This window comes from Oncorhynchus nerka, linkage group LG11, assembly GCF_034236695.1.
Source record: "Oncorhynchus nerka isolate Pitt River linkage group LG11, Oner_Uvic_2.0, whole genome shotgun sequence".
Taxonomy (NCBI): domain Eukaryota; kingdom Metazoa; phylum Chordata; class Actinopteri; order Salmoniformes; family Salmonidae; genus Oncorhynchus; species Oncorhynchus nerka.
In genome coordinates this window covers 22091300-22235478 of record NC_088406.1, presented here as the reverse complement: position 1 = coordinate 22235478, position 144179 = coordinate 22091300, and the positions used below count along the sequence as shown (strand labels likewise).

Genomic DNA, 144179 nt, shown 5'->3' with positions numbered 1-144179 from the left:
AGGACACCTACACCACCCGATGTTACAGGAAGGCCATAAAGATCATCAAGGACATCAACCACCCGAGCCACTGCCTGTTCACCCCGCTATCATCCAGAAGGCGAGGTCAGTACAGGTGCATCAAAGCTGGGACAGAGAGACTGAAAACAGCTTCTATCTCAAGGCCATCAGACTGTTAAACAGCCACCACTAACATTGAGTGGCTGCTGCCAACACACTGACACTGACACTGACTCAACTCCAGCCACTTTAATAATGGGAATTGATGGGAAATTATGTAAATATATCACTAGCCACTTTAAACAATGCTACCTTATATAATGTTACTTACCCTACATTATTCATCTCATATGCATACGTATATACTGTACCCTATATCATCGACTGCATCCTTATGTAATACATGTATCACTAGCCACTTTAACTATGCCACTTTGTTTACATACTCATCTCATATGTATATACTGTACTCGATACCATCTACTGTATCTTGCCTATGCTGCTCTGTACCATCACTCATTCATATATCCTTATGTACATATTCTTTATCCCCTTACACTGTGTATAAGACAGTAGTTTTGGAATTGTTAGTTAGATTACTTGTTGGTTACTGCATTGTCGGAACTAGAAGCACAAGCATTTCGCTACACTCGCATTAACATCTCCTAACCATGTGTATGTGACAAATAAAATTTGATTTGATTTGATTTGATTTGCTTGTGAAGTACTACCAGCCCTAGGTGACTCAGTGTCAATATAAACCACCCAAAGTTTGGGTTAGCCACACTACCTTTGACTTGCCTGAATTCCTGCATGCTCTCTAGAGTATGACATGTAATAGTTCTCTCCTAAAATCAGAAACCCTAACAACTTTGCTATCTTTAATTTTGAAGGCAGGCAGTAGAGATGATATCATATTCACAGACTTATTCAGACTGACAGGGCAGATAAAACTTTGAGTCTGAGGCGATATGTGTTGTTTCAGCCCTTTCACATTGCTGATTAGTCATTGTCCTGCTGGTAAGGTGGGTTGTGTTGTCTTGGTGGTATTATACTGTGGTGGGCTGTGTGTGTGTGTGTGTGTGTGTTGTCTTGGTGATATTATACTGTGGTGGGCTGTGTGTGTGTTGTCTTGGTGGTATTATACTGTGGTGGGCTGTGTGTGTGTGTGTGTTGTCTTGGTGATATTATACTGTGGTGAGCTGTGTGTGTGTGTTGTCTTGGTGGTATTATACTGTGGTGGGCTGTGTGTGTGTGTGTTGTCTTTGTGGTATTATACTGTGGTGGGCTGTGTGTGTGTGTTGTCTTGGTGGTATTATACTGTTGTGTGTGTATATTATACTGTGGTGGGCTGTGTGTGTGTTGTCTTGGTGGTATTATACTGTGGTGGGCTGTGTGTGTGTGTTGTCTTGGTGGTATTATACTGTGGTGGGCTGTGTGTGTGTGCTGTCTTGGTGATATTATACTGTGGTGGGCTGTGTGTGTGTTGTCTTGGTGATATTATACTGTGGTGGGCTGTGTGTGTGTTGTCTTGGTGGTATTATACTGTGGTGTCTTGGTGATATTATACTGTGGTGGGCTGTGTGTGTGTGTGTGTTGTCTTGGTGATATTATACTGTGGTGGGCTGTGTGTGTGTTGTCTTGGTGATATTATACTGTGGTGGACTGTGTGTGTGTGTGTGTTGTCTTGGTGATATTATACTGTGGTGGGCTGTGTGTGTGTGTGTGTTGTCTTGGTGATATTATACTGTGGTGGACTGTGTGTGTGTTGTCTTGATGATATTATACTGTGGTGGGCTGTGTGTGTGTTTGTCTTGGCGATATTATACTGTGGTGGGCTGTGTTTGTGTTGTCTTGGTGATATTATACTGTGGTGGACTGTGTGTGTGTTGTCTTGGTGATATTATACTGTGGTGGGCTGTGTGTGTTGTCTTGGGGATATTATACTGTGGTGGGCTGTGTGTGTGTTGTCTTGGTGATATTATACTGTGGTGGGCTGTGTGTGTGTTGCCTTGGTGATATTATACTGTGGTGGGCTGTGTGTGTGTGTGTTGTCTTGGTGATATTATACTGTGGTGGGCTGTGTGTGTGTTGTCTTGGTGATATTATACTGTGTTGGGCTGTGTGTGTTGTCTTGGTGATATTATACTGTGGTGGGATGTGTGTGTGTGTTGTCTTGGTGATATTATACTGTGGTGGGCTGTGTGTGTGTGTGTTGTCTTGTTGATATTATAATGTGGTGGGCTGTGTGTGTTGTCTTGGCAATATTATACTGTTGATGGGCTGTATGTGTGTTGTCTTGGCGATATTATACTGTGGTGGGTTGTGTGTGTGTATGTTGTTTCAGTTACATCATCTTTGTTTTCTTTCACATTAAGCGCTAAAGGGGGTTTGGTCTGTTTGTTGACTACAGCACCGCCAGTTTCCACGAGTGTCGACAGAGGTGTGCTTTGATGAACAGTTCATTAGACCACGTTGCAAAATGTAAGCGCTTCTCGTTAGGGTAATAATAGACTAGAATGTAACACAGGAGACATACACACAGGGATGTCCAGGTTTGTATAAACCATGTATGTTCTACACACACATTCTACGAACACCCAACAGGGCCATCACCCAACAGTGTTGCTAATTGGATGGAGGGGGTTGTTTGTTTCCCATCCATCAACAGTGTGTGCATGTGTGCAGTAAAATGGAGGTACTCTTCAATGTGTTATAATGGCTTACAGTACAGGGTGGATGAGGTAAGGGAAAGAAAAGGTTTGTAGACTAGAGCTTGTACAGTTAACAGTGGGCTGGGGAAAGACCTCTCTCAAGGAGGAAGAATCATAAGCTGTATAGAACACAACAGAGGATATTAATTACTATTATTGTCAGGTTGTCCGCTACTGGTATAGAAGTCAGGGGCAGGAGAGCAGAGAGTTGTGATCAGGCACGCACTTTATTTGACAGAAGCAACATAGACGGACGAAACTGCATCTAAAACCTCCAGCCAATGGCAAAAGTGAAAAGCGCAACAACAGTCACAATAATGCAAATGTTTAAGAATTAAACATACTTCGGGTTAAACACGGTACCCGGGGAAAAAACAGCCTGGCGAGTCACACAAAACATGTAACAAAACAATTCCACACAAAGACATGGGGGGGAACAGAGGGAATATATATGTAGTGTGATTATGGAATGTAAACCAGGTGTGCGGGGAAACAAGACAAAACAAATGGAACAATGAAAAGTGGAGCAGCGATGGCTAGAAGACCAGTGACGTCGATCGCCGACCACCGCCCAAACAAGGAGAGGAGCTGACTTCGGCGGAAGTCGTGACAATTATATTAGCATTACAGTATATTACCCAATTCATTTTTAACTGGTGAGACAATCTCCCCTCAGATGACCGAGAGGTCTTTGAAGAACAGTTTCCCCAAAGTCACATAATGGAGGTAATGGTAATCAGGAGCAGGGGGAGCATAGAATAGGTATGATATAGGTCAAAGTTCACATTAAACATGTATAGAACAGGACGACCACTTAGGGAAGAGGAGGGATAAGGGAGCTATACCACTATGTGCCTGCTGCTTAACGAGATTCTTGGGAAATTGGACTTGTCTTTCAATACATGGTTTGTTAGGACCATGGGAAGTGTATATTTTACCGTTTTCCTCCCCAATTGGTAGTTACAGTCTTGTCCCATAGCTGCAAATTATGTACGGACTTAGGAGAGACGAAGGTCGACACACTGCTCGCTTAACCCAAAAGCTAGATGCACCAATGTCAACCGGAAACACCGTACAACTGGCGAACATGTCAGCGTGGATGAGCCCGGCCCGCCACAGGAGCCGTAAGAACACAATGGGACAAAAACATCCCGGCCGGCCAAACCCTCCCCTAACCCGCACGACGCTGGGCCAATTGTGCACTGCCTCATGGGTCTCCCGGTCGCGGCTGTCTGCGACAAATCTCGGAATCGAACACGGTCTGTAGTGATGCCTCAAGCACTGCGATGCAGTACCTTAGACTGCTGCGCCACTCGGGAGGCCAGAGAAATGGTCTGTTAGGACCGTGAGAAGTGGTTTGTTAGGACCGTGAGAAGTGGTTTGTTAGGACCGTGAGAAGTGGTTTATTAGGACCGTGAGAAGTGGTTTGTTAGGACCGTGAGAAGTGGTTTGTTAGGACCGTGAGAAGTGGTTTATTAGGACTGTGAAAAGTGGTTTGTTAGAACCGTGAGAATTGGTTTGTTAGGACCATGAGAAGTGGTTTGTTAGGACCGTGAGAAGTGGTTTGTTAGAACCGTGAGAATTGGTTTGTTAGGACCGTGAGAAGTGGTTTGTTAGGACCGTGAGAAGTAATTTGTTAGGACCATGATAATTGCTTTATTGCGACCGTGAGAGGCATTCTAAACATGGTACAAGACCCATGAGTAGAGAGTGTAGTGCCACATGTTTATCATCAAGGGCTCTTTTTCAAGGAGCTGACTGTCATTTCCTTTATACGTTTATGAAAGTGCAATTCTGCTTCATTTGGTCTTTTGCGATGCTAAGGGTAAGTGCCTGTCGAGGGCTCTCTGAAGCCCAATCAAACGCAAGAGTCAGCAAACTGTCAGCTTTATGGAGTTGCAAAAGCTTTTTAAAATATAAAATGGTCCTGATTTTCCCTGGCAATTTGTTAACCCTTCAGACCTCAATACAATTCTAGAATGCTGCTGTCGATTACTGAGAATGTTCATGATGAAGCTCATTTTCTCACACATTTCAAACAAACAAGCATAGCTCAAAAAACAAACAAATGAGAATTACAAGTTCACTTAGTTTCAAAGAACACAACCTCTTCTTTAATATGACACTACATTCATGTCAATAGGAACAACACTCATTTTGTTTTCCATTTTGTAAAGACTCTCACTATCAAAAAACTATTAACACTCAACACAAACAAATGTACAAATACAAACAACTATTCAGAGACTATATCAAAATAGAATAGATATGATACAGGTCAAAGTTCACATTAAACATGTATAGAATGGGACGACCAGTTAGGGAAGAGGAGGGATGGGGGGAGCTATACCACTATGTGCTGACTGCTTAACAATATTCTTGTGAAATTGGCCTTGTTTTTCAATACATGGTTTGTCAGGACCATGGGAAGTGTAATTTTTACCATTTTCTTTCCCAATTGGCAGTTACAGTCTTGTTTCATTGCTGCAACTCCCTTACGAACTTGGGAGAGACGAAGGTCTACACACTGCTCGCTTAACCCAGAAGCACCAATGTGTCGGAGGAAACACCGTACAACTGGCAAACATGTCAGCGTGGATGAGCCCGGCCCGCCACAGGAGTCACAAGAACACGATGGGACAAGAACATCCCGGCCGGCCAAACCCTCCCCTATCCTGGACGATGCCTTATGGGTCTCCCGGTCGCGGTTGGCTGCGACAAAGCCTGGGATCGAACCCGGGTCTGTAGTGATGCCTCAAGCACTGCGATGCAGTCCCTTAGACTGCTGCGCCACTCGGGAGGCCAGAGAAACGGTTTATTATGACAGTGTGAAGTGGTTTGTTAGGACTGTGAGAATCGGTTTATTTGGACCGTGAGAAGTGGTTTGTTAGGACCGTGAGAAGTGGTTTGTTAGGACCATGAGAAGTGGTTTGTTAGGACCGTGAGAATCGGTTTATTTGGACTGTGAGAAGAGGTTTGTTAGGACCGTGAGAATCGGTTTATTTGGACCGTGAGAAGTGGTTTGTTAGGACCGTGAGAATCGGTTTATTTGGACCGTGAGAAGTGGTTTGTTAGGACCGTGAGAATCGGTTTATTTGGACCGTGAGAAGTGGTCTGTTAGGACCGTGAGAAGTGGTTTGTTAGGACCGTGAGAAGTGGTTTGTTAGGACCGGGAGAAGTGGTTTATTATGACAGTGTGAAGTGGTTTGTTAGGACTGTGAGAATCGGTTTATTTGGACCGTGAGAAGTGGTTTGTTAGGACCGTGAGAAGTGGTTTGTTAGGACCATGAGAAGTGGTTTGTTAGGACCGTGAGAATCGGTTTATTTGGACTGTGAGAAGAGGTTTGTTAGGACCGTGAGAATCGGTTTATTTGGACCGTGAGAAGTGGTTTGTTAGGACCGTGAGAATCGGTTTATTTGGACCGTGAGAAGTGGTTTGTTAGGACCGTGAGAATCGGTTTATTTGGACCGTGAGAAGTGGTCTGTTAGGACCGTGAGAAGTGGTTTGTTAGGACCGTGAGAAGTGGTTTGTTAGGACTGGGAGAAGTGGTTTGTTAGGACTGGGAGAAGTGGTTTGTTAGGACCGGGAGAATCGTTTTGTTACGACCGGGAGAATCGGTTTATTTGGACCGTGAGAAGTGGTTTGTTAGGACCGTGAGAAGTGGTTTGTTAGGACCGTGAGAATTGCTTTATTAGGACCGTGAGAATTGGTTTATTAGGACCTTGAGAAGTAATTTGTTAGGACCGTGAGAATTGCTTTATTAGGACCGTGAGAATTGGTTTATTAGGACCTTGAGAAGTAATTTGTTAGGACCGTGAGAATTGGTTTATTAGGACCGTGAGAATTGGTTTATTAGGACCGTGAGAAGTAATTTGTTAGGACCGTGAGAATTGGTTTATTAGGACCGTGAGAATTGGTTTATTAGGACCGTGAGAAGTGGTTTGTTAGGACCGTGAGAATTGGTTTATTAGGACCGTGAGAATCGGATTATTTGAACCGTGAGAAGTGGTTTGGTAGGACCGTGAGAAGTGGTTTGTTAGGACCGTGAGAATTGCTTTATTACGACCGTGAGAATTGGTTTATTAGGACCTTGAGAAGTAATTTGTTAGGACCGTGAGAATTGGTTTATTAGGACCGTGAGAAGTAATTTGTTAGGACCGTGAGAATTGGTTTATTAGGACCGTGAGAAGTAATTTGTTAGGACCGTGAGAATTGGAATTGGACCGTGAGAGAATTGGAATTGGACCGTGAGAATCGGTTTATTTGAACCGTGAGAAGTGGTTTATTAGGACCGTGAGAATCGGTTTATTTGAACCGTGAGAAGTGGTTTGTTAGGACCGTGAGAAGTGGTTTGTTAGGACTGTGAGCGGCATTACAAACATGGTACAAGACCCATGAGTAGAGAGTGTAGTGCCACATGTTTATCATCAAGGGCTCTTTTTCAAGGAGCTGACTGTCATTTCCTTTATACGTTTATGAAAGTGCAATTCTGCTTCATTTGGTCTTTTGCGATGCTAAGGGTAAGTGCCTGTCGAGGGCTCTCTGAAGCCCAATCAAACGCAAAGTCAGCGAACAGTCAGCTATATGGATTTGCAAAAGCTTTTTAAAATGTAAAATGGTCCTGATTTTCCCTGGCAATTTGTTAACCCTTCAGACCTCAATACAATTTTAGAATGCTGCTGTCGATTACTGAGAATGTTCATGATGAAGCTCATTTTCTCACACATTTCAAACAAACAAGCATAGCTCAAAACAAATAACAAATGAGAATTACAAGTTCACTTAGTTTTAAAGAACACAACCTCTTCTTTAATATGACACCACATTCATGTCAATAGGAACAACACTCATTTTGTCTTTCATTGTGTAAAGACTCTCACTATCAAAAAACTATTAACACTCAACACAAACAAATGTACAAATACAAACAACTATTCAGAGACTATATCAAAATGTTGATAACTTCTCTCAATAAGATTTAGTATAGACCAGGCCTGAAACAAAATGTAGATAACTTCTCTCAATAAGATTTAGTATAGACCAGGCCTGAAACAAAATGTCGATAACTTCTCTCAATAAGATTTAGTACAGACCAGGCATGACACAAAATATAGAAATAGTAGCCTACTTTGACAACAATTCAGTGAATGCAACAAGTATTAGATAGAGACAGATAAAGAGACAAGATACAAAACTCTTCAGCGACAATAAAATATTTGTAAGACAAATTCATATTTCACACGGTCACTTTAGTGTTTGCATTTAGCCTACAACATATCATGGAACTTCTGGAAGCATCCTGAAAAGTGGCTCAGAACACGTAGAGCCCCCAAAGGAGGTTTCTACACATCTGCCACTCTTTGCCCTGCGTACACTCCAGATGCATACCACACACCCTCTCTTGTGCCCTTCAAACGTCACCTGCTTTCAAATGAGTTACAACTTGGTCTACACGCCCTGGTGCCGCCCTGGTGCCGCCCTGGTGCTCTCCTCTTCCTGCCACTGTAGCCATATCACAAAGTGACTGCACAAGCTGCATTTTAAATGTCTTCAGGGACCAGCGCCTGCGGTTTCTGGGAAGGGGCCTTTGTAGGGTGCCCCACACAATGTACGCATTTATGATGGCAATGTTGAGCATCCCGCAAAACACGTACCCCCACCATTTTTTGCCTATGCTTCCAACATTTTAATGGCTCTTCAGTTTGTCAAGAGGGGCAACCCCGCCCATTTTCTTATTGTAATCCATTACAAGCTCCGGAGCAGTTATAACTTCCTACCACTTTTAAAAACAACTCCAAAACAAGTCACTTTAGGCCCTGGCTGTGTGGTACAAGGGTGAATGGTGGGACATGCGGCAGAAACACTCCATGGAAACATAGGCTCCCCTCTCGTGTGTGAGCTCCCTCTTCCCCACCCTTTTCCTTCTCTTCCTCTCTCTGCTTCCTCCTCTCCCTCTGATGGCTCCTCGCCTACTGCTTCTTCCTCCTGTTCCTCCTCCTCTTCCTCATCATGTTCCTCTCCCTCCAATCTCCTCTCCTTCACTCTCCTCTTCCTCTCTCCCTCCACTCTCCTCTCGCTCCACATCTCTATCCCTCCAGTCATCTCTAACTCCTCTTCCTCCCTTCTCAACCACACACACTGACTTCCTAATAAGGGGTTTCCATAATAAAGTGTATTATACAGTTACAAGCCTCCCAGTCAACACACACACACACACACACACACACATGCTCTTGCTGCGGGCAATTCCCTGATCCACCTCTACGCAGACGACACCATTCTGTATACTTCTGGCCCTTCCTTGGACACTGTGCTATCTAACCTCCAAACGAGCTTCAATGCCATACAACACTCCTTCCGTGGCCTCCAACTGCTCTTAAACGCTAGTAAAACCAAATGCATGCTTTTCAACCGTTCACTGCCTGCACCCACACGCCCAACTTGCATCACCACCCTGGATGGTTCCGACCTAGAATATGTGGACATCTATAAGTACCTAGGTGTCTGGCTAGACTGCAAACTCTCCTTCCAGAATCATATCAAACATCTCCAATCCAAAATCAAATCTAGAGTCGGCTTTCTATTTCGCAACAAAGCCTCCTTCACTCACACCGCCAAACTTACCCTGGTAAAACTGACTATCCTACCGATCCTCGACTTCGGCGATGTCATCGACAAAATAGCTTCCAATACTCTACTCAGCAAACTGGATGCAGTTTATCACAGTGCCATCTGTTTTGTTACTAAAGCACCTTATACCACCCACCACTGTGACTTGTATGCTCTAGTCGGCTGGCCCTCGCTACATGTTCGTCGCCAGACCCACTGGCTCCAGGTCATCTACAAGTCTATGCTGGGTAAAGCAACACCTTATCTCAGTTCACTGGTCACGATGGCAACACCCACCCGTAGCACGCGCTCAAGCAGGTATATCTCACTGATCATCCCTAAAGCCAAAACCTCATTTGGCCGCCTTTCCTTCCAGTTCTCTGCTGCCTGCGACTGGAACGAATTGCAAAAATCTCTGAAGCTGGAGACTTTTATCTCCCTCACCAACTTTAAACATCTGCTATCTGAGCAGCTAACTGATTGCTGGAGCTGTACATACTCCATCAGTATATAGCCCACCCAATTTACCTACCTCATCCCCATACTGTTTTTATTTTATTTACTTTTCTGCTCTTTTGCACACCAGTATCTCTCCCTGCACATGTTCATCTGATCATTTATCACTCCAGTGTTAATCTGCTTAATTGTAATTATTCACTCCTATGGCCTATTTATTGCCTACTTCCTCATGTCTTTTGCATTTAATGTATATAGATTCTTTTTTTCTACTATGTTATTGACTTGTTTATTGTTTATTGTTTACTCCATGTGTAATTCTGTGTTGTTGTCTGTTCACACTGCTTTGCTTTATCTTGGCCAGGTCGCAGTTGCAAGTGAGAACTTGTTCTCAACTAGCCTACCTGGTTAAATAAAGGTGAAATTTAAAAAATAAAAAATAAAACACACACACTCTCTCTCTCTCTCTCTCTCTCTCTCTCTCTCTCTCTCTCTCTCTCTCTCTCTCTCCTCCAATCAACTCTTACTTTCTTGCCTGAAAGACTAACTACTGAGTTTGCCAATGTTAGCTGATTAGTTACGAATCTGGGACAGTTTCCAAATGAATTGCATCAGTAGAAACAGGACAAAACAAGTAACTTGTTAGCTGGCTATGTAAACAAATATCCAGCTAAGCTGTCAAATAGGAAAACGAGGCAATATATAGCCTATGAATATCTGCACCTAGCAAACATGACAAACAATAACCTAAGCCCAACAAATAAACACAAATTATTCTAGCCTAGTAAAAGTGACAGCTGAGGTTGACGCTTCGTGAGTGCAGCTCAAATTTACAGCTACATGCAACTTGTCTTGCCTGACAGACTAACAAGCTTGCCACAGTAGCTAGCTATAGCAAGCAGCTTGGGTCGTTTCCATATGATTTACATAGAAACAACACAAAACAACCAACTAGTTAGCTGACTATATACAGTTAAACACTGAAACTATTTCCATGAGGCTGTCACGACTTCCGCTGGAGTCGGTCCCTCTCCTTGTTCGAGGGGCGTTTGGCGGTCGACGTCACCGGCCTTCTAGCCATTGCCGATCCACTTTTCATTTTCCATTTGTTTTGTCTTTGTTTTCTACACACCTGGTTTCAATTCCCCCATTACATGTTCATTATTTAACCCTCTGGTTTCCCCCATGTTTGTGTGCGTGTTTGTTCTATTGTTCAGGCTCTTACTGATGGCTGGTATTTTGTTGCCAGGTTTCGTTATTATGCCCGTTTATTTTGTGGTACTGGTATTGTTCCCGCACCATAGTATTGTGTTTATACTGGTGTTATCTTGTATTAAATACCTTGTCCACACATCTCAGCTCTCCTGCACCTGACTCCTTTCACCAATTACCCACAGCCTTGACAGAGACAGAGAGCAATCATTAGAGCTCCACAGCTGATGTGCTCGCCTGTACCAACCAAGTTATCATGACAGGGATTTGCTCATTTGAGAGCTATTCCCCAAGTTTCCCAGCATCAAACATCGACAACACCAAACATTAATCTGCTGTTTACTTATTTCACTCACCTCGACATCATCGCTTTTCAAAGTGTAAGGAACTGTCCGAATTTGTATCTTCAACCAGAGAAATAAAGCCTCGTTCACAGTGAAAAGTCGTGTCCCCTTCGGCACCCTCATTTTGAGTAATTATGTGCATAAAACTTTGAAAGTCTGGTTGATGACAACCGCCACGTGAATATGACAACAGGTTGTTAGCAAGTTAACTTTGTGATATTGACACAGATATTATTGTTAGAAAAACAAGGCCATTCGCGGCCGCTATAGTAATTAAAGAAAGGCCTTCAACGGCCGCTTCGGGTTCTAAAGAGTTAATCAGAGAATAATTGCAGTCAGGGAGTAAGCATGGACTCAGACTTCTCCATCGGATGCTACTGAAGTTGTTTTATACAGCAAACGAGACAAACAAACACACACAATAACACTGACACTTCACTGACAGTCTGACAACCTCGGTCTTGTCAGCTTTCCACCTCCTCCTTATTAGAGTGGTTGTTTATGTCCCTTTTACTACCCACCCCCAGTGTAATTCCTTTTCCCTCAGGCTCATCTTGTCCAGAACAATTTATAAAGTCATTTAGAGACTATGTGTTTTGTCACTCTCAGAGTGTGACTCATCAGGCAGTGAGTTAGAGAGGGACTCATACAGACAGAAGCTCTTTCCCCGGCATAGATAGTTGTGGCTCTTTTGGCTTTTGTTTATATATGGTTGTTATTGTTTTTTAAAAATCGTAAAAAATAAGTGAATAAAATAATATAAAAAGAAAGTTTTGCGTCTGTGTTGGGAAGCTGCCACATGGACACGTGTTTGAACTCTGAATCACTTGACCAATAGACATACAGTTGAAATAGGAAGTTTACATACACCTTAGGCAAATAAATTTCAACTCAGTTTTTCACAATTCCTGACATTTAATCCTAGTAAAAATTCCCTGTCTTAGGTCAGTTAAGATCACCACTTTATTTTAAGAATGTGAAATGTCAGAAAAATAGTAGAGAGAATGATTTATTTCAGCTTTTATTTATTTCATTACATTCCCAGTGGGTCAGAAGTTTACATACACTCAATTAGTATTGTCACGCCCTGACCATAGAGAGCTTTTTATTCTCTATGTTGGTTAGGTTGGGGTGTGACTAGGGTGGGTTATCTATGTGATTATATATATCTGTGTTGGCCTGGTATGGTTCCCAATCAGAGGCAGCTGTTTATCATTGTCTCTGATTGGGGATCATATTTAGGCAGCCATTTCCACATTGGGCTTTGTGGGATCTTGTTTCTGTGTAGTGCCTGTTAACACTGCAATTACTTCACGGTTTGTTTGTTTTCTGTATTTGTTTTGGGGAGTTTCTTTATTAAAACATGTGGAACTCTAGGCACGCTGCGCCTTGGTCCAATCATTCTAACGATCGTGACAGAAGATCCCACCATGACCGGACCAAGCAGCGTGCCCAGGATGAGATGTCATGGTCTTTGGAGGAGGTCGAGGAGAGAATATCCTGGACTTGGAAGAAGTCTTGGCAAGATACGAAGGCCTGCCGTGGACGCAGGCGGAGGCAGCGAAGGAGCAACAACATTTGTTTTGGGGAGTTTTTTTATTAAAACATGTGGAACTCTACGCATGCTGCGCCTTGGTCCAATCATTCTAACGATCGTGCCAAGTATTTGGTAGCATTGCCTTAATTGTTTAACTTGGGTCAAATGTTTTGGGTAGCCTTCCACAAGCTACACACAATAAGTTGGGTGAATTTTGTCCCATTCCTCCTGACAGAGCTGGGGTAACTGAGTCAGGTTTGTAGGTATCTTTGGTCACACATGCTTTTTCAGTTCTGCCCACACATTTTCTATGGGATTGAGGTCAGGGCTTTGTGATGGCCACTCCATTACCTTTACTTTGTTGTCCTTAAGCCATTTTGCCACAACTTTGGAAGTATGCTTGGGGTCATTGTCCATTTGGAAGACCCATTTGCGACCAAGCTTTAACTTCCTGACTGATGTCTTGATGTTGCTTCAATATATCCACATAATTTCCCCTCCTTATGATGCCATCTATTTTGTGAAGTGCATCAGTTCCCCCTGCAGCAAAGCACCCCCACAACATGATGCTGCCATCCCTGTGCTTCACGGTTGGGATGGTGTTCTTCAGCTTGCAAGCCACCCCTTTTTTCCCCCCAAACATAACGATGGTTATTATGGCCAAACAGTTCTATTTTGTTTCATCAGACCAGAGGACATTTCTCCAAAAAGTAAAACCTTTGTCTCCATGTGCAGTTGCAAACTGTAGTCTATGTAATTTATGGCGGTTTTGGAGCAGTGTCTTCTTCCTTGCAGAGCGGCCTTTCAGGTTATGTCGATATAGGACTCGTTTTACTGTGGATATAGATACTTTTGTACCTGTTTCCTCCAGCATCTTCAAGGTCTTTTGCTGTTGTTCTGGGATTGATTTGCACTTTTCGCACAAGTCAAATCAAATCAAATCCTTCCTGTTTGGCCCTGTCCGGTGGTGTCCTCGGATGGGGCCACAGTGTCTCCTGACCCCTCCTGTCTCAGCCTCCAATATTTATGCTGCAGTAGTTTGTGTCGGGGGGCTAGGGTCAGTTTGTTACATCTGGAGTACTTCTCCTGTCCTATTCGGTGTCCTGTGTGAATCTAAGTGTGCGTTCTCTAATTCTCTCCTTCTCTCTTTCTCTCTCTCGGAGGACCTGAGCCCTAGGACCATGCCCCAGGACTACCTGACATGATGACTCCTTGCTGTCCCCAGTCCACCTGACCGTGCTGCTGCTCCAGTTTCAACTGTTCTGCCTTATTATTATTCGACCATGCTGGTCATTTATGAACATTTGAACATCTTGGCCATGTTCTGTTATAATCTCCACCCGGCACAGCCAGAAGAGGACTGGCCACCCCACATAGCCTGGTTCCTCTCTAGGTTTCTTCCTAGGTTTTGGCCTTTCTAGGGTGTTTTTCCTAGCCACTGTGCTTCTACACCTGCATTGCTTGCTGTTTGGGGTTTTAGGCTGGGTTTCTGTACAGCTCTTTGAGATATCAGCTGATGTACGAAGGGCTATATAAATACATTTGATTTGACCAAAGTACATTCATCTCTAGGAGACAGAACGCGTCTCCTTCCTGAGCGGTATGACAACTGTATGGTCCCATGGTATTTATACTTGCGTACTATTGTATGTACAGATGAACGTGGTACCTTCAGGTGTTTGGAAATTTCTCCCAAGGATGAACCAGACTTGTGGAGGTCTACAATTTCATTTCTGAGGTCTTGGCTGATTTCTTTTGATTTTCCCATGATTTCAAGCAAAGAGGCAGTGAGTTGGAAGGTAGGCCTTGAAATACATCCACAGGTACACCTCCAATTGACTCAAATGATGTCAGTTAGCCTATCAGAAGCTTCTAAAGCCATGACATAATTTTCTGGAATTTTCCAAGCTGTTTAAAGGCACAGTCAACTTAGTGTATGTAAACTTCTGACCCACTGGAATTGTGATACAGTGAATTTTAAATGATATAATCTGTCTGTAAACGATTGTTGGAAAAATGACTTGTGTCATGCACAGGTCTTAACCGACTTGCCAAAACTATAGTTTGTTAACAATACATTTGTGGCGTGGTTGAAAAACGAGTTTTTAATGACTCCAACCTAAGTGTATATAACTTCCGACTTCAACTGTATCTGCCCCTCTGTACTGTTAGCTGAGTCTGACTTTCAGTTGGTAAGGCAGAAGGTCCTGAGCTAGGACAGGCTTGTCTGCCATGCTCCGATTTGGTCTGCTAAACATGGTCTATTTCTACAGACGATTGTGTCTTGGGCTTTTGCAGTGGTGAAAAAGGGAGAGGGAGAGAGCAGAGCGTATGCCACAAGAGGAGAGAGGAGTCAGGAAAAACGACCCCTCTCAATCTGACATTTACACAACTGACACAGCTGCATGGAGCACATATGCATTGGGAAGATTACCATTTGGAGGACAAGGAGAGAGTATGTGCATACATACAACAAACACACACAATGTACAATGTATACACAATGTATACAATAAACACACTGTATGCGAAAACACACACTTTTACAGAGGGGTGTATGGAGTCCCCCAGGTATATTTGGGGGTAGGCATAATCCCTCTGCATGTGTTGCTCGCTCGCTCACACACAGGCACGCACACATGCATGCATACACAGTCCCTCTACTTTGTAGAGGCAGTGAGGCCAACATCAAAGCAGATATGCCTTGGTGTTCATTCAGAGACAGACAGGCAGTTACATAACCTGTGAGCTCTTAACGAGGGGCGCTGGAACAATCAAACTCTGCCCCCGCGTGCACACCAACACCAGGCAGGCACTGAGAAAACAACTAGCGATTGACTGCTGTGTCCTCTCTTCTCAACGGAAATGTTTAATCTGCCATGTTTTTACCTATATTTATTAATGCTGATAAAACATAATAACCTAGCCTAAATAATTATAGTAGTTCTGTTTCATTTCTAGAGGTGGAAGTGTTTCACACTCCGCGAGGCTGCTCAAGTCTGGACAGCAGGGTTTGTCACCTTATCAGCTGTCGAACTGTGTGCTGAAGCCAAGTCTACATTTTTAAATGTATAATTTATATAGCTGACAAATGTGACTCCGAAATCAAGAGGGCATGCTGTATCCACAAGATAATCGTTTTTTGCTCCTTAAAAATACAACATTGACATATGATCCATCAAACAGCCCTGTTGATTCAGGATTACTTAACATTCATGAGAATAGATAGGCCTACAGGGAATGTAAACATACAACACAAAGGCTTTGTGCTCCCTCCAGGCTGAAGTAAGGCGGGAAAGTGGGTGGTAGGTGGCGCTGGTAAATAACCGAAGAAATGTATAGACTTATGTATGACCGTCTTCCAGCACAGTCAAACTTGTGTCTGTCACACTAGCTCACCTCTTTGTGTCCCTAGACAGCAAACTCACTGATATACCAGGTGGCCCTACTGATAGTCAGAAGCTCACAGGAGGGCTGCCAGTACTGCCAGTGCCGACAGGAGAAACACTTTGTAGCCTACATAGAGGGGAAAGAACCTCTTGAATTCCACACAGTTCAAGTTTCATTTGGAGAAGATCTGCTAAGCTATATCTTGTGGGCAGGCCTTATTTGAAGAGTTGAAAGGATGTCAAGTAGCCTGGTTCTAAAATCAAGTGTCCTCATGGTGTGAGGGCTGTAGCTTTGAAACAATGCTTTTGAGACTCTCAACCTTTTCTCCAACTTCATTTGTCCCTTTAACATCGTCATAGAACAATATATAGTCTTGGATATCCTAGACTTTGGAGCAGGGTATGCTAGGCAACGGCACGAAGTCTGGGGAGGATATCGTGTCGGACAATTCGAAAAGGGGAAATACATTGATCAGGGGAGGGTCCTTTTCAGACAGACAACTCTCCCAACAAATCATGAATTTGGGGAGGCTGGGCTTTTAAAATGCCAGTGTGACAGGTTAAAGGAAATATTCATAGCCTATTATACATTAAAAAGTATTAGTAAGTTCATAGTATGTGGGGATCTTAAAACATCTAAGGTTAAAAAGATGCATTCAGTATTAGTTGATAGAGATTGATAACATTCATATAATTGTGTTAAAGTTCAAATCTGTCAAAGGGTACGAATTGTGAGAGTAATGTGTAAACGTTATATTGATTGCTTTATTTTGTAGTGCCTAAAAGTGTTAATCTGTGATCTACGAAATGTTCTTAATCTATGAGCCGGAGATCGATTGCTCTGGTCTCCACCCATATTCCTGGGGAAAATCGTGGTCTTTTCTCATTGAACTATACGTTGAATTGAGAATACAACACCGTATCACTGTCGTGATTATTTCTCCCCTGTTTTCAGGGGCGTAACATTTTTGGAGGCTCCGCTGAGATTGCTGCTCAGATGTCCAGTTTCCACACCCTGGTCGCTGAATTCCGAGCCAGCTGAATCTCCACATAACAACTCAGGCAGGCTGCAGTGAGGAAAGTGTTGCTGTTCGAGGGAAGTTGGAAGTTAGTGGTTAAGTACGTGTCAACTGAGGCCATTGATCGACCATCAGAGACAGTAAGGACCATCTAATTCAGAGTCAACTCCTGCACAGTAAAAGTTCCTCCTGTGCTGTCAACATGACAAGCGCCTTGGAAGAACTACAGGAAGAGGTAGTAGGAGAATTGCACACCCTGACTAAAGACAAATTACTAGAGATATGTGATTTCCTTGAAATATCAGGCGAACAGAGAAGAGATGTTAAAGACAAATCCCGCATATCATTAATGACTCGCATTATGATGTTCCTTGAAAGAGAGGAAGTCGCAGAGTTAGAAGATGGCGGCATGTCGGAATTGTTGCTACTTAGAGACGAAATGACAGAGATGATCAGTGGCATAGATAACAAAACAGGGCAAATTGACCATGATATTGAACCAGCCGGAACACATCACAGAATAGAGGAACTGAGAACTGTAACCCCACAACAAGGGGCGGGAACTGAGCAGATTACTGCAGCCAAAGTCAGTGATTCTCTGCGTCAGCCCCAACACCATGCCAATTTTCAGGGGAGCGTGCCGCTCTCACCCAATGCACAGCCCAGCTCATACTGGCGCAAAGAGTTTAAAATTTCTGGTCAGATAGGTGAACCGGGCCAAAAAGAAAAACTGATTTTTTCCAGCCTTGCCCATCAGATTGAAAATGGACTTAACAGAGGATATCCTGAGGTAGAAATAGTAGACGCAGTAGTCAGGGCTATTTCTCCAGGCTCACAGCTACGCAGCTACTTGGAAGGTAAACCCCAGCTAACTCTTCCCACACTTAGATGTATCCTGCGTTCCCACTTCCAAGAGAAGAGTGCAACAGAGCTTTACAAACAGCTAGCTTCAGAAGCACAGCATAACAAGGAGACCCCTCAAAGCTTCCTGATGCGCATTTTAGATTTGAGGCAAAAAGTACTGTTTGCATCCCAGGAGTCAGAATCAGGGCTTAAGTATCACCCTGCTCTAGTCCAGAGCATGTGTTTTCACACAGTCCTTACGGGTCTCCAGAGTGACAGTATCAGGATAGACATGCAGCATCTCCTGCTAGAGAGCGAAACATCAGATGAGGTTTTGCTAGAGAAGCTTAACATTGCTTGTGCTAATGAGATAGAAAGACGAAACAAAAAGCGGTTTAATGCCCCACAGCATGTTACAACTGTAAGTGTAGTCCAGTTAGAAGATACGCCATCTGCAAAGTGTCCTGTGAAGGAAGCCAAAGCTAAGATACCCACAGGACTGTTAACAGAGTTAGCTGAACTTAAGACAGGTGTAGCTTCTGTAAAAGGTCTCAGTGCAGAGATTGCTCAGATTAAGGAGACATTACAGCAGCCTATGTTTCAGTCACCGCCTTGTGCCTATGCCCCACCCCCAGTTAGGAGGCCAGATTGGGACCCCCAGCCACCTGTTTCCCAGCAGCAGTATTACAGCAACTACAGTCGGTCCCAAGCACCTGACCCTGTGCAGCATCACTATGCATCTAACCGGTATACCAACCACTCTGCTCAAGCTCCAAGGAGGTGTTTTGTCTGCCAGCAGGCCAGAACAGATGCACGCTGCACACACTGCTTCCGATGTGGGAGTGGAGAACATTTTCAAGCTGGATGTAAAATCCGGGGAGCCAGACCATCAAGGGAGGCCCCTTTAAACGTAAACGGGTTACCGCTGAGGGACGAGTGTTAACCGTAGCTACCAAAAAGTCCCAGAAATGTGCAAATTGTGTCAGAGAAGAGTCATTTGAGAACCTGAAACAATGTTCATCATGTAAAGAGACACTGTACTGTTCCAAAGTATGTCAAAACCAACATTGGACTAAACATAAGAAAACATGCACTCACCTGAAAATTGCCCACTCCTTACCATCCCTAGCTCAAGGTTGCCACCCCCGTAAGGTCACCTCGCTAGTCGGCAGACAGTGCCTTATTGAGTGTCACCTGAATCGCCACCACCTCCAAGCTCTATGGGACACAGGATCTCAGGTATCGGTCATTGATGAACGATGGAAAGAGGAATCTCTCCCAAACGCAAGGCTGAGAGATGTTTCAGAAATCCTGGACTCACCTGATGATCTAAGGTTGACTGCAGCAAATGGGACTGAAATACCGTACCTGGGATGGATTGAAACAACTTTTCGGCTAGCCTCTGAAACTGACCAAACAAAGGAACAGATCATCACAGTGCTGGTAATGAAAGGCTGTCACCTATCTCATCCCATCATAGGTTTCAATGTTATCGAGCACATCCTGACAATGACAGAAAAGACTAAACGATACAGTACAGTAAAAACAGCTTTCCCAAGCCTCAAAAGAAACAAGGTGAGAGCTTTTATACAGGCTGTTAGCGCAGAACAGACAGATGAATACGCAGTGAAAACCAAGAAAGAGAAGGTTGCTGTACCAAAACACAGTAGCATTCAGATTGAGTGCCGTGTAGCTTCCCAGCCTTTCAAAGATGACATGACAATGCTTTTCCAGCCAGACTTGAACCCGCAGTGGCCAGACGACCTTGAGTTCTTTGACACACTAGTCAGAGTCAGGAAAGGTGTTTTTCCAGTTATCCTGCTTGATGTCTCTAACCCCACTGACCACGACATTGCCCTGCTAGGACGCACAATAATCGGTACAGTACAAACCATTATGACTGTGTTACCTGCCCAAGTCTTTGAAAAAACTGTCACCTCAGCCACAGTGAATCACACCAGCGTTCGAACCCCATGTACTGCTACTGAACAGTGGGATCCACCAGTAGGTTTAACTCACCTAACCGAAGAGCAGAGAGAGGTTGTTAGGCAAATGCTTAGAGAAGAGTGTCACTCCTTCTCCAGATCAGACAATGACATTGGCTGCATTGAACGATTGAAAATGACTAGTTCTCTAAAGGACTCTGAACCAGTAAAGCGCACATACATGTCAGTGCCCAGGCCACTGTATCAGGAGATGAAGGGTTACATTTATGACCTCATAGTCCAGGGCTGGGTTAGGAAGTCAAACTCTTCATATTCTTCACCTGTCGTGTGCGTTCGTAAGAAGGACGGGACCCTCCGGTTGTGTTTAGATTACAGAGACCTGAACAGAAAGACACATCCCGACCGCCAGCCCATCCCTCGGGTCCAAGACATCATGGACAGTTTAGGTGGTAATTCCTGGTTTTCCCTCTTAGATCAGGGGAAGGCGTATCACCAGGGGTTCATCTCTGAAGAAAGCAGACCACTGACAGCATTTGTGACACCGTGGGGACTCTATGAGTGGATACGTATGCCATTCGGCCTCATGAACGCTCCTGCAGCTTTTCAGCGGTGTATGGAGGAGTGTTTGGAAGGGCTCCGGGATAACATCTGCATTCCTTATCTGGACGACACGCTAGTTTTCAGTAAAACATTCAACAGCCATGTGAATGATGTGCGAAAAGTTTTGCAGCGTCTCAGAGAGTATGGCATTAAACTCAAACCAAGTAAGTGTGATCTCTTTAAACCCCAGGTCCGTTATTTGGGCAGAATAGTGTCTGCAGAGGGCAGCCGAGTTGACCCAGCCAATTTTGAAGCAGTAAGAGCATTGAAAGAAATCAGACCAGAGACTGTGGGCCAGCTCAGAAAAATGCTTGGTTTACTCACTTACTACAGACAGTACATCAAAGACTTTTCTAGGAGTGCCAGCTGCCTGTATGACCTCCTGAAAGCAGATTCAGAGAAATTACCTGACCACCCACGGAAAACAAAAACAAAGAAAGTAAGTCATGTGGTGCCCTCAAAAAAGCCAATCCTGTGGACTGACCAGCATCAACAGGCACTTGAACAGCTGATTGAGTGTTTGCTTCACCCACCAGTTTTAGGTTTCCCTGATTTCACTCAGCCATTTGTTGTACACACTGATGCGTCACACCAAGGCTTGGGAGCAGTTCTTTATCAAAAGCAAGAGGGGAAGCTTAGGGTCATTGCTTATGGCTCTCGAACCTTAACAGCAGCTGAGAAGAACTATCACTACCACTCGAGCAAGCTAGAATTTCTAGCTCTAAAATGGGCAATCACTGATAAGTTCCATGACTATTTGTACTATGCTCCGACCTTCACTGTATACAGCGATAACAACCCTCTCTGCTACATTCTGTCTACTGCAAAACTGAACGCAACCACTTCCAGGTGGGTTGCAGACTTGGCTGATTTCCATTTTACAATAAAGTACAGGCCAGGCAGAGAGAACGGTGATGCAGATGCTTTGTCAAGGATGCCACTGGATGTAGAGTCACTGATGAGAGAATGTTCTGAGGAGCTTCCACCAGACACCATCGCCGCCACGATACAAGCAGTTGAGGTACAGAAAGAGGCTGTTGTACCTTGGTCATTTTCAGCTGCATCTATGTCAGTATCAGCTGAAGGTGAGACAACCACTGCAACAACCAGCTCGATCCCAAAAGATGGGATAAGAGAAGCACAAGAATCTGATCCGGTCATCCGTCCTGTGCTCAATTTCAAACTGTCTAGTTCCAAACCGCCAGTTAAAGAGCAAAAGAAATTCAGTCCAAAGACAAAATGCCTATTCAGAGAATGGGACAAATTGACAATAGACAGTGATGGCATTCTGTACAGAATCACTACAGCCCGCAAGCAGTTAGTTCTACCAGAGCAGTACAAAGGTAAAGTGATGGAAGAGTTGCACAATAACATGGGACACCAAGGTACTGACCGCACTGTATCACTAGTACGTGACCGCTTCTTCTGGCCATATATGCAATCTGACATCGAGCACTATGTGACTAAAACTTGTAGCTGTGTCAAGCAGAAAAAGCCAGCCCATGCAACAAGAGCTCCTCTGACAAACATTGTGACAACACAGCCATTTGAACTGGTATGTATTGACTTCCTTCATCTCGACAGATGCAAAGGGGATATGAGTACATCCTCGTGATTGTTGATCATTTTACACGTTTCACTCAAGCCTACGCCACCACATCAAAGTCAGGTAAAACTGCTGCAAATCTCATCTTCAATGACTTTGCCCTGAAGTTTGGGTTCCCGTCCCGCATCCACCATGACCAAGGGGGAGAATTTGAAAATCAGTTGTTCCATCAGTTAAAGAAACTCAGTGGCATGGCGGGGTCCAGGACAACACCCTATCACCCGATGGGAAACGGTCAAGCGGAACGCATGAACAGAACATTGTTGCAAATGTTAAAGACACTAACTGAGACACAAAAGTCAAATTGGAAGGAGTCTCTGAACAAACTGGTTTATGCCTATAACTGCACCCGTTGCGAAGTGACTGGCTATTCACCATTTTATCTTCTGTTTGGGAGATCACCAAGGCTTCCAGTTGATATGCTCTTTGGATTGTGCACAGAGGCAGGTTCCAGTAACCAGCGAGAATACGTGGAGAACTGGAAACGAGGGATGGAAGAAGCATACGCCATTGCAAATGAAAATGCTCAGAAAGCCGCTGAAAGAAGTAAGAAGTACTATGACACTAAAGTTAGGAGTTCAGTGCTACAGCCTGGCGAGCGAGTTCTGATTAAAAACCTGACACCAAGAGGAGGACCAGGAAAACTCCGTAACTATTGGGAAGATACAATTCACACAGTGGTGAGACAAATGGGTTCAGACCTGCCGATTTATGAATTGAGACCAGAAAAGGGTAGGGGACGCTCCAGGGTCCTGCACAGAAACCTGCTCATGTCCCGTGACCACTTACCTTTTGAGACACAACCAGAAATGACCAAAGTGGACAAAAGTCAGAAAACGAGGAGACACCAGCCTGCATCACAGACTCTAGATTCTGATGAAGACAGTGGGGATGAATATGACCTTCATCATGAGCCGCTACAGGTTCCCACATCTCCTACAGTACCTGAGGAGAGGAATGCTGAACCAGCGAGAGAGTGGGAACACAGGCCCCCAACAGTAAAACAGACAGTTGCAGTGCCAGTCCCTGATACGCTACCAGCACAGCCTCTTGTTGAAAAGCGGCTGGAGGAGACAACAACAGTTAAAGACCTGCCTGCTGAGGAGATTGACTTGCCTCCTGAAAATTTGCCTGATGATCGTCCACCAAGTGCCTTTCCTTCATATACTGATGCTGCTGAACCTGAGGAACCAGCCTAGCAGCTGCCACAAAGAGAGAGACACCCTCCAAGACGTATCACCTATGATCAGCTTGGTATCCCTTCCTGCTACAGTATACAGCCACAGCCACAGTTGTTCCCTGTCTACTCTGCACCATGACTGGTTCCATGGCTGCCATCACTACAGCAATGTTACTTTCAGCCACCTTACATGTATGGGCTTCAGCAAACATGAGGCTACAGAGTTGACATGTTTGACCATGGACTACTATCTGATTTCACAGACTGTCAAAAGAGACAATTTACAGACTATGCATATAGATCATTAAAATTGATGGACTGTTGATCAATAGTATGAGAAAATACTGCTTATGTTATATAGCTGGTCAACAGATATGGACTGTGAATATAACTTGTTAGTTATATTTGAACTGTGACCCTTGACCTCTGCTCAAGTACTACCTTACAGAAGAGGATTTTCTAGGTCCAGTGCATACGGACTGTTGAAGAAAACAATGTTGGTAATGTTGGGACAACATTTATTTTGTCGGGGAGAGTGTGACAGGTTAAAGGAAATATTCATAGCCTGTTATACATTAAAAAGTATTAGTAAGTTCATAGTATGTGGGGATCTTAAAACATCTAAGGTTAAAAAGATGCATTCAGTATTAGTTGATTGAGATTGATAACATTCATATAATTGTGTTAAAGTTCAAATCTGTCAAAGGGTACGAATTGTGAGAGTAATGTGTAAACGTTATATTGATTACTTATTTTGTAGTGCCTAAAAGTGTTAATCTGTGATCTACGAAATGTTCTTAATCTATGAGCCGGAGATCGATTGCTCTGGTCTCCACCCATATTCCTGGGGAAAATCGCGGTCTTTTCTCATTGAACTTTTCGTTGAATTGAGAATACAACACCTTATCACTGTCGTGATTATTTCTCCCCTGTTTTCAGGGGCGTAACACCAGCTTGAAATGTTATCATGTTTAGCTAGCACAAGTGGATACGGAAGTGAAGTTACCGGTGACGCACTTCCCATTTCCGACTTGTCCTCTCTGTCCCAACCAAGGGTTCTGATCTGGAAGTACGGTTTTGACTGTGCCCAGAGGAAGGTATTGCAGTGATTATCTCTGACTCTATTCTGAGCGTGCACTATGTTGCCTGTGATAGGCCTATACAGGATAGTCGCGGCGCGCCAGCTCTGTTTTCACACCCTGATAACGTTAAATTGATGTTGTGAGAGAAGCTTTAGCTTGGCCCTCATTTGCCTTCAATTGTGTTCAAATCAAGATAATGGCGACTTTAACATGTGCGGGTGTGACAAATGCTGCTGGCCTGTGAGTATCTTGGTTGAAAAGGGAAGTTTCATTTTGTGCAGTCTGCAGTTATTCTCGTGCCAATACATTTCTCACTCTGTCTCTCTCGCTCAATTTAATTCAATAGGCTTTATTGGCATGGGAAACATATGTTTACATTGCCATAGCAAGTGAAATAGATAATAAACAAAAGTGAAATAAACAATAAAAATGAAGAGTAAACATTACACTCACACAAGTTCCGAAGGAATAGAGACATTTCAAATGTCATTATGGCTATGTACAGTGTTATAATGATGTGCAAATAGTTAAAGTACAAAAGAGGAAATAAATTAACACATGGGTTGTATTTACATTGGTGTTTGTTCTTCACTGGTTGCCCTTTTCTTGCGGCAACAGGTAACAAATCTTGCTGCTGTGATTGCACACTGTGGTATTTTACCCAATAGATATGGGAGTTTATCAAAATTGGATTTGTTTTACAGATTCTTTTTGGTTCTGTGTCATCTGAGGGAAATATGTGTCTCTAATATGGTCATACATTTGGCACGAGGTTAGGAAGTGCAGCTTAGTTTCCACCTCATTTTGTGGGCAGTGTGCACATAGCCTGTCTTCTCTTGAGAGCCAGGTCTGCCTACGGTGACCTTTCTCAATAGCAAGGCTATGCTCACTGAGTCTGTATATAGTCAAAGCTTTCCTTAATTTTGAGTCAGTCACAGTGATCAGGTATTCTGCCACTGTGTACTTTCTGTTTTGAGCCAAATAGCATTCTAGTTTGCTCAGTTTTTATCTTTTTGTTTACTCATGATTTGGTTGGGTCTAATTGTTGCTGTCCTGGGGCTCTGTTTGTGTTTGTGAACAGAGACCCAGGACCAGCTTGCTTAGGGGACTCTTCTGCAGGTTTATCTCTCTGTTATGGAAGGTTTGGGAAACACTTCCTTTTAGGTGGTTGTAGAACTTAACAGCTTTTTTTCTGGATTTTGATCATTAGCGAGTATTGGCCTAATTCTGCTTTGCAGTTTCAATTTGGTGTTTGTTCCCTTTTAGTAGTTATTGGTTGGTGAGCGGATCCCACACCTCACAACCATGAATGGCAATGAGTTCTATAACTGGGTGAGTGGACCCCAGACCTCACAACCATAAAGGGCAATGAGTTCTATAACTGGGTGAGCGGACCCCAGACCTCACAACCATAAAGGGCAATGAGTTCTATAACTGGGTGAGCGGACCCCAGACCTCACAACCATAAAGGGCAATGAGTTCTATAACTGGGTGAGCGGACCCCAGACCTCACAACCATAAAGGGCAATGAGTTCTATAACTGGGTGAGTGGACCCCAGACCTCACAACCATAAAGGGCAATGGGTTCTATAACTGGGTGAGCGGACCCCAGACCTCACAACCATAAAGGGCAATGAGTTCTATAACTGGGTGAGCGGACCCCAGACCTCACAACCATAAAGGGCAATGAGTTCTAAAACTGGGTGAGTGGACCCCAGACCTCACAACCATAAAGGGCAATGGGTTCTATAACTGGGTGAGTGGACCCCAGACCTCACAACCATAAAGGGCAATGGGTTCTATAACTGGGTGAGCGGACCCCACACCTCACAACCATAAAGGGCAATGAGTTCTATAACTGGGTGAGCGGACCCCACACCTCACAACCATAAAGGGCAATGAGTTCTATAACTGGGTGAGTGGACCCCAGACCTCACAACCATAAAGGGCAATGAGTTCTATAACTGGGTGAGTGGACCCCAGACCTCACAACCATAAAGGGCAATGAGTTCTATAACTGGGTGAGCGGACCCCAGACCTCACAACCATAAAGGGCAATGGGTTCTATAACTGGGTGAGCGGACCCCACACCTCACAACCATAAAGGGCAATGAGTTCTATAACTGGGTGAGTGGACCCCAGACCCCACAACCATAAAGGGCAATGAGTTCTATAACTGGGTGAGTGGACCCCAGACCTCACAACCATAAAGGGCAATGAGTTCTATAACTGGGTGAGTGGACCCCAGACCTCACAACCATAAAGGGCAATGAGTTCTATAACTGGGTGAGTGGACCCCAGACCTCACAACCATAAAGGGCAATGAGTTCTATAACTGGGTGAGTGGACCCCAGACCTCACAACCATAAAGGGCAATGAGTTCTATAACTGGGTGAGCGGACCCCAGACCTCACAACCATAAAGGGCAATGAGTTCTATAACTGGGTGAGTGGACCCCAGACCTCACAACCATAAAGGGCAATGAGTTCTATAACTGGGTGAGTGGACCCCAGACCTCACAACCATAAAGGGCAATGAGTTCTATAACTGGGTGAGTGGACCCCAGACCTCACAACCATAAAGGGCAATGAGTTCTATAACTGGGTGAGTGGACCCCACACCTCACAACCATAAAGGGCAATGAGTTCTATAACTGGGTGAGTGGACCCCAGACCTCACAACCATAAAGGGCAATGAGTTCTATAACTGGGTGAGTGGACCCCAGACCTCACAACCATAAAGGGCAATGAGTTCTATAACTGGGTGAGTGGACCCCACACCTCACAACCATAAAGGGCAATGAGTTCAATAACTGGGTGAGCGGACCCCACACCTCACAACCATAAAGGGCAATGAGTTCTATAACTGGGTGAGTGGACCCCAGACCTCACAACCATAAAGGGCAATGAGTTCTATAACTGGGTGAGTGGACCCCAGACCTCACAACCATAAAGGGCAATGAGTTCTATAACTGGGTGAGCGGACCCCAGACCTCACAACCATAAAGGGCAATGGGTTCTATAACTGGGTGAGCGGACCCCACACCTCACAACCATAAAGGGCAATGAGTTCTATAACTGGGTGAGTGGACCCCAGACCCCACAACCATAAAGGGCAATGAGTTCTATAACTGGGTGAGTGGACCCCAGACCTCACAACCATAAAGGGCAATGAGTTCTATAACTGGGTGAGTGGACCCCAGACCTCACAACCATAAAGGGCAATGAGTTCTATAACTGGGTGAGTGGACCCCAGACCTCACAACCATAAAGGGCAATGAGTTCTATAACTGGGTGAGTGGACCCCAGACCTCACAACCATAAAGGGCAATGAGTTCTATAACTGGGTGAGTGGACCCCAGACCTCACAACCATAAAGGGCAATGAGTTCTATAACTGGGTGAGTGGACCCCAGACCTCACAACCATAAAGGGCAATGAGTTCTATAACTGGGTGAGTGGACCCCACACCTCACAACCATAAAGGGCAATGAGTTCTATAACTGGGTGAGTGGACCCCAGACCTCACAACCATAAAGGGCAATGAGTTCTATAACTGGGTGAGTGGACCCCAGACCTCACAACCATAAAGGGCAATGAGTTCTATAACTGGGTGAGTGGACCCCACACCTCACAACCATAAAGGGCAATGAGTTCTATAACTGGGTGAGTGGACCCCACACCTCACAACCATAAAGGGCAATGAGTTCTATAACTGATTCAAGGATGATTTTTATTCAGATCCTAATTGGTATGTCAAATGTTATCTTCCTTTTTGCCTTGTCTCTCAGATCATTCACAGCTTTGTGGAAGTTACCTGTGGTGCCTTGACAGCGATGCACACTCTTGGTATTCTCTCAACCAGCTTCACCTGGAATGCTTTTCCAACAGTCTTGAAGGAGTTACCACATATGCTGAGCACCTGTTGTCTGCTTAACATTCACTCTGAGGTCCAACTCATCCTAAACCATCTCAGATGGGTTGAGGTCGGGTGATTGTGGAGGCCAGGTCATCTGATGCAGCACTCCATCACACCCCTTCTTTGTCAAATAGCCCTTACACAGCCTGGAGGTGTGTTGGGTCATTGTCCTGTTGAAAACAAATGCTAGTCCCACTAAGCACAAACCAAATGGGACGGCGGATCACTGCAGAATGCTGTGGTTGCCATGCTGGTTAAGTGTGCCTTTAATTCTAAGTAAATCACTGACAGTGTCAATAGCGAAGCACCCCCACACATCACACCTTCTCCTCCATGCTTCACTGTGGGAACCACACATGCGGAGATCATCTGGTCACCTGCTCTGTGCCTCGCAAAGACACGGCGGTTGAAATCTCAAATTTGGACTCATCAGACCAAAGGACAGATTTCCACCGGTCTAATGTCCATTGCTCATGTTTCTTGGACCAAGCAAGTCTCTTCTTATTATTGTTGTTCTTTAGTAGTGGTTTCTTTGCAGCAATTCGACCATGAAAGCCTGATTGACGCAGTCTCCTCTGAACAGTTGATATCGAGATGTGTCTGTACTTGAACTCTTGAACTCTGCATTTATTTGGGCTGCAATTTCTGAGGCTGGTAACTCAAATTAACTTATCCTCTGCAGCAGAGTTAACTCTCGGTCTTCCTTTCCTGTGGCGGTCCTCATGAGAGCCAGTTTCATCATAGTGCTTGAGGGTTTTTGCGACTGCACTTGAAGATTGTTAAAATTTTCTGGATTGACTGACCTCAATGTCTTAAAGTAATGATGGACTGTCATTTCTCTTTGCTCATTTGAGCTGTTCATGCCATAATACGGACTTGGTCTTTCACCAAATAGGCCTATCTTCTGTATACCACCCTTACCTTGTCACAAAACAACTGATTGACTCAAACACATAATTTGTGGAATTTCTTTCCTTTTTTAACTTTTAACAATGCACACCTGTTAATTGAAATGCATTACAGGTGACTACCTCATGAAGCTGGTTGAGATAATGCCAAAAAGGATCAGTCCCTTTTTTTCAACATACCCAAATCTGACTGCCTGTAGCTCAGGCACTGAAGCAAGGATATGCATATTTGAAAGGAAACACTTGTGAAATTAATGTCGGATAATATAACACATTAGATCTGGTAAAAAGAAATACAAATAAAAAAAGTAATGTTTGTATTGTTTTTGTACTATATCTTTGAAATGTAAGAGAAAAGTCACACATTCAGCTAGGAAGCTGGAGGTAATTTAGATGGTGTCCACAAGAGGGCAACAGTGTATGTGCAAAGTTTCAGACTGATAACTTCAAGAATGAGCAAGCTACATTACATTTAGAATGAAGTCTCCCAGGTGTCCTTCACGATTTGCCCAAATGTACTCAAGTGGCCTCCAAGTGGCGAATTGGTAGATTGATATATTTTCAAGAAAGTTTACACAGGAATGTCATACATTATGGATCATTAGCTTCCCCACATAAAATGTATTAAAAGGAGATTCGACAAGAATGATCCAATGTCTGCAAACACAGAAGTGAAATATTTAAGATAGGGGCCAAGTTAGCAGCCAACGCTGATCTAATATAAGTGAACAAACACACCATACACATGGTTAGCAGATGTTAATGCGAGTGTAGTGAAATGCTTGTCCTTCTAGTTCCGACATTGCAGTAATAACAAACGAGTAATCTAACCTAACAATTCCACTACTAGCTTATATACACAAGTGTAAAAGGATAAAGAATATGTACATAAGGATATATGAATGAGTGATGGTACAGAACGGCATAGGCAAGATGCAGTAGATGGTATCGAGTACAATATATACATATGAGATGAGTAATGTAGGGTATGTAAACATTATAATAAGTGGCATTGTTTAAAGTGGCTAGTGATACATGTTTTACATCAATTGTCATTATTAAAGTGGCTGGAGGTGAGTCAGTATGTTGGCAGCAGCCACTCAATGTTAGTGGTGGCTGTTTAACAGTCCGATGGCCTTCAGATAGAAGCTGTTTTTTCAGTCTCTCGGTCCCTGCTTTGATGCACCTGTTCTGACCTCGCCTTCTGGATGATAGCGGGGTGAACAGGCAGTGGCTCGGGTGGTTGTTGTCCTTGATCATCTTTATGGCCTTCCTGTGACATCGGGTGGTGTAGGTGTCCTGGAGGGCAGGTAGTTTGCCCCCGGTGATACGTTGTGCAGACCTCACTACCCTCTGGAGAGCTTTACGGTTGTGGGAGGAGCAGTTGCCGTACCAGGCGGTGATACAGCCCGACAGGATGCTCTCGATTGTGCATCTGTAGAAGTTTATGTGCTTTTGGTGACAAGCCGAATTTCTTCAGCCTCCTGAGGTTGAAGAGGCGCTGCTGCGACCTTCTTCACAACGCTGTCTGTGTGAGTGGACCAATTCAGTTTGTCCGTGATGTGTATGCCAAGGAACTTAAAACTTACTACCCTCTCCACTACTGTCCCGTCGCTGTGGATAGGAGGGTGCTCCCTCAGCTGTTTACTGAAGTCTACAATCATCTCTTTTGTTTTGTTGACGTTGAGTGTGAGGTTATTTTCCTGACACCACACTCCGAGGGCCCTCACCTCCTCCCTGTAGGCCGTCTCGTCGTTGTTGGTAATCAAGCCTACCACTGTAGTGTCGTCCGCAAACAGGGGTTTGTTGTGAAGCCAGAGAACAGCGGTCAGAGTAAATGGGGGATGGAGGACTTGAATGTGGTCTCTTTGAAGTCAGTCTTTACCACTATTAAAGTTTTTTTTGAATCCAGTAAGAACTCAGGAAATGTATTACTTATTTTATTGAACCTTTATTTTAGCAATACATCAAATAAACAACACATCTATAAACATATATTATATAGAGTGGAGAACACTGTGGTGAAGTGTTTGTACCAATTATTTTTTATTAACCTCTCTGCGCACAGATCCTGTTACCGGGATTAAATTGGACAACATACGGTGAGCGCTACATAAATAGTCATATTAAACATTCCTGAAAATACAAGTCTCTCACATGGTTTGAAAGCCTAGAATCTTGCTAATCCAACTGCGTTGTCAGATTTAAAATACGATGCGATTAACTGAGGAGAGAGCCCCATAAACAAACTTCAACCAGCACAGGCATAACCAAATTGCAATAAAATAAATTGTTTATTAATTTAGCAAATTATGGTGGAAAATAAGTATTTGGTCACCGACAAACAAGATTTCTGGCTCTCACAGACCTGTAACTTCTATAAGAGGCTCCTCTGTCCTCCACTCGTTACATGTATTAATGGCACCTGTTTGAACTTGTTATCAGTATAAAAGACACCTGTCCACAACCTCAAACAGTCACACTCCAAAATCCACTATGGTCAAGACCAAAGAGCTGTCAAAGGACACCAGAAACAAAATTGTAGACCTGTACCAGGCTGGGAAGACTGAATCTGCAATAGGTAAGCAGCTTGGTTTGAAGAAATCTACTGTGGGAGCAATTATTAGGAAATGGAAGACATAGAAGATCACTGATAATCTCCCTCGATCTGGGGCTCCACGCAAGATCTCACCCCGTGGGGTCAAAATGATCACAAGAACGGTGAGCAAAAATCCCAGAACCACACGGGGGGACCTAGTGAATGACCTGCAGAGAGCTGGGACCAAAGTAACAAAGCCTACCATCAATAACACACTACGCAGCCAGGGACTCAAATCCTGCAGTGCCAGACGTGTCCCCCTGCTTAAGCCAGTACATATCCAGGCCCGTCTGAAGTTTGCTAGAGAGCATTTGGATGATCCAGAAGAAGATTGGGAGAATGTCATATGGTCAGATGAAAACAAAATATAACTTTTTGGTAAAAACTCAACTCGTCGTGTTTGGAGGACAAAGAATGCTGAGTTGCATCCAAAGAACACCATACCTACTGTGAAGCATGGGGGTGGAAACATCATGCTTTGGGGCTGTTTTTCTGAAAAGGAACCAGAACGACTGATCCGTGTAAAGGAAAGAATGAATGGGGCCATGTATTGTGAGATTTTGAGTGAAAACCTCCTTCCATCAGCAAGGGCATTGAAGATGCAACATGGCTGGGTCTTTCAGCATGACAATGATCCCAAACACACCGCCCGGGCAACGAAGGAGTGGCTTCGTAAGAAGCATTTCAAGGTCCTGGAGTGGCCTAGCCAGTCTCCAGATCTCAACCCCATAGAAAATCTTTGGAGGGAGTTGAAAGTCCGTGTTGCCCAGCAACTGCCCCAAAACATCACTGCTCTAGAGGAGATCTGCATGGAGGAACGGGCCAAAATACCAGCAACAGTGTGTGAAAACCTTGTGAAGACTTACAGAAAACGTTTGACCTCTGTCATTACCAACAAAGGGTATATAACAAAGTATTGAGAAACTTTTGTTATTGACCAAATACTTATTTTCCACCATCATTTGCAAATAAATAAATTTAAAATCCTACAATGTGATTTTCTGGATTTTGTTTTCTCATTTTGTCTGTCATAGTTGAAGTGTACCTATGATGAAAATTACAGGCCTCTCTCATTTTTAAGTGGGAGAACTTGCACAATTGGTGGCTGACTAAATACTTTTTTGCCCCACTGTATTGTGGATTAGAGGGAGCATGGCCGAGATGCGTGTGTCTGCCACTCCACCCCACCCCCACATTAAATGGCTTATTTGAGGCTGTTGACGGGAGGGCAGGCCCACAACAATGGCCAAAGTGAAATGGAGACCGTAGATACAGCTGGTCTGTTGTTATATAATAAAGACAGTAGATCTAGCTGGTCTATAATAATATATTCAACCTTATGTTCCTTGTACTCTAAATATATATGTTTATTATACCTGTTAATACAGGACTAATATGTGAAACTATTCTAACTGAACATTTTCTTTCACAGTGACACTGACTCCGAATGGGAGCCCCCAGTGCCAAGGTGTCCATCCCCACTGAAGCTGGTTCATTCAGCCGGACACCTGTTGTCTCTGGCTCCACACCTCCCGGGCCATCTAGAGGTGTGAAGGCACTGACAAAGAAAAAGAGGAGGGGACAGAAGGGCGTTGGCACACTGTCCTAGAAGATGATGTGGAGCCACCTACACCAACATTTAGGCCGAAAAGGAAGCCAGGACCTCAGCTGAACATGACTGCTACGTACAGCCCCCTTCAGCTTTTTCAGCTGTTTTTCATCCAATCCGTTGTTGATTCGCTCGTGTCTAACACGAATAAGTATGGGGAGAAGAAGCAAGCAGGCAAAAAATTTGCATGGAAGCCCATATCCATGTCAGACTTTCTGCTACCTTTCACTGGTCATCTACATGGGGCTGGTGAAGCTGAAAACCCTGAGGGACTAGTGGAAAACGTCATCTCTCTACCAACTGCCTTTCCCAATGACTGTTATGTCTTACAAAAGGTTTCTGGTTATCTCACAGGCACTTCATATCAGTGACCCAAAGGATGATGAAGCGAATGACCAGAAGAGAGGCACAGCAACGTTTGATAGACTGTGCAAAATCAAACCTCTCTACCCCAGCATTGTTGAGGCCTGCAAGACCTATTTTCAGCCAGCCCAGAACGTGTCAATAGATGAGAGGATGGTAGCCTCAAAGGCCAGAATTGGACTCAAACAATACATGAGAAACCAACCAAGTGGGGTTACAAGCTGTTTGTGTTGGCTGATTCTGTGTGTGCCTACACATGCAATTTTTTTGTCTATGAGGGGAAGAACAGTTTCGCTACCGGTAAGGGACTTAGCTATGACTCTGTAATGCAGTTATTGGATTTTCAACTGCTAGGGAAGGGCTACAAACTGTTTGTGGATTACTTATACACAAGCCCTACCCTGTTTGCAGACCTTGTGTGGGCTTGGATGTGTGGGCTTGTGGCACCATTCGTACCAACAGGGTGGGCTTTCCGAAGACTAAGTTGAACGATATGCCTAAGCGGGCTGAGCGGGGTACCATGTGATGGGTCCGTGAAGATGGCCTGCTGTTTGTAAAGTGGATGGATACCAGAGAGGTGGTGATGTGCACTACAATCCACAAATCCTTCAGTGGCGATCACGTCGTCAGGCGTGTGAAGGGCGCTACTGGGGCATGGACCGCAAAAAATGTCCCCATTCCAACTGCAGTAAAGGACTACAACAAGAGCATTGGAGGTGTGGACCTGTCAGATGTGCTGATTAGCTATTACAATGTTCTCCATAAGACGATGAAATGGTGCAAGACCTTCTTCTATCATTTCATCGACATTGCTGTGGTGAATGCATTCATCCTACACAAGGAAATGGTGGCTGTTGTGGCTTTCGGATTTACAATATAAAAGATATAAATATAAAGACTGGTATTTCACTTAGCAGTCTAAAGTAACTTTAGTGTCCTCTCCTTTAGCTGTTGTCTATGACACTTTCCCGGTAGATTTATGCTAGAATATCATCCAAAATCTGTATACCTGGACTTTGATTTAGCTTTTCCAGTATTAATAGCCATATTGTAAGTTCAAAATTTGCAAAACACTTAATGAACATACACAAAATAGTCCAAATTGGTGAAGAGAAATGAAAAAATAACTTTCAAAAATATTATTTTTTAATTCACGGAAAAGTGGTGTGCGTGCATATTTATTCACCCCCTTTGCTATGAAGAGCCTAAATGAGGTCTGGTGCAACCAATAGTAAAAATAAAGAAAACCCTTGAATGAGTAGGTGTGTCCAAACTTTTGACTGGTACTGTATACAGTTGAAGTCGGAAATGTACATACACTTAGGTTGGAGTCATTAAAAAACTTGTTTCTCAACCACCACATATTTCTTGTTAACAAATTATAGTTTTGGCAAGTCTGTTAGGACATCTACTTTGTGCATGACACAAGTAATTTTTCCAACAATTGTTTACAGACAGATTATTTCACTTATAATTCACTGTTTCACAATTCCAGTGGATCAGAAGTTTACATAGACTAAGTTGACTGTGCCTTTAAACAGCTTGGAAAATTCCAGAAAATTATGTCATAGGTTTAGAAGCTTCTGATAGGCTAATTGACATCATTTGAATCAATTGGAGGTGTACCTGTGGATGTATTTCAAGGCCTACCTTCAAACTCAGTGCCTCTTTGCTTGACATCATGGGAAAATCAAAAGAAATCAGCCAAGACCTCAGAATAAAAATTGTAGACCTCCACAAGTCTGGTTCATCCTTGGGAGAAATTTCCAAACGCCTGAAGGTACCACGTTCATCTGTACAAACAATAGTACGCAAGTATAAACACCATGGGACCACGCAGCCGTCATACCGCTCAGGAAGGAGACGCGTTCTGTCTCCTAGAGATGAACGTACTTTGGTGCAAAAAGTGCAAATCAATCCCAAAACAACAGCAAAGGACCTTGCAAAGATGCTGCAGGAAACAGGTACAAAAGTATCTATATCCACAGTAAAACGAGTCCTATATCGACATAACCTGAAAGGCCACTCAGCAAGGAAGAAGACACTGCTCTAAAACCCCCATAAAAAAGCCAGACTACGGTTTGCAACTGCATATGGGGAAACAGATTGTACTTCTTGTAGAAATGTCCTCTGGTCGGATGAAACAAAATAGAACTGTTTGGCCATAATGACCATCGTTATGTTTGGAGGAAAAATGGGGATGCTTGCAATCTGAAGAACACCATCCCAACCATGAAGCTAGGGGTGGCAGCATCATGTAGTGGGGGTGCTTTGCTGCTGGAGGGACTGGTGCACTTCACAAATAGATGGTTTCATGAGGAGGAAAATGATGTAGATATATTGAAGTAACATCTCAAGACATCAGTCAGGAAGTTAAAGTTTGGTCGCAAATGGGTCTTCCAAATGGACAATGAGCTTAAGGACAACAAAGTTGTCATATAAATAAAGTCATATAAACTTTGTTATAGAAATATCTTGGAATTTTAATTGATGATGGCCTCTCTTTTAAATTGCATATTCAACAACTTACAAAAATTGAAGCTGAAATTGGGATTTTATTTTAGGAATAAAGGCCTGTTTTTCTTTTGAAGCCAGAGGAGGCTAGTATCAGCTACATTTATGCCTTTACTAGACTATGTGGATATTTTATATACTATGAATGCTTCTGCTCAGTGTTTGAGATCAATTGACACTCTTTACCATGGCACTTTGAGAATTATTTTAAACTGAAAAAACCCTTACGCACCACTGCTCTTTGTATACCAGGGTTGGCTGGCCTTCTCTAGTCACTCGTAGGCTCAGTCACTGGTATCCTTTTATTTACAAAGCCATTTTGGGTTTACTACCTTCTTATTTGTGCATTTTTATTGTTCAGAAATGTGGTGGGTACTCTCTTCGTTCGCTGGACTTTATCCTGCTAACTGTTCCAAATGTCCGAACTGAATTTGGTAAAAGGGCTTTTATGTAGGAAAAAGGAAAAGCCTCAGGACTACCTGACATGATGACTCCTTGCTGTCCCCAGTCCACCTGGCTGTGCTGCTGCTCCAGTTTCAACTGTTCTGCCTTATTATTATTTGACCATGCTGGTCATTTATGAACATTTGAACATCTTGGCCATGTTCTGTTATAATCTCCACCCGGCACAGCCAGAAGAGGACTGCCCACCCCATATAGCCTGGTTCCTCTCTAGGTTTCTTCCTAGGTTTTGGCCTTTCTAGGGAGTTTTTCCTAGCCACCGTGCTTCTACACCTGCATTGCTTGCTGTTTGGGGTTTTAGGCTGGGTTTCTGTACAGCACTTTGAGATATCAGCTGATGTACGAAGGGCTATATAAATACATTTGATTTGATTTGATGTACTCTGCGCCATCGTCTTGGAACACCTTACAAAATACTGGAAGAACTTGTCCCGATATGTGTTTTTAAATCACTGATTTTGAGGCTGATTCCCTGACCTGTCAATGTTATTAATTTGCTGTTTTATACTCTTGTGAATTCAATGGTTTTTACTAGACTACTTGTAGTTTTTCATGTTGTCTTGGTGCTGCTATCTTGGCCAGGGTGCTCTTGAAAAAAATATTTTAATCTCAAGGAGCCCTTCCTGGTTAAATAAAGGTAAAAAAAAATAATTTAAAAAGTCAAGGTATTGGAGTGACCATCACAAAGCCCTGACCTCAATCCTATTTAAAATTTGTGGACAGAACTGAAAAAGCGTGTACGAGCTAGGAGGCCTACAAACCTCATTCAGTTACACCAGCTCTGTCAGGAGGAATGGGCCAAAATTTACCCAACTTCTTGTGGGAGGTTGTGGAAGGGTACCCAAAACATTTGACCCATGTTAAACAATTTAAAGGCAATGCTACCAAATACTAATTGAGTGTATGTAAACTTCGGACCCACTGGGAATGTGATGAAAGAAATAGAAGCTGAAATAAATTATCTCTTTTTATTCTGACATTTCACATTCTTAAAATAGAGTGGTGATCTTAACTGACCTAAGACAGGAAATTTTTACTAGGATTAAATGTCAAAAATTTTGAAAAACTTAGTTTAAATGTATTTGGCTAAGGTGTATGTAAACTTCCGATTTCAACTGTATATATATAAATCATATATAGTTGTTGGGGGAGAATATAGCACACTGGAACTGGTTGAGGGAACTCATAGGAGATGGTGCTCCCCAGAAGCCCAGAGAGGAGGTGCACAATACCCCCACCCCTCTACACAGACATCATTTCAACATCTAGTTGTGATTCATATTTGGTTGAGTTGTCAACTAACGTGAATTCAAGGTGAAATCAACCAAATTCACAATGTCATTGGATGTTGGTTAAAAGTTGCGTGAAAAGACGAAATTCCCTTTCATAGATTACTTCTTGCCAATCCAGTCAGTTTTCCACATTGATTCGTCGTCATCGCATTACATGTTTTAATTGAAATGACATTAAAACAATATTGATTCAACCAGTTTTTGTCCAGTGGGTCTGACATTCCAGTCCCTCATATCCAATTCGCGCTCCGTGGTCACTTTCTCTTGTGAAAAGGTCGGTCACAGCCAGAATCTGTTGTGGAATAATAGTCATTTCGATGTCATACAACATTGTTTCCAGACGGCGCACCGCAGGCAGACATCTTCAAATGAATGAACAAAATATTGTCACCGCACTGAGCGAAACAATAATCATGAAACAAACGCACGCTTCACTGAGCTCGGGTTCGAAGCACGAGTTAATGAATCCGCTCCCCCGATATATCCTCTTTCTGAATACAAACCAACCGTCTGGCTCTCGCTCGCTAGTCTGATTGCGCTGTGGATTCGCAATTCCGAGACAATTTTAAAACAAATAATTCAGATCCCAGCCAGACTTTGCCAGAGGCAAGACACACGGCAGCTCACAGCACTGCGGGCAAGGTTCGGTCCGACCGGAACAGGAGAGAGGAGGATTGAGAGAAAGCGATAGGCGCGTTCACACATGGATAACAGCTGGACTGGATATGCAAATAAGCTGCCAGGAATGAGGGCACGGAGCACCCACGAGTCTTCTCAAGTATTTGATCGATAGGGGATATTAGGGTCAGCTAGCCAGAGCGGGCGCAGTTATAAACAACTCAATGAAGGCGCGCTCACTCGGAGCAAGTTGAGAAACTGTGCATCACAGACTGTCAAAACCCAACGCGACGTTTAACATATTCAGCTATCAAATAGGCTACAAGTCTACTTTTGCAACAACATGTCAGTGTTTTGTCAGAAGGACAGCAGGGTTTGAATGTCTCGGACTGGGAGGACATAAATTGGCAGCCCTAAGGTTTTCGAAATGCCAGAGAATGTTTCGTTCTCCAGGAACCGCACAGAACTGGAAGCGCGGCCGGGGGCGCGTCCCGCATGGGCTATCACTGTGCTGGCCAGCGTGCTGATCTTCACCACGGTGGTGGATGTCCTGGGCAACTTGCTGGTTATCATTTCAGTGCTTAGGAACCGGAAACTTAGGAATGCGGGTAAGTGGATAATTATTGTTTGTGTCTCTTGTGTGTGTGTGTGTGTGTGTGTGTGTGTGTGTGTGTGTGTGTGTGTGTGTGTGTGTGTGTGTGTGTGTGTGTGTGTGAGAGAGGGAGAGAGAGACGGAGAAAGATGGCAGCCCTGGTTATAGCCTACCTTAATATTGTTGAAATTATTTGACGTAACATTGATTTATTGGCCAATAAAATATATATATCATAAATGCAATGACAATGAGAGATTCTGAAAATAGGAGTTCGGTCTTGTGCCTAATCTGAATCACTGAATGGTCTCATTCACATCAATAAACCTACATTCAAGACCCCATATGAATGAGACTGCTGAACATACTGAACGTATTCCTCCTATGCGGATGGTGTGAACATCATATGCATTTAGTTTACTTTATGCACAGAGAAAAACTATGATTGTATCGAATATTGATGATTGTTATGGGAAAATGTTGTCTTATTGTCTGTAAGGTGTTTTAACCTATGGCAATGCTTTGAGAGTCATTCGGGAGTCACTTGTGAAGAGCTACAGGGAGTCTCAGATCTTATTGTGGCGCTCAATTCCTACCAAACAATGTGCACATAAAGTATACATAGATTATGATTAGGATTATTTTAGCTTGCTTTATTGTTGCCTTAATCCATTGTTCTGTCAATATTGACCTTAATTGTTATTTAATAGTATTGTTATTAAATAATACATAAGCAAATATACATGTTTTTTTGTTTGTGTATAAACAGAGGCCTACACTTTTTTTTATTTCAAATTGGATTTTGACAACATTTCTAAACTAGAACTGTTTTCATAGGTGTCACGTTCTGACCTGTATTTCCTTTGTTTTGTCTTTATTTAGTATGGTCAGGGCGTGAGTTGGGGTGGGCAGTCTATGTTTGTGTTTCTATGTTTTTCTATTTCTGTGTTTGGCCTGATATGGTTCTCAATCAGAGGCAGCTGTTTATCGTTGTCCCTGATTGAGAACCATATTTAGGTGGCCTGGGTTTCACTGTTGGTTTGTGGGTGTTTGATTCCTGTGTCAGTGCCACACGGGACTGGTTCGGTTCGTTTATAGTCACGTTATTGTTTTTGTATTTCATAGTGTTCAGGCTTTTCTTATTAAAATCGTCATGGACACTTACTACGCTGCGTATTGGTCCGATCCCTGCTACACCTCTTCAGACGAAGAGAAGGAAATATTCCGTTACAATAGGCCTGTCGTGTCCATAGTGAAAATGCAAAAGTAACACCGTATAAAACCGATGGATTCCCGCCAGGGGTATCCACCAGCGCCGAAAAAAGGCGCACGAGCACCAATTATACCAACACATGTCAGCTGTGTTACAGTTGCTGTAACATTATGTGCCCATTCGGGTGACTTATAATATATTTATTTTGTTTGGCGTTTTCTGACCGGGCTAGGTAGCTGTCATCTAGGTTACTGATTAATATTGTAATATATGTTTGAAAACATAAAAACAATTCAGTTGTGATGGTTTGGGGATGTAATGCAGGGGCCGGGATTAGTTGCAATACTTTCAGTCAATTCCAGTCTTGTTCTCAATACTGAGCTCTCAAATCTCTGTAGCACTTTGACAGCAGTCACAGTCGTGATTTATCGTGCTCGGTTCACTTGCTTTTATTCAGGCATCATCTAGGGGTGTCATGCACCCTAAAAGTCTGAGGGGCAGTTTATTCCAGGAATCTAGTGCATAATTGTTAGGCTTAATTCTATGTATTTTTCTGCATATGTTCTGAATTTACGAACGCCCAGAGCACACTCTGAGCGCCCTCTGGCACTCCAGAGTATATTTACTAACACTCCCTAAATATGCTTCTCCACATCTTTTCTAAAATCTGGGTAAACAATTGAAAGGCATGTGAGTCTTATTCAGAACAACTTCATAAAACAACATAAAATTGCAAAGTGGCTAGGAGTATTACAAAGAATCAACAAATAATAATATTTCAAAACTATATATACAGTACGAGTCAAAAGTTTGGACACATCCCCTCATTCAAGGGTTTTTCTTTATTTTTACTATTTTCTACATTGTTGAATAATAGCGAAGACATAAACTATGAAATAACACATATGGAATCATGTAGTTAAACAAATCCAAATATATTTTCGATTTGAGATTCTTCAAAGTAGCCACTCTTTTCCTTGATGACAGCTTTGCACACTCTTGGCATTCCCTCAACCATCTTCACCTGGAATTATTTTCCAACAGTCTTGAAGAAGTTCCCATGTCAGCTGAGCACTTGTTGGCTGCTTTTCCTTCAATCTGTGGTCCAACTCATCCAAAGCCATCTTTGAATTGTGTTGAGGTCGGTGATTGTGGATGCAACTCATCTGATGCAGCACTCCATCACTACCCTACACTATAGTTTAACTTGAAATTAAAATGACTTTGTCAAAATTAGAAATGTGTAATATCTGAAAATGTAACAAGCTAGACTATCTTACGGTGCTCTGAAATCAGAGTGGATAGCCAGAGTGAATTTACCAGCTACGTCTATCAACCGTTGTTTCAGTGACATTCTATTGAAATTAATACTTGCATTTTGTCTTTTGTTATGTCTTTTGTTAAGACATGTAGCTAGCTAGCTAGCTAAACAATGTACCATAATCCCAACTCGTGATGTTACTACCCTGCATGAATCTGCAGGTAGGTAACCAATCAAGTTCAATGTTAGCTAGATAACATTAGGCTATAATTAGCAAAGCAAATGGCTTTGAGATACAAATAATAAGATCATACACGTAACTTTAGCTAGTGAGCCAGCCAGCTAACATTAGCTACCGAGCTAACAGTGCACTTTAACTTGAAATGAAATCAACTTTCTGTTGAAATTAGAAACGTTTAATATCTGAAAATGTAGCTAGCCGTTAGCTATACTATCTTACCCGTCCGTATACAACATGGATGGATGGACGCTTCTCCCTGTCACGGATGCCATGGTTGCCCTTAGTTTGAAGATGTAATCTGGAGACAGTTGTTTTCTCCATTCCCTTAGCTATTATACTCTAATTCCACTGATTTCAAAATTCGGTCCTCCAGAAAGTGGAGAGCAACACGTATGCAGTTCTACTACGCGATATAACACAATATATATATTTTTTAAACACTATTACCTACAGATACTGACCAGCTCAAATAGACAAAAGCGTGCTATATGGCAGACTAATCCGAAATCATCTCTCGGCATGTCCAGCCCACTCATCATCTCAGCCAATCAAGGCAAAGGGTGGCTACTTTGAAGAATCTCAAATATAAAATATATTTTGATTTGTTTAACACTTTTTTGGTTACTACATGATTCCATATGTGTTATGTCATAGTTTTGATGTCTTCACTATTATTCTACAATTTAGAAAATAGTAAAAATAAAGAAAAACCCTTGAATGAGTAGGTGTGTCCAAACTTTTGACTCGTACTGTATATACATAGATTGAGTGGACAAAACATTAGGAACACCTTCCTAATATTGCGTTTCACACCATTTTGCCCTCAGAACAGCCTCAATTCATTGGGCATGGACTACAAATGGTCGAAAGTGTTCCACATGGATGCTGATCGATGTGGACTCGAATGCTTCCCACAGTTAGTATATGTCCAGTTGGCTGGATGTCCTTTGGGTGGTGGACCATTCTTGATATACATAGGAAACTGTTGAGCGTGAAAAACCCAGCAGCGTTGCAGTTACTACCATACCCCATTCAAAGGCACTTCAATCTTTTGTCTAGCCCATTCACCCTCTGAATGGCATGCATACACAATCCATGTCTCAATTGTGTCAAGGCTTAAAATTCCTTTAACCTGTCTCCTCACCTTCATCTACATTGATTTGAATTGGATTTAACAGGTGACATCAATAAGGGGCCATAGCTTTCACCTGGATTCACCTGGTCAGCTTATGTGATGGAAAGAGCTCCAAGAGGACCACTGTGAGAGAGCACGTGCCTCTGCGCCCCCTATGGACATGACACCTCTACCCTGATCTAACGCATGGGTGCAGCCAGTCAAGATGCCAAGATGTGACAGTTCGCATCTAGCCCCAATGCACAAAGAAAAAATAAGTGCTTGTGTCCTAGTTGCATAACAATTGCATTCCAAAGACAACATCTATTGATAAAATTTCTTGAGTACTTGTTGGTAGTATAGGTTTTTATGTCATTATTGTAATAAGAGAGAAATTGCTTTAGTCTGGGAATGGAGAGAGAATTCATTGGAATGGCTGTGCTAAACTGTAAAGAGGTAGTTCATTGTGCATTGTATTGTATTGTGTTGTGCAACAGAGCAAGAGAATTGTCAGCATCACTGCACACGCACGCACGCACACACACACACACGGATGTATGTAATCCCATGACTCTGGATCAGAAAGTTGTTTGATATCTGTAGTGGAGGCTGTTTATTTTTTTAGGGGAAGCAGCTCATGCCGCCTCTGTGTGTGTGTGTGTGTGTGTGTGTGTGCGTGCGTGCGTGCGTGCGTGCGTGCGTGCGTGCGTGCGTGCGTGCGTGCGTGCGTGCGTGCGTGCGTGCGTGCACGTATTGACCGACAGGAGATAAAATTACATGTTTTATTCCCACATACACAGAATAGGGGCAGTGAAATGTGTTGTTTTACTGGGTCAGCCATAGTAGTACAGATCTCCTGGAGCAAATTAGGGTTAAGTGCCTTGCTCAAGGGCACATCAAAATATTTTTCTCCTTGTCTGCTCGGGTATTCGAACCAGCGACCGACCCTTCAGTTACTGACCCAATGCTCGAACCTTCAGTTACTAACCCAATGCTCTAACTGCTACCTGAGACCCCATAGTCAGTGTGGCTGAATGGGGATATGAGGGTGAATATCTAATTGAACCTCTTATTAATATGCCTGGCTTGTTAACAGGTCCCAGAGCTCTCCTATCCCCCACGTTTTAATGAGCAGGAGCCAATTAAGGGCAGGCATAGAGGTATTCTTCCTAAATGTGCCAGGGGGGGAGACCTTCCTAGAGCCAGACCTCGTCCCAGACACGTCGCCAGACATTGCCTTTGAAGCCTACATGGCACTCTATCTCACCCCAGATTCTCTCTCTCTGTCACTCTCTCTCGTCTCTCTCTCTCTCTCGCTTAACCCCGCTCTTTCTCCATATTATCTATCCCATTCCTCTCTCTTTCCCCCACTCCTCTGTTTATTTCTCTCTCTCTCTATCTCCCTTGTGGAGTGTGCCAGAGCTGGTGAGTTGGTAGTGTGTGTGTGTGTGTGTGTGTGTGTGTGTGTGTGTGTGTGTGTGTGTGTGTGTGTGTGTGTGTGCGCAGCGCTCTACCCCTGCAGCTTCTCTTTTTTCCCCTCCAAAACTTTTTGAACGTCTGTTCTATGTGCTCATAATTGCCTTCCCCTGTGTGATGTTCTCAGGTACTAAAGGTTAGAGGCTAAGATAACTGAGTAGTAGGCATAAACTTATAAACATTTTAACATCCTATTTTCAGACTGCCAGCCACCCATGCACTGTAAAACCTTCCCCCTAAATACCATTTACAGCTTCCTCCATCTAACTCTGCCCCTCTTTTACGATAACCATCGACCAGAAAATCTGTCTATTAATACCTTTTGCCACCTGATGTCTGAATATTTAATTGGTAGAGATATTCAAACTATTTTGGTTTGGAAAAAGTTCAGTTAGAATTGATTCCATTAAAAAGTATTTATCAGGGTTACGGATATATTGCCTAAAATCTGTCTATTAATACCTTTTGCCACCTGATGTCTGAATATTTAATTGGTAGAGATATTCAAACTATTTTGGTTTGGTAAAAGTTCAGTTAGAATTGATTCCATTAAAAAGTAATTATCTGGGTTCCGGATATAATGCCTCAGTTTATTATCAGTCTGCACCGATAATCACATTCTCTCTCTATTACACCTCCCTCCCCTCCTCTACCTCCCTCCCTCTGTTCCACTCCCCCCTCTCTACCTCACACCCTCTCTGTTCCTCTCCTTTCCTCTCTCTCTGTGCCTCCCCTCGTTCTCTCCCTCTCTCTCTCCCCTCCATGCCTCCCTGTGTCTTTCCTCCCTCCACCACATTTTTCTGTCCAGTGGGAGTGATTAGCTGCTTAACAGTGTCTCTGTATGGTGCTTCTGCTGCTAGATTGTTGTATGTGACCCCCTGGATCCTCTCCTATCCTCTATGTGTGACCTTAGAACTTCATGACATGAACATAGTCCAACCCAGAGCCCAATGTGTTCAGATCACTGTCTGGAGGTTAGTTTTATGCCAGTTGGTTGGAGAAAATAGAGGGAGGGAGATATATATATATATATATATATATATATATATATATATACAGTGGGGCAAAAAAGTATTTAGTCAGCCACCAATTGTGCAAGTTCTCCCACTTAAAAATATGAGAGAGGCCTGTAATTTTCATCATAGGTACACTTCCACTATGACAGACAAAATGTCACATTGTAGGATTTTTTATGAATTTATTTGCAAATTATGGTGGAAAATAAGTATTTGTTCACCTACAAACAAGCAAGATTTTTGTCTCTCACAGACCTGTAACTTCTTCTTTAAGAGGCTCCTCTGTCCTCCACTCGTTACCTGTATTAATGGCACCTGTTTGAACTTGTTATCAGTATAAAAGACACCTGTCCACAACCTCAAACAGTCACACTCCAAACTCCACTATGGCCAAGACCAAATAGCTGTCAAAGGACACCAGAAACAAAATAGTAGAGAGAGAGAGAGACTGCTATTTTCTGATTGGTGTCTGAGTGCACTACTACTCTTTTCTGATTGGTTTCTGAGTGCACTACTACTATTTTCTGACTGGTTTCTGAGTGCACTACTACTCTTTTCTGATTGGTTTCTGAGTGCACTACTACTCCTTTCTCATTGGTTTCTGAGTGCACTACTACTATTTTCTGATTGGTTTCTGAGTGCACTACTACTATTTTCTGACTGGTTTCTGAGTGCACCATTACTATTTTCTGATTGGTTTCTGAGTGCACTACTACTCCTTTCTCATTGGTTTCTGAGTGCACTACTACTATTTTCTGATTGGTTTCTGAGTGTACTACTACTATTTTCTGACTGGTTTCTGAGTGCACTACTACTCTTTTCTGATTGGTTTCTGAGTGCACTACTACTATTTTCCTGAGTAGGCACAGGTTCTCTGAATGCACTAAAGCAGACTGGTCTCATTAAAAGGGCTTTTGAGTATTTTTCATGGTTGTAGAGTAACGATGAACACCCTGTCACATACAGCAGCGTACATGCCTACACAAATCTACCCACCGACAAACTCTCTCCTTGGTCATCTTTATTGCGGGTTTGAGTTCAGAAAATAGGCCACTTTTTCATAAGTGGATTGTGTGTGTGTGTGTGTGTGTGAGAGAATATCTGAGTGCGATTCAGAGAAATACAATAGTTTGTCTTGGTAAAAAGACAGAACTGTAGACAGAGAGAGAGAAAAAAATAGCTTCATCGGGAGAGAGTGACAGAAAGATTCAGACAGCAGGTTCAAGTGCTGTATCACCAAGAAGTCACTCAAAGCAGGCTTTCAGCTTTCAGCTTTCAGCTCGCTGTGTCTCCTAATGAATCCCCAGTGGATGTGTATGTTGTGTGTGGGGATATTTTTTATCTATAGTGTGTGTGTGTGTTTGACATTGTGTCAGTATGTCTCTATAGGATCTCTTCTCTGATAATGGATCCTTTCAGTGCTGCACTCTCACTGATGTATGACTTGTATGTTATTAAGTGTAGCTCTCCATTGTGCTGTGCTCTACCTGCTGTGCTGAGTGCATGTGTGTGTGTGTGTGTGTGTGTGTGTGTGTGTGTGTGTGTGTGTGTGTGTGTGTGTGTGTGTGTGTGTGTGTGTGTGTGTGTGTGTGTGTGTGTGTGTGTGTGTGTGTGTGTGTGTGTGTGTGTGTGTGTGTGTGTGTGTTTTTGTGTGTGTGTGTGTGTGTGGACGTGTTTAACTATAAGTCCCCACAAGATCAAATGCTATTTCTAGGGGGCTTAGGGTTAGGGTTAGTAGCTAGGTTTAGTTTTAGGGTTAGGAGCAAAGGTTAGGTTTTCAGGTTAGGGTTAGGAGTTAGGGAAAATAGGATTTTGAATGGGTTTGAATTGTGTCCCCCCGCAAGGTTAGTTATACAAGACTGTGTGCGTGTGTTTTGACTGATCATATAAGTGTCTTCTTGTGTACGGAGAGCGAGAGTGTGATGAGACAGAAACAGAAACAGAGCCATTGCTGGTGTAGCTCTCTCTCTCTCTGTCTCTCTCTCTCTGTCACTGTCTCTCTCTCTCTCTCTGTCTCTGTCTCTGTCTCTGTCTCTCTCTCTCTGTCTCTCTCTCTCTCTCTCTCTCTCTCTCTCTCTCTCTCTCTCTCTCTCTCTCTCTCTCTCTCTCTCTCTCTGTCTCTCTCTGTCTCTCTCTCTCTCTGTCTCTCTCTGTCTCTCTCTCCCTCTCTCTCTCTCTCTCTCTCTCTCTCTGTCTCGCTCTCTCCTCTCTCTCCCGCTCTCTCGCTCTCTTCTCTCTCTCTTACTCTGCTGCGCTCTTCACTAATGTAACGTGATTTGGAGGATTCCCATGACATTTACTTATCTGAAAGAGTGCAGGCTCCGTCACTTCACAGGCGTGTGCGGCTCTGCTCCGCCAAAAGCCTCCGCCTCCTCCTCCTCGCCAAACCAGGGAGAGACGCCGGGGCCACTAAGACTTCTGGCTGCTCCACTCCAGACCCCATTTACATGATTATATTCATGAAGTGTACCCAATGGAACCTCTCCAGAGCTCACTACAGAGAGCCAGAGAAGGTAGACGTGACAAGGCCATGAAGACGACTGCAACGCCCCCTATCCCTCCCATTCCAGAATTATGTGAAAGAGGGAAATTAGACAATAAGAGAGTATTAGAGAGCATTATAGAATATTATAGAGTAACTGTAATGGGACTAGTGGCTGTAATGGGACAAGCGATTGTGATGGGACTAGTGGCTGTAATGGGACCAGTGATTGTAATGGGACAAGCGAATGTGATGGGACTAGTGGCTGTAATGGGACCGGTGACTGTAATGGGACTAGTGACTGTAATGGGACTAGTTGCTGTAATGGGACTAGTGTATTTATTTATTTCACCTTTATTTAACCAGGTAGGCTAGTTGAGAACAAGTTCTCATTTGCAACTGCAACCTGGCCAAGATAAAGCAAAGCCGTGTGACACAGACAACAACACAGAGTTACACATGGAATAAACAATAAACAAGCCAATAACACAAACAAGTCAATAACACAGTAGAGAAAAGAAAGTCTATATAGTATATATATATATAAGTATATAAGTATATATATAAGAAAGTCACTGGCAGCAGAGAACTGGAAGGAAAGGCGACCAAATGAGGTGTTGGCTTTGGGGATGATCAGTGAGATATACCTGCTGGAACGTGTGCTACGGTGTAACGGCCGTCGTCGATGGAATAAGGTGAGGACTAATGTGCAGCGTGGTACGTGTTCATCTTTTTAATAAAGTAAACTGAACACTGAATAACGAAACAACCGGAACAGTTCTGTCTGGTGCAGACACACAAAGACTGAAAACAAAGGAACTAAGGTCAGAACGTGACACTGGAGGTCTCGAGCACCGAGCCTGCCCAGCCATACCTGGCTGAATGCTCCCCGTAGCCAGGCCAGTGCGGCGAGGTGGAATAGCCCGCACTGGGCTGTGCTTGCGAACCGGGGACACCATGCGTAGGGCTGGTGCCATGTACACCGGCCCGAGGAGATGCACTGGAGACCAGATGCGCTGAGCCGGCTTCATGGCACCTGGCTCGATTCCCACTCTAGCCCGGCCAATACGAGGCGCCTCAATGTACCACACCAGGCTATGCACACGCACCGGGGACACCGTGCGCCTCACGGCATAACACGGTGCCTGCCCGGTCCCTCTCTCTCCACGGTAAGCACGGGGAGTTGGCGCAGGTCTCCTACCTGACTTCGCCACACTCCCCGTGTGCCCCCACCCAATACATTTTTGGGGCTGCCTCTCGGGCTTCCTTGATCGCCGTGCCAACTCCACTCCAACCCAGGCGGGCTCCGGCACTCTCCCTGGGTCGACCGACCACCTGTCTATCTCGTCCCAAGTTGTGACATAGTCCAGATCTCGCTGCTGCCTGATACCATTCTGCTTGGTCCTTGGTTGGTGAGTAGTTCTGTAACGGCCGTCGTCGGTGGAATAAGGTGAAGACCAATGCGCAGCGTGGTACGTGTTCATCTTTTTAATAAAGTAAACTGAACACTGAATAAGAAAAAAAAAAAACGGAACAGTTCTGTCTGGTGTAGACACACAAAGACTGAAAACAAAGGAACTAAGGTCAGAACGTGACATACGGGTGTGTGTTGTAATTGTGACAAGTGAACTGAGATAAGGCGGAGATTTACCTAGCATAGACTTATAGATGACCTGGAGCCAGTGGGTCTGGCGACGAATATGTTGCGAAGGCTAGCCGACTAGAGCATACAGGTCGCAATTGGGGGTTGTATAAGGTGATTTGGTAACAAAACGGATGGCATTTTGTTGCGAAATAGAAAGCAGATTCTAGATTTGATTTTGGATTGGAGATGTTTGAAATGAGTCTGGAAGGAGAGTTTACAGTCTAGCCAGACACCTAGGTATTTATAGTTGTCCACATATTCTAGGTCGGAACCGTCCAGGGTGTTGATCCTAGTCGTGCGGGCGGGTGCGGGCAGCGAACGGTTGAAAAACATGGTTTTACTAGCGTTTAAGAGCAGTTGGAGGCCACGGAAGGAGTGTTGTATGGCATTGAAGCTCGTTTGGAGGTTAGTTAGCACAGTGTCCAAGGAAGGGCCAGAAGTATACCGAATGGTGTCGTCTGCGTATTTGTGGATCAGGGAATCGCCCGCAGCAAGAGCAACATCATTGATATATACAGAAAAAAGAGTCGGCACGAGAATTGAACCCTGTGGTATCCCCATAGAGACTGCCAGAGGTCCGGACAACATACCCTCCGATTTGACACACTAAACTCTGTAAAGTAGTTGGTGAACCAGACGAGGCAGTCGTCAGAAAAACCAAGGCTATTGAGTCTTGTGATATGGTGATTGACAGAGTCGAAAGCCTTGGCCAGGTCGATGAAGACGGCTGCACAGTACTGTCTTTTATCAATGGCGGTTATGATATCATTTAGTACCTTGAGTGTGGCTGAGCGTGGCTGAAGCCGGATTGCACAGCGTAGAAGGTACGGTGGGAATCGAAATGGTCAGTGATCTGTTTATTCACTTGGCTGTCAAAGACTTTAGATAGGCAGGGCAGGATGGATATAGGTCTGTAACAGTTTGGGTCTAGGGTGTCACCACCTTTGAAGAGGGGGATGACCGCGGCAGCTTTCCAATCTTTAGGGATCTCGGACGATACGAAAGAGAGGTTGAACAGGCTGGTAATAGGGGTTGCAACAATGGTGGTGGATAGTTTTAGAAAGAGAGGGTCCAGATTGTCAAGCCCAGCTGATTTGTACTGGTCCAGGTTTTGCAGCTCTTTCAGAACATCTGCTGTCTGGATATGGGTAAAGGAGAAGCTGGGGAGGCTTCGGCGAGTAGCTGCGGGGGGGGGGGGGGGGGGGGGTCAAGAAGGCATGGCCAGCTGTTGAGAAATGTTTATTGAAATTTTAGATTATCATGGATTTATCAGTGGTGACCGTGTTACCTAGCCTCAGTGCAGTGGGCAGCTGGGAGGAGGTGCTCTTGTTCTCCATGGACTTTACAGTGACCCAAAACTTTTTGGAGCTACAGGATGTGAATTGGACAAGTCTCTGTAATGGGACAAGTACCTGTTCTGGGACTAGTAGCTGTTATGGAAGTGGTGGCTGTAATGGGACTGGTACTCTATTGGGACTAGTGACTGTAATGGGACTTGTGGTTGTAATGGGACTTGTCTCTCTAATGGAACTAGTGCTGTAATTGGACTAATGACTGTAATGGGACTAATGTTTTGCAATGGAACAAGTAGCTGTAATGGGACCAGTGGTTGTAATTGGAGTAGTGTCTGTAATGGGACTAATGTCTGTAAAGGGACAAGTGTCTGTAATAGTACTAATGTCTGTAAAGGGACAAGGGTCTGTCATGGGACTAATGTCTGTAAAGTGACAAGTGTCTGTAATGGGACTAGTGACTGTAATGGGACTAGTGACTGTAATGGGACTAGTGACTGGAATGGGACTAGAGACTGTAATGGGACAAGTAACTGTAATGGGACTAGTGACTGTAATGGGACAAGTGACTGTAATGGGACTAGTGACTGTAATGGGACTACGGACTGTAACGGGACTAGTAGTTGTAATGGTTATAGTGACTGTAATGGGACTACGGACTGTAATGGGACTAGTAGTTGTAATGGTTATAGTGACTGTAATGGGACTAGTAGTTGTAATGGGTATAGTGACTGTAATGGGACTATTGATAGAATTTGGACGAGTGCTGTAGTGGAACTAGTGACTGTAATGGGTCTAGTGCTGTAATAGGACTAATGACTGTAAAGGGACAAGTATCTGTAATGGGACTAGAGTGTCTGTAATTTGACAGGTATATGTAATGGGGACTATTGACTGTAATGGGACTAGTGCTGTTATAAGACTAATCACTGTAATGGGACTAATGTCTGTAATAGGACAAGATGGGACTATTGACTGTAATGGTGACTTGTCGTTGTAATGGGACTAGTGAATGTAATGGGACTAGTATATGTAATGGGACAAGCGGCTGTAATGGGACTAGTGAATGTAATGGGACAAGAGGCTGTAATGGGACTAGTGAATGTAATGGGACAAGCGGCTGTAATGGGACTAGTGAATGTAATGGGACAAGCGGCTGTAATGGGACTAGTATATGTAATGGGACAAGCGGCTGTAATGGGACTAGTATATGTAATGGGACAAGCGGCTGTAATGGGACTAGTATATGTAATGGGACAAGCGGCTGTAATGGGACTAGTATATGTAATGGGACAAGCGGCTGTAATGGGACTAGTATATGTAATGGGACAAGCGGCTGTAATGGGACTAGTATATGTAATGGGACAAGCGGCTGTAATGGGACTAGTATATGTAATGGGACAAGCGGCTGTAATGGGACTAGTATATGTAATGGGACAAGCGGCTGTAATGGGACTAGTGAATGTAATGGGACAAGCGGCTGTAATGGGACTAGTATATGTAATGGGACAAGCGGCTGTAATGGGACTAGTATATGTAATGGGACAAGCGGCTGTAATGGGACTAGTATATGTAATGGGACAAGCGGCTGTAATGGGACTAGTATATGTAATGGGACAAGCGGCTGTAATGGGACTAGTATATGTAATGGGACAAGCGGCTGTAATGGGACTAGTATATGTAATGGGACAAGCGGCTGTAATGGGACTAGTATATGTAATGGGACAAGCGGCTGTAATGGGACTAGTATATGTAATGGGACAAGCGGCTGTAATGGGACTAGTGAATGTAATGGGACAAGCGGCTGTAATGGGACTAGTGAATGTAATGGGACAAGCGGCTGTAATGGGACTAGTGAATGTAATGGGACAAGCGGCTGTAATGGGACTAGTATATGTAATGGGACAAGCGGCTGTAATGGGACTAGTGAATGTAATGGGACAAGCGGCTGTAATGGGACTAGTGAATGTAATGGGACAAGCGGCTGTAATGGGACTAGTGAATGTAATGGGACAAGCGGCTGTAATGGGACTAGATAATGTAATGGGACAAGCGGCTGTAATGGGACTAGTATATGTAATGGGACAAGCGGCTGTAATGGGACTATTGAATGTAATGGGACAAGCGGCTGTAATGGGACTAGTGAATGTAATGGGACAAGCGGCTGTAATGGGACTAGTGAATGTAATGGGACAAGAGGCTGTAATGGGACTAGTGAATGTAATGGGACAAGCGGCTGTAATGGGACTAGTGAATGTAATGGGACAAGCGGCTGTAATGGGACTAGTATATGTAATGGGACAAGCGGCTGTAATGGGACTAGTATATGTAATGGGACAAGCGGCTGTAATGGGACTAGTATATGTAATGGGACAAGCGGCTGTAATGGGACTAGTATATGTAATGGGACAAGCGGCTGTAATGGGACTAGTATATGTAATGGGACAAGCGGCTGTAATGGGACTAGTATATGTAATGGGACAAGCGGCTGTAATGGGACTAGTTTATGTAATTGGACAAGCGGCTGTAATGGGACTAGTGAATGTAATGGGACAAGCGGCTGTAATGGGACTAGTGAATGTAATGGGACAAGCGGCTGTAATGGGACTAGTATATGTAATGGGACAAGCGGCTGTAATGGGACTAGTGAATGTAATGGGACAAGCGGCTGTAATGGGACTAGTATATGTAATGGGACAAGCGGCTGTAATGGGACTAGTATATGTAATGGGACAAGCGGCTGTAATGGGACTAGTATATGTAATGGGACAAGCGGCTGTAATGGGACTAGTATATGTAATGGGACAAGCGGCTGTAATGGGACTAGTATATGTAATGGGACAAGCGGCTGTAATGGGACTAGTGAATGTAATGGGACAAGCGGCTGTAATGGGACTAGTATATGTAATGGGACAAGCGGCTGTAATGGGACTAGTATATGTAATGGGACAAGCGGCTGTAATGGGACTAGTATATGTAATGGGACAAGCGGCTGTAATGGGACTAGTATATGTAATGGGACAAGCGGCTGTAATGGGACTAGTATATGTAATGGGACAAGCGGCTGTAATGGGACTAGTATATGTAATGGGACAAGCGGCTGTAATGGGACTAGTATATGTAATGGGACAAGCGGCTGTAATGGGACTAGTATATGTAATGGGACAAGCGGCTGTAATGGGACTAGTGAATGTAATGGGACAAGCGGCTGTAATGGGACTAGTGAATGTAATGGGACAAGCGGTTGTAATGGGACTAGTGAATGTAATGGGACAAGCGGCTGTAATGGGACTAGTATATGTAATGGGACAAGCGGCTGTAATGGGACTAGTGAATGTAATGGGACAAGCGGCTGTAATGGGACTAGTGAATGTAATGGGACAAGCGGCTGTAATGGGACTAGTGAATGTAATGGGACAAGCGGCTGTAATGGGACTAGTGAATGTAATGGGACAAGAGGCTGTAATGGGACTAGTGAATGTAATGGGACAAGCGGCTGTAATGGGACTAGATAATGTAATGGGACAAGCGGCTGTAATGGGACTAGTATATGTAATGGGACAAGCTGCTGTAATGGGACTAGTGAATGTAATGGGACAAGCGGCTGTAATGGGACTAGATAATGTAATGGGACAAGCGGCTGTAATGGGACTAGTATATGTAATGGGACAAGCGGCTGTAATGGGACTATTGAATGTAATGGGACAAGCGGCTGTAATGGGACTAGTGAATGTAATGGGACAAGCGGCTGTAATGGGACTAGTGAATGTAATGGGACAAGAGGCTGTAATGGGACTAGTGAATGTAATGGGACAAGCGGCTGTAATGGGACTAGTGAATGTAATGGGACAAGCGGCTGTAATGGGACTAGTATATGTAATGGGACAAGCGGCTGTAATGGGACTAGTATATGTAATGGGACAAGCGGCTGTAATGGGACTAGTATATGTAATGGGACAAGCGGCTGTAATGGGACTAGTATATGTAATGGGACAAGCGGCTGTAATGGGACTAGTATATGTAATGGGACAAGCGGCTGTAATGGGACTAGTATATGTAATGGGACAAGCGGCTGTAATGGGACTAGTATATGTAATGGGACAAGCGGCTGTAATGGGACTAGTGAATGTAATGGGACAAGCGGCTGTAATGGGACTAGTGAATGTAATGGGACAAGCGGCTGTAATGGGACTAGTGAATGTAATGGGACAAGCGGCTGTAATGGGACTAGATAATGTAATGGGACAAGCGGCTGTAATGGGACTAGTATATGTAATGGGACAAGCGGCTGTAATGGGACTATTGAATGTAATGGGACAAGCGGCTGTAATGGGACTAGTGAATGTAATGGGACAAGCGGCTGTAATGGGACTAGTGAATGTAATGGGACAAGAGGCTGTAATGGGACTAGTGAATGTAATGGGACAAGCGGCTGTAATGGGACTAGTGAATGTAATGGGACAAGCGGCTGTAATGGGACTAGTATATGTAATGGGACAAGCGGCTGTAATGGGACTAGTATATGTAATGGGACAAGCGGCTGTAATGGGACTAGTGAATGTAATGGGACAAGCGGCTGTAATGGGACTAGTATATGTAATGGGACGAGCGGCTGTAATGGGACTAGTATATGTAATGGGACAAGCGGCTGTAATGGGACTAGTGAATGTAATGGGACAAGCGGCTGTAATGGGACTAGTATATGTAATGGGACAAGCGGCTGTAATGGGACTAGTATATGTAATGGGACAAGCGGCTGTAATGGGACTAGTATATGTAATGGGAAAAGCGGCTGTAATGGGACTAGTATATGTAATGGGACAAGCGGCTGTAATGGGACTAGTATATGTAATGGGACAAGCGGCTGTAATGGGACTAGTATATGTAATGGGACAAGCGGCTGTAATGGGACTAGTATATGTAATGGGACAAGCGGCTGTAATGGGACTAGTATATGTAATGGGACAAGCGGCTGTAATGGGACTAGTATATGTAATGGGACAAGCGGCTGTAATGGGACTAGTGAATGTAATGGGACAAGCGGCTGTAATGGGACTAGTGAATGTAATGGGACAAGCGGCTGTAATGGGACTAGTGAATGTAATGGGACAAGCGGCTGTAATGGGACTAGTATATGTAATGGGACAAGCGGCTGTAATGGGACTAGTGAATGTAATGGGACAAGCGGCTGTAATGGGACTAGTGAATGTAATGGGACAAGCGGCTGTAATGGGACTAGTGAATGTAATGGGACAAGCGGCTGTAATGGGACTAGATAATGTAATGGGACAAGCGGCTGTAATGGGACTAGTATATGTAATGGGACAAGCGGCTGTAATGGGACTAGTAAATGTAATGGGACAAGCGGCTGTAATGGGACTAGATAATGTAATGGGACAAGCGGCTGTAATGGGACTAGTATATGTAATGGGACAAGCGGCTGTAATGGGACTAGTTTATGTAATTGGACAAGCGGCTGTAATGGGACTAGTAAATGTAATGGGACAAGCGGCTGTAATGGGACTAGATAATGTAATGGGACAAGCGGCTGTAATGGGAATAGTATATGTAATGGGACAAGCGGCTGTAATGGGACTAGTTTATGTAATTGGACAAGCGGCTGTAATGGGACTAGTGAATGTAATGGGACAAGCGGCTGTAATGGGACTAGTGAATGTAATGGGACAAGCGGCTGTAATGGGACTAGTATATGTAATGGGACAAGCGGCTGTAATGGGACTAGTGAATGTAATGGGACAAGCGGCTGTAATGGGACTAGTATATGTAATGGGACAAGCGGCTGTAATGGGACTAGTATATGTAATGGGACAAGCGGCTGTAATGGGACTAGTATATGTAATGGGACAAGCGGCTGTAATGGGACTAGTATATGTAATGGGACAAGCGGCTGTAATGGGACTAGTATATGTAATGGGACAAGCGGCTGTAATGGGACTAGTGAATGTAATGGGACAAGCGGCTGTAATGGGACTAGTATATGTAATGGGACAAGCGGCTGTAATGGGACTAGTATATGTAATGGGACAAGCGGCTGTAATGGGACTAGTATATGTAATGGGACAAGCGGCTGTAATGGGACTAGTATATGTAATGGGACAAGCGGCTGTAATGGGACTAGTATATGTAATGGGACAAGCGGCTGTAATGGGACTAGTATATGTAATGGGACAAGCGGCTGTAATGGGACTAGTATATGTAATGGGACAAGCGGCTGTAATGGGACTAGTATATGTAATGGGACAAGCGGCTGTAATGGGACTAGTGAATGTAATGGGACAAGCGGCTGTAATGGGACTAGTGAATGTAATGGGACAAGCGGCTGTAATGGGACTAGTGAATGTAATGGGACAAGCGGCTGTAATGGGACTAGTATATGTAATGGGACAAGCGGCTGTAATGGGACTAGTGAATGTAATGGGACAAGCGGCTGTAATGGGACTAGTGAATGTAATGGGACAAGCGGCTGTAATGGGACTAGTGAATGTAATGGGACAAGCGGCTGTAATGGGACTAGTGAATGTAATGGGACAAGAGGCTGTAATGGGACTAGTGAATGTAATGGGACAAGCGGCTGTAATGGGACTAGATAATGTAATGGGACAAGCGGCTGTAATGGGACTAGTATATGTAATGGGACAAGCTGCTGTAATGGGACTAGTGAATGTAATGGGACAAGCGGCTGTAATGGGACTAGATAATGTAATGGGACAAGCGGCTGTAATGGGACTAGTATATGTAATGGGACAAGCGGCTGTAATGGGACTATTGAATGTAATGGGACAAGCGGCTGTAATGGGACTAGTGAATGTAATGGGACAAGCGGCTGTAATGGGACTAGTGAATGTAATGGGACAAGAGGCTGTAATGGGACTAGTGAATGTAATGGGACAAGCGGCTGTAATGGGACTAGTGAATGTAATGGGACAAGCGGCTGTAATGGGACTAGTATATGTAATGGGACAAGCGGCTGTAATGGGACTAGTATATGTAATGGGACAAGCGGCTGTAATGGGACTAGTATATGTAATGGGACAAGCGGCTGTAATGGGACTAGTATATGTAATGGGACAAGCGGCTGTAATGGGACTAGTATATGTAATGGGACAAGCGGCTGTAATGGGACTAGTATATGTAATGGGACAAGCGGCTGTAATGGGACTAGTATATGTAATGGGACAAGCGGCTGTAATGGGACTAGTGAATGTAATGGGACAAGCGGCTGTAATGGGACTAGTGAATGTAATGGGACAAGCGGCTGTAATGGGACTAGTGAATGTAATGGGACAAGCGGCTGTAATGGGACTAGATAATGTAATGGGACAAGCGGCTGTAATGGGACTAGTATATGTAATGGGACAAGCGGCTGTAATGGGACTATTGAATGTAATGGGACAAGCGGCTGTAATGGGACTAGTGAATGTAATGGGACAAGCGGCTGTAATGGGACTAGTGAATGTAATGGGACAAGAGGCTGTAATGGGACTAGTGAATGTAATGGGACAAGCGGCTGTAATGGGACTAGTGAATGTAATGGGACAAGCGGCTGTAATGGGACTAGTATATGTAATGGGACAAGCGGCTGTAATGGGACTAGTATATGTAATGGGACAAGCGGCTGTAATGGGACTAGTGAATGTAATGGGACAAGCGGCTGTAATGGGACTAGTATATGTAATGGGACGGCGGCTGTAATGGGACTAGTATATGTAATGGGACAAGCGGCTGTAATGGGACTAGTGAATGTAATGGGACAAGCGGCTGTAATGGGACTAGTATATGTAATGGGACAAGCGGCTGTAATGGGACTAGTATATGTAATGGGACAAGCGGCTGTAATGGGACTAGTATATGTAATGGGACAAGCGGCTGTAATGGGACTAGTATATGTAATGGGACAAGCGGCTGTAATGGGACTAGTGAATGTAATGGGACAAGCGGCTGTAATGGGACTAGTGAATGTAATGGGACAAGCGGCTGTAATGGGACTAGTGAATGTAATGGGACAAGCGGCTGTAATGGGACTAGTATATGTAATGGGACAAGCGGCTGTAATGGGACTAGTGAATGTAATGGGACAAGCGGCTGTAATGGGACTAGTGAATGTAATGGGACAAGCGGCTGTAATGGGACTAGTGAATGTAATGGGACAAGCGGCTGTAATGGGACTAGATAATGTAATGGGACAAGCGGCTGTAATGGGACTAGTATATGTAATGGGACAAGCGGCTGTAATGGGACTAGTAAATGTAATGGGACAAGCGGCTGTAATGGGACTAGATAATGTAATGGGACAAGCGGCTGTAATGGGACTAGTATATGTAATGGGACAAGCGGCTGTAATGGGACTAGATAATGTAATGGGACAAGCGGCTGTAATGGGACTAGTGAATGTAATGGGACAAGCGGCTGTAATGGGACTAGTGAATGTAATGGGACAAGAGGCTGTAATGGGACTAGTGAATGTAATGGGACAAGCAGCTGTAATGGGACTAGTGAATGTAATGGGACAAGAGGCTGTAATGGGACTAGTGAATGTAATGGGACAAGCGGCTGTAATGGGACTAGTGAATGTAATGGGACAAGCGGCTGTAATGGGACTAGTATATGTAATGGGACAAGCGGCTGTAATGGGACTAGTATATGTAATGGGACAAGCGGCTGTAATGGGACTAGTATATGTAATGGGACAAGCGGCTGTAATGGGACTAGTGAATGTAATGGGACAAGCGGCTGTAATGGGACTAGTATATGTAATGGGACAAGCGGCTGTAATGGGACTAGTATATGTAATGGGACAAGCGGCTGTAATGGGACTAGTATATGTAATGGGACAAGCGGCTGTAATGGGACTAGTATATGTAATGGGACAAGCGGCTGTAATGGGACTAGTATATGTAATGGGACAAGCGGCTGTAATGGGACTAGTATATGTAATGGGACAAGCGGCTGTAATGGGACTAGTGAATGTAATGGGACAAGCGGCTGTAATGGGACTAGTGAATGTAATGGGACAAGCGGCTGTAATGGGACTAGTATATGTAATGGGACAAGCGGCTGTAATGGGACTAGTGAATGTAATGGGACAAGCGGCTGTAATGGGACTAGTATATGTAATGGGACAAGCGGCTGTAATGGGACTAGTATATGTAATGGGACAAGCGGCTGTAATGGGACTAGTGAATGTAATGGGACAAGCGGCTGTAATGGGACTAGTATATGTAATGGGACAAGCGGCTGTAATGGGACTAGTATATGTAATGGGACAAGCGGCTGTAATGGGACTAGTATATGTAATGGGACAAGCGGCTGTAATGGGACTAGTATATGTAATGGGACAAGCGGCTGTAATGGGACTAGTATATGTATTGGGACAAGCGGCTGTAATGGGACTAGTATATGTAATGGGACAAGCGGCTGTAATGGGACTAGTATATGTAATGGGACAAGCGGCTGTAATGGGACTAGTATATGTAATGGGACAAGCGGCTGTAATGGGACTAGTGAATGTAATGGGACAAGCGGCTGTAATGGGACTAGTGAATGTAATGGGACAAGCGGCTGTAATGGGACTAGTGAATGTAATGGGACAAGCGGCTGTAATGGGACTAGTATATGTAATGGGACAAGCGGCTGTAATGGGACTAGTGAATGTAATGGGACAAGCGGCTGTAATGGGACTAGTGAATGTAATGGGACAAGCGGCTGTAATGGGACTAGTGAATGTAATGGGACAAGCGGCTGTAATGGGACTAGATAATGTAATGGGACAAGCGGCTGTAATGGGACTAGTATATGTAATGGGACAAGCTGCTGTAATGGGACTAGTGAATGTAATGGGACAAGCGGCTGTAATGGGACTAGATAATGTAATGGGACAAGCGGCTGTAATGGGACTAGTATATGTAATGGGACAAGCGGCTGTAATGGGACTATTGAATGTAATGGGACAAGCGGCTGTAATGGGACTAGTGAATGTAATGGGACAAGCGGCTGTAATGGGACTAGTGAATGTAATGGGACAAGAGGCTGTAATGGGACTAGTGAATGTAATGGGACAAGCGGCTGTAATGGGACTAGTATATGTAATGGGACAAGCGGCTGTAATGGGACTAGTATATGTAATGGGACAAGCGGCTGTAATGGGACTAGTATATGTAATGGGACAAGCGGCTGTAATGGGACTAGTATATGTAATGGGACAAGCGGCTGTAATGGGACTAGTATATGTAATGGGACAAGCGGCTGTAATGGGACTAGTATATGTAATGGGACAAGCGGCTGTAATGGGACTAGTATATGTAATGGGACAAGCGGCTGTAATGGGACTAGTATATGTAATGGGACAAGCGGCTGTAATGGGACTAGTGAATGTAATGGGACAAGCGGCTGTAATGGGACTAGTGAATGTAATGGGACAAGCGGCTGTAATGGGACTAGTGAATGTAATGGGACAAGCGGCTGTAATGGGACTAGATAATGTAATGGGACAAGCGGCTGTAATGGGACTAGTATATGTAATGGGACAAGCGGCTGTAATGGGACTATTGAATGTAATGGGACAAGCGGCTGTAATGGGACTAGTGAATGTAATGGGACAAGCGGCTGTAATGGGACTAGTGAATGTAATGGGACAAGAGGCTGTAATGGGACTAGTGAATGTAATGGGACAAGCGGCTGTAATGGGACTAGTGAATGTAATGGGACAAGCGGCTGTAATGGGACTAGTATATGTAATGGGACAAGCGGCTGTAATGGGACTAGTATATGTAATGGGACAAGCGGCTGTAATTTGACTAGTGAATGTAATGGGACAAGCAGCTGTAATGGGACTAGTATATGTAATGGGACAAGCGGCTGTAATGGGACTAGTATATGTAATGGGACAAGCGGCTGTAATGGGACTAGTGAATGTAATGGGACAAGCGGCTGTAATGGGACTAGTATATGTAATGGGACAAGCGGCTGTAATGGGACTAGTATATGTAATGGGACAAGCGGCTGTAATGGGACTAGTATATGTAATGGGAAAAGCGGCTGTAATGGGACTAGTATATGTAATGGGACAAGCGGCTGTAATGGGACTAGTATATGTAATGGGACAAGCGGCTGTAATGGGACTAGTATATGTAATGGGACAAGCGGCTGTAATGGGACTAGTATATGTAATGGGACAAGCGGCTGTAATGGGACTAGTATATGTAATGGGACAAGCGGCTGTAATGGGACTAGTATATGTAATGGGACAAGCGGCTGTAATGGGACTAGTGAATGTAATGGGACAAGCGGCTGTAATGGGACTAGTGAATGTAATGGGACAAGCGGCTGTAATGGGACTAGTGAATGTAATGGGACAAGCGGCTGTAATGGGACTAGTATATGTAATGGGACAAGCGGCTGTAATGGGACTAGTGAATGTAATGGGACAAGCGGCTGTAATGGGACTAGTGAATGTAATGGGACAAGCGGCTGTAATGGGACTAGTGAATGTAATGGGACAAGCGGCTGTAATGGGACTAGATAATGTAATGGGACAAGCGGCTGTAATGGGACTAGTATATGTAATGGGACAAGCGGCTGTAATGGGAATAGTAAATGTAATGGGACAAGCGGCTGTAATGGGACTAGATAATGTAATGGGACAAGCGGCTGTAATGGGACTAGTATATGTAATGGGACAAGCGGCTGTAATGGGACTAGATAATGTAATGGGACAAGCGGCTGTAATGGGACTAGTGAATGTAATGGGACAAGCGGCTGTAATGGGACTAGTGAATGTAATGGGACAAGAGGCTGTAATGGGACTAGTGAATGTAATGGGACAAGCGGCTGTAATGGGACTAGTGAATGTAATGGGACAAGAGGCTGTAATGGGACTAGTGAATGTAATGGGACAAGCGGCTGTAATGGGACTAGTGAATGTAATGGGACAAGCGGCTGTAATGGGACTAGTATATGTAATGGGACAAGCGGCTGTAATGGGACTAGTATATGTAATGGGACAAGCGGCTGTAATGGGACTAGTATATGTAATGGGACAAGCGGCTGTAATGGGACTAGTATATGTAATGGGACAAGCGGCTGTAATGGGACTAGTATATGTAATGGGACAAGCGGCTGTAATGGGACTAGTGAATGTAATGGGACAAGCGGCTGTAATGGGACTAGTATATGTAATGGGACAAGCAGCTGTAATGGGACTAGTATATGTAATGGGACAAGCGGCTGTAATGGGACTAGTGAATGTAATGGGACAAGCGGCTGTAATGGGACTAGTGAATGTAATGGGACAAGCGGCTGTAATGGGACTAGTATATGTAATGGGACAAGCGGCTGTAATGGGACTAGTGAATGTAATGGGACAAGCGGCTGTAATGGGACTAGTATATGTAATGGGACAAGCGGCTGTAATGGGACTAGTATATGTAATGGGACAAGCGGCTGTAATGGGACTAGTATATGTAATGGGACAAGCGGCTGTAATGGGACTAGTATATGTAATGGGACAAGCGGCTGTAATGGGACTAGTATATGTAATGGGACAAGCGGCTGTAATGGGACTAGTATATGTAATGGGACAAGCGGCTGTAATGGGACTAGTATATGTAATGGGACAAGCGGCTGTAATGGGACTAGTATATGTAATGGGACAAGCGGCTGTAATGGGACTAGTATATGTAATGGGACAAGCGGCTGTAATGGGACTAGTGAATGTAATGGGACAAGCGGCTGTAATGGGACTAGTGAATGTAATGGGACAAGCGGCTGTAATGGGACTAGTGAATGTAATGGGACAAGCGGCTGTAATGGGACTAGTATATGTAATGGGACAAGCGGCTGTAATGGGACTAGTGAATGTAATGGGACAAGCGGCTGTAATGGGACTAGTATATGTAATGGGACAAGCGGCTGTAATGGGACTAGTATATGTAATGGGACAAGCAGCTGTAATGGGACTAGTGAATGTAATGGGACAAGCGGCTGTAATGGGACTAGTGAATGTAATGGGACAAGCGGCTGTAATGGGACTAGATAATGTAATGGGACAAGCGGCTGTAATGGGACTAGTATATGTAATGGGACAAGCGGCTGTAATGGGACTAGTGAATGTAATGGGACAAGCGGCTGTAATGGGACTGGTGCATGTAATGGGACAAGTGGCTGTAATGGGACTAGTGAATGTAATGGGACAAGCGGCTGTAATGGGACTAGTGAATGTAATGGGACAAGCGGCTGTAATGGGACTAGTATATGTAATGGGACAAGCGGCTGTAATGGGACTAGTATATGTAATGGGACAAGCGGCTGTAATGGGACTAGTATATGTAATGGGACAAGCGGCTGTAATGGGACTAGTATATGTAATGGGACAAGCAGGTGTAATGGGACTAGTGAATGTAATGGGACAAGCGGCTGTAATGGGACTAGTATATGTAATGGGACAAGCGGCTGTAATGGGACTAGTGAATGTAATGGGACAAGCGGCTGTAATGGGACTAGATAATGTAATGGGACAAGCGGCTGTAATGGGACTAGTATATGTAATGGGACAAGCGGCTGTAATGGGACTAGTGAATGTAATGGGACAAGCGGCTGTAATGGGACTAGTGCATCTAATGGGACAAGTGGCTGTAATGGGACTAGTGAATGTAATGGGACAAGCGGCTGTAATGGGACTAGTGAATGTAATGGGACAAGCGGCTGTAATGGGACTAGTATATGTAATGGGACAAGCGGCTGTAATGGGACTAGTATATGTAATGGGACAAGCGGCTGTAATGGGACTAGTATATGTAATGGGACAAGCGGCTGTAATGGGACTAGTATATGTAATGGGACAAGCGGCTGTAATGGGACTAGTGAATGTAATGGGACAAGCGGCTGTAATGGGACTAGTATATGTAATGGGACAAGCGGCTGTAATGGGACTAGTGAATGTAATGGGACAAGCGGCTGTAATGGGACTAGTATATGTAATGGGACAAGCGGCTGTAATGGGACTAGTATATGTAATGGGACAAGCGGCTGTAATGGGACTAGTGAATGTAATGGGACAAGCGGCTGTAATGGGACTAGTATATGTAATGGGACAAGCGGCTGTAATGGGCCTAGTATATGTAATGGGACAAGCGGCTGTAATGGGACTAGTATATGTAATGGGACAAGCGGCTGTAATGGGACTAGTGAATGTAATGGGACAAGCAGCTGTAATGGGACTAGTGAATGTAATGGGACAAGCGGCTGTAATGGGACTAGTATATGTAATGGGACAAGCGGCTGTAATGGGACTAGTGAATGTAATGGGACAAGCGGCTGTAATGGGACTAGTATATGTAATGGGACAAGCGGCTGTAATGGGCCTAGTATATGTAATGGGACAAGCGGCTGTAATGGGACTAGTGAATGTAATGGGAGAAGCGGCTGTAATGGGACTAGTATATGTAATGGGACAAGTGGCTGTAATGGGACTAGTAGCTGTAATGGGACTAGTGAATGTAATGGGACAAGCGGCTGTAATGGGACTAGTATATGTAATGGGACAAGCGGCTGTAATGGGACTAGTGAATGTAATGGGACTAGTATATGTAATGGGACAAGCGGCTGTAATGGGACTAGTATATGTAATGGGACAAGCGGCTGTAATGGGACTAGTGAATGTAATGGGACAAGCGGCTGTAATGGGACTAGTATATGTAATGGGACAAGCGGCTGTAATGGGACTAGTATATGTAATGGGACAAGCGGCTGTAATGGGACTAGTGAATGTAATGGGACAAGCGGCTGTAATGGGACTAGTGAATGTAATGGGACAAGCGGCTGTAATGGGACTAGTGAATGTAATGGGACAAGCGGCTGTAATGGGACTAGTATATGTAATGGGACAAGCGGCTGTAATGGGACTAGTATATGTAATGGGACAAGCGGCTGTAATGGGACTAGTATATGTAATGGGACAAGCGGCTGTAATGGGACTAGTATATGTAATGGGACAAGCGGCTGTAATGGGACTAGTATATGTAATGGGACAAGCGGCTGTAATGGGACTAGTATATGTAATGGGACAAGCGGCTGTAATGGGACTAGTATATGTAATGGGACAAGCGGCTGTAATGGGACTAGTGAATGTAATGGGACAAGCGGCTGTAATGGGACTAGTATATGTAATGGGACAAGCGGCTGTAATGGGACTAGTATATGTAATGGGACAAGCGGCTGTAATGGGACTAGTATATGTAATGGGAAAAGCGGCTGTAATGGGACTAGTATATGTAATGGGACAAGCGGCTGTAATGGGACTAGTATATGTAATGGGACAAGCGGCTGTAATGGGACTAGTATATGTAATGGGACAAGCGGCTGTAATGGGACTAGTATATGTAATGGGACAAGCGGCTGTAATGGGACTAGTATATGTAATGGGACAAGCGGCTGTAATGGGACTAGTATATGTAATGGGACAAGCGGCTGTAATGGGACTAGTGAATGTAATGGGACAAGCGGCTGTAATGGGACTAGTGAATGTAATGGGACAAGCGGCTGTAATGGGACTAGTGAATGTAATGGGACAAGCGGCTGTAATGGGACTAGTATATGTAATGGGACAAGCGGCTGTAATGGGACTAGTGAATGTAATGGGACAAGCGGCTGTAATGGGACTAGTGAATGTAATGGGACAAGCGGCTGTAATGGGACTAGTGAATGTAATGGGACAAGCGGCTGTAATGGGACTAGATAATGTAATGGGACAAGCGGCTGTAATGGGACTAGTATATGTAATGGGACAAGCGGCTGTAATGGGAATAGTAAATGTAATGGGACAAGCGGCTGTAATGGGACTAGATAATGTAATGGGACAAGCGGCTGTAATGGGACTAGTATATGTAATGGGACAAGCGGCTGTAATGGGACTAGATAATGTAATGGGACAAGCGGCTGTAATGGGACTAGTGAATGTAATGGGACAAGCGGCTGTAATGGGACTAGTGAATGTAATGGGACAAGAGGCTGTAATGGGACTAGTGAATGTAATGGGACAAGCGGCTGTAATGGGACTAGTGAATGTAATGGGACAAGAGGCTGTAATGGGACTAGTGAATGTAATGGGACAAGCGGCTGTAATGGGACTAGTGAATGTAATGGGACAAGCGGCTGTAATGGGACTAGTATATGTAATGGGACAAGCGGCTGTAATGGGACTAGTATATGTAATGGGACAAGCGGCTGTAATGGGACTAGTATATGTAATGGGACAAGCGGCTGTAATGGGACTAGTATATGTAATGGGACAAGCGGCTGTAATGGGACTAGTATATGTAATGGGACAAGCGGCTGTAATGGGACTAGTGAATGTAATGGGACAAGCGGCTGTAATGGGACTAGTATATGTAATGGGACAAGCGGCTGTAATGGGACTAGTATATGTAATGGGACAAGCGGCTGTAATGGGACTAGTGAATGTAATGGGACAAGCGGCTGTAATGGGACTAGTGAATGTAATGGGACAAGCGGCTGTAATGGGACTAGTATATGTAATGGGACAAGCGGCTGTAATGGGACTAGTGAATGTAATGGGACAAGCGGCTGTAATGGGACTAGTATATGTAATGGGACAAGCGGCTGTAATGGGACTAGTATATGTAATGGGACAAGCGGCTGTAATGGGACTAGTATATGTAATGGGACAAGCAGCTGTAATGGGACTAGTATATGTAATGGGACAAGCGGCTGTAATGGGACTAGTATATGTAATGGGACAAGCGGCTGTAATGGGACTAGTATATGTAATGGGACAAGCGGCTGTAATGGGACTAGTATATGTAATGGGACAAGCGGCTGTAATGGGACTAGTATATGTAATGGGACAAGCGGCTGTAATGGGACTAGTGAATGTAATGGGACAAGCGGCTGTAATGGGACTAGTGAATGTAATGGGACAAGCGGCTGTAATGGGACTAGTGAATGTAATGGGACAAGCGGCTGTAATGGGACTAGTATATGTAATGGGACAAGCGGCTGTAATGGGACTAGTGAATGTAATGGGACAAGCGGCTGTAATGGGACTAGTATATGTAATGGGACAAGCGGCTGTAATGGGACTAGTATATGTAATGGGACAAGCGGCTGTAATGGGACTAGTGAATGTAATGGGACAAGCGGCTGTAATGGGACTAGTGAATGTAATGGGACAAGCGGCTGTAATGGGACTAGATAATGTAATGGGACAAGCGGCTGTAATGGGACTAGTATATGTAATGGGACAAGCGGCTGTAATGGGACTAGTGAATGTAATGGGACAAGCGGCTGTAATGGGACTGGTGCATGTAATGGGACAAGTGGCTGTAATGGGACTAGTGAATGTAATGGGACAAGCGGCTGTAATGGGACTAGTGAATGTAATGGGACAAGCGGCTGTAATGGGACTAGTATATGTAATGGGACAAGCGGCTGTAATGGGACTAGTATATGTAATGGGACAAGCGGCTGTAATGGGACTAGTATATGTAATGGGACAAGCGGCTGTAATGGGACTAGTATATGTAATGGGACAAGCAGGTGTAATGGGACTAGTGAATGTAATGGGACAAGCGGCTGTAATGGGACTAGTATATGTAATGGGACAAGCGGCTGTAATGGGACTAGTGAATGTAATGGGACAAGCGGCTGTAATGGGACTAGATAATGTAATGGGACAAGCGGCTGTAATGGGACTAGTATATGTAATGGGACAAGCGGCTGTAATGGGACTAGTGAATGTAATGGGACAAGCGGCTGTAATGGGACTAGTGCATCTAATGGGACAAGTGGCTGTAATGGGACTAGTGAATGTAATGGGACAAGCGGCTGTAATGGGACTAGTGAATGTAATGGGACAAGCGGCTGTAATGGGACTAGTATATGTAATGGGACAAGCGGCTGTAATGGGACTAGTATATGTAATGGGACAAGCGGCTGTAATGGGACTAGTATATGTAATGGGACAAGCGGCTGTAATGGGACTAGTATATGTAATGGGACAAGCGGCTGTAATGGGACTAGTGAATGTAATGGGACAAGCGGCTGTAATGGGACTAGTATATGTAATGGGACAAGCGGCTGTAATGGGACTAGTGAATGTAATGGGACAAGCGGCTGTAATGGGACTAGTATATGTAATGGGACAAGCGGCTGTAATGGGACTAGTATATGTAATGGGACAAGCGGCTGTAATGGGACTAGTGAATGTAATGGGACAAGCGGCTGTAATGGGACTAGTATATGTAATGGGACAAGCGGCTGTAATGGGCCTAGTATATGTAATGGGACAAGCGGCTGTAATGGGACTAGTATATGTAATGGGACAAGCGGCTGTAATGGGACTAGTGAATGTAATGGGACAAGCAGCTGTAATGGGACTAGTGAATGTAATGGGACAAGCGGCTGTAATGGGACTAGTATATGTAATGGGACAAGCGGCTGTAATGGGACTAGTGAATGTAATGGGACAAGCGGCTGTAATGGGACTAGTATATGTAATGGGACAAGCGGCTGTAATGGGCCTAGTATATGTAATGGGACAAGCGGCTGTAATGGGACTAGTGAATGTAATGGGAGAAGCGGCTGTAATGGGACTAGTATATGTAATGGGACAAGTGGCTGTAATGGGACTAGTAGCTGTAATGGGACTAGTGAATGTAATGGGACAAGCGGCTGTAATGGGACTAGTATATGTAATGGGACAAGCGGCTGTAATGGGACTAGTGAATGTAATGGGACTAGTATATGTAATGGGACAAGCGGCTGTAATGGGACTAGTATATGTAATGGGACAAGCGGCTGTAATGGGACTAGTGAATGTAATGGGACAAGCGGCTGTAATGGGACTAGTATATGTAATGGGACAAGCGGCTGTAATGGGACTAGTATATGTAATGGGACAAGCGGCTGTAATGGGACTAGTGAATGTAATGGGACAAGCGGCTGTAATGGGACTAGTGAATGTAATGGGACAAGCGGCTGTAATGGGACTAGTGAATGTAATGGGACAAGCGGCTGTAATGGGACTAGTATATGTAATGGGACAAGCGGCTGTAATGGGACTAGTATATGTAATGGGACAAGCGGCTGTAATGGGACTAGTATATGTAATGAGACAAGCGGCTGTAATGGGACTAGTATATGTAATGGGACAAGCGGCTGTAATGGGACTAGTAGATGTAATGGGACAAGCGGCTGTAATGGGACTAGTATATGTAATGGGACTAGTGAATGTAATGGTGACTTGTCGTTGTAATGGGACTAGTGAATGTAATGGGACAAGCGGCTGTAATGGGACTAGATAATGTAATAGGACTAGTGCCTGTAATGGTGACTTGTGGCTGTTTTTGTGTGTGTTTTTTATAACCTTTATTTAACCAGGCAAGTCAGTTATGAACAAATTCTTATTTTCAATGACGGCCTATGGGTTAACTGCCTGTCCGGGGCAGAACGGCAGATTTGTACCTTGTCAGCTCGGGGGTTTGAACTGGCAACCTTCCGGTTATTAGTCCAACACTCTAACCACTAGGCTACCCTGCCGCTGTAATGGGACTAGTCTCTCTAATTGAACTAGCAGCTGTAATTGGACTTGTGACTGTAATGGGACAAGTGGCTGTAAGGGGACTAATAGCTGTAACGGGACTAGTGACAGTTATGGAATAAATGACTGTAATGGTTCTAGTGGCTGTGATGGGACAGGTCACTGTATCGGGGCTAGTGACTGTAATGGGACTAGTGTTGTAATGTGACTAATGACTGTAATGGGACTAGTAACTGTAATGGGTTTAATGTCTGTAATAGGACAAGTCGCTGTAATGGGATTAGTGACTGTAAAGGGACTGGTGACTGTAATGGGACGAAGGACTGTAATGGGACTGGTGGCTGTAATGGTTATAGTGACTGTAATGGGACTATTGACAGAAATGAGACTAGTGCTGTAGTGGGATTTGTCACTGTAATGGGACTAGTGACTGTAATGGGACTAGTGACTGTATTGGGACTTGTGACTGTAATCAGACTTTTAACATTAATGGGACTTGTACTGTAATGCCACTTGTGACTGTGATGGGACGTGTGCTTTATTTTATTTTATTTATTTATAGCAGCTGTAACGGGACTAGTGACAGTTATGGAACACATTACTGTAATGGTTCTAGTGGCTGTGATGGGAGTAGTAGCTGTAACAGGGCTAGTGGCTGTAATGGGAATACTGACTGTAATGGGACTAGTGGCTGTGATGGGAGTAGTAGCTGTAACAGGGCTAGTGGCTGTAATGGGAATACTGACTGTAATGGGACTTGTGACTGTGATGAGACAAGGGCTGTAATTACTGACTGTAATGGGACTAGTGGCTGTGATGGGATAGTGCTGTAACCTAGTGGCTGTAGTGATGAGACAAGGGATTGTAATGACTGTAATGGGACTAGTGACTGTAATGGGACAAGTGACTGTAATGGGACAAGTGACTGTAATGGGACAAGTGACTCTAATGGGACTAGCGACTGTTATGGGATTAGTGACAGTTATGGGACTAGTGGTTGTAATTGGACTAGTGACTGCAATGGGACTAGTGGCTGTAATGGGAATACTGACTGTAATGGGACTAGTGACTGTTATGGGATTAGTGACAGTTATGGGACTAGCGGTTGTAATTGGACTAGTGACTGCAACGGGACTAGTGGCTGTAATGGGAATACTGACTGTATTGGGACTAGTGACTGTTATGGGATTAGTGACAGTTATGGGACTAGTGGTTGTAATTGGACTTGTGACTGCAATGGGACTAGTGGCTGTAATGGGACTAGTGGCTATAATGGGACTAGTGACTGTTATGGGATTATTGACAGTTATGGGACTAGTGGTTGTAATTGGACTTGTGACTGCAATGGGACTAGTGGCTGTAATGGGACTAGTGGCTATAATGGGACTAGTGACTGTTATGGGATTAATGACAGTTATGGGACTAGTGGTTGTAATTGGACTTGTGACTGCAACGGGACTAGTGGCTGTAATGGGAATACTGACTGTAATGGGACTAGTGACTGTTATGGGATTAGTGACAGTTATGGGACTAGTGGTTGTAATTGGATTTGTGACTGCAATGGGACTAGTGACTGTAATGGGACTAGTGGCTATAATGGGACTAGTGACTGTAATGGGACTAGTGACTGTAATGGGAATACTGACTGTAATGGGACTTATGGTTGTAATGTGACTTGTGGCTGTAATTGTACTATTTTCTGTAATGGGACTAGTGACTGTAATGGGACTAGTGACTGTTATGGCAGTAGTGGCTGTAATGGGATAATTCGTAAGGGGACTAGCAGCTGTAACGGAACTAGTGACAGTTATGGAACACATTACTGTAATGGTTCTATTGGCTGTGATGGGAGTAGTAGCTGTAACAGGGCTAGTGACTGTAATGGGATTAGTGCTATAATGTGACTAGTGACTGTTATGGGATTAGTGACAGTTATGGGATTAGTGACAGTTATGGAACTAGTGACTGCAATGGGACTAGTGGCTGTAATGGGAATACTGACTGTAATGGGACTAGTGACTGTTATGGGATTAGTGACAGTTATGGGACTAGTGGTTGTAATTGGACTAGTGACTGCAATGGGACTAGTGGCTGTAATGGGACTAGTGGCTATAATGGGACTTGTGCTGTAATGGGACTTGTGGTTGTAATGTGACTTGTGGCTGTAATTGTACTATTTTCTGTAATGGGACTAGTGACTGTAATGGGACTAGTGACTGTTATGGCAGTAGTGGCTGTAATGGGATAATTCGTTATGACATCATCTGAAAGTTAGTAAGAATGAATCTTAAATGTTAATCATAGATTGAATGAGAAGGATGTGTAACGTGTTGAATGACTGGTTTCCAGGAAGTCAGGCACAGGAGAGCAGAGATGGGTGATAAAAGGAGAATTTTAATATACACCCTGTCCCAAAGGTACAGTTGAGGCAGCACAAAGCACAACCACTGTAACATGAACCGAATTAAACAAAACAAACAAACCTAGGTTTGAAACAAACCTAGAGCAAGCCAGCCTGTAGTGTAACATCCTACGCAAAGAACAATTCCACACACAGACATGGGGGAAACAGAGGTTAATATACATTTCGTCTGATGAGGGAATGTGAACCAGGTGTGTGGGAAAATAAGACAAAACAAATGGAAAATGAAAGGTGGAGAGGCAAAGGCTAGAAGACCGGTGACGTCGACTACCGAACGCCGCCCGAACAAGGAGAGGGACCGACCTCGGCGGAAGTCGTGACAGGATGTTCTTTTTCAATATTTAGGTAGGATGAGGTCTGAGAATTTGGCCATAAAAGCCTTTAAAAGATTTGCCTTTGGCCGTTCTTGAATCATATCAAAGCAAGTATTGTTATTTGTTGTGATTTGCTGTCGGGCCTAGCACCAGCTATCCCTACCTGATAGTATATCAACTGTCACCTCTACCCCCTACGGTAGCTGAGTTTGTGTGTGTATGTGTGTGTTTGGAACTGCTTCCCTTGGAGGTCACCTTCTATCATACTGCCATTCATACTGTCATTCTATGAGGCCGTTGAAGAGGGGCTCTCGAGGGGTTGGGGAAGTTGTCTTGTGACTTCTAATACAACTGATGAGGGAGGAAGGGAATTCAGAGAGGGTATTGTCGGTGGCCATCATGCTAAGAGCTACACACACACGGAACAAGCCATGGGTGTGTGGCATCAACGCTCTGTCGCCTCTGCTAGCACTCCCCTCCGTTTTCCTTGCTGTCAGTAAACAGCTTACATGCACACTATACTCGCGTGCCAAGGGACACACACACTATACTTGCGTGCCAAGGGACACACACACTATACTTGCGTGCCAAGGGCCACACACTAAGCCTGTGAGGGGTGCAAGGTGACTTTGAAATGTCAGCCTCATTTTCATTTCATGATAAATATGGAGGGCTGAATCTGGTTTCAGACGATGTGAAACGTAACCCAACACATAGCCCCTCATCCCTCCAACCCTTCATCCACTCCCTCATCCACCCTCTCATCCACCCCCTCATCCACCCCCCTCTCTCACCTCCACGTATTTGGGCTGATAGAGGTGAATGCGGCTGGCCCAGTGAGGTCCAAGTAAGAACCCAGCAGTCTCTGTGTTAGCACCCGGAGCTGATCTAAGTTGGGATGTGTGCCGGCTGCTGGGGAGCTTGACCAACTGACTCACTGGCTGTTTTGAAGGGGATGACTGGACTGGACTGGATGGCTCTCCTTCTCCTTTCCGTGGGTGGAGCGGATGCTTAGTCAACAAGTTGAACAGAGGCTCAAAATGCTCAACTCTTTTTATGCCAGAGATTCCATTTATTGTAGTTAAGAGCTTGCTTTGTGTGAAAATAATTCGTTTGGTGGATTTTCTCATTACTGAAAGAGGGGTTATGTCTGTTGCAAACTCTCCATACTACCCAGGCTTACCCATTAGGAAACTGGCCATTGCAGCGCGACAGTGGTCATCGCATGACAATAAAACATGGCTTATGTAACCTGCGAGGTTCAGCCACAGGGGAGGTGTGTGTGTGTGTGTGTGTGTGTGTGTGTGTGTGTGTGTGTGTGTGTGTGTGTGTGTGTGTGTGTGTGTGTGTGCGTGCGTGCGTGCGTGCGTGCGTGCGTGCGTGCGTGCGTGCGTGCGTGCGTGTCAGGGTGGGTGGTTGGAGGTTATATAGTCTAGGCTTTGAGGTGGACCCAACATTTCCATGAGCCTTTAAAAAGAACAGCAATCATTAGTGCACATTACACCAGCCACGGTACACACACAAACACACATACGCACACAAACACAGAAACACACACACACACACACACACACACACACACACACATACTCTAACTCAACAGTCATCTTTATTCAACAGCGAGCTTTGTCACAGCTAAACCTCCCTGATGGCATGGTATAAAACTGAAGGAGCGTCTCTCCCAGACAATTGGCTCCCATTTCAAAGAGATGATCCCTCTGTACCCATGCACCCATAGAGTGGGTAGAAGGGAGAGGAGAGGAGAGGAGAGGGAATGGGGATAATTATGAATAGACAAGAGAAGATGAGAAAGGAAAGGAGAGATCGGGGGAAAAGAAGCATGGAGAGGGAATGAAAGGGGACAGCAGAGAGAAGATGAAGAGGACGAAGCAAGGGGAAGTATAGGATACCAGAGAGGAGGAGTGGTGAGGAGGGGAGGGGAGGAGAGGAGAGGGAATGAAAGGGGACAGCAGAGAGAAGATGAAGAGGACGAAGCAAGGGGAAGTATAGGATACCAGAGAGGAGGAGTGGTGAGGAGGGGAGGGGAGGAGAGGAGAGGGCGAAGCAAGGGGAAGTATAGGATACCAGAGAGGAGGAGTGGCGAGGAGGGGAGGGGAGGATAGTGGCGAGGAGAGGAGGGGAGGATAGTGGAGGAAAGTGGAGGAGTGGAGAGATGGGAAGGAGGAGAGTGGAGAGGGAATGAAAGGGGACAGCAGAGAGAAGATGAAGAGGACGAAGCAAGGGGAAGTATAGGATACCAGAGAGGAGGAGTGGTGAGGAGGGGAGGGGAGGAGAGGAGAGGAGAGGGAATGAAAGGGGACAGCAGAGAGAAGATGAAGAGGACGAAGCAAGGGGAAGTATAGGAATGCAGAGGAGGAGTGGCGAGGAGGGGAGGGGAGGAGAGGAGAGGGAATGAAAGGGGACAGCAGAGAGAAGATGAAGAGGACGAAGCAAGGGGAAGTATAGGATACCAGAGAGGAGGAGTGGCGAGGAGGGGAGGGGAGGAGAGGAGAGGGAATGAAAGGGGACAGCAGAGAGAAGATGAAGAGGACGAAGTAAGGGGAAGTATAGGATACCAGAGAGGAGGAGTGGCGAGGAGGGGAGGGGAGGAGAGTAGAGGGCGAAGCAAGGGGAAGTATAGGATACCAGAGAGGAGGAGTGGCGAGGAGGGGAGGGGAGGATAGTGGCGAGGAGAGGAGGGGAGGATAGTGGAGGAAAGTGGAGGAGTGGAGAGATGGGAAGGAGGAGAGTGGAGGAAAGTGGAGGAGGGTGAAGAGATGAGAAGGGAAAAAGAGAAGGATAAGGGGGATAGAAGAGAGGAAAGGACATCGGAGTAGAGAAAAGAGCAAAGTGCGTACTCACACCAAGTGACTCTGGGGGGTATAGTGAGCTGATAGCAACCCAGTTCACGTTCCTGTGTGTACCTCCAAATCCCCTGTGTGTTATTTTGGTAGGGAGCCATGGCCCAGAGCATATGCTAGAATGCTCTAACATCGTGTTTGCTTCCAGTGATGTATGATTCATTTGAATAACTTTGGCACCTTGGCCATCCTCTCTGATAAATTATTTCAATTAAACCTGCTGGGACTATGCTTAATGCTAACTCTAGGCAGTTAACACATACTAAAACACACACGAGGTGGAAAATGGCGCCGACAGAGAGGGCTGCCTCACTTCTAGTCCTTAGGGAACTTTGCTGTATTTCGTTTTTTTAATGTATTATTTCTTACATTGTTAGCCCAGAAAATCTTACGTTTTATCACATACAGCCGGGAAGAACTATTAGATATCAGAGCCACCCCAACTTACCAGCACTACAACCAGGAATATACGACTTTCCCGAAGCGGATTCTTTGTACTGCACCACCCAGGGCATTTGAAATGATTCCAGAGGCTGACCCAAAACAACGCCGCCGGAGAAGAGGGAGTCGGAGCCACCGACGCGGTTCGCTACCAATGAGTGTGGGCTCTCCTTCTCTGTTGCAGACATGAGTAAGACTGCACACTGCCTTATCCCATCTGGACAAGAGGAATATCTATGTAAGAATGCTGTTCAATGACAATAGCTCAGCATTCAACACCATAGTACCCTCCAAGCTCATCATTAAGCTTGAGGCCCTGAGTCTCAATCCCGCCCTGTGCAATTGGGTCCTGGACTTCCTGACGGGCCACCCTCAGGTGGTGAAGGTAGGAAACAACATCTCCACTTTGCTGATCCTCATCACTGGGGCCCCATAAGGGTGCGTGCAGAGTCCCCTCCTGTACTCCCTGTTCACCCATGGACTGTGTGGCCATGCACGCCCCCAACTCAATCATCAAGTTTACAGACAAAACAAAACAGTACTGTAATAGGCTTGATTACCAACAACGACGAGACAGCCTATAGGGAGGAGGTGAGGGCTCTTGGAGTGTTGTGTCAGGAAAATAACCTCTCACTCAACATCAACAAAACAAAGGAGATGATCGTGGACTTCAGGAAACAGCAGAGGGTGCACCCCCCTATCCACATTGATGGGACAGCAGTGGAGAAGGTGAACATTTTTAAGTTCCTCGGTATACATATCACTGACAAACTGAAATGGTCCACCCACACAGACAGCGTGGTGAAGAAGAACAGTGCCTCTTCAACCGCAGGAGGCTGAAGAAATTTAGCTTGTCACCTAAAACCCTCACAAACTTTTACAGATGCACAATTGAGAGGATCCTGTCGGGCTGTATCACCACCTGGTACGGCGGTGGTGCAGGGCTCTCCAGAGGGTGGTGTGGTCTGCACAATGCATCAACAGAGGCAAACTACCTGCTCTCCAGGACACCTACAGCACCCAATATCACAGGAAGGCCAAAAAGATCATCAAGGACAACAACCACCCAAGCCACTGCCTGTTCACCCCGTTACTATCCAGAAGGCTGGGTCAGTACAGGTGTCACCTGTTAAATCCATTTATATGAGTGTAGATGAAGGGGATTACACAGGTTACAGAAGGACTTTTAAGCCTTGAGACAATTAAGACATTGATTGTGTACGTGTGCCATTCAGAGGGTGAGTAGGCAAGGAAAAATATTGAATGGGGTATGGTAGTAGGTGTCAGTAGGTGCCAAGCTACTGCAGCGCTGCTGGGTTTTTCACACCGAACAGTTTCCCATGTGTATCAAGAATGGCCCACCATCCAAAGGACATCCAGCTAACTTGACACAACTGTGGGAAGCATTGGAATCAACATCGGCCAGCATCCCCGTGGAACGCTTTTGACACCTTGTAGAGTCCATGCCCCAACAATTTGAGGCTGTTCTGAGGGCAAAAGCTGGTGCAACTCAATATTAGGAAGGTGTTCCTAATGTTTTGTACATTCAGTGTATATATTGTATATACAGTGGATTTTTTTTTACATCCCTGTTAATGAGAATTTATCCTTTGCCAAGATAATCCATCCACCTGACAGGTGTGGTATATCAAAAAGCCTAATAAACAGCATGATCATTGCACAGGTGCACCTTGTGCTGGGGACAATACAAGGCCACTCTAAAATGTGCAGTTTTGTCACACAACACAATGCCACAGATATCTCAAGTTTTTCTGCAGGAGTGTCTACCAGAGCTGTTGCCAGATCATTTCATATTAATTTATCGACCTTAAGCCGCCCCCAACGTAGTATTAGAGAATTTGGCCGTGTCCAATCGGTGAGCGGTTTGCTGATGTCAACGCTCTGAACAGAGTGCCCATGGTGGCAGTAGGATTATGGTATGAGCACGCATAAGCTACGGACAACAAACACAGTTGCATTTTATCATTGGCAATTTGAATGCACAGAGATACCGTGACAAGATCCTGAGGTTTATTGTCATGCCATTCATCCGCCTAAGGTTAGCAATGTGGTTAGAGTTAAGGTTAGGGTTAAGTTTAAAATCAGATTTTCCAACTTTGTGACTGTGCCAGCTTGTGACCACTCTGCAGAGCTGCCTCCAGAATAAGATTTGTGACCGACTGGCTCAATTCGGTCTTATGTAGCAAAATTTGAAATTGTGTTTTTTTACATTGGATGGTGGTAGAGACTCAGAGCTATAAAATTGTATATTTTCATACACTACAGTTGAGGAACAATGGGAAAGTAATTCTGCTTTGAAAGTGTATAAACTTGTAACCTCACTTTTGAGAAAATGACCCTTGAATGTTTTAGTACTACTACTGGAGAGCCCTTCTTTGTGGACACCCATTCAGCAACCTTCACACACTTTTAAGCTTTAGCCCCACCCATCTCTTTAAGGATTCACATGTGAAACAACCAAAGATTTCAAGACTAAAGGCTGGATTATACTACAGGTGTTTTCGTAATTTAATCTGGAGTGCCAGAGTGTGCTCTTAACGTTCTTAAACACAGAGTGTTGTCAGATTGGCTGTTCGTAAATGAAGAGCGTTTTTCTCTGGGAGCATTCAGAGCCCACACTGGAGGCTCTGGCCGAAAAGTATGGTTGATCCGAGCGTTCTGACCTAACAGCAGTCAAACACCCAACGTAGACGTGGAGTCTTTTGTTTAGACACGTAGCTAGCTAGCTAAACAATGAACCATAATCCCAACTCATAACGTTACTACCCTGCATGAATCTGCAGGTAGCTAACCAACCAGGTACAATGTTAGCTAGCTAACATAAGTCAATAACTAGCAATGCAAATGGCTCTCAGATACGAATAGTTCTACACAGGTCATACACGTGATGTTAGCTATCAAGCCAGCCAGCTAACATTAGTTAGCTAACTAACAATACAACTTAACATGAAATGAAAACGACTTTCTGACTAAATTAAAAATGTGTTATATCTGAAAATGTAGGTGGATAGAATCACTTCCTAATACATGGATGGACGCTTATACCTCTCTGTCATGGATGCCATGGTTCCCCTTAGTTTGAAGATGTAATCCGGAGACAGGTGTTTTATACAACTTCTCATTTCGATGCCGTCTGCATATTTGCAATCAAATGCCAGAATTTCTCTTTAGCTATCATACTCGAATTCCACTGATTTTAAAGCTCGGTCCTCCAGAAAGTGGAGATCAACACTTATGCAGTTCTACTACGTGATGTCTGTCAAAAAAGCTGTGTTATAAAGGACTATCTACACATACTGACCAGCTCATATTATAGACAGAAGCAGGCTACATGGCAGACCAATCCAAACTCATCTCTCGGCATGTCCAGCCCACTCATTATCTCAGCCAATCATGGCTAGCAGAAGGTCGCTGACTTTTTCCAACCAACTTGGCTCATAATTTAACAATTTTATTCGTATGTACAGATGGCATACAAGTTTGTTATTAAGGCACATTAAAGTTCACATGTTCCAAAGGGCATTTCTGCCCAAAAATGCATTTTGATAAAAAAAATAAGTTTACTTTCAAATGGTGCTACTGTGAAATAGTGACGCGAGACATATGCCTAGTTTCCGGAAATTAGTCACATTTGTGACAAAAATATCTAACCTGCATTGATATAGCTGCTCTAACGTGGTTCCACCTCCTCCACTGCCAAAACAACCGCTATGCAGATGTCAGCTAAAATGGATTGAATAGAGCCTATAATCTAAAAATAATAATTCTTTAAGAATGACCCACCATTCCAATGAATGAAGCACGTTCCATGGGATGAGATTCATTTAGAGACTTCTCTGTATTCAGCAGTTTGGCCCCGTGTTTTTATCCAGAACATTTGTATTTCATTTCTTATTAAGGATTAACAGCGTTGGCAGGAATGATGAGGGGAAGAACATACAGAGCGAAAAGGTCAAAAGTTGAGGGATTTTAGAGCGATGCCAACTCAATGCTTGGCCTCAGGGGTACGGCTTTTGATTGGATACCTGAAACTAAAGGGATGAAAGGAGTAGAGAGGGCGTCTTTTTGCTGCCACAGGGAAACCGCTCGGTGTCAGATATCGCTTTGTGTGTGTTTGTGTGTGTGCCTGCATTTATGTGCGCCTTTGCGCATGTATATGCGTACATGCATTCCTACGTGTGTGTGTCCCTGTCTTAAGGATTCTAACAGTGTTAGCCAATTCCTTTGTTCAGGGCCTACTTTCACGACTCCTATTTCACTGATTATCCATTCATAGAGACAAGCAAAGTGCTGTTTATATCGAGCCAGGCTGGCTGTAAAGACATGTCCTTGGACCTTGGTAGCCATTGTGTCAGACTAGTGTATTTTATCAACCTGTTGTTGCAGGAAATGTCCTGCACAGCAGGAAATGCAAATTTGTAGTGTATTCGAGGCTTCTAAAGTTTGTAATTTCCACTTTAAAATGCCAGACTTGATTTCCACTAACTAAAAATGTATCAAACCCTACAAAAATCTCCATTAATTATAATCCAAACAATAATCAATTGCTACGGGATTATTTTTCTGATGTAAAAAACTGGTCAGATTAAGATCAAATCAAATCAAATGTTATTTGTCACATGCGCCATATACAACAGACCTTACAGTGAAATGCTTACTTACAAGCCCTTAACCAACAATGCAGTTTTAAGAAAAAAAGGGTTAAGAAAGTACTTACTCAAATTAATGGAAGTAACAAAAATAATCATAAAATAATTTTAAAAATAAACAAAATAAGAAAAATAGAAAAATAACAAATAATCAAGGAGCAACAATAAAATAACAGTAACGAGGCTACATGCAGGGGGTACTGGTACAGAGTCAATGTGTGGGGTCACCGGTTAGTCAAAGTAATTGAGGTAATATGTACATGTAGGTAGAGGTAAAGTGACTATGCATAGATAATAAACAGAGAGTAGCAGCAGCGTAAAAATGGGGGTGGGGGGTCAATGCAAGTAGTCCGCGTAGCCATTTGATTAGCTGTTCAGGAGTCTTATAGCTTTGAGGTAGCAGCTGTTAAGAAGTCTTTTGGACCTAGACTTGGCGCTCCGGTACCACTTGCCATGCAATAGCAGACTGAACAGTCTTTGACTAGGGTGGCTGGAATGTTTGGCAATTTTTTTGGGCCTTCCTCTAACACCATCTGGTATAGCAGTCTTGGATGGCAGGAAGCTTGGCCCCAGTGATATACCAGGCCGTATGCACTGCCCTCTGTAGTGCCTTGCGGTTGGATGCCGAGCAGTTGCCACCAGGCAGTGAAGCAACCTGTCAAGATGCTCTCGATAGTGCAGCTGTAGAACACTTTGAGGATCTGAGGACCGATGACAAATCTTTTTAGTCTCCTGAGGGGGAATAGGCTTTGTCGTTCCCTCTTCATGACTGTCTTGGTGTGTTTGGACCATGATAGGTTGTTGGTGATGTGGACACCAAGAAACTTGAAGCTTCAACCTGAGAGAGAGAATCTACATCTTTAGAGGTTAAGTTTATATTGGTCTAAGATCTGAGAAAATGGGAGGCAAAACAGGTTTTTGAAAGGTCCATAATCATGTGTGCCAGTGTCACCTTGTAGAGCAATGCAGTATGCACTTACACCTCAGTAATTTGATTAGGTGTTCATGAAGGGGAAATTGCCAGGTTACAGAGTGCTGCCCTGCACAGCAGTTTTGTTATTCAGTGTTTGTGTCTGTCTATCTGTCTGTCTCCTTCTCTCACTCCCTTACAGGTGTCTCTCTCTATCTCTCCCTATCTCTCTCTCTCGCTCTATCTCTCCCCCTCTCTCTCTCGTTCTTTCCCTCTTTCTCTCTCGCTCACCCTCAGTGCATAACTTGGGCATAAGGCCATGGTCCTGTGCTTGTGGTGTGTTCCAATGTTTGTGCGTGTGTGTGTGTGTTAGAGCCAGACAGTGGAAGGTAGTCAGGATGCCAACATTAGGTCAGATGTTGATTCTAACCCTAATTTCATACAGTGTCACTCATCCTCTCTGCTTTTGCTGGGGCTGAAGACAGACAGACACACACACACACGCACACACACACACACACACATACACATGCACAGTGTGTGTTTATCCTACCAACGGGACACACGGCAGCAGTGATGGCGCCGGATCTTATCCAACCATGCAATTTATTTATTTTGAGCGACTGCTCACCTCAAACTGGACGAAGAGCCCTTCTTCAATGAGTCTGATGGGAGGGATATAATACAGACACCCGACCAGGCCCAGATCCTCATTATTCGCTGGAGAAGGAAACAGAGACTTCGCTGAAAGAGATCAGGGTGCCGTGTGAGCATCAGGCAACGAGTGGCTAATATGCCCATGCCTTCCGTCCTGCTAGCTAACGTTCAATCGCTGGAAAATAAATGGTACGAACTGAAAGCACGTTTATCCTACCAATGGGACATTAAAAACTGTAATATCTTATGTTTCACCGAGTCGTGGCTGAATGACGACATTAAGATCATAGAGCTGGCGGGTTATACACTCTATCTGCAGGACAGAACAGCAGCCTCTGGTAAGACACGGGGCGGGGCCTATGCATTTATGTAAACAACAGCTGGTGTTTAAGGAAGTCTCGAGGTTTTGCTTGCCTGAGGTAAAGTATCTCATGATAAGCTGTAGACCACACTATCTACCTAGAGAGTTTTCATCTGTATTCGTAGCTGTCCACATACCACCACAGACCGTTGCTGGCACTAAAACCGCACTCAATGAGCTGTATACCGCCATAAGCAAAAAGGAAAACTCTCATCCAGAGGCGATGCTCCTAGTGGCCGGTAACTTTAATGCAGGGAAACTTAAATCAGTTTTCCCTAATTTCTATCAGCATGTTAAATGTGCAACCAGAGAGAAATAAATTCTAGACCACCTTTACTCCACCCACAGAGACGCGTACAAAGCTCTCCCTTGCCCTCCATTTGGCAAAATTGACCATAATTCTATTCTCCTGATTCCTGTTTAAAAGAAAAAATGTAAGCATGAAACACCTGACTTGGTCTATAAAATAACTGGTCAGATGAAGCAAATGCTAAACTACAGGACTGGTTTGCTAGCACAGACTGGAATATGTTCTGGGATTCTTCCAATGGCATTAAGGAGTACACCACATCAGTTACTGGCTTCATCAATAAGTGCATCGAGGACGTTGTCCCCACAGTGACTGTACGTACATACCCCAACCAGAAGCCATGGATTACAGGCAACATTCGCACTGAGCTAAAGGGTAGAGCTGCTGCTTTCAAGGAGTGGGACTCTAACCCGGAAGCTTATAAGAAATCCCGCTATGCCCTCCGACAAACCATCAAACAGGCAAAGCATCAATACAGGACGAAGATCAAATCGTACAACACCGGCTCCGACGCTCGTCGGATGTGGCACTGACATTTTCAAACTCTCCCTGTCTGAGTCTGTAATACCAACATGTTTCAAAGCAGACCACCATAGTCCCTGTGCCGAAGAACACTAAGGTAACCTGCCTAAATGACTACCGACCTGTAGCACTCACGTCTGTAGCTATAAAATGCTTTGAAAGGCTGTTCATGTCTCACATAGCACGTGCTCCAGCAGGTATACCTCACTGGTCATCCCCAAAGCCAACACCACTTTGGCCGCCTTTCCTTCCAGTTCTCTGCTGCCAATGACTGGAACGAATTGCAAAAATCACTAAAGTTGGAGAGTTATATCTCCCTCACTAACTTTAAGCATCAGCTCCCTGAGCAGCTTACCGATCACTGCAGCTGTACACAGCCCATCTGTAGATAGCCCATCCAACTATCTACCTCATCCCCATATTGTTTTTATTGACTTTTTTTGCTCTTTTGCACACCAGTACTTCTACTTGCATATCTATCACTCCCGTGTTCATTTTCTAAATTGTAATTACCTCGCTGCTATTGGCCTATTTATTGCTTACCTCCTTACTCCATTTGCACACACTGTATATAGATTTTTCTATTGTGTTATTGACTGTACTTTTGTTTATCCCATGTGTAACTCTGTGTTGTTGTTTTTGTGTTGCACTGCTTTCCTTTATTCTGGCCAGGTTGCAGTTGTAAATGTGAACATGTTCTCAACTGGCCTACCTGGTTAAATAAAGGTGAAATAAAAATAGAAAAAACATCAACACCGTTATCCCAGAAACCCTAGACCCACTCCAATTTGCACACTGCACCAACAGATGCACAGGTGATGCAAAATGCTATTGCACTCCACACTGCCCTTTCACACCTGGACAAAAGGAACACCTATGTGAAAATGCTATTCATTGACTACAGCTCAGCGTTTAACCCCATAGTACCCTCAAAGCACTTCACTCAGCTAAGGACCCTGGGACTATACACCTTCCTCTGCAACTGGATCCTAGACTTCCTGATGGGCTGCCCCCAGGTGGTAAGGGTAGGTAACAACACATCCGCCACGCTGATCCTCAACATGGGGACCCAGATGCGTGCTTAGTCCCCTCCTGTACTCCCTGTTCACTCATGACTGCATGGCCAGGCACGACTCCAACACCATCATTAACAACCTAACATGGTCCAAGCACACCAAGACAGTCGTGAAGAGGGCTCAACAAAACCTATACCCCCTCAGGAGACTGAGAAGATTTGACATGGGTCCTCAGATCCTCAAAAGGTTTTATAGCTGCACCATCGAGAGCATCCTGACGGGTTAAATCACTGCCTGGTATGGCAACTGCTCTGCCTCTGACCGCAAGGCACTACAGAGGGTAGTGCATATTTCCCAGTACATCACCGGGGCCAAACTTCATGCCTTCCAGGACCTCTATACCAGACGGTGTCAGAGGAAGGCCCTACAAATTGTCAAAGACGCCAGCCACCCTAGTCAAAGGCTGTTCTCTCTGCTACCCCATGGCAAGTGGTACCGGAGCGACTTCTAAATAACTTCTACCCCCAAAAGCATAAGACTTCCGAACAGCTAATCAACACCCCCCCCCCCTCGCCAATGTTATTCTTATCCCTTACATTTTTTTGTTTTTTATTAAAACTGCATTGTTGGTTAAGGGCTTGTAAGTTGTATTCTGCAAATAAAATGTGATTTGATTTGAAACACTGATTTGTACACACACACACACACACGTTTCTGTCTCTTCAGCGCAGCATGATTGATTGGGAAGCCCTGCCACAGTCCAGGGGCGGATTTCATTATTTGCATAGTAAATGGCTTGTTTGTTTATTCATCGCCTTGAGAGGGACAGGAGTGGAACGTCTGCCTGTCACTCTCACTCAGATCTCCAGGCAACTGTTTGTGTGTGCGTGTGTGTGTGTGTGTGTGTGTGTGTGTGTGTGTGTGTGTGTGTGTGTGTGTGTGTGTGTGTGTGTGTGTGTGTGTGTGTGTGTGTGTGTGTGTGTGTGTGTGTGTGTGCGTGCGTGTGTGTTTTGTGTGAGATTGGGAGTAATGTACCCAAGCCTTCCAGTTAAACGTGCAGTCTTCTTGCGATAAGTGTAAACTCTGAATGCAGGTCATGATCAAAATTCAAAGAAAAAAGTCCAACCAACTTTTTTTTACTAAATTACTAATACCATTGCACTTTTCAGAAGTTAATTGTACTTTCAGTTGTAATTGCAATTCAACAGCTCAGACACGAGACATATGTTGCAGGGTCTACAGACAATCGCTACAAAACAAAAATCATCCACGTCGCGAACACCGATGTCTTGCTTCCAGACAAACTAAACACCTTCTTTCCCTGATTTGAGGATAATAATGTGCCACTGACGTGGCCTGTCGTTGGCACTGTATTATGTGGGCTCTCCTTCTCCGTGGCCGACGTGAGTAATACATTTAAACGTGTTAACCCTCGCAGGGAGGGTATTCAATTTCTCCCTATACCAGTCTGCTCTCCCCACATGCTTCAAGATGGCCACCATTGTTCCTGTACCCAAGAAAGCAAAGGTAACTGAACCAAATTACAATTGCCCCGTAGCACTCACTTCTGTCATCATGAAGTGCTTTGAGAGACTAGTCAAGGATCATATCACCTCCATCTTACCTGTCACCCTAGACCCATTTCAATTTGCTTACCTCCCCAATAGGTCCACAGACGATGCAATCTCCATAACACTGCACACTGCCCTATCCCATCTGGGCAAGAGGAATACCTATGTAAGAATGCAATTCATTGACTATAGCTCAGCATTCAACACCTACAGCACCCGATGTCACAGGAAGGCCAAAAAGATCATCAAGGACAACAACCACCTGAGCCACTGGCTGTTCACCCCAATACCATCCAGAATGCGAGGTCAGTACAGGTGCATCAAAGCTGGGACCGAGAGACGGAAAAACAGCTTCTACCTCAAGGCCATCAGACTGTTAAACAGCCATCACTATCACAGAGAGGCTGCTGCCTACATACGGACTTGAAATCATTGGCCACTTTAATAACTGGATCACTAGTCACTTCAATAATGCCACTTTAATAATGTTTACATAACTTGCATTACTCATCTCATATGTATATACTGTATTTTATACGATTTATATTCCATTCCATACTTAGATTTGTATGTATTAGGTAGTTCTTATGGAATTTTTAGATTACCTGTTAGATATTGCTGCACTTTCAGAACTAGAAGCAGAAGCAATAACATATGCTAACCATATGTATGTGACCAATACCATCTGCTAACCATGTGTATGTGACCAATAACATCTGATAACCATGTGTATGTAACCAATAACATCTGATAACCATGTGTATGTGACCAATAACATCTGCTGACCATATGTATGTGACCAATAACATCTGATAACCATGTGTATGTAAACAATAACATCTGCTAACCATGTGTATATGACCAATAACATCTGATAACCATGTGTATGTGACCAATAACATCTGATAACCATGTGTATGTGACCAATAACATCTGCTAACCATGTGTATATGACCAATAACATCTGCTAACCATGTGTATATGACCAATAACATCTGATAACCATGTGTATGTAACCAATAACATCTGCTAACATGTGTATGTGACCAATAACATTTGATTTGATTAAAAATACACATGTATCCTTATAACTGATGCTATCACTGTCTTTTTTTTATTGAAACCACTGACATCATGAGTTCTTCATTGTGGGACGGTTCAAAAGAGGTAACGATTTGATGTTTTGTTTGGTTTCGAAGCAGAAAGAAAGCTGTTTGGATCCCCCCCCCCCCACCAAAAAAAAAGTACAGCTCCCTTCTCTTCCAACTATAATTGGTGGATTTGGACCAAACCCTCTCCATTTCATGCAAATACCATCTCTCTCTCTTTCTCAATTCAAGGGGCTTTTTTGTCATGGGAAACATATGTTTACATTGCCAAAGCAAGTGAAAAGGATAAGCAAAAGTGAAATAAACAATAAAGAATGAACAGTACACACACACAAGTTCCAAAATAATATACATATTATTATGTATATTATGTGTATTGCTCTCTCCCTCTCAATTCAATTCCAATTTAAGGGCTTTATTGACATGGGAAACACAAGTTAACATTGCCAACGTAAGTGAAGTAGATAATAAACAAGTGAAATTAACAATAAAAATGAACAGTAAACATTACACTCACTGAAGTTCCAAAAGAATAAAGACATTTCAAATGTCAAATAATGTCTATATACAGTGTTGTAACGATGTGCAAATAGTTAAAGTACAAAAGGCTAAATAAATAAACTTAAATATAGGTTGTATTTACAATGGTGTTTGTTCTTCACTGGTCGACCCTTTTCCTGTTGATGTTGCTGCTGTGATTGCACACTGTGGTATTTCACCCAATAGATGTGGGAGTTTATCAAAATTGGATTTGTTTTCAAATTCTTTGTGGGTCTGTACAATCTGAGGGAAATATGTGTCTAATATGGTCATACATTTGGCAGGAGGTTCGGAAGTGCAGCTCACTTTCCACCTCATTTTGTGGTTCTCCTCTTGAGAGCCAGTTCTGCCTTCGGCAGCCTTTCTCAATAGCAAGGCTAAGTTCACTGAGTCTGTACATAGTCAAGCTTTCCTTAATTTTGTGTCAGTCACAGTGGCCAGGTATTCTGCCACTGTGTACTCTCTGTTTAGGAACAAATAGCATTCTAGTTTTCTCTGTTTTTTGTAAATACTTTCCAATGAGTCAAGCAATTATCTTTTTGTTTTCTCATGATTTGGTAGGGTCTAATTGTGTTGCTGTCCTTGTGCTCTGTGGGGTCTGTTTATGAACAGGACCAGCTTGCTTAGGAGCCTCTTCTCCAGGTTCATTTCTCAGTAGGTGATGATGCTTTTGTTATTGAAGGTTTTGAAATTGCGTCATTTTAAGTGGATGTAGAATTTAACGGCTCTTTTCTGGATTTTGACAATTAGTGGGTATCAGCCTAATTCTGCTCTTCCCCAACACCACTTTCCATCAATATCTATAGCAGACCCTCATGCCAAATTGAGTCAAAAGCGTTTTTGAAATCAACAGATTTGTATTTGATCATATATATATATATGTTCTATATATAGCCTGGGCGTATCATATATATATATATATATATATATATATATATATATATATATGTTCAAAAAGATTGGATTGGTTTACCTATGCATCTCCGTTTTGATAGATAACTCTTTGTGTTGTTGTTTATTTAGTGTTTTCCAATTTTCCCAGAAGTGGTTAGAGTTTATGGATTCTTCAATTATATTAAGCTAATTTCTGACGTGCTGTTCCATCTTTTTCCGTTGTGTATTTCGATATTGTTTTAGTGATTCACCATAGTGAAGGCGTAGGCTCAGGTTTTCTGGGTCTCTATGTTTTTTGGTTGGATAGTTTTCTCAATTTCTTTCTTAGGTTTTAGCATTCTTCATCAAACCATTTGTCATTGTTGTTCATTTTCTTAAGTTTTCTGTTTGACATTTTTAGACTTAATAGGGAAGCTGAGAGGTCAAATATACTGTTTAGGTTTTCTTCTGCCAAGTTTAATCCTTCACTATTACTGTGCCAAGATTACAGTGGAAATTTTTGTCCAGGAAGTTGTCTAAAGGGGATTGGATTTGTTGTTGCCTAATTGTTTTTTGGTAGGTTTCCACACTACTTTCCTTCCCTCTATAGCATGTTTTAATATTATTCAGTTCCTTTGGCTTTGATGCCTCATGATTGAGTATTGCTCTGTTCAAGTAGACTGTGATTTTGCTGTGATCTGATAGTGGGCTGACTGTGACCGCTCTGAAAGACTCTGGGTTGAGGTCAGTGATAAAGTAGTCTTCAGTACTACCTACAAGAGATGAGCTATAGATGTACCTTCCATAGGAGTCCCCTCGAAGCCTACCATTGACTATGTACATACCCAGCGTCCAACAGAGCTGCAGGAGTTGTGACCCCTTTTTGTTGGTTATGTTGTCGTAGTTGTGCCTAAGGGGGCATATGGGGGAAGGAATGCTGTTGGGTCTGGGGGTTGGGCCTGTTTGCCTGCTCACAGCCTGGGCTTATATGTGAGTTTCATGTTGAGTCCCTCTTTACGGGAGTGGGGGACATTGGGTGGGCAGGAGGGGCATAGGTCTGATCTGAGGCAGCCTAAATGGGGTGTGTGCATGGTTGACTTGGGGGGGGGGTGTTGATGTGGCTGGTGGTGCTGTGGTCTGGATGTAGGTCCTCTCGGCGTGGGTTCTCTATGTGTAGGTCTGGGGGAGGGGGTTCTGGGAGATTGTCTTGCTGGTCTGGATGGGGTGTCCATTGAAAAAGCTTATTCTACTTTCCCCAATACACAAGTGGTTATCTCCACCCTCCTAACATGAAAATACTTCCAACTTGCTACCATACAGTGTGTAAACGCAAGTACTTCCCGTGACTGGTGTGAGGTGTTGGAGCTGCGGTTGAGAGCGATGTCCTTTAGGGTACGGATGAAGGTGGGAACTGCTGCCTTGTATAGGTGGACCTGGTCATAAAGGCTGTTCAAGTCCAGGGTGGATTGGTGGGCCAGGTGCCCCAAAACCAAATGCTTACCTGGCCCAAATGCTGTGGCCACCCTTTCCTGCTGTGCTCTCAGGTCGTTTGTGCCTGTGTGTATTATTATGTGGCTGGGTGACCCTAGTTGGTCCTCAGACAGAAGGTCTAGGGCATGCTGGGTGTTTGGACAGCAAAGTTTAGACACTGTGTGTTTGGGAAAAAGTTACATTTATTTTATATATTTCCCATTTGAGTCCATAAGGTGTACAATCTGTGGCTTGTGTATGTCCTCAGTTGGTGTGGGGGGGTTGTCAGGAGGGCTATCAGGGTGGCTGACAGGGGGGGTGCTCAGAGGGGGTGGGATCCCCTGGGCTTGGGGTTCATTTATCTGTCCAGCTGTGGTGTCAAGACTTTGGTCTGGGTCTGAAGTGGGCCGTTGTGCTGGCTTCTCTGCGGGGGTGGTCAGATCTCTAATGGGTTGTTCTCTGTCACAATCCATCCCCCTCATCCCCTCCTCCAGCACTCTGATCCTCTCTAGTGCGCTGTTCTTGTCCTGGTCCTGTTCTTTCTCCTGTTGATGTTGTCTCACCACAGTCCAAAGTGCAGATATGTCTCTCTCCACCTCCAGCTCTCTAGGTCTGGTTGAGAGGGTTTTGTTGAGCTGGACTATTTTTTGGTGCTGACTGGAGTGTGTTCGCTTGCTGTTCCAGCTCCACCTGTCTTACCTTCAGCTGGGTGAATTCATCCATAATTTCAATGAGGGAGTAGTACTCTGTGCTGGGAGGTTGACTTTCTGCTTGGGGTTGCTCGTCTGTGGGGTTGTATAATGAAGAGGTCTGGTCTGACACGCTCGCGGTGGGGGTATCTTTCTCAAGAGAGAGCTTATCCGGCTGAGCTATCTCTTTGATAATGTGAAAGTCCAGCTGAAACTGTTTGGGGTTGCCCTGTACCATTACTGTTCCAGATTTGTACAGGTTCACATTGGCTGACTCAGAGTCTTCGTTGTCTAGTATACTGAGTTTCCACCCATCGCTAACACAGAGGGGTAGTGTGTTAATAGAGCACTGTGCCATGCCAGGGGATGTTCTGTGTGGAAGATTAAATTGCTTATGTTCCCATTTTTATAATAGTCAGCAAAAAGTGTCTCTTGATTTTCCATAAGCAGCTTCTTTTTTTTTGTGCCTAATACGTTTTTACATCCAGAGACTACTGTATTGTAATTACATGTGAACAGCAGGAGGGGGCTTCAAATGCCTCTGCATTTTTTTGTGGGGTCATCTGTGAGACTCTCCTGCCAGTATTGGGCTCAATGGATTTGACACCTCTCACTTCAATTCTAATTGAAGTTGTATCTGTTCTGTACTAGCAAGCTAGTAGCCTTAACTTAGCATTCAGTCCTTATAAAGTGAAATATATCATTGTAAACTATTTTTCTTCTTGGCTTTAAAAATAGCTTCAGACTAAACATTATTCATTCATTTCCAGGTTGGATGGTGTTTTAAGGGTTATGTTGTTTGTTTGCCAGAGCATTTGCTGTACATCTTGAGAAATAAGAATCTTTTCCAGGTAATTTTGTCCAAAATCAAGTTGTAGGTTTGGAGTTTTGATTTGGAGTGAAGGTTATGTTGAGGCTAGTATCCTGTATATGTCCTTGCCGAAAAATCCAAGTTTATCTAACTCTAAATCGATCTCTCTCTCTCTATCCCACCCTCCCCCATCTCTTTCTCTCTCTGTCTGGCCGTGGCAGAAGCTACTATAGGTGGTGCCACCAAATCACCAAATATATTATCTCTTCAACATGTCCACAGCCACCACATCACCAAATATATTATCTCTTCAACATGTCCACAGCCACCACATCACCAAATATATTATCTCTTCAACATGCCCACAGCCACCACATCACCAAATATATTATCTCTTCAACATGCCCACAGCCACCACATCACCACATATATCATATCTTCAACATGTCCACAGCCACCACATCACCAAATATATTATCTCTTCAACATGCCCACAGCCACCACATCACCACATATATCATATCTTCAACATGCCCACAGCCACCACATCACCAAATATATTATCTCTTCAACATGCCCACAGCCACCACATCACCAAATATATTATCTCTTCAACATGCCCACAGCCACACACCTAGTGGGCAAAATTGGCTGACGTCATTTGTGAGATCATGGTCATGTTGTGTACTGAATATAAATCTTTCTGTATGACAGCCTCAAAACAATTTGTACAGACACCGGCACACGTTCACTGCACATTTCTACATGTGGGACCTTTTTGGTGTGACTGAGAGAGAGCCTGAATAGTAACATGCAATCTAAACTGGCTCACTCTCTGTCCACTCATAGTCTTCCTCTGTGAATGCTCAAACACAATTCCTTCATGGTCTTAGTTAGTGTCACTGTTCTCAGTCACTGCTCAAATATATACAAACCTGCCTTCTACTCAGGGCCTTGGCCCCTAGCGACTGACAACTGGAGAGAGTCAGAGGGCAGAACTGAGAGAAAATGAGAATGAGGTGGAGGGAAAGAGGAGGAGGGAGGAGAAGGAAGGAGGGATGGATGGATGAGGGGAACAGTGGGAATATATCAGGGAGCCCTATATGGAAGTGCCACTCAAGCAGAAATGATCAGTCTTCATCTGGACAGCCAGGGAGAGACAGGACAGGAGATGAGGGATGTGACCGAGATGGAGAGAGAGGGGGAGGGTGGGAGAGGGGGAGGCATAAAAAGTGGGAGAGAGAGAGGAAGGAAAGGAGAAAAAGAGAGATGAACAAGGGGTACAGCAACCTCTCATTCTCCTCCTCCTCAATCTCTCTCTCGATCATCGATTTGAGTTTAAACATAAAAGCTGTGCTCATGGAATGGCATGCTTTGAGCACTACTGAGAAGTGATATTTACAAGGGGAAAATGAATGCCATATGCTGCATTTGTTATAGGCCTATTGTTTATCTTTTTGTTGGCGACACTTTGATATTTTGATAATATGCAGCTGTTTAAAGGGCAAATCCACAGATGAAACATTAACAAAAAGCTCTGCATCTGTTTTGGTAAAAAGCTGAGGGATGGGCCTGGAGAAATGTAACCACTCTCAGATTAATAGACAGAGCTATGGATGCAAGGACTGACCATCCATGTTTTAACCATGTGATGATTCTATACCGTGTTTCTTTACAAAAACAAGCTTATATTTTGTGTTCTCATGGAGTGTGACAGTTGAACTAAGCTCAAGAGGCATTTATAAGTTATATTCTTCAACAATCAATGGATATATATACTAACGTTCAATTTTTTTAAATGTATTTATTTATTTCACCTTTATTTAAGCATGTAGGCCAGTTGAGAACAAGTTCTCATTTACAACTGCAACCTGGCCAAGATAAAGCAAAGCAGTGCGACAAAAACAACAGAGTTACACATGGGATAAACAAACATACAGTCAATAACACTGTATACAATGTGTGCAAATGAAGTAAGGAGGTAAGGCAATAAATAGGCCATAGTGGCGATGTAATTACAATTTAGCAATTAACACTGGAGTGATATATGTGCAGAGGAGGTTGTGCAAGTAGAAATATTGGTGTGCAAAAGAGCAGAAGAACAAAAACAAATATGGGGATGAGGTAGGTAGTTGGTTGGATGGGCTATTTACAGATGGGCTGTGTACAGCTGCAGCAATCGGTAAGCTGCTCTGACAGCTGACGCTTAAAGTTAGTGAGGGAGATATAAGTCTCCAGCTTCAGTGATTTTTGCAATTCGTTCCAGTCATGAGCAGCAGAGAACTGGAAGGAAATGCGGCCAAAGGAGGTGTTGGCTTTGGGTATGACCAGTGAAATATACCTGCTGGAGCGCATGCTATGGGTGGGTGTTGCTATGGTGATCAGTGAGCTGAGATAAGCCAGAGCTTTACCAAGCAAAGATTTACAGATGTCATTTAGAAATGATCTTGTTTTTGAGAGAAAAGCACATTTTCTGTCCAGTAAAATAACATGAAATTGATCAGAAATACAGTGTAGACATTGTTAATGTTGTAAATGACTATTGTAGCTGGAAACGGTTGATTTTTAATGGAATATTTACGTAGGTGTACAGAGGCCCATTATTAGCAACCATCACTCCTTTGTTCCAATGGCACGTTGTGTTAGCTAATCCAAGTTTATCATTTTAAAAGGCTAATTGATCATTAGAAAACCCTTTTGCAATTATGTTAGCACAGTTGAAAACTGTAGTCCTAATTAAAGAAGCAATAAAACTGGCCTTCTTTAGACTAGTTGAGTATCTGGAGCATCAGCATTTGTGGGTTTGATTACAGGCTCAAAATGGCCAGAAACAAATAACTTTCTTCTGAAACTCGTCAGTCTATTCTTGTTCTTAGAAATGAAGGCTATTCCATGCGAGAAATTGCCAAGAAACTGAAGATCTTGTACAACGCTGTGTACTACTCCCTTCACAGAACAGCGCAACCTGTCTCTAACCCGAATAGAAAGAGGAGTGGGAGGCCCCGGTACACAACTGAGCAAGAGGACAAGTACATTAGAGTGTTCTCAACTGGCAGCTTCTTTAAATGGTACCCGCAAATCACGAGTCTCAACGTCAACAGTGAAGAGGTGACTCTGGAATGCTGGCCTTCTAGGCAGAGTTGCAAAGAAAAAGCCATATCTCAGACTGGCCAATAAAAAGAAAAGATTAAGATGGGCAAAAGAACACAGACACTGGACAGAGGAACTCTGCCTAGAAGGCCAGCATCCTGGAGTTGTCTCTTTACTGTTGACATTGAGACTGGTGTTTTTTCAGGTACTATTTAATGAAGCTGCCAGTAGAGGACTTGTGAGGTGTCTATATCTCAAACTAGACACTCTAATGTACTTGTCTTTTCTTTCAAAAACAAAGACGTTTCTAAGTGACCTCAATCTTTTGAACGGTAGTGTATATATCATTTATAAATCCCAAAATGGATGAAGCAACTACAGATGGCCCCTTTAAGTCTATCAAAAGTGTACGAGTTTGAATATGTGTCCATTCGGCCTATGGGTTTATTTTTTATCAGTATTAATTGTATTGAAAAAAGCACCACTTTTATTCCATAGGCTGGGATCCGCACTATGCAGCTGTTTCAAGAGCTCATTTTTCACTGGCTGTCCACTGGTTTCAAAAACAATGATTGATAGAAAGCTTAAACTTTTTTTTTTATTCAACCATTATTGGGTTCAAATGCACATTGATATTTTTTTTTATTGAAACTTTATTTAATTAGGCACGTCAGTTAAGAACAAATTCTTATTTACAATGACTGCCTACAGTACATCGCCAAAGCCAGACGATGCTGGGCCAAATGTGCGCCGCCCTATGGCCAGTTGTAATACAGCTTGGATTCGAACCAGGGTGTCTGTAGTGACACCTCAAGCACTGAGTACCTTAAACCGCTTGTGCCACTTGGGAGCCATCCACAACAACCACAATCCGTAAGGCACAAATAGCTAAATGAGAGAGCAGCAGTGTGATTCACATCAATGCGCTATGTAGATATCAATAATAAGTGATATCCATATCGCCGTAGGCTACACCATTGCTGTCATCTTCACCTACAAGCGTTTATTGAAATTGGATCATCTTTGGATGCTGAGAGCAGTCACACCATTGGAAGACATAGCTTGGACTGTAGCCTACAAAAGCCTGTTCCTGCTCTTTTCCCGCGATCCATCAGACACATGCGGTGTGTCATCATAGTGGTCTCTGACTTGTGGTCAGATTCGCTCACGTTGAACAAATTTAAATTTGAGCCTTTTTTCAATGCTGATTTGAATGTCATTGAGAAAACTGAGAAGTGTCAAAGATTTTTTCGCAAACATTCTTTCTGGTTTTAAAAGTAATCCTCAAAGTAATCAACTAGTTTTTTTTTAAGTATATGTAATCTGATTACAATATTATTGCTGGTAATGTAACAGATTACAGTTACCATTTTTTGTAATCCCTTACGTGTAACGGATTACATATAATCCGTTACTCCCCAACCCTGGCTGTTAATGGATCCTCGCTGTACAGCTGTGACTGAAGCTGGTAAACAGATAGACAGGTGAATGGAATTACTGGCAGAGCTGTTTCAAATCAAATCACATTTTATTGGTCACATACACATGATTAGCAGATGTTATTGCGGGTGTAGTGAAATTCTTGTGCTTTTAGTTTCGACAGTGCAGCAATATCTAACAAGTAATCTAACAATTCCACAACAACTACCTAATACACACAAATCTAAGTAAAGGAATGGAATATGAATATATACATATAAATAATGGATGAGCAATGACCAAGCGGCATAGATGCATTAGATGGTATAAAATACAGTTTATACATATGAGAGTAATGCAAGACATGTAACATTATTAAAGTGGCATTATTAAAGGGACTAGTCTGTATGTAGGCAGCAGCCTCACTGTGTTAGTGATGGCTGTTTAACAGTCTGATGGCCTTGAGATAGTCTCTCGGTCCCAGCTTTGATGCACATGTACTGACCTCGCCTTCTGGATGGTAGCGGGATGAACAGGCAGTGGCTTGGGTGGTTGTTGTCCTTTGATGACCTTTTTGGCCTTCCTGTGACATCTGTAGGTGTCCTGGAGGGCAGGTAGTTTGCCCCCGGTGATGCTTTATGCTGACCACACCACCATCTGGAGAGCCCTGCACTTATGGACGGGGTGCAGTTGCCGATGTGAGGAAGAGGAACCGTCAGATGTCTTTGTTACTTGTCAGGATGGGTGTCGGACGTTAAAGAGCACATCCGGTACAACTAATGAGACGCCAGGTTGATAAATGCAGGTATAATAGGAGCAGAGTAGGTTTCTGCCCAACGTTTGTACTGCCATGTCTTCTCTGAAGTGTGTCTGTATAGTCGGAGTGTGAGGAACTCACTTTAGAGTGCTCAACAGACAACAGTCAAAACAGGGCTCATGTGATGGAGAGTAGAGAAAGGGTGAGGCTGTGACGCTAGCTAGAGCAGCGGACTGGGGTGGAGAATGAATGACCTATGGCTCTCACCATTCATCAATGTGTAATATGCAGCTATATATATCTTGATACTCAGCTCTGTCTTGGAGAGAAATGTTATTATTTATCCCCCAGACTGGTGTCTTCAATCAGAAGTCAGGCACACTAGATCACTTTACAGACACAGCGCACTGAGCAGGGATCATAATCATTTAGCACTTTGATACAAAGTGAATCCTCAGTTTTGACCAGGGTTCCCCGAATGCCTATCCGCTGGGGATTTTATTTCTCCCCCCAGGTTTTCTGAGCAAATAAATACACTTTTTAAAATGTTTATTGTTGGAACGTAAAAGGCTATAAAAACCCCAGAAATCAGCTCCATGTGATTTTACATTTTGAATGCTGTTCCAAAGTATTCCCACGCATAATAGAGAGGTAGCCTACTGTACAGTATATATGATCACATACAAATGTAAGCAAGGTTTGATTATGTTCTAGTCACATAATATATTTGGTTGGTTTTCTTGCTGTCAATTTGCCATCTACAAATTATTTGTAATTATGTTCCACCCACTTACTCAAGAAAAAATCTAGTTGATGATCCCTGGTTTAGACCATTTCATAGTGGAACCTACCTTACTGTCGTGGTGGTTTTGCCTCGCTCTCGCTCTCTCTCTCGGTCACTCTCTCTCTATTCAATTAAATTCAATGGGACTTTATTGGCATGAGAACATATGTTAACATTGCCAAAGCAAGTGAAGTAGATAATATACAAAAGTGAAATAAACAATCAAAATGAACAGTAAACATTACACTCACAGAAGTTCCAAAATAATAAAAACATTACAAATGTCATGTTATGTATATATACAGTGTTGTAACGATGTGCAAATGGTTAAAGTACAAAAGCTCTCGCTTTCTCTTACTCTCCAATTCAATTGATGTAGTGTTTCAGGTTTCAGATCGTCCACCGGCACTGTGATGTAAAACAAATGTGGGTGTGTGTGGCAACGAGTACTACATTTTGCATAGTAGTCAGCATCCTCATCACCCTGACGTTCATCACCCTGACGTTCATCACCCTGATGTAATTGCAGTCAGACGTGGCTAGCTTTTAAAAGTAGATGTCTTTATACGCCCTAAATGGTTGTGTCTCATTTAGTGCTTCCTCAATACATGGGTTATGCAGGGGATTAGAGAGAGGGAATAAATAGCATTAACAGCACCAGAGATTAGATTATAGCTCATCGAGATTCCAGGGCTATGTGGAATCACCTTCTGATGTGTTCATACTAGGATGCTATGCGGTGTAGCTTTTACCACAGGAGGTTGGTTGTACCTTAATTTGGGAGGCCGGGCTCGTCGTAATGGCTGGAGTGGAATAGGTGGAATGGTATCAAATACATCGGACACATTTACTCCATTCCGGACATTATTATGAGCCATTGTACCCTCAGCAGCCTCCACTGGCTTTTACCCACGCTATTCCCTATTTAGTGCACTACTTTTACAAGGGTCCATACAGACGAATAAGAGGCCAGATGTAACCCAACACTATTATATCCCTAACAATGCTCTGTTCCCCCTGTCTGTTTGTGTGGAGGAGCACATTAGCATGTCCACAACACCCCCAGCCATCAATTATACACCAATTAAAGAGCTCCAAGGGTGTAATTGGATCATTAGCTAATTGTAAATGTATGAATGGAGGACATGTTTCAAATGGCCAAACGAGCACTAATGGCATATTTAGGATGCAAAAACCTTTTCTCTCCTCTCTCTTTTTTCTCTAACCCTCATTCTGTTTTTTCTTTCCCTCTCATTATCCTCAGGCTCTATTATGTTTGTTTTTTCCGTCTCATTATCCTCAGGCCCTATTATGTTTTTTCTTTCCCTCTCATTATTATCAGGCCCTATTATGTTTTTTCTTTCCCTCTCATTATCCTCAGGCCCTATTATGTTTTTTCTTTCCCTCTCATTATCCTCAGGCCCTAATATGTTTTTTCTTTCCCTCTCATTATCCTCAGGCCCTATTATGTTTTTTCTTTCCCTCTCATTATCCTCAGGCCCTATTATGTTTTTTCTTTCCCTCTCATTATCCTCAGGCCCTATTATGTTTTTTCTTTCCCTCTCATTATCCTCAGGCCCTATTATGTTTTTTCTTTCCCTCTCAATATCCTCAGGCCCTATTATGTTTTTTATTTCCCTCTCATTATCCTCAGGCCCTATTATGTTTTTTCTTTCCCTCTCATTATCCTCAGGCCCTATTATGTTTTTTATTTCCCTCTCATTATCCTCAGGCCCTATTATGTTTTTTATTTCCCTCTCATTATCCTCAGGCCCTATTATGTTTTTTATTTCCCTCTCATTATCCTCAGGCCCTATTATGTTTTTTATTTCCCTCTCATTATCCTCAGGCCCTATTATGTTTTTTATTTCCCTCTCATTATCCTCAGGCCCTATTATGTTTTTTATTTCCCTCTCATTATCCTCAGGCCCTATTATGTTTTTTATTTCCCTCTCATTATCCTCAGGCCCTATTATGTTTTTTATTTCCCTCTCATTATCCTCAGGCCCTATTATGTTTTTTCTTTCCCTCTCAATATCCTCAGGCCCTATTATGTTTTTTATTTCCCTCTCATTATCCTCAGGCCCTATTATGTTTTTTATTTCCCTCTCATTATCCTCAGGCCCTATTATGTTTTTTATTTCCCTCTCATTATCCTCAGGCCCTATTATGTTTTTTTATTTCCCTCTCATTATCCTCAGGCCCTATTATGTTTTTTATTTCCCTCTCATTATCCTCAGGCCCTATTATGTTTTTTATTTCCCTCTCATTATCCTCAGGCCCTATTATGTTTTTTATTTGCCTCTCATTATCCTCAGGCCCTATTATGTTTTTTATTTCCCTCTCATTATCCTCAGGCCCTATTATGTTTTTTATTTCCCTCTCATTATCCTCAGGCCCTATTATGTTTTTTCTTTCCCTCTCATTATCCTCAGGCCCTATTATGTTTTTTATTTCCCTCTCATTATCCTCAGGCCCTATTATGTTTTTTATTTCCCTCTCATTATCCTCAGGCCCTATTATGTTTTTTATTTCCCTCTCATTATCCTCAGGCCCTATTATGTTTTTTCTTTCCCTCTCAATATCCTCAGGCCCTATTATGTTGTTTTTTTTACCCCCATACATTTTTTGGGTGACTTTTACTTGAGTCATTTTCTATTAAGGTATCTTTACTTTTACTCAAGTATGACAATTTAGTATTTTTTCCACCACTGGTTATTTTCTTAGTTACGGCAGAATGGTGCGATCCATTTGTTCTGTTCATCTTGTTATCTCTTTACCTACTTCTGGTTTCTGTTGTTTAGCAGCACATTGGCTTGTGGATTGTCTCTGCACCGTTTAGAAAGAGAGAGCAGACCTGGTACAAGAATGAGACACCTCTAACATCACTTATACCCCTCAATGCAAAGTGATACCTGATGGAGGCTCTTTCTTTTTCTAGACTAGCTTTATTTCCCCCTTGCTGTTCTTGTATTTCTTAACTTGCCCTGACATCGTCTGCCTCAGTGTATGTCTGCCAAACCAGCCTTAGTTTTATTCTACAGAACCAGCCGTGGCTTTTGTTCCCCCTCAGTGTTAGTATCTGGACAAATGGTGTTGTCTCCTCCCCTCCAACCTGTAATTATAAGCCAACCAGGTGTAGCTATTGTAGCTGAGGCACCCTGCAGGACGACGAGGTTCACTAACCCTCAACCTCTCTTTCTAGATCCTTAGTTACCCCGATTAACCTAGCTGTTGTTGACCCCAACACACCCCATCCGGCCACCAGTGCTGTGCTACCCACTCTCTGCTCTCTCCAGACTGACCCCAACACAGCCCATCCTGCCTCCCACTTCACACTCTCTCCTCTACCCTCTGGCTTTCTCCAGCTAAGCTGTGATGATCGTGATGAGTAAGAGCTGGCCCGGGGTCAGGGTTGTATAACGGGGTCACAGTTAGGGCTAGTAAATCTGTATCGCTAACTCACAGGAACCTACGAGATAAAACTGGGAACAGCTGTTTGTCTAATGAGGAAAGAAGGGGTAAATGCATTCAGCACGCGATTAAATCATTCATCGTTCAGAACATAGGTTTTCTTCACAGTTCCTTATTTATATTTACTGGGAACAAGAGCAGAATGTGAAACGGAATTTGAATAAATATAGGAAGCTATGAATGACTCAACAAACATTTTTACATAACAACAGAGAAAATAGAAAAAGTACAAGATATTTCCTGAAAATCTTAACAATTTGGGATTAGCACAAAAAGCTCAACCAAGATTGTCTTCGGTAGGTCAGTTCTTGCCTCTGTAGTGGTTGTTTCTTTCCATAGCTAGGTCCATCTTGGGGAATTATACACAGGCGTGTAGTGCTAAGCCTGGTAAGACCTTGAGGCTCTGCACTGCTCTATGAACTTACTTATTGATGTAAGCAATTACACAACTGTGTTCTAAATGTGGTAAATAAAATAGACATGCTTTTTATTTTACATGAGTGTAGGGTTTAATGTTTAGGTTAAGGTCTGACACTGTAGTTCAGACTGTCAGTTTATCTCGCTGTCTGTCTGTCTGTCTGTCTGTCTGTCTGTCTGTCTGTCTGTCTGTCTGTCTGTCTGTCTGTCTGTCTGTCTGTCTGTCTGTCTGTCTGTCAATCTCTCACTTTATCTCTTTCTCTATCTCTTTCAATTCAATTCAAGGGGCTTTATTGGCATGGGGAACATATGTTTACATTGCCAAATCAAGTGAAATAGATAGTAAACAAAAGTGAAATAAACAAAAATGAACAGTAAACATTACATGTCATATTATGTCTATATACAGTGCTGTAACGATGTGCAAATAGTTAAACTACAAAAGGGAAAATAAATAAATATGGGTTGTATTTCCAATGGTGTTTGTTATTCACTGGTTGCCCTTTTCTTGTGGCAACAGGTCACACATCTTGCTGCTGTGATTGCACAATGTGGTATTTTACCCAATATAGATATGGGAGTTTATCAAAATTGGATTTGTTTTTTAATTCTTTGTGTGTCTCTTTCTCTCTCTCTCTCTCTCTCTCTCTCTCTCTCTCTCTCTCTCTCTCTCTCTGATTGCATCCATTGTGTGGCTATGTCTGTGTGTAGTTATCAACTTAGTTAGTATACGAGTGATACACCACATTGTGGTAGTTGTAATGATGAAACACTCTGACGTGTCAATAAATACTGAATGTATATCAATCAGATATGGCACCTGTCATAACTGTCCTGTAAGAATCAGGTTACAGTGGATAGTTAGTTCTACAGAGATATTGTCATAACTGTCCTGTAAGAATCAGGTTACAGTGGATAGTTAGTTCTACAGAGATATTGTCATAACTGTCCTGTAAGAATCAGGTTACAGTGGATAGTTAGTTCTACAGAGATATTGCTCCTGCAATCGGGGAGGTATAGAGGGATTGATGTTTTTTTTTCTTTTTCTTTGGTGCCCCATGTTAATGAGTTAATTGTTACATGATTAAATTAATCATAGCATGTCATAGCATGTCATCACATTAACGATAACAACGTCACGACACACCCTATTCCCTATATAGTGAACCCATCAGGCTCTGATCAAAAGTAGGGCACTATATACATTCTTAGAAAAAAGGGTTCCAAAAGGGTTCTTCAACTGTCCCCATAGGAAAACAATTTATTGTTCCAGGTAGAACCCTTTTTGGTTTCAGTTAGAACGTTTTGGGTTCCATGTAGTACCCTCTGTGGAAAGGTTTCAAAATGGAACCCAAAATGGATCTACCTGGAACCAATAAGGGTTCTTCAAACAGTTCTCCTATGGCGACAGCCAAAGAACCTTTCCAGGTTCTAGATAGTGCCAATTTTCTAAGAATGTAGTCAATAGGGTTCCAGACGCACCCTGGGGGTTTCTCCAGGCCGAGTCCGGTGGATGGTAAACCTTTAGGTTGGAGGTGTTGGGTTAAAGTTCAGTTGCCTGATGATGTCATTAGAGAAGATGCGTAAGGTGACGCCGAATCAAACTTATCACACCACTGGGCTGCAAGGGAAAAGATTAACCATGACCCAGAGGTCATCATCTAGCTGTGTGTGTGTGTGTGTGTGTGTGTGTGTGTGTGTGTGTGTGTGTGTGTGTGTGTGTGTGTGTGTGTGTGTGTGTGCGTGTGCGTGTGTGTGCGTGTGTGTGTGTGAGAGAGTGATTAAACTAGGAATAAAGTAAAATTGTTTGATGTAAAATGTGGCCCAATTCAGGAAACTAGGCGTGTGTCGCAAGTCACACTTCAAAATGTGTTTTTTGGCAGAAATGCCATCTTGAACATGTGACCTTTCATGCGCCTTAATAACAAACTTGTATGCCATCTGTAAATACAAATAAAATTGTTAAATTAGGAGCCTTGTTGGTTAAGCCACAGAAAAAGCGAGCAACCTTCCCACTAGCCATGATTGGCTGAGATAATGAGTGGGCTGGACATGCCGAGAGAGGAGTTCAGATTGGTCTGCCATAGAAGCTTGTCAGTTTGTGTTGGTAATGCTGTCGAACGCTGCATGTAAAGAAAATATATTGTGTAGTGGAGCTGCATAAGTGTTGCTCCACTTTCTGAAGGAGCAAATTTTGATTATGATAGCTACAGGAAACACCTGTCTTCGGATTACATCTTCAAACTAAGGGCAACCGTGGCATGGCATTCCCGACAGGGAAACACATCCATGCACGAGGATGGCTTGCGAAAGTATTCACCCCCCTTGGAATTTTTCCTATTTTGTTGCCTTACAACCTGGAATTAAAATGTATTTTTGGGGTGTTTATATCATTTGATTTACACAACATGCCTACCACTTTGAAGGTGCAAAATATTTTTTATTGTGAAACAACAACAAAAAATAAGAAAAAATAAATAAAACTTGAGCTGCATACTGTAACCATTCCCTCCCCAAATGTCAATACTTTGTAGAGCCACCTTTTGCAGCAGTTACAGCTGCAAGTCTCTTGGGGTATGTCTCTATAAGCTTGGCACATCTAGCCACTGGGATTTTTGCCCATTCTTCAAGGCAAAACTGCTCCAGCTCTTCAAGTTGGATGGGTTCAGCTGGTGTACAGCAATCTTTAAGTCATAACACAGATTCTCAATTGGATTGAGGTCTGTGCTGCCACCACCATGCATCACTGTGGGGATGGTGTTCTCGGGGTGATGGGAGGTGTTGGGTTTGCGCCAGATATAGCGTTTTCCTTGATGGCCAAAAAGTTCAATTTTAGTCTAATATGACCAGAGTACCTTCTTCCATATGTTTGGGGAGTTTCCCACGTACCTTTTAGCCAACCCCAAACGTGTTTGCTTATTTCTTTCTTCATGCAATGGCTTTTTTTCTGGCCACTCTTCTGTAAAGCCCAGCTCTGTGGAGTGTACAGCTTAAAGTGGTCCTATGGACAGATACTCCAATCTCCTCTGTGGAGCTTTGCAGTTCCTTCAGGGTTATCTTTGGTCTCTTTGTTGCCTCTCTGATCAATGACCTCCTTGCCTAGTCTGCGAGTATTGGTGGGCGGCCCTCTTTTTGCAGGTTTGTTGTTGTTAATGTAATTTCATAATTCCAATATGTTTTCATTAATTGAGTTCACTTAGTCTATTCTATGAGAATTTGTAAGATTCTAATCAATATTAGATAATAGTATTTATTCTCAGAGCGCTCTCCCATGAAACCACGAACAACAGTTTATATACAAAATATGATGTCATAGGTTATTTATTCTAATTCCTTCTATCGACATAGACACAACAGGTTCAATAGTTTATTCCAATCCACTAGCTCACTCACTCCAGACACAAACTTATCTAGATTAACTTCTGGAATCTTCACCTTCATCCATCACTATTTAGAAGACAGTTCCAGATAATGGAAAACCCAGGTAAACACTCTCTGCCTTATCTAAACATCCCAGAGCTAAGTTGAGTCGCTTCAACCATAGGTTAACGACCCTTTCTGCTTACTTAAAACCCACAATTCCAGTTTAATTACCCCCTGTTTCATGCTCCACAATCCCTTCCTTATGAATTAATGTTATTAATCAGATATAATAAAACAGAGTACAAGTTTCATTAGTTATAGTTCTATTTAAAATGTAGATTTTGTTTAGTCATTATTCATAAAATTCCTAACAGTTGTGGTGCCATGTTGTTTCCATTTTTTAACAATGTATTTAATTGTGCTCCGTGGGATATTCAAAGTTTCGGATATTGATGGCAATTTTCTGATAAAGATGACAATTCTCCACGTGACTATAGGGCTGACAAGAGTGGCGTTGACCTCACGGCAGGCACAGGATGGACTCTGGTTGACACTCAGAGCTCCTGCTGGGTAGAGATGATCAGGCACAGTTTTGGCGAGCCAAGGACCCTGCCATGCTAGTGGGGGGGAGTGGGATGGAGGCTGCTGCAGGGTGGCTGTTGGGGCTGTCCTGTCCTGTCTTGCATGGGCCTTGCTCAACATCAAATGAAGGAGAGATGGATAAGGAAAATAGTATAGGAATGGACACCACTATGGCCACCTTTTCTCCATTAAAAACCACTAGGCCAGCCTAGGGGACACTGAGAAAGAAAAGTGGTGAATTGCTTGGCAGGCGGTTAGGACTGACCTTGGCCTTGTCTGACCGTACAAGTGATGGATGAGGAAGGCTAGTGTGTGAACAGGCTCTTCTATTGTCATCTTTTCCAAGTGAAAATCCTAGGAGAATTGGAAACTGTAGCGGGGGCAAGTAGGGTGCTAGATTAGTTTGGTCTGGCCTTGCCTAACCACAAAACAAGGTCTGATGAATGACAGAATCAGCTCCTGTACATCGATAAAAAGATATCGATTGCCACTCCCCTTAAAAATGTATAGATGAGTTACAGTACGTGCCAGAGATACTGGAGACTGCTTTGGAGGATCTAGCAGAGCAGTTGGGATGCATATCTTGTCAAAAGTTTGGACAAACCTACGCATTGAAGGGTTTTTCTTTATTTTTACTATTTTCTACATTGTAGAATAATAGTGAAGATATCAAAACTATTAAATAACACATCTGGAATCATGTAGTAACCTAAAAACTGTTAAACAAATGGACGCAATCAGAGAAAGAGACAGACAGAGAGAGAGAAAGAGAGAGAGACAGTTTCATCATAGCGCTTGATGGTTTTTGTGACGGCACTTGAAGAAACTTTCAAAGTTCTTGACATTTTCAGGATTAACTGACCCTCATGTCTTAAAGTAATGATGGACTGTTGTTTCTCTTTTCTTATTTGAGCTGTTCTTGCCATAATAGGGACTTGGTCTTTTACCAAATATCTTCTGTATACCAACCATACCTTGTCACAACACAACTGATTGGCTCAAACGCATTAAGAAGGAAAGAAATTCCACAAATCAACTTTTCACAAGGCACACCTGTTAATTGAAACGCACTCCAGGTGACTACCTCATGAAGCTGGTTGAGAGAATGCCAAGAGTATGCAAAGCTGTCATCAAGGCAAAAGGTGGCTACTTTGAAGAATGTGAAATATAAAAAGTTTCTTCAAGTGCAGTCGCAAAAACCATCAAGTGCTCTGATGAAACTGTCTCTCTCTTTCTCTCTCTCTCTGTCTGTCTCTTTCTCTGATTGCATCCATTTGTAGGTAGGTGTTCTAAAACGTTTGACCGGTAGTGTATATAGAGAGACTTATAAAGCAAAGAGTGTGAGAGGCAGAAAAGTGCCAGAGGGACCACAGTGCCAATGTGGTTGGGGAATGCCAAAGGGGGTGGTAGGAGGAAATTGCATTGGCAGAGAAGGGTATATTAGATTATGTTAAATCAATAACAAAGCACAGTTTTCCTCATCGGTTAATGCAAATTTTGAATTAACATTGCATTCTAAGTGGGTTATGCCAACTGAGACAACAACGAATGTGTTTGTGTGTGCCTAGCAACTGGATTGTGTAATTGCTGTTTGATGGAACACTCCAAAGACACGCTTGTGTTTGTGCGTGTGTTTGTGCGTGTGTGTCTCTGTCTTTCTCCCAGAGGAAAAGTTCTCAGATCGCGCATAGCCTTGGCCCCGTTTGTGCTAGCGTGGAGAGGGAAATTAAAAAAGGCCTACAGCAGCCCTCTTCTCTCTCTCTCTCTCTCTCTCTCTCTCTCTCTCTCTCTCTCTCTCTCTCTCTGTCTGTCTGTCTGTCTGTCTGTCTGTCTGTCTGTCTGTCTGTCTGTCTGTCTGTCTGTCTGTCTGTCTGTCTCTCTCTGTCTGTCTCTTTCTCTCTCTCTCTCTCTCTCTCTCTCTCTCTCTCTTCTCTCTCTATCTCTCTTCTCTCTCTGTCTCTTCTCTCTCCATCTCTCTCTCTCTCTCTGTCTCTCTCTGTCTGTCTGTTTCTCTCTGTCACTCTCTCTTCTCTCTCTGTCTCTCTCTCTCTCCTCTCTCTGTCTCTATCCCTCTGTCTCTCTCTCTCTTCTCTCTCTCTGTCGGTCTCTCTCTCCTCTCTCTCTGTCTCTCTCTCTTCTCTCTCTGTCTCTCTCTCTCTCTCTCTCTCTCTCTCTCTCAGTATTCAACTGGATAATCTCTTATATTCCCTCGCTCCTGCCCCAGGTCTGAAGCTTTACTCTCCAAAGAGTCTGTTGGTGGGTTTTTACATCTCCCTATCTCCAGTAGACTGTATTGGCGCCAAGTACTGTAACTACCCAGTAAACATGCCCACATTGGCATCAGGGGGCTGTAACCAGCATTTGAGTTTTAGTGAGATCCATCTGGGAGTGGTGGCATGGTGGGGGGCTACAAATAGATACCGTATTTATGTAAAGAGAGCTACTGTATGAGATGTTCAAATTGAAACATATCTTATTTTTTTCAAGTTAAGTTCCTAACATGTTTGATAAGATTAGTACAGATTTTCTCAGGAACCCCGCATGGGGGTCTGACCCCAAGTTTGGGAACCACTGTACTAACCTCTCTTTCTGCTTGCTCTCTCGCTCTCTCTCGCTCGCTCTCTCGCTCTGCTTCTCCTGCATGGATTGCAGCCTGCCTCACCACTGAGCGCCACATCACTGTCTCTCTCAGTAACCTACTCTATGCAAAGCAAAGTTATTATGAGAACTTAGTAGCCTATCTTTTTCAGATGTGATTAGAACTCAGTCAGATCATAAATATAAGCATTCTGAGGTTTGATCAATGCTGGGAGCAATATTTAGATGTTGACCCATAATTGGTTTTCTTAATTGTGTACGTACAGTTGAAGTCGGAAGTTTACATACACTTAGGTTGGAGTCATTAAAACTAGTTTTTCAACCACTCCACAAATGTATTGTTAACACACTATAGTTTTGGCAAGTCCGTTAGTACTTGTGCATGACACAAGTAATTTTTCCAACAATTGCTTACAGACAGATTATTTCATTTATAATTCACTGTATCACAATTCCAGTGGCGTCAGCAGTTTACATACACTAAGTTGACTATGCCTTCAAACAGCTTGGAAAATTCCAGAAAACAATGTCATGGCTTTAGAAGCATCTGATAGGCTACTTGACATAATTTGAGTCAATTGGTGGTGTACCTGTGGATGTAATTTAAGGCCTACCTTCCAACTCACTGCCTCTTTGCTTAACATCATGGGAAAATCAAAAGAAATCAGCCAAGACCTCAGAAGAAAAATTGTAGACCTCCACAAGTCTGGTTCATCCTTGGGAGCGATTTTCCAAACACCTAAATGTATCAGGTTCAACTGTACAAACAATAGTACACAAGTATAAATAGCATGGGACCACGCAGCCGTCATACCACTCAGGAAGGAGACGCGTTCTGTCTCCTAGAGATGAAGGTACTTTGGTGTAAAAAGTGCAAATCAGTCCCAGAACAACAGCAAAGGACCTTGTGAATATGCTGGAGGAACCAGGTACAAAAGTATCTATATCCACAGTAAAAAGAGTCCTATATCGACATACCTGAAAGGCCGCTCAGCAAGGAAGAAGCCACTGCCCCAAAACCGTCATAAAAAAGCCAGACTACGGTTTGCACATGGGGACAAAGAGCATACTTTTTGTAGAAATGTCCTCTGGTCTGATGAAACAAAAATAGAACTGTTTGGCCATAATGACCATCGCAATGTTTGGAGGAAAAAAGGGGGAGGCTTGCAAGCCGAAGAACACCATCCCAACCGTGAAGCACGGGGGTGGCAGCATCATGTTGTGGGGGTGCTTTGCTGCAGGAGAGACTGGTGCACTTCACAAAATATATGGCATCATGAGGGTGGATAATTATGTGGATGTATTGAAGCAACATCTCAAGACATCAGTCAGGAAGTTAAAGCTTGGTCGCAAATGGGTCTTCGACATGGACAATGACCCCAAGAATACTTCCAAAGTTGTGGCAAAATGGCTTAAGGACAACAAAGTCAAGGTATTAGAGTGGCCATCACAAAGCCCTGACCTCAACCCTATGGAAAATCTGTGACCAGAACTGAAAAAGTGTGTGCGAGCAAGGAGGCCTACAAATCTGACTCAGTTACACCAGCTCTGTCAGGAGGAATGGGCCAAAATTCACCCAAGTTATTGTGGGAAGGTTGTGGAAGGCTACCCAAAACGTTTGACCCAAGTTAAACAATTTCAAGGCAATGCTACCAAATACTACTTGAGTGTATGTAAACTTCTGACCCACTGGGAATGTGATGAAAGAAATAAAAACTGAAAGAAATAATTCTCTCTACTTTTATTTTGACATTTCACATTCTTAAAGTAAAGTGGTGATCCTAACTGTCCTAAAACAGGGAATTTTTACTAAGATTAAATGTCAGGAAAACTGAAAAACATAGTTTAAATGCATTTGGCATAAGGTGTATGTAAACTTCCAACTTCAACTGTATATATATATATAAAATAACCAAGGTCCGGACCTCGTTGTCCTCATATTTAGTTACGGCCATGACCGGCATGATGTGGGCCCAGGGCTAAAACATACCTTGAAGAGGTATCAGCTTTGTTATTGTTTGAACTGCAGATTGCCTCTTCAAGGTATGTTGTTTAGCACCTATTATAACTTCACAACTGTTGTTCTAATAGGTGTAGGAAGTATAGAGATAGATATGAGGAAGTAGAAGTGACAGAGAGTGATATCGAGATGGGGAAAAGGACAAGCAGAGGGGAATAGTGAACAAAGTAAAGATGGAAGCACAGTGGAAAAGTCTGAAGGAGAGAGATGTCTTTGAAGTGGCAGGCAATTTTTGGAAATAATTTTTTCATGAAGCATAGGCCTCTTTCCCTTCCTTCCGTTGCCATTGGACCCGAGCAGCAATATCATTCATTTTAATACCTGGAATATTAACTGGAGGAGACAGTAATGGGTCATTCCACGGTAACGAAATTGCACTGAGACTCAGATTTTTCATCTAAAATCTATGCCAAACAAAAAACGATTGATTTAAAATTTTAACAAACCTTACAAATCCATGCACAAGGAATATTTTTAACAATGTACACTGAAAATGTTACAAAAACAAATGTACTGCAAAAACTGTGCAGATGCAAAGTTTGGTAACAGAATTTAGGTAAAATGTCCCTCAGTTTTTTATGTGACCATGTCTAAAAACTCTATCAAAGATGTCCGTAGAAGAATGAGGTGTCAGCTATGACATGAATCCTTGACTTTGAAAAAACATACTTTGGTTATTGAACTACAGTAAGTGAAGGGGAATTATACCTGGTAACAGAATTTCATCATTGGTCCCTAATCTGTATATACAGAAATGCATAATTATGGATATGAATGTCATTCTCTTCATAGTGATGTATCCTGAATAGGTACACAAAGGTAGGAATATCCAATAACCTCCTCTGCATATTTTGGGTATTGTTCTTCACACTGGGAATTATTTTTATGAGCTCAGCCCCCATACGAGACCAAATCTAAACCAATCATAAACGTCTATGTTTCACAAGTTTGGACATCAAAGTATAGCACAGTAGAGCTCAGTAGTGTACAGTAGAGTACAGCACGGCACGGCACAGGAGAGTTGAGTTGAGTTCAGTACAGTAGAGTTCAGAACAGTACAGTAGAGTAGAGTTCAATGGAGTACAGTACTGTACAGTAGACTAGAGTTCAGTGGAGTACTGTTGAGTAGAGTAACGTTCAGTATAATACAGTACATTGTAGAGGGAGAATGGCTGGTCTGAGGTAAGGCCTTGCATCGGAACAATTTAGACTGACGATTATGAATATTAGTACACAGGCTAAGGTGGAAATGAACTGCCATTCTGAATGAGGAGCGAATCTAGGAGAATGAAAAGTACATAGTGCATGCTAATATGCTAACCCTAACAATCTACTCCCCCGTGTCCACTGCACAGTACACTTACTTTATTTTGTCTTGGCAAAGTGGGAGTGACTTGACACAATGATTGTTTTCACAAGGCAATTAGGAGCCGTGTACCTTTTCTCATTCAATTAGCTTGGTGACGAGTGATCAAGTGAGTCAGCTCTGAGACTGCATTGCTTAGCTTAGCATCCTGCGTGCTAACAACACAACAGATCTGTCTGAGAAATCGTGCTCATATCACTCTAGTTCATATATTCTTCTACTAAAGATATGTCCTCTTTCTATTCTCTCTACGCCGTCTCTAAGTCCCTTAATATTCCATACTTGTCCTCAAGTCAATCTCGACTTCCAAGTCATTACCGAGCAGAAGTCTCCTTTAATCTTGGTTGACCTGTGTGGTGGGAATAGTGCAGTATAACACAGGAAATTAGACCCAGGGAATAGGTAATGAGATGTGATTCAATGAGCAAATGTATTTGAATGATAGCAGGTGTTTGTTTTCGGTGGATAGTTGTGTCTGTGTGATTGATATGCAAGGTAGGATGATAGCAGGTGTGTGTTTCTAGTTGGGGATGGTTGTCTGTGTGATTGATATGCAAGGTAGGATGATAGCAGGTGTGTGTTTCTAGTTGGATGGTTGTGTCTGTTTGATTGATATGCAAGGTAGGATGATAGCAGGTGTGTGTTTCTAGTTGGATGGTTGTCTGTGTGATTGATATGCAAGGTAGGATGATAGCAGGTGTGTGTTTCTAGTTGGGTGGTTGTCTGTGTGATTGATATGCAAGGTAGGATGATAGCAGGTGTGTGTTTCTAGTTGGATGGTTGTCTGTGTGATTGATATGCAAGGTAGGATGATAGCAGGTGTGTGTTTCTAGTTGGATGGTTGTCTGTGTGATTGATATACAAGATAGGATGATAGCAGGTGTGTGTTTCTAGTTGGATGGTTGTCTGTGTGATTGATATGCAAGGTAGGATGATAGCAGGTGTGTGTTTCTAGTTGGATGGTTGTCTGTGTGATTGATATGCAAGGTAGGATGATAGCAGGTGTGTGTTTCTAGTTGGATAGTTGTCTGTGTGATTGATATGCAATGAAGTATAAATAGTACACAGTATGCATTTTAAGTATGCAGATGAAATAAGTAGTAGGTAAATCAGATTTTGGTCACGGCCCTTGACTTCCAGCCTGATCGTGAAGTGGCAGAGTATGCCATGTACTGTATATGTATGGAGGCTGCTGAGGGGAGGACGGCTCATAATAATGGCTGGAACGGCGCTAATGGAATGGTATCAAACAAATGGAAACCACATGTTTGATGTATTTGCTACCATTCCACTTATTCCTCTCCAGCCATTGCCACAAGCCCGTCCTCCCCAATTAAGGTGCAACTAACCCACAAATCAAATCAAATTTTATTTGTCACATACACATGGTTAGCAGATGTTAATGCGAGTGTAGCGAAATGCTTGTGCTTCTAGTTCCGACAATGCAGTAATAACCAACAAGTAATCTAACTAACAATTCCAAAACTACTGTCTTATACACAGTGTAAGGGGATAAAGAATATGTACATAAGGATATATGAATGAGTGATGGTACAGAGCAGCATAGGCAAGATACAGTAGATGGTATCGAGTACAGTATATACATATGAGATGAGTATGTAAACAAAGTGGCATAGTTAAAGTGGCTAGTGATACATGTCTTACATAAGGATGCAGTCGATGATATAGAGTACAGTATATACGTATGCATATGAGATGAATAATGTAGGGTAAGTAACATTATATAAGGTAGCATTGTTTAAAGTGGCTAGTGATATATTTACATAATTTCCCATCAATTCCCATTATTAAAGTGGCTGGAGTTGAGTCAGTGTCAGTGTCAGTGTGTTGGCAGCAGCCACTCAATGTTAGTGGTGGCTGTTTAACAGTCTGATGGCCTTGAGATAGAAGCTGTTTTTCAGTCTCTCGGTCCCAGCTTTGATGCACCTGTACTGACCTCGCCTTCTGGATGATAGCGGGGTGAACAGGCAGTGGCTCGGGTGGTTGATGTCCTTGATGATCTTTATGGCCTTCCTGTAACATCGGGTGGTGTAGGTGTCCTGGAGGGCAGGTAGTTTGCCCCGGTGATGCGTTGTGCAGACCTCACTACCCTCTGGAGAGCCTTACGGTTGAGGGCGGAGCAGTTGCCGTACCAGGCGGTGATACAGCCCGCCAGGATGCTCTCGATTGTGCATCTGTAGAAGTTTGTGAGTGCTTTTGGTGACAAGCCGAATTTCTTCAGCCTCCTGAGGTTGAAGAGGCGCTGCTGCGCCTTCTTCACGATGCTGTCTGTGTGAGTGGACCAATTCAGTTTGTCTGTGATGTGTATGCCGAGGAACTTAAAACTTGCTACCCTCTCCACTACTGTTCCATCGATGTGGATAGGGGGGTGTTCCCTCTGCTGTTTCCTGAAGTCCACAATCATCTCCTTAGTTTTGTTGACGTTGAGTGTGAGGTGATTTTCCTGACACCTCACTCCGAGGGCCCTCACCTCCTCCCTGTAGGCCGTCTCGTCCTTGTTGGTAATCAAGCCTACCACTGTTGTGTCGTCCGCAAACTTGATGATTGAGTTGGAGGCATGCGTGGCCACGCAGTCGTGGGTGAACAGGGAGTACAGGAGAGGGCTCAGAACGCACCCTTGTGGGGCCCCAGTGTTGAGGATCAGCGGGTAGGAGATGTTGTTGCCTACCCTCACCACCTGGGGGCGGCCCGTCAGGAAGTCCAGTACCCAGTTGCACAGGGCGGGGTCGAGACCCAGGGTCTCGAGCTTGATGACGAGCTTGGAGGGTACTATGGTGTTGAATGCCGATCTGTAGTCGATGAACAGCATTCTCACATAGGTATTCCTCTTGTCCAGATGGGTTAGGGCAGTGTGCAGTGTGGTTGAGATTGCATCGTCTGTGGACCTATTTGGGCGGTAAGCAAATTGGAGTGGGTCTAGGGTGTCAGGTAGGGTGGAGGTGATATGGTCCTTGACTAGTCTCTCAAAGCACTTCATGATGACGGAAGTGAGTGCTACGGGGCGGTAGTCGTTTAGCTCAGTTACCTTAGCTTTCTTGGGAACAGGAGCAATGGTGGCCCTCTTGAAGCATGTGGGAACAGCAGACTGGTATAGGGATTGATTGAATATGTCCGTAAACACACCGGCCAGCTGGTCTGCACATGCTCTGAGGGCGCGGCTGGGGATGCCGTCTGGGCCTGCAGCCTTGCGAGGGTTAACACGTTTAAATGTCTTACTCACCTCGGCTGCAGTGAAGGAGAGACCGCATGTTTTCGTTGCAGGCCGTGTCAGTGGCACTGTGTACTACATACTGTTTGTAATGTACTGTTTAGTAAAAACTAATGCAGTAAGCAAAAAATATCATCATACTAGGTTCATCCTACTGAGAATGGGTCATCTAATGCACTATTGCGTTGATTCCAGCCATGCGTTCATTTTGGTACAGCGCATCGCCTCAGCTGTTGTCAGACACACATGGGTCTCGAAAAGACGATTCTCTTCCTTAATTGTGTGCAGCGAATTCTAATAGATCAAAAGCCTAAATTAGTATGACATCCTGTCATTTAAAGCATACAACATTTCTAAATTTCACATACTATAAAACTACATTTTTTCACATACCCAAAATGTCTACTATTTAGAACACAAATACAGGTATTGAGACACGGCCAAGCACTTTTTTAACTCAAATGCAATTTTAAGCACTAACCCTAACCTTTACCTTCACACTAACCCTAACCTTTACCTTCACACTAACCCTAACCTTTACCTTCACACTAACCCTAACCTTTACCTTCACACTAACCCTAGCTTCATGTGCACACCCCGGTTCAACCCTAACCTTTACCTTCACACTAACCCTAGCTTCATGTGCACACCCCGGTTCAACCCTAACCCCAAACCTATCCCTAGCCTCAAACCTAAGCCTACCCCTAGCCTCAAACCTAAACCTTAGCCACAATCCTAACCCTTACCTGTAACCCTTTCCCTTTCCCTTGATAAAGGACCAATAAGCTAATGTGTTGTGGTCTCTCTCCTCTGTAGGGAACGTGTTTGTGGTGAGCCTGGCCTTTGCTGACCTTGTGGTGGCCTTCTACCCCTACCCATTGGTGCTCTACGCCATCTTCCATGACGGCTGGTCGCTGGGAGAGACACAGTGCAAAGTGACTAAGACCTGTCTGTCTGTGTGCCTGCCTGCCTGCCTGCCTGCCTGCCTGCCTGCCTGCCTGCCTGTCTGTCTGTCTGTCTGTCTGTCTGTCTGTCTGTCTGTCTGTCTGTCTGTCTGTCTGTCTGTCTGTCTGTCTGTCTGTCTGTCTGTCTCTCTGCCTTTCTAGCCCTGTTTATACCTGGTTCTAACATGTTATTTGTCTTGATCTTGACCACATTCTGATTGTGCCCACATTTTTATACTGGTGTAGATGATTAAAATACAGATTGTCATTTGACTATGATTAGATCTTCCTGACCACCTCGGGAGGTAGTCAGGCACTCATTGTGTCTGGATATCTTACAAATATAGACGTAGCTGGACAATGAAACCATTTCAATCATAATAATCCTGCCTTCTGAAATGATTTACAGGTGGCACCATTGACTTTTGGCATCCATATGGCTTAAAATAAATAAATATTATTTTGAAAGAATAGCTGTCAAATAATTTGCATACAGGGAGGGACGAGGAAATATGGTCACAATGCGGAGACATATTTCTGAAAATGTGGGCAAATTCAGAATGTGGACAAGATCACGACAAAGGCTGAATGTTAGAACCAAGTATAAACAGGGCTTCTGTTTTCGCTCTCTCTTTGTAGGTCAGTGGTTTCCTGATGGGCCTGAGCGTCATTGGCTCCATCTTCAACATCACCGGCATCGCCATCAACCGCTACTGTTACATCTGCCACAGCTTTGCCTACGACAGGCTGTACAGCTACCGCAATACCCTCTTACTGGTGGGGCTCATCTGGCTTCTCACCATCCTGGCCATCATACCAAACTTCTTCGTAGGGTCGCTCCAGTACGACCCCAGGGTGTATTCGTGTACCTTTGCCCAGGCCGTCAGTACATCGTACACCATCACTGTGGTGGTGATTCATTTCTTTGTGCCCATCGCCGTGGTTACCTTCTGCTACCTGAGGATCTGGATCCTGGTCATCCAGGTGAGGAGGAAGGTGAAGTCAGAGGTGAAGCCCCGCCTCAAACCCAGCGACATGCGCAACTTCATCACCATGTTCGTGGTGTTCGTGCTCTTTGCCATCTGCTGGGCGCCGCTCAACTTCATCGGTCTGGCTGTGGCCATCGACCCAGAGACGGTGGCGCCACGGATCCCCGAGTGGCTGTTCGTGGTCAGCTACTTCATGGCGTACTTCAACAGTTGCCTTAACGCCATCATCTACGGCCTGCTCAACCAGAACTTCCGTAAGGAATACAAACGGATTATCATGTCCATGTGGATGCCTGGTCTGTTCTTCCAGGAGGCGTCACAGGGGGGTACAGAGGGTATGAGGAGCAAGCCCTCGCCCAGACTGGGACTCAACAACAATGATCACGTCAAGGGAGAGGCTTTGTGACGCTGACTCCAAGGTTCTTCTCTCCTCCACTCCTCTCCTCCACTCCTCCCCTATGATGTTGTTGGACTTGTTTATTTTTTCTTCTCTCTCTCTCTCTCTCTCTCTCTCTCTCTCTCTCTCTCTTTTCAGTCATGGAGTTCCATTTCTCTCCTGTATCTCACTGACTGCACAGTTGTGCTGTTACCGAAGCCTCAAAGAACAGTCAGAATGGTGCGTATTAAAGAGAGAGAGACACACACAAAGGTGTTGACTGATGCTAACTGACTGTGTTATTCACAATTCGAAGAGTGCCATTCATGAAGCATATATGTTCTAACTTATTATGTATCATGTCCTTAAGTATACACCTCAGGCTGCCTGCCTCCTCTCTGCTGCTGTAGCATTATTGCATTTCAAAGTTTAAGCCCCAAAAGTATTATTGCATTTTTTTTTACCCCATTACACCCATGACATTTTTGTATAAGACAGGGTATTTAAAGACACATTTGTTATCTTCACAGTTTCCTCTGTAAAAGTATTTATCACACAGTTTATTTTATTTTCTATATCGATATATCTATATCATTATGACAATCATTATGGCCAGCGTACATTAGCGTAGAAAAGAATTTATAAAAACCCTATTGGTTGTAAATAACAAATAAGCGATGGAGCATGCCAACGGTAGGAGCTCACAAGGTCCTACTACTAACTAAGCAATTGGATTGTCAAAAGGTGCCTGATTTTATGCTCATGCTCTCAAACAGGAGATTTACCAAAAACAACCCCTTTACGATTGAACCCAGTTAGTATGGGTTAACTCGTTAGGGTTGGAGTCAGCATATAGCGTTAGGCTTAGAGTTACACAAGGATATAAGACTGAATAGACAACTACATTAGATACATCAACAGATCTGGTCATTTCTGTTGAGTCAGGAATGGGGTGCTGTGATGCCCCTCGACGGAGTGTCCTGAAAAACCCTCGCTGGTACATTATAAGCACAATAAAGCTGTTTTATCTCGGACGACATTGTACTTATGCAGTTTACAGGTTTCAACTGTACTCTTAGTAATGCATGAAGACGTGACCTATTCTATGCATTTTACACTTCATGTCATTACCTTAAAACACTACAGCAAACCAACTTACTCAATACGATATGTGAATAAGGACAATACTGTTTTTATGAAGAAGTTAATCTTAGTACAAATCAAGTGAATTAATTCAGGCCGCAATGACGCTGAATACCGTTGTTGTGATACTGTGTTCCATGATGATGAAGAATGTGCATGATAAACTTTGATGCTTTGTGTATTGTTTTGGTTGTTTGTTTGTTTTTTATTTTAGTTTTGCTTTGAAGAAACTAGGGTCTCTATTCAATCCGTATCGCAGAAGTTCAGCGTTACAGCGTGATTGAAATTTAAAAGCAATGTTCCCGCGTTAGCAGAGACTACATTCACTGTACACACTGCATATGTTAGCTCAATCGGAAATTACTTTCATATTTCTATTGATGATCTTGTGAAATCTGCTGCTGAAGATATCGATGATGTTGACAAAGATTATATGATGATGATGATGATGATGGTAAGAGGAAGATCATTCTTAATTGGCATGTATGCATGTGGATGCACAGTGAGAAGGAGCGCAGTGGTCAAGCTATAAGATTTTTAATTTTTTAATTAAGAGAAATACATTGTATTTATTGCTGTGATTTACGTATAAAACTGATGAAGAATATGCGTTTGAAGGTTTGTCAATGTAAAAGTTTAGATGTTAATAAAAACCTTTACTTTTAATAGCTTTTCTCAGTTATTATTACTGCTTTTCAGACACATTGATAACAGTGTAAATAATAACTGAGATGGCTAAGACAATTCATTTAGAGGATGCAGATGCACTTACATGTTTTTCTGTGCAGTGATGTGAAAACTACAGCTGCTGGTGAGAAGTCTCTCTCTCTCTTCCTCTCCCTCTCTTTCTCCTTGCACTTCTTTCTCACTCTGTTCTTTAAGCACTGTTTTTCATTCTTTTTTTTCAATCCCCTCACACCCTCTCCTCCTTCCTCTTTCTCTCGCCTTTCTCCCACTCTTTCTCTCATTATTTCCTGTCTGCTCTTAGCTATTCCTTCTCCGTTCACTCCACTGCTTGCCCCATGATTCTGCACATGCTCAGTACTTGAGGCCACACTCTGTGAGCACTTAGGGGTGGATGGGAGATTAATGCATACAAATTGCCTCTGTCAGCCCAAACATTGCTGAAGTTCCAGAGCACCCTTCATCTCCCTGATTTATTTATTTATTTATTTGTTTATTTACATCCCCATTAGCTTTTGCAGAAGCAGCAGTTACTTTTCCTGGGGTCCAGTGTGTGTGCATGGGCGGGGGGACATTCTCCTGGAACATCTCACATTGGTTGAGACCTCACAAGTTCTAACAGACAGTACTGCTGCACTGGCCCAGATAGTGTGGCTATTTTAGGGTTTGTTCCAAGGTGCACACTTGTCACCTTTATTTGGTTTGTTCACATATGACATTGTGTTAACACACATCTCCAGGCAAAGTCTCTTCCATCTTAGTTATTCCACACACACACACACACACACACACACACACGCACGCACGCACGCGCACACACGCACACACACACACACACACGCACGCACGCACGCACACACGCACGCACGCACACACACGCACGCACACACGGACGGACGGACAGACAGATGTCTGACGGACGGACAAACACATGTTTCACAGAGGGTAGTGCACAACAGAGGTGTTTAATTGATCTCTCAACGAGAGGCTGGCAGATTGTCATCGGTAAAAATGCAAATGACAAAGTCATTGCGGTGAGATAAAGCATCTGAACAGCCTGGAAAAAAGCTTGTCAGGGGGGGATTGTCATCGCTCAGCCCCCCTCCTCCCCTTCCCACCCTGAGTTTGTGTGTGTGTGTGTGTGTGTGTGTGTGTGTGTGTGTGTGTGTGTGTGTGTGTGTGTGTGTGTGTGTGTGTGTGTGTGTGTGAAGAGATGTGGGCCTGCCTGCATGACAGCAGCCTGAGATTTATGTCTTGACGCATCAGAACGGGAACAGACTTAACAATGGCAGGATTACATTTCTCTGACAGTTACGTCCGACCTGGCATGGACCATAGAAGGGTGGGTGGTAAGGGAGTTAGGGGATAAAGAGAAAGCGAGGACGGTAGGATGGCATAGAGTAAGCCATTGAAATATCAAATCAAATGAAATAAAAACATTTGTGTACACAGTTTAGCAGGTGTTATGACTGGTGTAGCAAAATGCTTTTGTGCCTAGTTCCTATCACTCAATGCAGTAAATGTCATCAAGCACAGAATAATCCAAAATCTTTAAATAAATCCAAAATGTTGTACAGCAGTAAATACATAAATAGTATGCAAACATTATTAAAGTGACCAGTGTTCAATGACTATGTACATAGGGCAGCATCCCTAAGGTGCATGGTAGAGTGCACCCGGCAAGTGACTGAAAGGCAGAGTAGGGTACTGGGCGGAGGGCAGGCTACAGGGCAGAGGCTGTCTAGTTGTGGCTCTTTAACAGTCTGATGGCATGGGGATAGAAGCTGTTTTTCAGTCTCTCGGTCCCAGCTTTATGCACCTGTACCGTCTCCGCCTTCTAGATGATAGTGGGGTGAATAGGCCGCGGCTCAGGTGGATGAGGTCATTGACAAAACAGAGATGCTAATTTTAGGTCCCAAGAAACAAAGAGATCTGCTGTTGAATCTGACAATGAATCTCGAATATTGCAAGATGTTTGTTATCTCAAATAAGGACCTCAAGTTACTCTGGACCCTGATCTCTCTTTTGAACAGCCTTTTTACAACTTAGTAACATTGCAATACTTTTGTCACTTCAAGATTAGACTACTGCAATGCTCTACTCTCCGGCTACCCAGATAAGGCACTCAATAAACTTCAGTTAGTTCTAAATACAGCAGGCCTTATTGTTCATACAATTTCCAAGCAAACAGCTGGAGGCAGGGCTTTCTCCTATAGAGCTCAATTTTAATGGAATGGTCTGCCAACTGTCATGACGTTGGCCTGGGGGTAGGGTTATGACAGTCATAAATACCTCTTCCCCCCTTTTTCCTCTCTCTACCCTACTGATGTTACATTTAAAAACCCCTTGGTTAACATAGAGATTCTGGGAACATCAGAAGGTGGGGGGAAATTAACTATATTCTGGTAATCCGACCAATTGAACAAATGCGGTGGTACTTAGTGAATATGATGTCAGTTCGGTTGTCATCTGAGACATTCTCATCAATGATAAGATGACATAAACTCTTCAGTGGAAAGTCTACACATCAGAGTTATCGGATTCACATGGAATTGTTGTTCAATTTAAATGTTTGAATATGAAATTCTTTGTGATGGGATGAAATGTGATTTTAGCTTCTAAAATGTGAGAATTGGGTTTTCATAAGGTTAGGGCTCTGCTCTATCAGTGGCCCGCCCCTGGGAAGAGTCATGGGTTATAAAACTTTTCAGACACACCCTTCTCGCTCCACTATATAAAGCCTTGACGAAAATGTAACCTCCTGTTCCGAGGATGTGAGGACGACGGTCCGATGTCAGAATGGTTCAGATAATAACTACAGAACAAAGCCAACATCAGCGTGAGCTTTGGTTTACGAATAGTATGAACTTTGAACTCTTATTCACTACAGAAGTGATACCTCCTAGCCGGTGAGTTAGCAACAGCAGCTGCACACGAGGGTTAGGAAGGAACAGACAGAGTATCCCGTCTATCACACAACGACGTTACTACAACGTATCCAATTGACCAGCAGAGACATTCTTCAAATGACAAAGGACTCGGTTGGGCAACACGGCCTTCCATCTACCACTAACCTACCGAAGAGCAGCTCAGAGTAAATATTTATTGCATTTTCCTTTTCCAAATGGGCGGTAATTTAGAATGCATAAGATACTGTATTTACGATAGCACAGCTTCTCCCTGTGTCCCTCAGTCTTCCCGCTCTTTCACTCAAACCCAGCCCCTTTTCTTTTGTGTAACAAGCTGTCATATCTGTTCCACCTGCTAGGGACGTGTTCCTTCATGACGTAATTTGTAATCAAGTTATGATTAATTATGTATATGTGTAATTCTGTGTGATTAGTTAGGTATTTAGTAAATAAATAATTAAACCCAATTTTGCATTGCTGATTCAACTTGTTAGCCAGGGTTCGTGAAGAAAACCAATAATTTACAACTTTCAGATGAGACTGAATTAAGGTGATGATTAATATTGACTGCTGTTGATGTAAAATTTTACTAGGTCTTTAAGAGTTTATTTGGAAGATAACAGCTCTATAAATATTATTTTGTGGTGCCCCGACTCTCTAGTTAATTACATTTACATGATTAGCTCAATCAGGTAATATTAATTACGGAGAAAGGATTTTATAGAATAGCATGTCATATCACTTAATCCGGCATAGCCAAAGACACGACACAATCTATGTGAGAGATGCCGACTCGGACTCAACATTTAAGTCTTTACTGAAGACTCATCTTTTCAGTACGTCCTATGATTAAGTGTAGTTTGGCCCAGAGGTGCGAAGGTGAACGGCAAAGCACTAGAGTGACAAAACACCCTTGCTGTCTCTGCCTGGCTGGCTCCCCTCTCTCTACTGGGATTCTCTGCTGCTGACCCTATTACGGGGGCTGAGTCACTGGCTTGTTCAGGCTCTCCCTTGCCTTCCCTGGGAGGGGTGCATCATGCTTTACTGAGTCACTGATGTGATCTTCCTTCCTGTCCTCAGGCTTGTGCGGTAGGTCAGATCTTCGTGGGCTATACTCAGCCTTGTCTCAGGGTAGTAAGTTAATGTCGATAACTCTTTGGTGGAGTGGGGACTGTGCTTTGGCAAAGTGGGTTGGATTATATCCTGCCTGGTTTGCCCTTTCTGGGGGTAACTTTGGACAGGGCTATAGTGTCCTCTGCCAGTGCGGCGAGGTGGTATAGCCCACACTGGGCTGTGCAGGCGAACCGGGGACACCATGCGCAAGGCTGGTGCCATGTACGCCGGCCCAAGGAGACGCAATGGAGACCAGATGCGTAGAGCCGGCTTCATGGCACCTGGCTCGATGCCCACTCTAGCCCGGCCAATCCGAGGAGCTGGTATGTACCGCACCGGGCTATGCACCCGCACTGGGGACACCGTGCGCTCCACAGCATAACACAGTGCCTGCCCGGTCTCTCTCGCCCTCCGGTAAGCACAGGAAGTTGGCGCAGGTCTCCTACCTGGCTTCGCCACACTTCCTGTGTGCCCCCGCCAATACATTTTTGGGGCTGACTCTCGGGCTTCCTTGCCAGCCATGTTCCCTCGTATCGCCGGCTCCTCTCTCCGGCTGGCTCTGCTCTCCTAGCTGCCTCCACCTGTTCCCATGGGAGGCAATCCTTTCCCGCCAGGATCTCCTCCCAAGTGTAGCAACCCTTGCCATCCAACACATCATCCCATGTCCATTCCTCCTTGCGCTTCTCCTGCTGCCGCTGCCTGTCACCACGACGCTTGGTCCAGTTGTGGTGGGTGATTCTGTCACGGCTTTCTTCCTGGGGAGGAGAGGCGGACCAAAACACAGCGTGGTTGAAGTTCATGGTTCTTTAATAAGATGCACTTAACATGAACAAACTACAAAACAATAAACGTGAAAACCGAAACAGTCCTAACTGGTGCATAAAACACAAAGACAGAAAACAATCACCCACAAAATACCCAAAGAATATGGCTACCTAAATATGGTTCCCAATCAGAGGCAACGATAAACACCTGCCTCTGATTGAGAACCACTCTAGGCAACCATAGACTTACCTAGACAACTAAACTGAACACAACCCCCTCGTCGCCGACCTAGGATTGGCAACCCTACTAAATGGCTCCACAGGACTGAGGGGCAGCTCCGAACTGAGGGGCAGCTCGGGGACTGAGGGGCAGCTCCGGACTGGCTGACGACTCTGGCGGATCCTGGCTGACTGGCGGCTCTGGCGGATCCCGGCTGAATGGCGGCTCCGGCGGATCCCGGCTGACTGGCGGCTCCGACGGATCCCGGCTGACTGGCGGCTCCGGCGGATCCCGGCTGAATGGCGGCTCTGGCGGATCCCGGCTGAATGGCGGCTCCGGCGGATCCCGGCTGAATGGTTTGGGCATAAACATAGTTAGAGGACTCAACTTGGCTATAACATGTTTTTGCATGGACATTGCCATTGAGTGCTTCCACCATTTTAAAGTAGTCAACTGGATGGGGATTCCTATTGGTTAAGAGCAATCAGTCAATGATCATATCATTGTCTTCGTCTTCAAAATGGCTTTAGCACTGCTGGTGGCGGTAAATCATAAATATTAGCTTACACTTTTTTCAAACACAACAGAAGAAAAATGACTAATTTGAAATGAACATATAGCCTCAATGGTGCTATGGAGCTGATCATGCTTCACAGATGCCGTAATGGTATATATACAGAGTTAATACCTCTTTCCATCTCTATGGGTTATGACTCTACTTTCTATTGTCTTTGTGATGTGACTGCTCACTTCTTGTTTTCTCTATGTCACTAACCCGTCTAATTGGGGCGTAAAACCGCAGTGATGCTTCCTCTCACAGTTCAGTTATGAATAATTGAGATGCTATCACTGTTCTGTCTGGTGCTGCTTTGGCTTTGCCTTCTTTTTTCCCCCTGCTTCTCTAGCAGAGGCACGGACGTTCGTAGTCCTCTGGTATGTTTCCAGTCCATAAGTGAGGCCTAACATGTCCTCCCTGTCAACTACTTTTTGTCAGTTACCATAGAAAGGGTCAAGCAGACACAAATGCCACACACACACACACACACACACACACACACAGACTACACACACTAAAACTAGGAACAGCAGAGAATAAAGTGGTCTTCAAGTTTTCTGAGATTTTTAATAAATACAGGTTTCTATTTGGTGTGGTAAATCTTCACTGTATGTTTACAGTAGTGCCCTTTGTCTAGACTTCATTCTACCCTCTTCTATTTGCTTTGATAATGCTCTTGAATAGAAAATCTGATGTATAATCCACAGCTAGCTAATGTATGTTTCTGGCACAGCAGTTGCAACAGATATATTCATTCAGTATTTAAGAGAGCTGGGGCCAACTGCAAAGCAGCACAAAGAACATATTATTATTCACTAAGTGGAATTTACGCCTTTTCTACACACTTATCAGCATTTGGTAATCAGACTTACTTTATTCAGTTGGACAAACCGCTCTGCAGGTCTAGCTACCTTGCACGCTCTGAATAAATTTAATTAAACAGCTGAAAATGCTCCCACTTGCTGGCCAATATATTTTCTTGTTTTTCAGTCAATAGGGGTTTCAGTACATTTATACAGTGCAGTAAATTTATACAATACAGTACATTTATACATTTATACAGTGTACCTTTTAGTTAGAATTTAGTCGACAGACTAACGAAAATATATTGAGAGAACGGGTTCAGAATATTAGGGATCAGGAAGACATCTAAATATATGCATATTCGAAACCATTTCAGCACCAATTGGTAGATTTAAAAATACTCTGGCCTTGTAGATTATTTAGGTTTAGGAAATTATTTATTAATCATGAAAAAAGGTTAGGAGAGTCTTTACGCACGAAAGAAAACGGTTGTTTGATTCATTGGCAACACTTTACTTGACACCCAGCGTCATACCACATTATGACATGGTCATAACCATGTCATAATATGCCATAACAGCTGACATAACTTGTCATAACCTTTCATAATATGGTCATAACACTGTCATGACCCATATATTTACACCAGTTGTGACATACCGGGCATTCCTAAAGTTACAGCCTTATTCTAAAATTGATTCAATATTTTTTCCCCACATCAATCTACACACAGTACCCCATAATGACAACGCGAAAAGAGGTTTTTAGAATTTTGTTTGCAAATGTATAAAAAACAAAAACAGAAATACCTTATTTACATAAGTATTCAGACCCTTTCCTATGAGACTCGAAATTGATCTCAGGTGCGTCCTGTTTCAATTGATCTTCCTTTATATGTTTCTACAACTTGATTGGAGTCCACCTGTGGCAAATTGATTGGACATGACACACCTGTCTATATAAGGTCCCACAGTTAACTGTGTATGTCAGAGCAAAAACCAAGCCATGAGGTCAAAGGAATTGTCCGTACAGCTCAGAGACAGGATTGTGTCAAGGAACAGATCTGGGGAAGGGTACCAAAACATTTCTGCATCATTGAAGGTCCCCAAGAACAAAGTGGCCTCCATCATTCTAAAATGGAAGAACGACCCTAAGCACACAGCCAAGACAACGTGGCTCCGGGACAAGTCTCTTGGTGTCTTTGAGTGGCCCAGCCAGAGCCCGGACTTGAACCCGATTGAACATCTCTGGAGAGAACTGAAAGTAGCTGTGCAGTGACACTCCCCATCCAACCTGACAGAGCTTGAGAGGATTTGCAGATAAGAATGGGAGAAACTCCCCCAAATACAGGTGTGCCAAGCTTGTAGCATCATACCCAAGAAAACTCAAGCTGTAATCACTTCCAAAGGTGCTTCTGAATACTAATGTAAATTTGATATTTCTGTTTTTTATTTTCATACATTTGCAAAAAGTTCTAAAACCTGTTTTTGCTTAGACATTATGGGTTATTGTATGTATATTGACGAGGTTAAAAAAAAAACAATTTAATCAATTTTAGAGTAATGCTGTAATGTAATAAGATGTGGAAAAAGTAAAGTGGTCTGAATACTTTCTGAATGCACTGTGTTTTGCATTGTTTAATGGCTGGTTATGACACCTACATATGAGGGTCAAAACTCACATTTATTCAAATGTGTTTTTTTCCCTGCCAAGAAGTTTCCATTGGTTTGAAAGTTTGTTTCTGAAGTCCTTTGTTGTTGTTGTAATGACTTCTTAATTAACAGTCATGTTTTTTTCATCATATTTGAAATAACTTCAATCCCAAAGTCCAGTTCAGACTATGGGAGGCACACAGTATTACATAGAGCCATGACTACATGGAAGTTTTCATCCCAATAGTACCCTTTATATACATCACAGAAGACTGAAATACAATAAAACCGTTTGACATAGAAACACCAGATTTTTGGTGTTTATTAAAATATATTCATGTTTATTAATTAGGAAATTAGGAAAAATATTAAGAACATTCCACCCATGAGGCTACTAGAGCACGATTTGGTAATTTGATTGCAGGAAAAGGCTACCACGGGTCGGAATTCCCCCCCTATGCTAGCAGGCCAACAGGCAGTAAATACAGACAGGAGAGGCAGAGAGGGAAATCCTCATTGGACGATTCAAAGTCTCAGGAGCCATTCACCTTCAGCTACAAATGTCCTCGGCAAAGTTAAAGAAAAACAGGAAAGTTATTTATATGGAAGAAATCCCAGACTTAATGGAAATGTGACAATACGCAGAAAGGTCACCCGTGATAGAAGTCACTATTCAACACCCGTCCACGTCTGAGGAAAACATGGAATCTGGCCACTGTGAGCACTGTTACCTTCAAATAGGTTTCAGTTTAGCCAGGACATTGGGGATAGCAGATTTGCATAAGCATATTTTATTTTACCAGGTAAGTTGACTGAGAACACACTCTCATTTACAGCAGCGACCTGGGGAATAGTTACAGGGGAGAGGAATAAGCCAATTAGAAGCTGGGGATGATTAGGTGGCCATGATGGTATGAGGGCCAGATTGGGAATTTAACCAGGACACCAGGGTTAGCACCCTACTCTTACTATAAGTGTCATCTTAAGTGGCCACGGAGAGTCAGGACACCCGTTTAACGTCCCAACCCGAAAGACCGCACCCTACACAGGGCAATGTCCCTGGGATATTTATTTTTAGACCAGAGGGAAGAGTGCCTCCTACTGGCCCTCCAACAAACTTCCAGCAGCACATGGTCTCCAATCCAGGAACTGACCAGTACCAAACCTGCTTAGCTTCAGAGGCAAGACAGCAGTGGGATGCAGGGTGGTTTGCTGCTGGCAATCTGCCCCTGGTCCCAAAGGTTGCATGTTTGAATCCAGAGTTATGCAATTACTTTTGATATTTTTGTTTTAAGCCTATCCCAAACCTTAACCCTTACCTTAACCATTCAGAGTTAATGACTATCCTTAAGATTTCTAAATGGCAATGTCTAAACTTAACCCTAACCTTAAAAATTCTCAGTTAATGTCTAAACTTAACCCTAACCTTAAAAATTCTCAGTTAATGCCTAAACTTAACCCTAACCTTAAAAATTCTCAGTTCATGTCTAAACTTAACTTTAAACAGTTCAAAATGTGACGTTTGGAACAACTTCGAAATTTGACATTTGAGAAACATGGATGAATGAATGTCTAATTCTGACATGTTACTGTACAATATTTATTTATTGTCTTCTGTTCATACATTCAACATACATTTTATTAATATGTGATCTAAATGCAAATTATTAATCTCAACAGCTGATTTCCCCGAGTGTGTCAGTGGGCACATGATGTAATTGTTAGTGTGTGTTTCTAACAGAGAAGGAAAGGAAACAGTTGATGAAGGACCAAATTAGACATACATGCTCTATTACAAGTTCAACAACAGTCACTGGACTGACATCGGGACATTGAGCCTAGTCACCAGACTGACATTAGGACATTGAGCCTAGTCACCAGACTGACATTAGGACATTTAGCCTAGTCACCAGACTGACATTAGGACATTGAGCCTAGTCACCAGACTGACATCAGGACATTTAGCCTAGTCACCAGACTGACATTAGGACATTTAGCCTAGTCACCAGACTGACATTAGGACATTGAGCCTAGTCACCAGACTGACATTAGGACATTGAGCCTAGTCACCAGACTGACATTAGGACATTGAGCCTAGTCACCAGACTGACATTAGGACATTGAGCCTAGTCACCAGACTGACATTAGGACATTGAGCCTAGTCTCCAGACTGACATTAGGACATTGACCCTAGTCACCAGACTGACATTAGGACATTGAGCCTAGTCTCCAGACTGACATTAGGACATTGAGCCTAGTCTCCAGACTGACATTAGGACATTGACCCTAGTCACCAGACTGACATTAGGACATTGAGCCTAGTCCATATCATGATGTCATTCAATGACATTCAATAACACATTGACCAAAGATTTGAGTTCTTTTGAGCAATTTTTTAGGGATTTGTTAGACTTCCAATCTTTCTTCAAACTGTGATTAAGTAAAATGATTAAAACAAAATGTCAGTGTCAGTGTGGAGGGTTGACTTCCTCCCAATAGGATGAAGACGGGACGATTTCAGGAATTATGGACTCTATTTAATCCGTAGCGTGGAAGTTCAGCGTTACAGTGTGATTTAAATGAAAGGCAAAGTTCTCGGGTTAGCAAGAGACTGCATTCACGGTAAACAATACATATACTGGCTCAAACAAAAATAAATGTTACATTTCTATTGCGTAATCTGTAGTGCTTCATTTATGCCGGATAAGAGATGGCACTTATGGAGGCTGAGAGGATAAGATGGAGAGAGGTGTTGACATGTCTGACTGCTATTGTGCAGTCTCTGGCAATTAGAAATCTGGCACTAAGGAGACACACAGAAACACTGTACTCTCCATCAAATGGACATTTCCTCAAAGAGGTTGAACTGATGGCACAATTTGATCCAGTCATGAAAGAGCACCTTAACTGTGTTCAAAAAGTGACCTCGAGTCACACCACCAGCTACCTCGGCCACCAAATACAGAATGAACTCATTGATTTGTTGAGCAGCAAGGTCATTTCAATAATGGTGAGTGACATCACGCTGGAAAAATGATTCTCTATCGTTCTAGATTGCACCTCAGATATCAGCCACACTGAACAGTTGTCAGTTGTGATTAGAATTGTGTCACTGAAGGAGGAGCCCCACATAAAGGAACATTTTATGGAGGTTTTGGAGGCAGAGAAGTCCACGGGCCAACATTTAGCATCCCTCTCAAAAGATTAGAGGAGCTAACAATTCCTTTTGAGTACTGCAGAGAGACAGTCTTATGATAATGACGCCAACATGAGAGGCAAAAACAAAGGTGTCCAAGCCAGACTCCTGGAAATGAATCCACAAGCTCGATTTGTGCGATGTGGGGGTCCCACATTGAACCTGGTTGTGGCTGATGCTGCCAAAAGCCACAGGTTACTTTGGCATCTTACAGAAACTGTACACTTTGTTCTCAGCCTGCACACAGCGATGGGCCATCCTGAAGAAACATGTGGACATCACCTTGAAGATGTGGACTGAGACAAGGTGGGAGAGTAAAGTTAAGAGTGTCGAGCCACTGAGGTATCATGCAGTAGCGTTAAGAGAGGCACTGATTGAGGTGAGGGATCAAACCAAAACCCTATGGTAAAGATTGAGGCCCAGTCCTTGTCAGAGGAATTGGGATCATACTGCTTCAGTATCTATACAGTGGTGTGGTATGACATCTGGAGCCAGATCCAACATGTGAGCAAGCTGATGCAGTCTCCCAGTATTCATGTGGTTGTTGCAGTCAGTCTTCTCAGAAAAACAGAGAGAGGTCTCAGCTACTACAGGGCAACAGGCTTTATGACTGCACAAGCATCAGCCAAGGATATTTGCGAGAGTATGAAGGTGGAGGCCGTTCTACAACAAAAAGCCTGAGGTCCACAAAGCGGCACCTTCATATAAATCATTTGATGAGCCTTTGAGTGATGCCCTGAAGAAGCTGGAAGTGACATTTTTCAATGTCGTTGTTGATGCTGCAACCACAGCCCTTCAGGAAGGATTTTCCACATTGGAAAATGTGGGAGAGAAGTTTGAAGTGCTGTCAACCTTCCAAAGTCTCTCCAATGAGGAGCTGACAGAACAATGTGAGGCCCTTAGTGTGACACTGCACTATAAAGACACTCAGACTTGGATGGCAGATATCTTGCACAGGAACTGAAGAACTTGCCTGACTTGGCATCAAAGACCATGACCCTGCTTGAGTTGCTGATATGTATACATGAAAGGAAGTGTATCCAAATTTGTGTACTGCTCTCAGAATTTGTCTTACTCTTCCAGTGACCGTAGCTGAAGCAGAAAGGAGCTTTTCAAAGCTGAAGCTCATCAAATCCTACTTGAGGTCCACCATGTCACAGGAACACCTTAGTGACCTTGCTGTCATCAGTATTAACCATGCAGTAGCTGGGCAGATTTCTTATGATGATGTAATTGATGACTTTGCATCAAGGAAGGCAAAAAAGGTCTGGGTTTATTTTGATTTATTTCACCTTTATTTAACCAGGTAGGCTAGTTGAGAACAAGTTCTCATTTACAACTGCGACCTGGCCAAGATAAAGCAAAGCAGTTCGACACATACAACAACACAGAGTTACACATGGAATAAACAAACATGCAGTCAATAATACAGTAGAAAAGTCTATATATAGCATGTGCAAATGAGGTGAGATAAGGGAGGTAAGGCAACAAATAGGCCATGGTGGCAAAGTAATTATAATATAGCAATTAAACACTGGAATACTAGAATGTGCAGAAGATGAATGTGCAAGTAGAGATACTGGGGTGCAAAGGAGCAAGATAAATAAATACAGTAAGGGGATGAGGTAGTTGGATGGGCTATGTACAGGTACAGGTGCAGTGATCTGTGAGCTGCTTTGACAGCTGGTGCTTAAAGCTAGTGAGGGAGATAAGAGTCTCCAGCTTCAGTGATTTTTGCAGTTCGTTCCAGTCATTGGCAGCAGAGAACTGGAAGGAGAGGCGGCCAAAGGAAGAATTGACTTTGGGGGTGACCAGTAAGATATTCCTGCTGGTGCGCGTGCTACGGGTGGGTGCTGCTGTGGTGACCAGTGAACTGAGATAAGACGGGGCTTTACCTAGCAGAGACTTGTAGATGACCTGGAGCCAATGGGTTTGGTGATGAGTATTCTTCTTATGTTTTTATTTAACCTTTATTTAACCTGGTAGGCAAGTTGAGAACAAGTTCTCATTTACAATTGCGACCTGGCCAAGATAAAGCAAAGCAGTTTGACACATACAACGACACAAAGTTACACATGGAGTAAAACAACCATACAGTCAATAATACAGTATAAACAAGTCTATATACGATGTGAGCAAATGAGGTGAGATAAGGGAGGTAAAGGCAAAAAAAGGCCATGGTGGCAAAGTAAATACAATATAGCAAGTAAAACACTGGAATGGTAGATTTGCAGTGGAAGAATGTGCAAAGTAGAAATAAAAATAATGGGGTGCAAAGGAGCAAAATAAATAAAATAAATACAGTAGGGAAAGAGGTAGTTGTTTGGGCTAAATTATAGGTGGGCTATGTACAGGTGCAGTAATCTGTGAGCTGCTCTGACAGTTGGTGCTTAAAGTTAGTGAGGGAGATAAGTGTTTCCAGTTTCAGAGATTTTTGTAGTTCGTTCCAGTCATTGGCAGCAGAGAACTGGAAGGAGAGGCGGCCAAAGAAAGAATTGGTTTTGGGGGTGACTAGAGAGATATACCTGCTGGAGCGTGTGCTACAGGTGGGAGATGCTATGGTGACCAGCGAGCTGAGATAAGGGGGGACTTTACCTAGCAGGGTCTTGTAGATGACATGGAGCCAGTGGGTTTGGCGACGAGTATGAAGCGAGGGCCAGCCAACGAGAGCGTACAGGTTGCAATGGTGGGAAGTATATGGGGCTTTGGTGACAAAACGGATTGCACTGTGATAGACTGCATCCAATTTGTTGAGTAGGGTATTGGAGGCTATTTTGTAAATGACATCGCCGAAGTCGAGGATCGGTAGGATGCAGCAAATCTGTCAGTGAACAAACAGCATGCAGACATAACTGGCCTTTGGCCAGACTTCAAATACAATTGCTGGAAAACACAAGTATTGCTCAGCAAATGGCTCCATCTGAAAAGAGAAGACTCTAAACTGTCTGCTGTAGGCTATCGAAATATTTGATAAACTTTCAAATAGGTATATTGTTTTACAAAGTAAAACAAGTGAGAGAAAAGTTTTTGGCACGAACACATCGGCATCACCAGCGAGTCAGCTGCGCAACATTGTGTGAGTCAGTGAAGCTAGGAAGTGTTTTTAGGACTTTAATTTCCTCCTCATATTGTAGCCTACATTGTGTCTGCACACACTTAGGCATAGGCTATTGATGGATTTAAGGTTGTTTTTTGTTGATCTCAGATTCTCAGTTTGTCTCAAAGTAGCCTGTAATTTCGATCATTTCTTTGCTATTATGGTGCTTTCATGACAACTGGGAATGATGTTGAATCATGACGTCAGTAATCTTCAGGTGGGAAAGTCAGAGCTCTAGAATGAAGCCTGAGTTCCTGACTTGGAATTCCGAGTTGGATGATTTGTTCCCCCAGTTCCCAGTGGTCTTTGAACGTACTGAAGTCGGAAGTCAGATATTCCCCAGTTCCGAGTTCCCATGTTTTTAACACTGCATAAAAGTCTCCAGTCATGTAAAATTATGTAGAATTGCACATTTTCCCAGACCTTAGGCCACTAAAAATGTTCTCCATGTGTGCAACTTCCGTCAGTTGCACTATAAAGGTGATTTTGTTTTCTCATGCGTTCCGGTGTGGTGCCGAAAATCTCCCCCTGCCAGAATCCCCCCCCCACGTTCTTCATTGCTGCGACTTGCTTGCTAGTTGAGATTTCTGCTCTTCACTCCGTTGTCCGTTTAGCCTACATTTTATCGATCTTAGTAGCAGAAAGTATTTTTGTCTGCAGTTTATGGTTTGGCTATTTGTTTCAAGTGTATGTGGCGGTTCTATCTTGTATGGCGCCCTGGGCAAATCCCCTTCAGCGCCAGGACGCCCTGTGCAGCCCGCCCATGTCGCCCATACCTAAATCCGCTACTGGTTTTGTATTAGTCTATAAATAAATCTCTTTGCCAAAATTCGACATCTCTCCCATGTCTTATTCGACTCTTATTTTTGAAAGTGTAAGTATAATAATTCAGCCATAGTTGTTCTGAAATGTTTATTGCTTGCCAACATTTTACTCCCTCTTTGATTAATATAACACACACAATTATTATTAATTTTGGTTGCCTATCCTGACGTGAAGTTTGTTCTATACAAAGTATTTGACTCTGATGTGTGTCACAGAAAGTATTTGACTCTAGCCACAAAATTAAGGAAATTAGAAGGGCGAGATTTTTGACACAACATCTGTACCAGCTACAAAGGAAAATCTCCTTTATAGCATGGTCTCTCTTCTGCCTATTCCTTGCTCCAATGCTCCGTTGCTCTCTACCTCTCTCTCTCTCTCTCAATTCAATTTCAATTTAAGGGCTTTATTGGCATGGGAAACACATGTTAACATTGCCAAAGCAAGTGAACAAGATAATAAACAAAAATGAAATAAACAATAAAAATGTACAGTAAACATTACACTCACAAAAGTTCCAAAATAATAAAGACATTACAAATGTCATGTTATGTGCAAATAGTTAAAGTACAAATCAATCAATATAAATATGGGTTGTATTTACAATGGTGTTGGTTCTTCACTGGCAACAGGTCACACTGCTGTGATTGCACACTGGTATTTCACCCAAAATAGTTTGTTTTCCGAAATCTTTGTGTTTCTGTTTAATCTGAGCGAAATATGTGTCTCTAATATGGTCATACATTTGGCAGGAGGTTAGGAAGTGCAGTTCAGTTTTCACCTCATTATGTGGGCAGTGTGCACATAGCCTGTCTTCTCTTGAGAGCCAGGTCTGCCTACGGCGACCTTTCTCAATAGCAAGGCTATGCTCACTGAGTTTGTACATAGTCAAAGCTTTCCTTAAGTTTGGGTCAGTCACAGTGGTTAGGTATTCTGTCACTGTGGTCAAGTATTCTGTCACTGTGTACTCTCTGTTTAGGGCCATAGAGCATTCTAGTTTGCGCTGTTTTTTTGTTAATTCTTTCCAATGTGTCAAGTAATCATCTTTTTGTTTTCTCATGAATTGGTTGGGTCTAATTGTGTTGCTGTCCTGGGGCTAACCGTCTGGTTGTGCCTGATGTGGTCCGGTCTCAGGTCCTGGAATGCGCTCACTCCTCCAGGCTTACCTGTCATCCTGGTACTCGTCAGACCCTGGCTTTCCTCTGTCAACACTTCTGGTGGCCTACCATGGTTCCTGATGTCTCAGCCTTCATCACTGCATGGTATGCGCGCAAAGCAAGACTCCACGGCAAGCTTTGTCTGGCCTCCTACAGCCACTTCCTGTCCCATATTTCTCTGGATTTCGTCACTGGGTTTCCTCCGTCAGATGGCAGATTCTGTCCTGGATCTGACAGCGTATACGGTGAGATGCCTCCTAAGGGTTCGACCACGGGGCAGGGGTTTCCAGTATCTGGTTGACTGGGAGGGTTATTGCCCCGGAGGAGAGGTGCTGGGTTTCCGGCTAAAGACACTGTCACGCCCTGATCTGTTTCACCTCCCAGGTGTTGCTATTTTCCCTGGTGTTTTTATCCCTGTGTTTCCTGTCTCTCTATGATAGTTTGTCTTGTATGTTCAAGTCAACCAGCGTGTTTTTCCTGTGCTCCTGCTTTTCTATTCTCTTTTACTAGTCCTCCCGGTTTTGACCTTTGCCTGTTTTTCTGGACTCCATTCCCGCCTGCCTGGCCATTATGCCTGCCCTGACCTCGAGCCTGCCTGCCATTCTCTACCTCTGGAACTCAGAACTGGTTTTGACCTTTTGCCTGTCCATGACCAGTCTCTTGCCAACCCCTTTTGGATTGTTAATAAACAGCTTGGACTCTAACCATCTGCCTCCTGTGTCTGCATCTGAGTCTTGCCTTGTGCCTTATACAATTGGAATTTTTTGTCTGTATATTTTATCACTTCATTTAGGATACCATCAACACCACAGGCTTTTTTGGGGTGAAGGGTTTGTATTTTGTCCTGTAGTTCATTCACTGTAGTTGAAGAATCCAGCAGGTTCTCAAAGTCTTTAATAGTTGACTCTAAGATGTATTTTTGATCATATGTTTTTGCTGTTATAAAGGCCAAAAAGATGGAAGTGGTTTACCCATACATCTCAGTTTTCGATATAACTTTGTTGAACGTTTGTTTAATGTTTCCAATTTCTCCCAGTAGTGGTTAGTCTATGGATTTTTAAATTGCACTGAGCTGATTTGGAACATAGGTGTTCCTTTTGCATAGTGTGTTTCTGAATTGTTTTAGTGATTCACCATGGTGAAGACGTACAGTAGGCACAGGTTTTCTGGGTGTTTTTGGCTGGATGGGTTTCTCAATGTCTTTCTTTCTTTTTGCATTCATTTTTTTTTTGCATTCTTCATCAAACCATTTGTCATTGTTCGTTTTCTGTTTTACATTTTTTGATTTGATAGGGAAGCTGAGCGGTCAAATACAGTTGAAGTTTACATACACCTTAGCCAAATACATTTAAACTCAGTTTTACACATTTCCTGACATTTAATCCTAGTAAAAATTCCCTGTCGTAGGTCAGTTAGGATCACCACTTTATTTTAAGAATGTGAAATGTCAGAATAATAGTAGAGAATGTTTTATTTCTGCTTTGGATCATTGTCCATTTGGAAGACCCATTTGAGACCAAGCTTTAACGTCCTGACTGATGTCTTGAGATGCTGCTTCAATATATCCACGTTATTTTCCCCCTCATGATGCCATCTATTTTGTGAAGTGCACCAGTCCCTCCTGCAGCAAAATACCTCCACAATATGATGCTGCCACCCCCATGCTTCACGGTTGGGATGGTGTTCTTCGGCTTGCAAGTCTCCCCCTTTTTCCTCCAATATAACAATGTTCATTATGGCCAAACAGTTCTATGTTTGTTTCATCAGACCAGAGGGCATTTCTCCAAAAAGTACAACCTTTGTCCCCATGTGCAGTTGCAAACCGTAGTCTGGCTTTTTTATGGCGGTTTTGGAGCAGTGGCTTCTTCCTTGCTGAGCGGCATTTCAGGTTATGTAAAAATAGGACTCGTTTTACTGTGGATGTAGATACTTTTGTACCTGGTTACTCCAGCATCTTCACAAGGTCCTTATCTGTTGTTCTGGGATTGATTTGCACTTTCGCACAAAAGTACATTAATCTCTAGGAGACAGAACGCGTCTCCTTCCTGAGCGGTATGACGGCTGCGTGGTCCCATGGTGTTTATACTTGCTTACTATTGTTTGTACAGATGAACGTAGTACCTTCAGGCGTTTGGGAATTGCTCGCAAGGATGAACCAGACTTGTGGAGGTCTACACATTTTTTTCTGAGGTCTTGGGTGATTTCTTTTGATTTTCCCATGATGTCAAGCAAAAAGACACTGAATTTGAAGGTAGGCCTTGAAATCATCCACAAGTACACCTCTGGAATTTTCCAAGGTGTTTAAAGGCACAGTCAACTTAGTGTATGTAAACTTTTGACCCACTGTAATTGTGATACAGTGAATTATAAGTGAAATAATCTGTCTGTAAACAATTGTTGGAGAAATTTCTTGTGTCATGCACAAACTAGATGTCCTAACCGACATGCCAAAACTATAGTTTGTTAACAATACATTTGTGGAGTGGTTGAAAGCCGAGTTTTAATGACTCCAACCTAAGTGTATGTAAACTTCTGACTTCAACGGTGTAATGTTTAGGTTTTCTGCCAAGATTACAGTGGACATTTTTGTCCAGGAAGTTGGTTTTGCTTAATTGTATTTTGGTAGGTTCCACACTACTTTCTTTCCATCTGTAGCTTTTCTTAATATTATTCAGTTCCTTTAACTTTGATTCCTCTGTTCATGTCACGACTTCCACCGAAGTCGGCCCTTCTCCTTGTTCGGGTGGTGTTCGGTTGTCGACGTCACCTGCTTTCTAGTCACCACCTATCCTCAGGCCGGTGATGGCTGGTCCGCTCCAGCAGTCTGAGGTGCGGGAGGTTCCTCCGCCCCCTCTGGACATCGAGGGGATCCCGGCGTATACCATACGAGCCATTGTGGACTCAAGGTGTCGGGCGAGGGGCCTTCAGTACCTGGTGGAGTGGGAGGAGTAAGGCCCGGAGGAGAGATGCTTGGTACTGGTGGAGGACATCCTAGATCCCTCATTACTACAGGAGTTTCACCGTCTCCACCCGGATCACCCTGCGTCCCGTCCTCCGGGTCGTCCCCGAGGCCGGTGTCTGCGCGCAGCTGGAGCCGCGCGTCCAGGGGGGAGTACTGTCACGACTTCCGCCGAAGTCGGCCCTTCTCCTTGTTCGGGTGGTGTTCGGCGGTCGACGCCACCGGCTTTCTAGTCACTACCGATCCATGCTTCAGTTTCGTTTTGTTTTGTCTGTATTAATCACACCTGGTTTCAATTCCCATATCATGTTCCTTATTTAACCCTCTGGCATACATTTCTGTTCTGTCCGTGATTGTTGGTGTCTTTAGTGATTGTTGATTGTGCTAGTGTGTATGTATGTTCCTATTTGGAATTTTTGCTTGACTTTTTGAGTAAACTCCGTTGTGTTGCTCAAAACCTGTGTCCTGCGCCTGACTGCTACATCTCTGCACCCAATCGCTGACAGTTCAAGTAGACTGATCTTTTTTTGATGCTGTGATATGATAGGGGTGTCAGTGGGCTGACTGTGAATGATCTGAAAGACTCTGTTGAAGTCAGTGATAAAGAAGTCTACAGTTCTACTACCAAGAGATGAGCTATAGTTGTAGCTACCATAGGAGTCTCCTCGACGCCTACCGTTGACTATGTACATACCCAGCATGCGACAGAGTTGCAGGAGTTGTGACCAATTTCAGTTGGTTATGTTGTCAAAGTTGTGCCTAGTGGGGCATATGCGGGAGGGAATGCTGTCACCTCATGGTAGGTGTTTGTGCCCCTGTGTGCTGAGGGTGTCAGGTTCTTGTCCATTTCTGGCATTTAGGTCGCCACAGACTAGTACATGTCCCTCGGCCTAGAAATGATTGCTTTCCCCCTCCAGGATGGAGAAGCTGATGACCTCAGGCTTTGGATATTCCAGGATGAGAGTGAAGGCTTTGTGTTCCATGAAGTGTCCAGTTGTGTGGTTTGGCGCCTCTTTCTCTCTTTTGTGTCCCCTGATGCTTCTCTCACACAGCCCTGGAGAGCTCCTAAAAGGCTTTCTCTAGGTCACCCCTCTCAGGGGACTTCTCTAGCAGCTAGCTACCACCTCTCAGTGTCTCGGAGAACCTTCAAGGTAATCTCTCTTCAGCTTCAAGGTAGTCTCCCATATCACGCCAACACTTCAAAAGCCCAAATCCCAGCTCCAGTAAGGATAAGGAGCAAATAAACGACTGACATTGAACTGCATAATCCCCTGTTCATGTACTTTTATTGTGGTGGTTAAATGACATTGGTGGCAGATGTCACTCTGTGCCAGAGTGGGAGAGACAAGGTCATAGGAATCAGAATGCTTAAGTTAAGTGGCCAGTTCCAATTCACAGGACCTCTGGAGAGAGAGACTGAGGGGAAGCTGCTAGTAAATCAAATGTAGTTCCACTGCCAGGAGCTGTATATATTGGCACTCACTAGAACATTGTTTTTTATGACAGGAACAGACCATGTCAAATAAGAATAATACAGAATAATATAGACTGAATAAGCAGAAATCATAGATTCAACCCCCCCCCCCCCCCCTCAACCCCCCCTTTTCTCTCCCACACTGAGCTGGAAATCAATATTTTGTCCTCAGACAGGATATGGAATACTGTGGGGGTATTCAGACGGCTGTTGGAATGTGGTCTATCATTTCAACAGCTGGAAACCACAATTATGCCATCCTCACAAGTGCTTCGTTCTCTCAACGAGGTTGCATAATGATTACTCTCCACAGGAGTCATTTGATCCTAGTACCCATCAGAGATGGTTTCAAAGCTCCTTCATGTTTTTTTGTGTGCAATTCAAACAACTCATTGGTTGAACAAATAAGCTGCCCTTCGGTGCTTGTTGCCCCTCCAACCACTGTTTGAGTAATAGCAGGGCTGTAGAACGGATGCCATGGCAGTTACAGGAAGCAGCTAGATTCAATCAGTGCTCACCGCAGGACACATTTTCCAAGGTTCTGTGTCTGGATGACCACAGGTGAGTGAGCGGAATGGACAGCTGCTGCTGTAACTTAAATCCTTTATTTTATTCTGTTTATAGTGGATCCAACAGCTAGCCGGGAGGTGTAGTCTGTCTGGATATAATAGTGTTTGAAATGATATATTTTGAGGATGAATAATAATAATAATATATGTCCAAAGAATTTGGTAGATTGAAGAGGTGTCACATTCTGACCTTAGTTCCTTTGTTTTGTCTTTGTTTTAGTATGGTCAGGGCGTGGGTTGGGGTGGGCAGTCTATGTTCTTTTTTCTATGATTTGGGAATGCTGTGTTTGGCCTGGTATGGTTCTCAATCAGAGGCAGCTGTCAATCGTTGTCCCTGATTGAGAACCATACTTAGGCAGCCTGTTTTCACCCTTGATTTGTGGGTGATTATTTTCTGTTCTGTGTTTTGCTTCACCGTTCAGGGCTGTTCGTTTTTGTAGTTTTATTGTTTTTGTTCAAGTGTTCAGTATTCGTTTTAAATACAATATGGACACCTACCACGCTGCGCATTGGTCTGACATTTCTTACTCCTCGTCTGAGGAGGACGAAGACAAGCATTACAAGAGGCCAGACCTTCCCTACTGGTGATTGAGAGGAGGAGACTCTACAAGACAGAGAGGCCAAAGCCTTCTGATTGAAGGATGGAGGTTAAAGGAGAGGTGAGAGGACTGTGAGCCCAGTTCCTCTCCTTCACACCATTTCGCCGAGCTAGTTTTGATTCTCTGCTAATCCTGCATCATGTCCTCTTTTCTACAACGTTATGAGGAGCACTTTTCCTTTCCCTCTCACTCTGTGCCGCCCCCTCTCATTCTCTCTCTCTCACTCTCTCTCTCTCTGTCTCTCTTTCTCTGTCTCTCTCCTCGGAAAATTACACCTAGAGCCAGGCCAACAGGCAGGGAACACAACACTCTCCATGGCTGCACGTGCCGTGTGTTAATGCAACGTGAGAAGATTAAAATGTTGTTTCCTTATGAACATGTAAACCGGGCCTGTCATATTGATATAGACAGATCAGACAGGAAGCCAATATCTGAGAAAATGTCAATTATCTCCAGCATGGGGATACAGTGTTGCATAATGTAAAGTTTACAGTATAGATTAGAGGAGATGTGAGTCAGAGGGAGATTCTCAATAGAATTAAGATATGAACCCATCTACTGCGGATAATCATAACCTCTTGATCAGGTATAACAAGCCCAGACCGTGTCGATACAAAGGTCACCAAAAGGTCAAGGTAGCACCACAACTGTCAGTCCCAACCTCCAGACTCAACCAGCCATGGAACCCAACCCCTTAATTTAGCAGACGCTTGTGTCCAAAGTGACTTAGTCATGCGTGCATACATACATTTTACGTATGGATGGCCCTGGATATCGAGCTCACAATCCTGGCGTCCTCTCTCACATGTCCCTCTCATATGACCTCCTGCCACCCTTGACAAAAATGCCACGAGGACGATGCAATTTCCACCATTGTTTTGAGAAGCTGTTCCAGGTAATGAAAACATAATTGCCCTGATTGAAAGGACACCAGCTGGCTGAGCACGGTGCAGCGCAGGCCTGGTGTGATCACAGAGAGTCTTTTAGAGGCTGAAACAGCCTGCTATCCCTCTGTCACTATAGCAAAGCCCCCTGGAGGCATCTCAGTACCACTACTCTGTCTGTCTAGCCCTCCTTCTAGCCTCCGGCCAGCTGCTGTATGTGGAAAAACTGTTTTTCAGCTTTCTATTTATGCCCCGGGGAAGCGGGGAAAGCTGGAAAGTATATGGATATCCAAACACACAGTGCAGCCTATATCTTATGTATAGCCTCTCTAGACAGACGGGTTGCCTTCCACAATGTACCAATGTTCGTGCATACATGTTCTGTGGAAGTTCCAGAGTCAGTTGGGATGGAGAGAAGGTGTCAGAAATGGGCAGCGTGTCATCGGTGACATCAGGGACGGATCCCCTTGTTGTCCTAGTGAAAACATTCCTGCCAGACACACAGTAGCAAGCTAGCTAGCAAGATGGAGAACACAGAGGTTACGAGTGCATTTCGGAACTGGCCAGTTTGCATCCACTACTTTCAGTAAAACCACTTAAAAGATTTTGCCTGCAAACTTTAATTTTGAAACTCGAGGTTCTGGCATGTCTGCCTACAGGCTACAGAAAGAGTTAGAATTTTACAGCCGTAGCCCGCCTAAACAAACTCAAGAAAACTCAGCCGTAGCACGCCTACCCAACTTCTTGGAAGTTGCCTGTCTGAAGACGAGATCCCCCCCCTAAACATTTTTTTCACCCTTTCACAATGTCCTAGAGAATCCGACATCCTCCCCAGACCTAGTTCATTGAAATTACGTGGAAACAGCGTAGAATCAATCAGTGTGTGCCCAGCGGGATGTAACGCGTGGTACTGTACCAGTTAGAGCTTTCTTTAGTAACTAAAGTGTCTTAGTGTGGTCACTTATTTATGTGCTTGGGGGAGTCCATGATGACAGCTTATGGCAGGAAATGACAGTGCCAGGAGTTACTGCTCTGACTGGAAGACCTCATAGTGTTGCTGCTGTCGCTCCCTGGCCAGGAGTTACTGCTCTGACCACAAGACCTCATAGTGTTGCTGCTGTCGCTCCCTGGCCAGGAGTTACTGCTCTGACCAGAAGACCTCATAGTGTTGCTGCTGTCGCTCCCTGGCCAGGAGTTACTGCTCTGACCGGAAGACCTCATAGTGTTGCTGCTGTCGCTCCCTGGCCAGGAGTTACTGCTCTGACCGAAAGACCTCATAGTGTTGCTGCTGTCGCTCGCTGGCCAGGAGTTACTGCTCTGACTGGAAGACCTCATAGTGTTGCTGCTGTCGCTCCCTGGCCAGGAGTTACTGCTCTGACCAGAAGACCTCATAGTGTTGCTGCTGTCGCTCCCTGGCCAAGAGTTACTGCTCTGACCAAAAGATCTCATAGTGTTGCTGCTGTCGCTCCTTGGCCAGGAGTTTTTACTCTGACTGTTTGTGTGTGTCTGTGCGTGTGCACATATGTATATACTGTATGTGTGTGACTGTGCCTGTACGTGTGTACTGTATGTGTGTGTGCGCACGTGTGTATGGAAGAAATCAGAAATCCAATAGAGTGTGAAATTGACTTTGCATTAACATTCTCGTATCTTGGAGGGCTATTTTCCAGGCAAGGCATCACTTTGATGTCACTGCCCTCTGCATCTAAAGGGGGAGGTAATTGAGTTTGGTGCATAATCTGCATGCCTTGCCCTGCCTTGCCTTCCCTTCACATGCTTTACAATCAGGCAGTGTTTGAGGGTCAGAGAGAAAGCATGTCAGTCACACCTCAAGATGCATTCATCACCTGATCTAACAGAACAACCTTTCCTCTCCGCTAGATAATGTAATTAAATT

At 43.6% G+C, this 144179-nt stretch overlaps 1 protein-coding gene across 1 annotated transcript; it reads left to right on the top strand.

The window, feature by feature from the left end:
* The first annotated feature begins 38563 nt into the window (after nt 1-38563).
* Nucleotides 38564-119475, top strand: LOC115118395 (melatonin receptor type 1B-B-like). Its single transcript, XM_029646989.2, has 3 exons — nt 38564-39428; nt 116188-116306; nt 116955-119475. The coding sequence occupies exons 1-3, from the start codon at nt 39248-39250 to the stop codon at nt 117708-117710; spliced, it is 1056 nt and encodes a 351-aa protein (XP_029502849.1). The 5' UTR covers nt 38564-39247; the 3' UTR covers nt 117711-119475.
* Nucleotides 119476-144179: the final 24704 nt, after the last annotated feature.

Coding starts and splice junctions, on each gene's coding strand:
- LOC115118395 (XM_029646989.2), top strand. CDS start 39,248: ATGCCAGAGAATGTTTCGTTCTCCAGGAACCGCACAGAACTGGAAGCG. Junction 39,429..116,187: donor CCGGAAACTTAGGAATGCGG/GTAAGTGGATAA, acceptor TCTCCTCTGTAG/GGAACGTGTTTGTGGTGAGC. Junction 116,307..116,954: donor TGGGAGAGACACAGTGCAAA/GTGACTAAGACC, acceptor CTCTCTTTGTAG/GTCAGTGGTTTCCTGATGGG.